This window comes from Triturus cristatus, chromosome 1_1, assembly GCF_964204655.1.
Source record: "Triturus cristatus chromosome 1_1, aTriCri1.1, whole genome shotgun sequence".
Lineage (NCBI taxonomy): Eukaryota > Metazoa > Chordata > Amphibia > Caudata > Salamandridae > Triturus > Triturus cristatus.
The window spans coordinates 584975495-585119673 of record NC_140579.1 but is presented as its reverse complement, the minus strand read 5'-3'; positions in this window follow the sequence as shown (position 1 = coordinate 585119673).

Here is a 144179-nt window from a genome sequence, read left to right as displayed (position 1 = left end):
GAACACGGGACCCACGTCTGGGCATTCCCGTCCCACTCGGGGTGACAAATGCAAAAACAACAGTTGATGGACAGAATGCAGAACAATGTCTTACATTCACCCCAGTACAGAGATCTGGGCCTAAATCCATCGTTTTTTTGCTCACCGTGCCATTCCAGTTTGAACCCAGCCATATGCAAATCAGTCTTGATCCTTTGCCTCATGGGAACAGTACAGCCGAACTGCCAAGCCAGGTCCTCCCTAGACTGATAACAAGCATCCTAGGACCGGTTTCGGGGTTTCACCCCTCTTCAGCCAGGATAGCTTGATTCCAGTAGAATGGAGAGCACGGGACCACGTCTGGGCATACCCGTCCCACTAGGGGTGACAAATGCAAATACAACAGTTGATGGACAGAATGCAGAACAATGTCATACATTCACCCCAGTACAGAGATCTGGGCCTAAATCCATCGTTTTTTTGCTCACCGTGCCATTCCAGTTTGAACCCAGCCATATGCAAATCAGTCTTGACCCTGTGCCCCATGGGAACAGTCCATACCGAACTGCCAAGCCAGGTCCTCCCTAGACTGTAAACAAGCATCCTAGGACCGCTTGCGGGGTTTCACCCCTCTTGAGCCAGGATAGCTTGATTCCAGTGGCATGGAGAGCACGGGACCCACGTCTGGGCATACCCGTCCCACTCGGGGTGACAAATGCAAATAAAACAGTTGATGGACAGAATGCAGAACAATGTCATACATTCACCCCAGTACAGAGATCTGGGCCTAAATCCATCATTTTTTTGCTCACCATGCCATTCCAGTCTGAACCCAGCCATATGCAAATCAGTCTTGATCCTGTGCCTCATGGGAACAGTGTAGCCGAACTGCCAAGCCAGGTCCTCCCTAGACTGATAACAAGCATCCTAGGACCGGTTTCGGGTTTTCACCCCTCTTCAGCCAGGATAGCTTGATTCCAGTGGCATGGAGAGCACGGGACCCACGTCTGGGCATACCCATCCCACTCGGGGTGACAAATGCAAAAACAACAGCTGAGGGACAGAATGCAGAACAATGTCATACATTCACCCCAGTACAGAGATCTGGGTCTAAATCCATCGTTTTTTTGCTCACCATGACATTCCAGTCTGAACTCAGCCATATGCAAATCAGTCTTGATCCTGTGCCTCATGGGAGCAGTCCAGCCCGAACTGCCAAGCCGGGTCTTCCCAAGACTGTAAACAAGCATCCTAGGACCGGTTTCGGGGTTTCACCCCTCTTCAGCCAGGATAGCTTGATTCCAGTGGCATGGAGAGCACGGGACCCACATCTGGGCATACCCGTCCCACTCGGGTGACAACTGCAAAAACAATAGTTGATGGACAGAATGCAGAACAATGTCATACATTCACCCCAGTACAGCGATCTGGGCCTAAATCTACAGTTTTTTTACTCACCATGCAATTCCAGTTTGAACCCAGCCATATGCAAATCAGTCTTGACCCTGTGCCTCATGGGAACAGTCTAGCCCGAACTGCCAAGCCAGGTCCTCCCTAGACTGGTAACAAGCATCCTATGGCCGGTTTCTTGATTTCACCCCTCTTCAGCCATTATAGCTTGATTCCAGTGGCATGGAGAACACGGGACCCACGTCTGGGCATACCCGTCCCACTTGGGTGACAAATGCAAAAACAACAGTTTATGGACAGAATGCAGAACAATGTCATACATTCACCCCAGTACAGCGATCTGGGCCTAAATCCACCGTTATTTTACTCACCGTGCCATTCCAGTTTGAACCCAGCCATATGCAAATCAGTCTTGATCCTGTGCCTCATGGGAACAGTGCAGCCGAACTGCCAAGCCAGGTCCTCCCTAGACTGATAACAAGCATCCTAGGACCGGTTTCGGGGTTTCACCGCTCTTCAGCCAGGATAACTTGATTCCAGTGGCATGGAGAGCAAGGGACCCACGTCTGGGCATACCCGTCCCACTCGGGTGACAAATGCAAAAACAACAGTTTATGGACAGAATGCAGAACAATGTCATACATTCACCCCAGTATAGCGATCTGGGCCTAAATCCACCGTTATTTTACTCACCATGCCATTCCAGTTTGAACCCAGCCATATGCAAATCAGTCTTGACCCTGTGCCTCATGGGAACAGTGCAGCCGAACTGCCAAGCCAGGTCCTCCCTAGACTGATAACAAGCATCCTAGGACCGGTTTCGGGGTTTCACCCCTCTTCAGCCAGGATAACTTGATTCCAGTGGCATGGAGAGCAAGGGACCCACGTCTGGGCATACCCGTCCCACTCGGGTGACAAATGCAAAAACAACAGTTTATGGACAGAATGCAGAACAATGTCATACATTCACCCCAGTACAGCGATCTGGGCCTAAATCCACCGTTATTTTACTCACCATGCCATTCCAGTTTGAACCCAGCCATATGCAAATCAGTCTTGACCCTGTGCCTCATGGGAACTGTCTAGCCCGAACTGCCAAGCCAGGTCCTCCCTAGACTGGAAACAAGCATCCTAGGACCGGTTTCTTGATTTCACCCCTCTTCAGCCATTATAGCTTGATTCCAGTGGCATGGAGAACACGGGACCCACGTCTGGGCATACCCGTCCCACTCGGGGTGACAAATGCTAAAACAACAGTTGATGGACAGAATGCAGAACAATGTCTTACATTCACCCCAGTACAGAGATCTGGGGCTAAATCCATCGTATTTTTGCTCACCGTGCCATTCCAGTTTGAATCCAGCCATATGCAAATCAGTCTTGACCCTGTGCCTCATGGGAACAGTCCAGTCCGAACTGCCAAGCCAGGTCCTCCCTAGACTGGAAACAATCATCCTAGGACCGGTTTCTTGATTTCACCCCTCTTCAGCCATCATAGCTTGATTCCAGTGGCATGAAGAGCATGGGACCAACGTCTGGGCATACTCGTCTCACTCGGGGTGACAAATGAAAAAACAACAGTTGATGGACAGAATGCAGCAAAATGTCATACATTCACCCCAGTACAGAGATCTGGGTCTAACTCCATCATTTTTTTGCTCGCCATTACAGTTTGAACCCAGCCATATGCAAATCAGTCTTGACCCTGTGCCTCATGGGAACAGTCCATACCGAACTGCCAAGCCAGGTCCTCCCTAGACTGGAAACAAGCATCCTAGGACTGGTTGCGGGGTTTCACCCCTCTTGAGCCAGGATAGCTTGATTCCAGTGGCGTGAAGAGCACGGGACCCACGTCTGGGCATACCCGTCCCACTCGGGGTGACAAATGCAAATAAAACAGTTGATGGACAGAATGCAGAACAATGTCATACATTCACCCCAGTACAGAGATCTGGGCCTAAATCCATCATTTTTTTGCTCACCATGCCATTCCAGTCTGAACCCAGCCATATGCAAATCAGTCTTGATCCTGTGCCTCATGGGAGCAGTCCAGCCCGAACTGCCAAGCCGGGTCTTCCCAAGACTGTAAACAAGCATCCTAGGACCAGTTTCGGGGTTTCACCCCTCTTCAGCCAGGATAGCTTGATTCCAGTGGCATGGAGAGCACGGGACCCACATCTGGGCATACCCGTCCCACTCGGGAGACAAATGCAAAAACAATAGTTGATAGACAGAATGTAGAACAATGTCATACATTCACCCCAGTACAGCGATCTGGGCCTAAATCTACAGTTTTTTTACTCACCATGCAATTCCAGTTTGAACCCAGCCATATGAAAATCAGTCTTGACCCTATGCCTCATGGGAACAGTCTAGCCCGAACTGCCAAGCCAGGTCCTCCCTAGACTGGAAACAAGCATCCTAGGGCCGGTTTCTTGATTTCACCACTCTTCAGCCATTATAGCTTGATTCCAGTGGCATGGAGAACACGGGACCCACGTCTGGGCATACCCGTCCCACTCGGGTGACAAATGCAAAAACAACAGTTTATGGACAGAATGCAGAACAATGTCATACATTCACCCCAGTACAGCGATCTGGGCCTAAATCCACCGTTATTTTACTCACCGTGCCATTCCAGTTTGAACCCAGCCATATGCAAATCAGTCTTGATCCTGTGCCTCATGGGAACAGTGCAGCCGAACTGCCAATCCAGGTCCTCCCTAGACTGATAACAAGCATCCTAGGACCGGTTTCGGGGTTTCACCCCTCTTCAGCCAGGATAACTTGATTCCAGTGGCATGGAGAGCACGGGACCCACGTCTGGGCATACCCGTCCCACTCGGGTGACAAATGCAAAAACAACAGTTTATGGACAGAATGCAGAACAATGTCATACATTCACCCCAGTACAGCGATCTGGGCCTCAATCCACTGTTATTTTACTCACCATGCCATTCCAGTTTGAACCCAGCCATATGCAAATCAGTCTTGACCCTGTGCCTCATGGGAACTGTCTAGCCCGAACTGCCAAGCCAGGTCCTCCCTAGACTGGAAACAAGCATCCTAGGACCGGTTTCTTGATTTCACCCCTCTTCAGCCATTATAGCTTGATTCCAGTGGCATGGAGAACACAGGACCCACGTCTGGGCATACCCGTCCCACTCGGGGTGACAAATGCTAAAACAACAGTTGATGGACAGAATACAGAACAATGTCTTACATTCCCCCCAGTACAGAGATCTGGGGATAAATCCATCGTATTTTTTCTCACCGTGCCATTCCAGTTTGAATCCAGCCATATGCAAATCAGTCTTGACCCTGTGCCTCATGGGAACAGTCCAGTCCGAACTGCCAAGCCAGGTCCTCCGTAGACTGGAAACAATCATCCTAGGACCGGTTTCTTGATTTCACCCCTCTTCAGCCATTATAGCTTGATTCCAGTGGCATGAAGAGCATGGGACCAACGTCTGGGCATACTCGTCCCACTTGGGGAGACAAATACAAAAACAACAGTTGATGGACAGAATGCAGAACAATGTCATACATTCACCCCAGTACAGAGATCTGGGTCTAACTCCATCGTTTTTTTGCTCACCATGCCATTACAGTTTGAAGCCAGCCATATGCAAATCAGTCTTGACCCTGTGCCTCATGGGAACAGTCCATACTGAACTGCCAAGCCAGGTCCTCCCTAGACTGGAAACAAGCATCCTAGGACTGGTTGCGGGGTTTCACCCCTCTTGAGCCAGGATAGCTTGATTCCAGTGGCATGAAGAGCACGGGACCCACGTCTGGGCATACCCGTCCCACTCGGGGTGACAAATGCAAATAAAACAGTTGATGGACAGAATGCAGAACAATGTCATACATTCACCCCAGTACAGAGATCTGGGCCTAAATCCATCATTTTTTTGCTCACCATGCCATTCCAGTCTGAACCCAGCCATATGCAAATCAGTCTTGATCCTGTGCCTCATGGGAACAGTGCAGCCGAACTGCCAAGCCAGGTCCTCCCTAGACTGATAACAAGCATCCTAGGACCGGTTTCGGGGTTTCACCCCTCTTCAGCCAGGATAACTTGATTCCAGTGGCATGGAGAGCACGGGACCCACGTCTGGGCATACCCGTCCCACTCGGGTGACAAATGCAAAAACAACAGTTGATGGACAGAATGCAGAACAATGTCTTACATTCACCCCAGTACAGAGATCTGGGCCTAAATCCATCGTTTTTTTGCTCACCGTGCCATTCCAGTTTGAACCCAGCCATATGCAAACCAGTCTTGATCCTGTGCCTCATGGGAACAGTACAGCCAAACTGCCAAGCCAGGTCCTCCCTAGACTGATAACAAGCATCCTAGGACTGGTTTCGGGGTTTCACCCCTCTTCAGCCAGGATAGCTTGATTCCGGTAGAATGGAGAGCACGGGACCCACATCTCGGCATACCCGTCCCACTCGGGGTGACAAATGCAAATACAACAGTTGATGGACAGAATGCAGAACAATGTCATACATTCACCCCAGTACAGAGATCTGGGCCTAAATCTATCGGTTTTTTGCTCACCGTGCCATTCCAGTTTGAACCCAGCCATATGCAAATCAGTCTTGACACTGTGCCTCATGGGAACAGTCCATACCGAACTGCCAAGCCAGGTCCTCCCTAGACTGTAAACAAGCATCCTAAGACCGGTTGCGGGGTTTCACCCCTCTTGAGCCAGGATAGCTTGATTCCAGTGGCATGAAGAGCATGGAACCCACGTCCGGGCATACCTCTCCCACTTGGGGTGACAAATACAAAAACAACAGTTGATGGACAGAATGCAGAACAATGTCATACTTTCACCCCAGTACAGAGATCTGGGCCTAAATCCATCATTGTTTTGCTCACCCTGCCATTCCAGTCTGAACCCAGCCATATGCAAATCAGTCTTGACCCTGTGCCTCATGGAAGCAGTCCAGCCGAACTACCAAGCCAAGTCCTCCCTAGGCTGATAACAAGCATCCTAGGACCGGTTTCGAAGTTTCACCCCTCTTCAGCCAGGACAGCTTGATTCCAGTGGCATGGAGAGCACGGGACCCACGTCTGGGCATACCCGTCCCACTCGGGGTGACAAATGCAAATAAAACAGTTGATGGACAGAATGCAGAACAATGTCATACATTCACCCCAGTACAGAGATCTGGGCCTAAATCCATCATTTTTTTGCTCACCATTCCATTCCAGTCTGAACCCAGCCATATGCAAATCAGTCTTGATCCTGTGCCTCATGGGAACAGTGCAGCCGAACTGCCAAGCCAGGTCCTCCCTAGACTGATAACAAGCATCCTAGGACCGGTTTCGGGTTTTCACCCCTCTTCAGCCAGGATAGCTTGATTCCAGTGGCATGGAGAGCACGGGACCCACGTCTGGGCATACCCATCCCACTCGGGGTGACAAATGCAAATACAACAGTTGATGGACAGAATGCAGAACAATGTCATACATTCACCCCAGTACAGAGATCTGGGTCTAAATCCATCGTTTTTTTGCTCACCCTGACATTCCAGTCTGAACTCAGCCATATGCAAATCAGTCTTGATCCTGTGCCTCATGGGAGCAGTCCAGCCCGAACTGCCAAGCCGAGTCTTCCCAAGACTGTAAACAAGCATCCTAGGACCGGTTTCGGGGTTTCACCCCTCTTCAGCCAGGATAGCTTGATTCCAGAGGCATGGAGAGCACGGGACCCACATCTGGGCATACCCGTCCCACTCGGGTGACAAATGCAAAAACAATAGTTGATGGACAGAATGCAGAACAATGTCATACATTCACCCCAGTACAGCGATCTGGGCCTAAATCTACAGTTTTTTTACTCACCATGAAATTCCAGTTTGAACCCAGCCATATGCAAATCAGTCTTGACCCTGTGCCTCATGGGAACAGTCTAGCCCGAACTCCCAAGCCAGGTCCTCCCTAGACTGGAAACAAGCATCCTAGGGCCGGTTTCTTGATTTCACCCCTCTTCAGCCATTATAGCTTGATTCCAGTGGCATGGAGAACACGGGACCCACGTCTGGGCATACCCGTCCCACTCGGGTGACAAATGCAAAAACAACAGTTTATGGACAGAATGCAGAACAATGTCATACATTCACCCCAGTACAGCGATCTGGGCCTAAATCCACCGTTATTTTACTCACCGTGCCATTCCAGTTTGAACCCAGCCATATGCAAATCAGTCTTGATCCTGTGCCTCATGGGAACAGTGCAGCCGAACTGCCAAGCCAGGTCCTCCCTAGACTGATAACAAGCATCCTAGGACCGGTTTCGGGGTTTCACCCCTCTTCAGCCAGGATAACTTGATTCCAGTGGCATGGAGAGCACGGGACCCACGTCTGGGCATACTCGTTCCACTCGGGTGACAAATGCAAAAACAACAGTTTATGGACAGAATGCAGAACAATGTCATACATTCACCCCAGTACAGCGATCTGGGCCTAAATCCACCGTTATTTTACTCACCATGCCATTCCAGTTTGAACCCAGCCATATGCAAATCAGTCTTGACCCTGTGCCTCATGGGAACTGTCTAGCCCGAACTGCCAAGCCAGGTCCTCCCTAGACTGGAAACAAGCATCCTAGGACCGGTTTCTTGATTTCACCCCTCTTCAGCCATTATAGCTTGATTCCAGTGGCATGGAGAACACGGGACCCACGTCTGGGCATACCCGTCCCACTCGGGGTGACAAATGCTAAAACAACAGTTGATGGACAGAATACAGAACAATGTCTTACATTCACCCCAGTACAGAGATCTGGGGCTAAATCCATCGTATTTTTGCTCACCGTGCCATTCCAGTTTGAATCCAGCCATATGCAAATCAGTCTTGACCCTGTGCCTCATGGGAACAGTCCAGTCCGAACTGCCAAGCCAGGTCCTCCCTAGACTGGAAACAATCATCCTACGACCGGTTTCTTGATTTCACCCCTCTTCAGCCATTATAGCTTGATTCCAGTGGCATGAAGAGCATGGGACCAACGTCTGGGCATACTCGTCCCACTCGGGGTGACAAATGAAAAAACAACAGTTGATGGACAGAATGCAGCACAATGTCATACATTCACCCCAGTACAGAGATCTTCGTCTAACTCCATTGTTTTTTTGCTCACCATGCCATTACAATTTGAACCCAGCCATATGCAAATCAGTCTTGACCCTGTGCCTCATGGGAACAGTCCATACCGAACTGCCAAGCCAGGTCCTCCTTAGACTGGAAACAAGCATCCTAGGACTGGTTGCAGGGTTTCACCCCTCTTGAGCCAGGATAGCTTGATTCCAGTGGCATGAAGAGCACGGGACCCACGTCTGGGCATACCCGTCCCACTCGGGGTGACAAATGCAAATAAAACAGTTGATGGACAGAATGCAGAACAATGTCATACATTCACCCCAGTACAGAGATCTGGGCCTAAATCCATCATTTTTTTGCTCACCATGCCATTCCAGTCTGAACCCAGCCATATGCAAATCAGTCTTGATCCTGTGCCTCATGGGAACAGTGCAGCCGAACTGCCAAGCCAGGTCCTCCCTAGACTGATAACAAGCATCCTAGGACCGGTTTCGGGGTTTCACCCCTCTTCAGCCAGGATAACTTGATTCCAGTGGTATGGAGAGCACGGGACCCACGTCTGGGCATACCCGTCCCACTCGGGTGACAAATGCAAAAACAACAGTTGATGGACAGAATGCAGAACAATGTCATACATTCACCCCAGTAGAGCGATCTGGGCCTAAATCCACCGCTATTTTACTCACCATGCCATTCCAGTTTGAACCCAGCCATATGCAAATCAGTCTTGACCCTGTGCCTCATGGGAACTGTCTAGCCCGAACTGCAAAGCCAGGTCCTCCCTAGACTGGAAACAAGCATCCTAGGACCGGTTTCTTGATTTCACCCCTCTTCAGCCATTATAGCTTGATTCCAGTGGCATGGAGAACACGGGACCCACGTCTGGGCATACCCGTCCCACTCGGGGTGACAAATGCTAAAACAACAGTTGATGGACAGAATGCAGAACAATGTCTTACATTCACCCCAGTACAGAGATCTGGGCCTAAATCCATCGTATTTTTGCTCACTGTGCCATTCCAATTTGAACCCAGCCATATGCAAATCAGTCTTGATCCTGTGCCTCATGGGAACAGTGCAGCCGAACTGCCAAGCCAGGTCCTCCCTAGACTGATAACAAGCATCCTAGGACCGGTTTCGGGGTTTCACCCCTCTTCAGCCAGGATAACTTGATTCCAGTGGCATGGAGAGCACGTGACCCACGTCTGGGCATACCCGTCCCACTCGGGTGACAAATGCAAAAACAACAGTTTATGGACAGAATGCAGAACATTGTCATACATTCACCCCAGTACAGCGATCTGGGCCTAAATCCACCGTTATTTTACTCACCATGCCATTCCAGTTTGAACCCAGCCATATGCAAATCAGTCTTGACCCCGTGCCTCATGGGAACTGTCTAGCCCGAACTGCCAAGCCAGGTCCTCCCTAGACTGGAAACAAGCATCCTAGGACCGGTTTCTTGATTTCACCCCTCTTCAGCCATTATAGCTTGATTCCAGTGGCATGGAGAACACGGGACCCACGTCTGGGCATACCCGTCCCACTCGGGGTGACAAATGCTAAAACAACAGTTGATGGACAGAATGCAGAACAATGTCTTACATTCACCCCAGTACAGAGATCTGGGGCTCAATCCATCGTATTTTTGCTCACCGTGCCATTCCAGTTTGAATCCAGCCATATGCAAATCAGTCTTGACCCTGTGCCTCATGGGAACAGTCCATACCGAACTGCCAAGCCAGGTCCTCCCTAGACTGGAAACAAGCATCCTAGGACTGGTTGCAGGGTTTCACCCCTCTTGAGCCAGGATAGCTTGATTCCAGTGGCATGAAGAGCACGGGACCCACGTCTGGGCATACCCGTCCCACTCGGGGTGACAAATGCAAATAAAACAGTTAATGGACAGAATGCAGAACAATGTCATACATTCACCCCAGTACAGAGATCTGGGCCTAAATCCATCATTTTTTTGCTCACCATGCCATTCCAGTCTGAACCCAGCCATATGCAAATCAGTCTTGATCCTGTGCCTCATGGGAACAGTGCAGCCGAACTGCCAAGCCAGGTCCTCCCTAGACTGATAACAAGCATCCTAGGACCGGTTTCGGGGTTTCACCCCTCTTCAGCCAGGATAACTTGATTCCAGTGGCATGGAGAGCACGGAACCCACGTCTGGGCATACCAGTCCCACTCGGGTGACAAATGCAAAAACAACAGTTGATGGACAGAATGCAGAACAATGTCATACATTCACCCCAGTAGAGCGATCTGGGCCTAAATCCACCGCTATTTTACTCACCATGACATTCCAGTTTAAACCCAGCCATATGCAAATCAGTCTTGACCCTGTGCCTCATGGGAACAGTCTAGCCCGAACTGCCAAGCCAGGTCCTCCCTAGACTGGAAACAAGCATCCTAGGACCGGTTTCTTGATTTCACCCCTCTTCAGCCATTATAGCTTGATTCCAGTGGCATGGAGAACACGGGACCCACGTCTGGGCATACCCGTCCCACTCGGGGTGCCAAATGCTAAAACAACAGTTGATGGACAGAATGCAGAACAATGTCTTACATTCACCCCAGTACAGAGATCTGGGCCTAAATCCATCGTATTTTTGCTCACTGTGCCATTCCAGTTTGAACCCAGCCATATGCAAATCTGCCTTGATCCTGTGCCTCATGGGAACAGTCCAGCCCGAACTGCCAAGCCAGATCATCCCTAGACTGGAAACAAGCATCCTAGGACTGGTTGCGGGGTTTCACCCCTCTTGAGCCAGGATAGCTTGATTACAGTGGCATGAAGAGCACGGGACCCACGTCTGGGCATACCAGTCCCACTCTGGGTGACAAATGCAAATAAAACAGTTGATGGACAGAATGCAGAACAATGTCATACATTCACCCCAGTACAGAGATCTGGGCCTAAATCCATCATTTTTTTGCTCACCATGCCATTCCAGTCTGAACCCAGCCATATGCAAATCAGTCTTGATCCTGTGCCTCATGGGAACAGTGCAGCCGAACTGCCAAGCCAGGTCCTCCCTAGACTGATAACAAGCATCCTAGGACCGGTTTCGGGGTTTCACCCCTCTTCAGCCAGGATAACTTGATTCCAGTGGCATGGAGAGCACGTGACCCACGTCTGGGCATACCCGTCCCACTCGGGTGACAAATGCAAAAACAACAGTTTATGGACAGAATGCAGAACATTGTCATACATTCACCCCAGTACAGCGATCTGGGCCTAAATCCACCGTTATTTTACTCACCATGCCATTCCAGTTAGACCCCAGCCATATGCAAATCAGTCTTGACCCTGTGCCTCATGGGAACAGTCTAGCCCGAACTGCCAAGCCAGGTCCTCCCTAGACTGGAAACAAGCATCCTAGGACCGGTTTCTTGATTTCACCCCTCTTCAGCCATTATAGCTTGATTCCAGTGGCATGGAGAACACGGGACCCACGTCTGGGCATACCCGTCCCACTCGGGGTGACAAATGCTAAAACAACAGTTGATGGACAGAATGCAGAACAATGTCTTACATTCACCCCAGTACAGAGATCTGGGCCTAAATCCATCGTATTTTTGCTCACTGGGCCATTCCAGTTTGAACCCAGCCATATGCAAATCTGCCTTGATCCTGTGCCTCATGGGAACAGTCCAGCCCGAACTGCCAAGCCAGGTCATCCCTAGACTGGAAACAAGCATCCTAGGCCTGGTTGCGGGGTTTCACCCCTCTTGAGCCAGGATAGCTTGATTCCAGTGGCATGAAGAGCACGGGACCCACGTCTGGGCATACCAGTCCCACTCTGGGTGACAAATGCAAATAAAACAGTTGATGGACAGAATGCAGAACAATGTCATACATTCACCCCAGTACAGAGATCTGGGCCTAAATCCATCGTTTTTTTGCTCACCATGACATTCCAGTCTGAACTCAGCCATATGCAAATCAGTCTTGATCCTGTGCCTCATGGGAGCAGTCCAGCCCGAAATGCCAAGCCGGGTCTTCCCAAGACTGTAAACAAGCATCCTAGGACCGGTTTTGGGGTTTCACCCCTCTTCAGCCAGGATAGCTTGATTCCAGTGGCATGGAGAGCACGGGACCCACGTCTGGGCATACCCGTCCCACTCGGGGTGACAAATGCAAAAACAACAGTTGATGGACAGAATGCAGAACAATGTCATACATTCACCCCAGTAGAGGGATCTGGGCCTAAATCCACCGCTATTTTACTCACCATGCCATTCCAGTTAGAACCCAGCCATATGCAAATCAGTCTTGACCCTGTGCCTCATGGGAACTGTCTAGCCCGAACTGCCAAGCCAGGTCCTCCCTAGACTGATAACAAGCATCCTAGGACCGGTTTCGGGGTTTCACCCCTCTTCAGCCAGGATAACTTGATTCCAGTGGCATGGAGAGCACGGGACCCACGTCTGGGCATACCCGTCCCACTCGGGTGACAAATGCAAAAACAACAGTTGATGGACAGAATGCAGAACAATGTCATACATTCACCCCAGTAGAGCGATCTGGGCCTAAATCCACCGCTATTTTACTCACCATGCCATTCCAGTTTGAACCCAGCCATATGCAAATCAGTCTTGACCCTGTGCCTCATGGGAACTGTCTAGCCCGAACTGCCAAGCCAGGTCCTCCCTAGACTGGAAACAAGCATCCTAGGACCGGTTTCTTGATTTCACCCCTCTTCAGCCATTATAGCTTGATTCCAGTGGCATGGAGAACACGGGACCCACGTCTGGGCATACCCGTCCCACTCGGGGTGACAAATGCTAAAACAACAGTTGATGGACAGAATGCAGAACAATGTCTTACATTCACCCCAGTACAGAGATCTGGGCCTAAATCCATTGTATTTTTGCTCACTGTGCCATTCCAGTTTGAACCCAGCCATATGCAAATCTGCCTTGATCCTGTGCCTCTTGGGAACAGTCCAGCCCGAACTGCCAAGCCAGGTCATCCCTAGACTGGAAACAAGCATCCTAGGACTCGTTGCAGGGTTTCACCCCTATTGAGCCAGGATAGCTTGATTCCAGTGGCATGAAGAGCACGGGACCCACGTCGTGGCATACCTGTCCCACTCGGGGTGACAAATGCAAGTAAAACAGTTGATGGACAGAATGCAGAACAATGTCATACATTCACCCCAGTACAGAGATCTGGGCCTAAATCCATCATTTTTTTGCTCACCATGCCATTCCAGTCTGAACCCAGCCATATGCAAATCAGTCTTGATCCTGTGCCTCATGGGAACAGTGCAGCCGAACTGCCAAGCCAGGTCCTCCCTAGACTGATAACAAGCATCCTAGGACCGGTTTCGGGGTTTCACCCCTCTTCAGCCAGGATAACTTGATTCCAGTGGCATGGAGAGCACGGGACCCACGTCTGGGCATACCAGTCCCACTCGGGTGACAAATGCAAAAACAACAGTTGATGGACAGAATGCAGAACAATGTCATACATTCACCCCAGTACAGCGATCTGGGCCTAAATCCACCGCTATTTTACTCACCATGACATTCCAGTTTAAACCCAGCCATATGCAAATCAGTCTTGACCCTGTGCCTCATGGGAACAGTCTAGCCCGAACTGCCAAGCCAGGTCCTCCCTAGACTGGAAACAAGCATCCTAGGACCGGTTTTTTGATTTCACCCCTCTTCAGCCATTAGAGCTTGATTCCAGTGGCATGGAGAACACGCGACCCACGTCTGGGCATACCCGTCCCACTCGGGGTGACAAATGCTAAAACAACAGTTGATGGACAGAATGCAGAACAATGTCTTACATTCACCCCAGTACAGAGATCTGGGCCTAAATCCATCGTATTTTTGCTCACTGTGCCATTCCAGTTTGAACCCAGCCATATGCAAATCTGCCTTGATCCTGTGCCTCATGGGAACAGTCCAGCCTGAACTGCCAAGCCAGGTCATCCCTAGACTGGAAACAAGCATCCTAGGACTGGTTGCGGGGTTTCACCCCTCTTGAGCCAGGATAGCTTGATTCCAGTGGCATGAAGAGCACGGGACCCACGTCTGGGCATACCAGTCCCACTCTGGGTGACAAATGCAAATAAAACAGTTGATGGACAGAATGCAGAACAATGTCATACATTCACCCCAGTACAGAGATCTGGGCCTAAATCCATCCTTTTTTTGCTCACCATGCCATTCCAGTCTGAACCCAGCCATATGCAAATCAGTCTTGATCCTGTGCCTCATGGGAACAGTGCAGCCGAACTGCCAAGCCAGGTCCTCCCTAGACTGATAACAAGCATCCTAGGACCGGTTTCGGGGTTTCACCCCTCTTCAGCCAGGATAACTTAATTCCAGTGGCATGGAGAGCACGTGACCCACGTCTGGGCATACCCGTCCCACTCGGGTGACAAATGCAAAAACAACAGTTTATGGACAGAATGCAGAACATTGTCATACATTCACCCCAGTACAGCGATCTGGGCCTAAATCCACCGTTATTTTACTCACCATGCCATTCCAGTTAGAACCCAGCCATATGCAAATCAGTCTTGACCCTGTGCCTCATGGGAACAGTCTAGCCCGAACTGCCAAGCCATGTCCTCCCTAGACTGGAAACAAGCATCCTAGGACCGGTTTCTTGATTTCACCCCTCTTCAGCCATTATAGCTTGATTCCAGTGGCATGGAGAACACGGGACCCACGTCTGGGCATACCCGTCCCACTCGGGGTGACAAATGCTAAAACAACAGTTGATGGACAGAATGCAGAACAATGTCTTACATTCACCCCAGTACAGAGATCTGGGCCTAAATCCATCGTATTTTTGCTCACTGTGCCATTCCAGTTTGAACCCAGCCATATGCAAATCTGCCTTGATCCTGTGCCTCATGGGAACAGTCCAGCCCGAACTGCCAAGCCAGGTCATCCCTAGACTGGAAACAAGCATCCTAGGCCTGGTTGCGGGGTTTCACCCCTCTTGAGCCAGGATAGCTTGATTCCAGTGGCATGAAGAGCACGGGACCCACGTCTGGGCATACCAGTCCCACTCTGGGTGACAAATGCAAATAAAACAGTTGATGGACAGAATGCAGAACAATGTCATACATTCACCCCAGTACAGAGATCTGGGCCTAAATCCATCGTTTTTTTGCTCACCATGACATTCCAGTCTGAACTCAGCCATATGCAAATCAGTCTTGATCCTGTGCCTCATGGGAGCAGTCCAGCCCGAACTGCCAAGCCGGGTCTTCCCAAGACTGTAAACAAGCATCCTAGGACCGGTTTTGGGGTTTCACCCCTCTTCAGCCAGGATAGCTTGATTCCAGTGGCATGGAGAGCACGGGACCCACGTCTGGGCATACCCGTCCCACTCGGGGTGACAAATGCAAAAACAACAGTTGATGGACAGAATGCAGAACAATGTCATACATTCACCCCAGTAGAGGGATCTGGGCCTAAATCCACCGCTATTTTACTCACCATGCCATTCCAGTTAGAACCCAGCCATATGCAAATCAGTCTTGACCCTGTGCCTCATGGGAACTGTCTAGCCCGAACTGCCAAGCCAGGTCCTCCCTAGACTGGAAACAAGCATCCTAAGACCGGTTTCTTGATTTCACCCCTCTTCAGCCATTATAGCTTGATTCCAGTGGCATGGAGAACACGGGACCCACGTCTGGGCATACCCGTCCCGCTCGGGGTGACAAATGCTAAAACAACAGTTGATGGACAGAATGCAGAACAATGTCTTACATTCACCCCAGTACAGAGATCTGGGCCTAAATCCATCGTATTTTTGCTCACCGTGCCATTCCAGTTTGAACCCAGCCATATGCAAATCTGCCTTGATCCTGTGCCTCATGGGAACAGTCCAGCCAGAACTGCCAAGCCAGGTCCTCCCTAGACTGGAAACAAGCATCCTAGGACCGGTTTCGGGGTTTCACCCCTCTTCAGCCAGGTTAGCTTGATTCCAGTGGCATGGAGAGCATGGGGCCCACGTCTGGGCATACGCGTCCCACTCGGAGTGACAAATGCAAAAACAACAGTTGATGGACAGAATGCAGAACAATGTCATACATTCACCCCAGTACAGAGATCTGGGCCTAAATCCATTGTTTTTTTGCTCACCATGCTATTCCAGTTTGAACCCAGCCATATGCAAATCAGTCTTGACCCTGTGCATCATGGGAACAGTCCAGACCGAACTGCCAAGCCAGGTCCTCCCTAGACTGGAAACAATCATCCTAGGACTGGTTTCTTGATCTCACCCCTCTTCAGCCATTATAGCTTGCTTCCAGTGGCATGGAGAGCATGGGACCAACGTCTGCGCATACCCGTCCCACTCGAGGTGACAAATGATAAAACAACAGTTGATGGACAGAATGCAGAACAATGTCATACATTCACCCAGTACAGAGATCTGGGCCTAAGTCCATCATTGTTTTGCTCACCATGCCATTCCAGTCTGAACCCAGCCATATGCAAATCAGTCTTGACCCTGTGCCTCATGGAAGCAGTCCAGCCGAACTGCCAAGCCAGGTCCTCCCTAGACATATAACAAGCATCCTAGGACCGGTTTCGGGGTTTCACCCCTCTTCAGCCAGGATAGCTTGATTCCAGTGGCATGAAGAGCACGGGACCCACGTCTGGGCATACCCGTCCCACTCGGGGTGACAAATGCAAATAAAACAGTTGATGGACAGAATGCAGAACAATGTCATACATTCACCCCAGTACAGAGATCTGGGCCTAAATCCATCATTTTTTTGCTCACCATGCCATTCCAGTCTGAACCCAGCCATATGCAAATCAGTCTTGATCCTGTGCCTCATGGGAACAGTGCAGCCGAACTGCCAAGCCAGGTCCTCCCTAGACTGATAACAAGCATCCTAGGACCGGTTTCGGGTTTTCACCCCTCTTCAGCCAGGATAGCTTGATTCCAGTGGCATGGAGAGCACGGGACCCACGTCTGGGCATACCCATCCCACTCGGGGTGACAAATGCAAATACAACAGTTGATGGACAGAATGCAGAACAATGTCATACATTCACCCCAGTACAGAGATCTGGGTCTAAATCCATCGTTTTTTTGCTCACCATGACATTCCAGTCTGAACTCAGCCATATGCAAATCAGTCTTGATCCTGTGCCTCATGGGAGCAGTCCAGCCCGAACTGCCAAGCCGGGTCTTCCCAAGACTGTAAACAAGCATCCTAGGACCGGTTTCGGGGTTTCACCCCTCTTCAGCCAGGATAGCTTGATTCCAGTGGCATGGAGAGCACGGGACCCACATCTGGGCATACCCGTCCCACTCGGGTGACAAATGCAAAAACAATAGTTGATGGACAGAATGCAGAACAATGTCATACATTCACCCCAGTACAGCGATCTGGGCCTAAATCTACAGTTTTTTTACTCACCATGCAATTCCAGTTTGAACCCAGCCATATGCAAATCAGTCTTGACCCTGTGCCTCATGGGAAAAGTCTAGCCCGAACTGCCAAGCCAGGTCCTCCCTAGACTGGAAACAAGCATCCTAGGTCCGGTTTCTTGATTTCACCCCTCTTCAGCCATTATAGCTTGATTCCAGTGGCATGGAGAACACGGGACCCACGACTGGGCATACCCGTCCCACTCGGGTGACAAATGCAAAAACAACAGTTTATGGACAGAATGCAGAACAATGTCATACATTCACCCCAGTACAGCGATCTGGGCCTAAATTCACCGTTATTTTACTCACCGTGTCATTCCAGTTTGAACCCAGCCATATGCAAATCAGTCTTGACCCTGTGCCTCATGGGAACTGTCTAGCCCAAACTGCCAAGCCAGGTCCTTCCTAGACTGGAAACAAGCATCCTAGGACCGGTTTCTTGATTTCACCCCTCTTCAGCCATTATAGCTTGATTCCAGTGGCATGGAGAACACGGGACCCACGTCTGGGCATACCCGTCCCACTCGGGGTGACAAATGCTAAAACAACAGTTGATGGACAGAATGCAGAACAATGTCTTACATTCACCCCAGTACAGAGATCTGGGCCTAAATCCATCGTATTTTTGCTCACTGTGCCATTCCAGTTTGAACCCAGCCATATGCAAATCTGCCTTGATCCTGTGCCTCATGGGAACAGTCCAGCCCGAACTGCCAAGCCAGGTCATCCCTAGACTGGAAACAAGCATCCTAGGCCTGGTTGCGGGGTTTCACCCCTCTTGAGCCAGGATAGCTTGATTCCAGTGGCATGAAGAGCACGGGACCCACGTCTGGGCATACCAGTCCCACTCTGGGTGACAAATGCAAATAAAACAGTTGATGGACAGAATGCAGAACAATGTCATACATTCACCCCAGTACAGAGATCTGGGCCTAAATCCATCGTTTTTTTGCTCACCATGACATTCCAGTCTGAACTCAGCCATATGCAAATCAGTCTTGATCCTGTGCCTCATGGGAGCAGTCCAGCCCGAACTGCCAAGCCGGGTCTTCCCAAGACTGTAAACAAGCATCCTAGGACCGGTTTTGGGGTTTCACCCCTCTTCAGCCAGGATAGCTTGATTCCAGTGGCATGGAGAGCACGGGACCCACGTCTGGGCATACCCGTCCCACTCGGGGTGACAAATGCAAAAACAACAGTTGATGGACAGAATGCAGAACAATGTCATACATTCACCCCAGTAGAGGGATCTGGGCCTAAATCCACCGCTATTTTACTCACCATGCCATTCCAGTTAGAACCCAGCCATATGCAAATCAGTCTTGACCCTGTGCCTCATGGGAACTGTCTAGCCCGAACTGCCAAGCCAGGTCCTCCCTAGACTGGAAACAAGCATCCTAAGACCGGTTTCTTGATTTCACCCCTCTTCAGCCATTATAGCTTGATTCCAGTGGCATGGAGAACACGGGACCCACGTCTGGGCATACCCGTCCCGCTCGGGGTGACAAATGCTAAAACAACAGTTGATGGACAGAATGCAGAACAATGTCTTACATTCACCCCAGTACAGAGATCTGGGCCTAAATCCATCGTATTTTTGCTCACCGTGCCATTCCAGTTTGAACCCAGCCATATGCAAATCTGCCTTAATCCTGTGCCTCATGGGAACAGTCCAGCCAGAACTGCCAAGCCAGGTCCTCCCTAGACTGGAAACAAGCATCCTAGGACCGGTTTCGGGGTTTCACCCCTCTTCAGCCAGGTTAGCTTGATTCCAGTGGCATGGAGAGCATGGGGCCCACGTCTGGGCATACGCGTCCCACTCGGAGTGACAAATGCAAAAACAACAGTTGATGGACAGAATGCAGAACAATGTCATACATTCACCCCAGTACAGAGATCTGGGCCTAAATCCATTGTTTTTTTGCTCACCATGCTATTCCAGTTTGAACCCAGCCATATGCAAATCAGTCTTGACCCTGTGCATCATGGGAACAGTCCAGACCGAACTGCCAAGCCAGGTCCTCCCTAGACTGGAAACAATCATCCTAGGACTGGTTTCTTGATCTCACCCCTCTTCAGCCATTATAGCTTGCTTCCAGTGGCATGGAGAGCATGGGACCAACGTCTGCGCATACCCGTCCCACTCGAGGTGACAAATGATAAAACAACAGTTGATGGACAGAATGCAGAACAATGTCATACATTCACCCAGTACAGAGATCTGGGCCTAAGTCCATCATTGTTTTGCTCACCATGCCATTCCAGTCTGAACCCAGCCATATGCAAATCAGTCTTGACCCTGTGCCTCATGGAAGCAGTCCAGCCGAACTGCCAAGCCAGGTCCTCCCTAGACATATAACAAGCATCCTAGGACCGGTTTCGGGGTTTCACCCCTCTTCAGCCAGGATAGCTTGATTCCAGTGGCATGAAGAGCACGGGACCCACGTCTGGGCATACCCGTCCCACTCGGGGTGACAAATGCAAATAAAACAGTTGATGGACAGAATGCAGAACAATGTCATACATTCACCCCAGTACAGAGATCTGGGCCTAAATCCATCATTTTTTTGCTCACCATGCCATTCCAGTCTGAACCCAGCCATATGCAAATCAGTCTTGATCCTGTGCCTCATGGGAACAGTGCAGCCGAACTGCCAAGCCAGGTCCTCCCTAGACTGATAACAAGCATCCTAGGACCGGTTTCGGGTTTTCACCCCTCTTCAGCCAGGATAGCTTGATTCCAGTGGCATGGAGAGCACGGGACCCACGTCTGGGCATACCCATCCCACTCGGGGTGACAAATGCAAATACAACAGTTGATGGACAGAATGCAGAACAATGTCATACATTCACCCCAGTACAGAGATCTGGGTCTAAATCCATCGTTTTTTTGCTCACCATGACATTCCAGTCTGAACTCAGCCATATGCAAATCAGTCTTGATCCTGTGCCTCATGGGAGCAGTCCAGCCCGAACTGCCAAGCCGGGTCTTCCCAAGACTGTAAACAAGCATCCTAGGACCTGTTTCGGGGTTTCACCCCTCTTCAGCCAGGATAGCTTGATTCCAGTGGCATGGAGAGCACGGGACCCACATCTGGGCATACCCGTCCCACTCGGGTGACAAATGCAAAAACAATAGTTGATGGACAGAATGCAGAACAATGTCATACATTCACCCCAGTACAGCGATCTGGGCCTAAATCTACAGTTTTTTTACTCACCATGCAATTCCAGTTTGAACCCAGCCATATGCAAATCAGTCTTGACCCTGTGCCTCATGGGAAAAGTCTAGCCCGAACTGCCAAGCCAGGTCCTCCCTAGACTGGAAACAAGCATCCTAGGTCCGGTTTCTTGATTTCACCCCTCTTCAGCCATTATAGCTTGATTCCAGTGGCATGGAGAACACGGGACCCACGACTGGGCATACCCGTCCCACTCGGGTGACAAATGCAAAAACAACAGTTTATGGACAGAATGCAGAACAATGTCATACATTCACCCCAGTACAGCGATCTGGGCCTAAATTCACCGTTATTTTACTCACCGTGTCATTCCAGTTTGAACCCAGCCATATGCAAATCAGTCTTGATCCTGTGCCTCATGGGAACAGTGCAGCCGAACTGCCAAGCCGGGTCCTCCCTAGACTGATAACAAGCATCCTAGGACCGGTTTCGGGGTTTCACCCCTCTTCAGCCAGGATAACTTGATTCCAGTGGCATGGAGAGCACGGGACCCAAGTCTGGGCATACCCGTCCCACTCGGGAGACAAATGCAAAAACAACAGTTGATGGACAGAATGCAGAACAATGTCATACATTCACCCCAGTAGAGCGATCTGGGCCTAAATCCACTGCTATTTTACTCACCATGCCATTCCAGTTTGAACCCAGCCATATGCAAATCACTCTTGACCCTGTGCCTCATGGGAACTGTCTAGCCCGAACTGCCAAGCCAGGTCCTCCCTAGACTGAAAACAAGCATCCTAGGACCGGTTTCTTGATTACACCCCTCTTCAGCCATTATAGCTTGATTCCAGTGGCATGGAGAACACGGGACCCACGTCTGGGCATACCCGTCCCACTCGGGGTGACAAATGCTGAAACAACAGTTGATGGACAGAATGCAGAACAATGTCTTACATTCACCCCAGTACAGAGATCTGGGCCTAAATCCATCGTATTTTTGCTCACTGTGCCATTCCAGTTTGAACCCAGCCATATGCAAATCTGCCTTGATCCTGTGCCTCATGGGAACAGTCCAGCCCAAACTGCCAAGCCAGGTCCTCCCTAGACTGGAAACAAGCATCCTAGGACTGGTTGCGGGGTTTCACACCTCTTGAGCCAGGATAGCTTGATTCCAGTGGCATGAAGAGCACGGGACCCACGTCTGGGCATACCCGTCCCACTCGGGGTGACAAATGCAAATAAAACAGTTGATGGACAGAATGCAGAACAATGTCATACATTCACCCCAGTACAGAGATCTGGGCCTAAATCCATAATTTCTTTGCTCACCATGCCATTCCAGTCTGAACCCAGCCATATGCAAATCAGTCTTGATCCTGTGCCTCATGGGAACAGTGCAGCCGAACTGCCAAGCCAGGTCCTCCCTATTCTGATAACAAGCATCCTAGGACCGGTTTCGGGGTTTCACCCCTCTTCAGCCAGGAAAGCTTGATTCCAGTGGCATGGAGAGCACAGGACCCATGTCTGGGCATACCCATCCCACTCGGGGTGACAAATGCAAATACAACAGTTGATGGACAGAATGCAGAACAATGTCATACATTCACCCCAGTACAGAGATCTGGGCCTAAATCCATTGTTTTTTTGCTCACCATAACATTCCAGTCTGAACTCAGCCATATGCAAATCAGTCTTGATCCTGTGCCTCATGGGAGCAGTCCAGCCCGAACTGCCAAGCCGGGTCTTCCCAAGACTGTAAACAAGCATCCTAGGACCGGTTTCGGGGTTTCACCCCTCTTCAGCCAGGATAGCTTGATTCCAGTGGCATGGAGAGCACGGGACCCACGTCTGGGCATACCCGTCCCACTCGGGGTGACAAATGCAAAAACAACAGTTGATGGACAGAATGCAGAACAATGTCATACATTCACCCCAGTAGAGGGATCTGGGCCTAAATCCACCGCTATTTTACTCACCATGCCATTCCAGTTAGAACCCAGCCATATGCAAATCAGTCTTGACCCTGTGCCTCATGGGAACTGTCTAGCCCGAACTGCCAAGCCAGGTCCTCCCTAGACTGGAAACAAGCATCCTAAGACCGGTTTCTTGATTTCACCCCTCTTCAGCCATTATAGCTTGATTCCAGTGGCATGGAGAACACGGGACCCACGTCTGGGCATACCCGTCCCGCTCGGGGTGACAAATGCTAAAACAACAGTTGATGGACAGAATGCAGAACAATGTCTTACATTCACCCCAGTACAGAGATCTGGGCCTAAATCCATCGTATTTTTGCTCACCGTGCCATTCCAGTTTGAACCCAGCCATATGCAAATCTGCCTTGATCCTGTGCCTCATGGGAACAGTCCAGCCAGAACTGCCAAGCCAGGTCCTCCCTAGACTGGAAACAAGCATCCTAGGACCGGTTTCGGGGTTTCACCCCTCTTCAGCCAGGTTAGCTTGATTCCAGTGGCATGGAGAGCATGGGGCCCACGTCTGGGCATACGCGTCCCACTCGGAGTGACAAATGCAAAAACAACAGTTGATGGACAGAATGCAGAACAATGTCATACATTCACCCCAGTACAGAGATCTGGGCCTAAATCCATTGTTTTTTTGCTCACCATGCTATTCCAGTTTGAACCCAGCCATATGCAAATCAGTCTTGACCCTGTGCATCATGGGAACAGTCCAGACCGAACTGCCAAGCCAGGTCCTCCCTAGACTGGAAACAATCATCCTAGGACCGGTTTCTTGATCTCACCCCTCTTCAGCCATTATAGCTTGCTTCCAGTGGCATGGAGAGCATGGGACCAACGTCTGCGCATACCCGTCCCACTCGAGGTGACAAATGATAAAACAACAGTTGATGGACAGAATGCAGAACAATGTCATACATTCACCCAGTACAGAGATCTGGGCCTAAGTCCATCATTGTTTTGCTCACCATGCCATTCCAGTCTGAACCCAGCCATATGCAAATCAGTCTTGACCCTGTGCCTCATGGAAGCAGTCCAGCCGAACTGCCAAGCCAGGTCCTCCCTAGACTGATAACAAGCATCCTAGGACCGGTTTCGGGGTTTCACCCCTCTTCAGCCAGGATAACTTAATTCCAGTGGCATGGAGAGCACGTGACCCACGTCTGGGCATACCCGTCCCACTCGGGTGACAAATGCAAAAACAACAGTTTATGGACAGAATGCAGAACATTGTCATACATTCACCCCAGTACAGCGATCTGGGCCTAAATCCACCGTTATTTTACTCACCATGCCATTCCAGTTAGAACCCAGCCATATGCAAATCAGTCTTGACCCTGTGCCTCATGGGAACAGTCTAGCCCGAACTGCCAAGCCATGTCCTCCCTAGACTGGAAACAAGCATCCTAGGACCGGTTTCTTGATTTCACCCCTCTTCAGCCATTATAGCTTGATTCCAGTGGCATGGAGAACACGGGACCCACGTCTGGGCATACCCGTCCCACTCGGGGTGACAAATGCTAAAACAACAGTTGATGGACAGAATGCAGAACAATGTCTTACATTCACCCCAGTACAGAGATCTGGGCCTAAATCCATCGTATTTTTGCTCACTGTGCCATTCCAGTTTGAACCCAGCCATATGCAAATCTGCCTTGATCCTGTGCCTCATGGGAACAGTCCAGCCCGAACTGCCAAGCCAGGTCATCCCTAGACTGGAAACAAGCATCCTAGGCCTGGTTGCGGGGTTTCACCCCTCTTGAGCCAGGATAGCTTGATTCCAGTGGCATGAAGAGCACGGGACCCACGTCTGGGCATACCAGTCCCACTCTGGGTGACAAATGCAAATAAAACAGTTGATGGACAGAATGCAGAACAATGTCATACATTCACCCCAGTACAGAGATCTGGGCCTAAATCCATCGTTTTTTTGCTCACCATGACATTCCAGTCTGAACTCAGCCATATGCAAATCAGTCTTGATCCTGTGCCTCATGGGAGCAGTCCAGCCCGAACTGCCAAGCCGGGTCTTCCCAAGACTGTAAACAAGCATCCTAGGACCGGTTTTGGGGTTTCACCCCTCTTCAGCCAGGATAGCTTGATTCCAGTGGCATGGAGAGCACGGGACCCACGTCTGGGCATACCCGTCCCACTCGGGGTGACAAATGCAAAAACAACAGTTGATGGACAGAATGCAGAACAATGTCATACATTCACCCCAGTAGAGGGATCTGGGCCTAAATCCACCGCTATTTTACTCACCATGCCATTCCAGTTAGAACCCAGCCATATGCAAATCAGTCTTGACCCTGTGCCTCATGGGAACTGTCTAGCCCGAACTGCCAAGCCAGGTCCTCCCTAGACTGGAAACAAGCATCCTAAGACCGGTTTCTTGATTTCACCCCTCTTCAGCCATTATAGCTTGATTCCAGTGGCATGGAGAACACGGGACCCACGTCTGGGCATACCCGTCCCGCTCGGGGTGACAAATGCTAAAACAACAGTTGATGGACAGAATGCAGAACAATGTCTTACATTCACCCCAGTACAGAGATCTGGGCCTAAATCCATCGTATTTTTGCTCACCGTGCCATTCCAGTTTGAACCCAGCCATATGCAAATCTGCCTTGATCCTGTGCCTCATGGGAACAGTCCAGCCAGAACTGCCAAGCCAGGTCCTCCCTAGACTGGAAACAAGCATCCTAGGACCGGTTTCGGGGTTTCACCCCTCTTCAGCCAGGTTAGCTTGATTCCAGTGGCATGGAGAGCATGGGGCCCACGTCTGGGCATACGCGTCCCACTCGGAGTGACAAATGCAAAAACAACAGTTGATGGACAGAATGCAGAACAATGTCATACATTCACCCCAGTACAGAGATCTGGGCCTAAATCCATTGTTTTTTTGCTCACCATGCTATTCCAGTTTGAACCCAGCCATATGCAAATCAGTCTTGACCCTGTGCATCATGGGAACAGTCCAGACCGAACTGCCAAGCCAGGTCCTCCCTAGACTGGAAACAATCATCCTAGGACTGGTTTCTTGATCTCACCCCTCTTCAGCCATTATAGCTTGCTTCCAGTGGCATGGAGAGCATGGGACCAACGTCTGCGCATACCCGTCCCACTCGAGGTGACAAATGATAAAACAACAGTTGATGGACAGAATGCAGAACAATGTCATACATTCACCCAGTACAGAGATCTGGGCCTAAGTCCATCATTGTTTTGCTCACCATGCCATTCCAGTCTGAACCCAGCCATATGCAAATCAGTCTTGACCCTGTGCCTCATGGAAGCAGTCCAGCCGAACTGCCAAGCCAGGTCCTCCCTAGACATATAACAAGCATCCTAGGACCGGTTTCGGGGTTTCACCCCTCTTCAGCCAGGATAGCTTGATTCCAGTGGCATGAAGAGCACGGGACCCACGTCTGGGCATACCCGTCCCACTCGGGGTGACAAATGCAAATAAAACAGTTGATGGACAGAATGCAGAACAATGTCATACATTCACCCCAGTACAGAGATCTGGGCCTAAATCCATCATTTTTTTGCTCACCATGCCATTCCAGTCTGAACCCAGCCATATGCAAATCAGTCTTGATCCTGTGCCTCATGGGAACAGTGCAGCCGAACTGCCAAGCCAGGTCCTCCCTAGACTGATAACAAGCATCCTAGGACCGGTTTCGGGTTTTCACCCCTCTTCAGCCAGGATAGCTTGATTCCAGTGGCATGGAGAGCACGGGACCCACGTCTGGGCATACCCATCCCACTCGGGGTGACAAATGCAAATACAACAGTTGATGGACAGAATGCAGAACAATGTCATACATTCACCCCAGTACAGAGATCTGGGTCTAAATCCATCGTTTTTTTGCTCACCATGACATTCCAGTCTGAACTCAGCCATATGCAAATCAGTCTTGATCCTGTGCCTCATGGGAGCAGTCCAGCCCGAACTGCCAAGCCGGGTCTTCCCAAGACTGTAAACAAGCATCCTAGGACCGGTTTCGGGGTTTCACCCCTCTTCAGCCAGGATAGCTTGATTCCAGTGGCATGGAGAGCACGGGACCCACATCTGGGCATACCCGTCCCACTCGGGTGACAAATGCAAAAACAATAGTTGATGGACAGAATGCAGAACAATGTCATACATTCACCCCAGTACAGCGATCTGGGCCTAAATCTACAGTTTTTTTACTCACCATGCAATTCCAGTTTGAACCCAGCCATATGCAAATCAGTCTTGACCCTGTGCCTCATGGGAAAAGTCTAGCCCGAACTGCCAAGCCAGGTCCTCCCTAGACTGGAAACAAGCATCCTAGGTCCGGTTTCTTGATTTCACCCCTCTTCAGCCATTATAGCTTGATTCCAGTGGCATGGAGAACACGGGACCCACGACTGGGCATACCCGTCCCACTCGGGTGACAAATGCAAAAACAACAGTTTATGGACAGAATGCAGAACAATGTCATACATTCACCCCAGTACAGCGATCTGGGCCTAAATTCACCGTTATTTTACTCACCGTGTCATTCCAGTTTGAACCCAGCCATATGCAAATCAGTCTTGACCCTGTGCCTCATGGGAACTGTCTAGCCCAAACTGCCAAGCCAGGTCCTTCCTAGACTGGAAACAAGCATCCTAGGACCGGTTTCTTGATTTCACCCCTCTTCAGCCATTATAGCTTGATTCCAGTGGCATGGAGAACACGGGACCCACGTCTGGGCATACCCGTCCCACTCGGGGTGACAAATGCTAAAACAACAGTTGATGGACAGAATGCAGAACAATGTCTTACATTCACCCCAGTACAGAGATCTGGGCCTAAATCCATCGTATTTTTGCTCACTGTGCCATTCCAGTTTGAACCCAGCCATATGCAAATCTGCCTTGATCCTGTGCCTCATGGGAACAGTCCAGCCCGAACTGCCAAGCCAGGTCATCCCTAGACTGGAAACAAGCATCCTAGGCCTGGTTGCGGGGTTTCACCCCTCTTGAGCCAGGATAGCTTGATTCCAGTGGCATGAAGAGCACGGGACCCACGTCTGGGCATACCAGTCCCACTCTGGGTGACAAATGCAAATAAAACAGTTGATGGACAGAATGCAGAACAATGTCATACATTCACCCCAGTACAGAGATCTGGGCCTAAATCCATCGTTTTTTTGCTCACCATGACATTCCAGTCTGAACTCAGCCATATGCAAATCAGTCTTGATCCTGTGCCTCATGGGAGCAGTCCAGCCCGAACTGCCAAGCCGGGTCTTCCCAAGACTGTAAACAAGCATCCTAGGACCGGTTTTGGGGTTTCACCCCTCTTCAGCCAGGATAGCTTGATTCCAGTGGCATGGAGAGCACGGGACCCACGTCTGGGCATACCCGTCCCACTCGGGGTGACAAATGCAAAAACAACAGTTGATGGACAGAATGCAGAACAATGTCATACATTCACCCCAGTAGAGGGATCTGGGCCTAAATCCACCGCTATTTTACTCACCATGCCATTCCAGTTAGAACCCAGCCATATGCAAATCAGTCTTGACCCTGTGCCTCATGGGAACTGTCTAGCCCGAACTGCCAAGCCAGGTCCTCCCTAGACTGGAAACAAGCATCCTAAGACCGGTTTCTTGATTTCACCCCTCTTCAGCCATTATAGCTTGATTCCAGTGGCATGGAGAACACGGGACCCACGTCTGGGCATACCCGTCCCGCTCGGGGTGACAAATGCTAAAACAACAGTTGATGGACAGAATGCAGAACAATGTCTTACATTCACCCCAGTACAGAGATCTGGGCCTAAATCCATCGTATTTTTGCTCACCGTGCCATTCCAGTTTGAACCCAGCCATATGCAAATCTGCCTTAATCCTGTGCCTCATGGGAACAGTCCAGCCAGAACTGCCAAGCCAGGTCCTCCCTAGACTGGAAACAAGCATCCTAGGACCGGTTTCGGGGTTTCACCCCTCTTCAGCCAGGTTAGCTTGATTCCAGTGGCATGGAGAGCATGGGGCCCACGTCTGGGCATACGCGTCCCACTCGGAGTGACAAATGCAAAAACAACAGTTGATGGACAGAATGCAGAACAATGTCATACATTCACCCCAGTACAGAGATCTGGGCCTAAATCCATTGTTTTTTTGCTCACCATGCTATTCCAGTTTGAACCCAGCCATATGCAAATCAGTCTTGACCCTGTGCATCATGGGAACAGTCCAGACCGAACTGCCAAGCCAGGTCCTCCCTAGACTGGAAACAATCATCCTAGGACTGGTTTCTTGATCTCACCCCTCTTCAGCCATTATAGCTTGCTTCCAGTGGCATGGAGAGCATGGGACCAACGTCTGCGCATACCCGTCCCACTCGAGGTGACAAATGATAAAACAACAGTTGATGGACAGAATGCAGAACAATGTCATACATTCACCCAGTACAGAGATCTGGGCCTAAGTCCATCATTGTTTTGCTCACCATGCCATTCCAGTCTGAACCCAGCCATATGCAAATCAGTCTTGACCCTGTGCCTCATGGAAGCAGTCCAGCCGAACTGCCAAGCCAGGTCCTCCCTAGACATATAACAAGCATCCTAGGACCGGTTTCGGGGTTTCACCCCTCTTCAGCCAGGATAGCTTGATTCCAGTGGCATGAAGAGCACGGGACCCACGTCTGGGCATACCCGTCCCACTCGGGGTGACAAATGCAAATAAAACAGTTGATGGACAGAATGCAGAACAATGTCATACATTCACCCCAGTACAGAGATCTGGGCCTAAATCCATCATTTTTTTGCTCACCATGCCATTCCAGTCTGAACCCAGCCATATGCAAATCAGTCTTGATCCTGTGCCTCATGGGAACAGTGCAGCCGAACTGCCAAGCCAGGTCCTCCCTAGACTGATAACAAGCATCCTAGGACCGGTTTCGGGTTTTCACCCCTCTTCAGCCAGGATAGCTTGATTCCAGTGGCATGGAGAGCACGGGACCCACGTCTGGGCATACCCATCCCACTCGGGGTGACAAATGCAAATACAACAGTTGATGGACAGAATGCAGAACAATGTCATACATTCACCCCAGTACAGAGATCTGGGTCTAAATCCATCGTTTTTTTGCTCACCATGACATTCCAGTCTGAACTCAGCCATATGCAAATCAGTCTTGATCCTGTGCCTCATGGGAGCAGTCCAGCCCGAACTGCCAAGCCGGGTCTTCCCAAGACTGTAAACAAGCATCCTAGGACCGGTTTCGGGGTTTCACCCCTCTTCAGCCAGGATAGCTTGATTCCAGTGGCATGGAGAGCACGGGACCCACATCTGGGCATACCCGTCCCACTCGGGTGACAAATGCAAAAACAATAGTTGATGGACAGAATGCAGAACAATGTCATACATTCACCCCAGTACAGCGATCTGGGCCTAAATCTACAGTTTTTTTACTCACCATGCAATTCCAGTTTGAACCCAGCCATATGCAAATCAGTCTTGACCCTGTGCCTCATGGGAAAAGTCTAGCCCGAACTGCCAAGCCAGGTCCTCCCTAGACTGGAAACAAGCATCCTAGGTCCGGTTTCTTGATTTCACCCCTCTTCAGCCATTATAGCTTGATTCCAGTGGCATGGAGAACACGGGACCCACGACTGGGCATACCCGTCCCACTCGGGTGACAAATGCAAAAACAACAGTTTATGGACAGAATGCAGAACAATGTCATACATTCACCCCAGTACAGCGATCTGGGCCTAAATTCACCGTTATTTTACTCACCGTGTCATTCCAGTTTGAACCCAGCCATATGCAAATCAGTCTTGATCCTGTGCCTCATGGGAACAGTGCAGCCGAACTGCCAAGCCGGGTCCTCCCTAGACTGATAACAAGCATCCTAGGACCGGTTTCGGGGTTTCACCCCTCTTCAGCCAGGATAACTTGATTCCAGTGGCATGGAGAGCACGGGACCCAAGTCTGGGCATACCCGTCCCACTCGGGAGACAAATGCAAAAACAACAGTTGATGGACAGAATGCAGAACAATGTCATACATTCACCCCAGTAGAGCGATCTGGGCCTAAATCCACTGCTATTTTACTCACCATGCCATTCCAGTTTGAACCCAGCCATATGCAAATCACTCTTGACCCTGTGCCTCATGGGAACTGTCTAGCCCGAACTGCCAAGCCAGGTCCTCCCTAGACTGAAAACAAGCATCCTAGGACCGGTTTCTTGATTACACCCCTCTTCAGCCATTATAGCTTGATTCCAGTGGCATGGAGAACACGGGACCCACGTCTGGGCATACCCGTCCCACTCGGGGTGACAAATGCTGAAACAACAGTTGATGGACAGAATGCAGAACAATGTCTTACATTCACCCCAGTACAGAGATCTGGGCCTAAATCCATCGTATTTTTGCTCACTGTGCCATTCCAGTTTGAACCCAGCCATATGCAAATCTGCCTTGATCCTGTGCCTCATGGGAACAGTCCAGCCCAAACTGCCAAGCCAGGTCCTCCCTAGACTGGAAACAAGCATCCTAGGACTGGTTGCGGGGTTTCACACCTCTTGAGCCAGGATAGCTTGATTCCAGTGGCATGAAGAGCACGGGACCCACGTCTGGGCATACCCGTCCCACTCGGGGTGACAAATGCAAATAAAACAGTTGATGGACAGAATGCAGAACAATGTCATACATTCACCCCAGTACAGAGATCTGGGCCTAAATCCATAATTTCTTTGCTCACCATGCCATTCCAGTCTGAACCCAGCCATATGCAAATCAGTCTTGATCCTGTGCCTCATGGGAACAGTGCAGCCGAACTGCCAAGCCAGGTCCTCCCTATTCTGATAACAAGCATCCTAGGACCGGTTTCGGGGTTTCACCCCTCTTCAGCCAGGAAAGCTTGATTCCAGTGGCATGGAGAGCACAGGACCCATGTCTGGGCATACCCATCCCACTCGGGGTGACAAATGCAAATACAACAGTTGATGGACAGAATGCAGAACAATGTCATACATTCACCCCAGTACAGAGATCTGGGCCTAAATCCATTGTTTTTTTGCTCACCATAACATTCCAGTCTGAACTCAGCCATATGCAAATCAGTCTTGATCCTGTGCCTCATGGGAGCAGTCCAGCCCGAACTGCCAAGCCGGGTCTTCCCAAGACTGTAAACAAGCATCCTAGGACCGGTTTCGGGGTTTCACCCCTCTTCAGCCAGGATAGCTTGATTCCAGTGGCATGGAGAGCACGGGACCCACGTCTGGGCATACCCGTCCCACTCGGGGTGACAAATGCAAAAACAACAGTTGATGGACAGAATGCAGAACAATGTCATACATTCACCCCAGTAGAGGGATCTGGGCCTAAATCCACCGCTATTTTACTCACCATGCCATTCCAGTTAGAACCCAGCCATATGCAAATCAGTCTTGACCCTGTGCCTCATGGGAACTGTCTAGCCCGAACTGCCAAGCCAGGTCCTCCCTAGACTGGAAACAAGCATCCTAAGACCGGTTTCTTGATTTCACCCCTCTTCAGCCATTATAGCTTGATTCCAGTGGCATGGAGAACACGGGACCCACGTCTGGGCATACCCGTCCCGCTCGGGGTGACAAATGCTAAAACAACAGTTGATGGACAGAATGCAGAACAATGTCTTACATTCACCCCAGTACAGAGATCTGGGCCTAAATCCATCGTATTTTTGCTCACCGTGCCATTCCAGTTTGAACCCAGCCATATGCAAATCTGCCTTGATCCTGTGCCTCATGGGAACAGTCCAGCCAGAACTGCCAAGCCAGGTCCTCCCTAGACTGGAAACAAGCATCCTAGGACCGGTTTCGGGGTTTCACCCCTCTTCAGCCAGGTTAGCTTGATTCCAGTGGCATGGAGAGCATGGGGCCCACGTCTGGGCATACGCGTCCCACTCGGAGTGACAAATGCAAAAACAACAGTTGATGGACAGAATGCAGAACAATGTCATACATTCACCCCAGTACAGAGATCTGGGCCTAAATCCATTGTTTTTTTGCTCACCATGCTATTCCAGTTTGAACCCAGCCATATGCAAATCAGTCTTGACCCTGTGCATCATGGGAACAGTCCAGACCGAACTGCCAAGCCAGGTCCTCCCTAGACTGGAAACAATCATCCTAGGACCGGTTTCTTGATCTCACCCCTCTTCAGCCATTATAGCTTGCTTCCAGTGGCATGGAGAGCATGGGACCAACGTCTGCGCATACCCGTCCCACTCGAGGTGACAAATGATAAAACAACAGTTGATGGACAGAATGCAGAACAATGTCATACATTCACCCAGTACAGAGATCTGGGCCTAAGTCCATCATTGTTTTGCTCACCATGCCATTCCAGTCTGAACCCAGCCATATGCAAATCAGTCTTGACCCTGTGCCTCATGGAAGCAGTCCAGCCGAACTGCCAAGCCAGGTCCTCCCTAGACTGATAACAAGCATCCTAGGACCGGTTTCGGGGTTTCACCCCTCTTCAGCCAGGATAGCTTGATTCCAGTGGCATGAAGAGCACGGGACCCACGTCTGGGCATACCCGTCCCACTCGGGGTGACAAATGCAAATAAAACAGTTGATGGACAGAATGCAGAACAATGTCATACATTCACCCCAGTACAGAGATCTGGGCCTAAATCCATCATTTTTTTGCTCACCATGCCATTCCAGTCTGAACCCAGCCATATGCAAATCAGTCTTGATCCTGTGCCTCATGGGAACAGTGCAGCCGAACTGCCAAGCCAGGTCCTCCCTAGACTGATAACAAGCATCCTAGGACCGGTTTCGGGTTTTCACCCCTCTTCAGCCAGGATAGCTTGATTCCAGTGGCATGGAGAGCACGGGACCCACGTCTGGGCATACCCATCCCACTCGGGGTGACAAATGCAAATACAACAGTTGATGGACAGAATGCAGAACAATGTCATACATTCACCCCAGTACAGAGATCTGGGTCTAAATCCATCGTTTTTTTGCTCACCATGACATTCCAGTCTGAACTCAGCCATATGCAAATCAGTCTTGATCCTGTGCCTCATGGGAGCAGTCCAGCCCGAACTGCCAAGCCGGGTCTTCCCAAGACTGTAAACAAGCATCCTAGGACCGGTTTCGGGGTTTCACCCCTCTTCAGCCAGGATAGCTTGATTCCAGTGGCATGGAGAGCACGGGACCCACATCTGGGCATACCCGTCCCACTCGGGTGACAAATGCAAAAACAATAGTTGATGGACAGAATGCAGAACAATGTCATACATTCACCCCAGTACAGCGATCTGGGCCTAAATCTACAGTTTTTTTACTCACCATGCAATTCCAGTTTGAACCCAGCCATATGCAAATCAGTCTTGACCCTGTGCCTCATGGGAAAAGTCTAGCCCGAACTGCCAAGCCAGGTCCTCCCTAGACTGGAAACAAGCATCCTAGGTCCGGTTTCTTGATTTCACCCCTCTTCAGCCATTATAGCTTGATTCCAGTGGCATGGAGAACACGGGACCCACGACTGGGCATACCCGTCCCACTCGGGTGACAAATGCAAAAACAACAGTTTATGGACAGAATGCAGAACAATGTCATACATTCACCCCAATACAGCGATCTGGGCCTAAATTCACCGTTATTTTACTCACCGTGTCATTCCAGTTTGAACCCAGCCATATGCAAATCAGTCTTGATCCTGTGCCTCATGGGAACAGTGCAGCCGAACTGCCAAGCCGGGTCCTCCCTAGACTGATAACAAGCATCCTAGGACCGGTTTCGGGGTTTCACCCCTCTTCAGCCAGGATAACTTGATTCCAGTGGCATGGAGAGCACGGGACCCACGTCTGGGCATACCCGTCCCACTCGGGAGACAAATGCAAAAACAACAGTTGATGGACAGAATGCAGAACAATGTCATACATTCACCCCAGTAGAGCGATCTGGGCCTAAATCCACTGCTATTTTACTCACCATGCCATTCCAGTTTGAACCCAGCCATATGCAAATCAGTCTTGACCCTGTGCCTCATGGGAACTGTCTAGCCCGAACTGCCAAGCCAGGTCCTCCCTAGACTGAAAACAAGCATCCTAGGACCGGTTTCTTGATTACACCCCTCTTCAGCCATTATAGCTTGATTCCAGTGGCATGGAGAACACGGGACCCACGTCTGGGCATACCCGTCCCACTCGGGGTGACAAATGCTGAAACAACAGTTGATGGACAGAATGCAGAACAATGTCTTACATTCACCCCAGTACAGAGATCTGGGCCTAAATCCATCGTATTTTTGCTCACTGTGCCATTCCAGTTTGAACCCAGCCATATGCAAATCTGCCTTGATCCTGTGCCTCATGGGAACAGTCCAGCCCGAACTGCCAAGCCAGGTCCTCCCTAGACTGGAAACAAGCATCCTAGGACTGGTTGCGGGGTTTCACACCTCTTGAGCCAGGATAGCTTGATTCCAGTGGCATGAAGAGCACGGGACCCACGTCTGGGCATACCCGTCCCACTCGGGGTGACAAATGCAAATAAAACAGTTGATGGACAGAATGCAGAACAATGTCATACATTCACCCCAGTACAGAGATCTGGGCCTAAATCCATCATTTTTTTGCTCACCATGCCATTCCAGTCTGAACCCAGCCATATGCAAATCAGTCTTGATCCTGTGCCTCATGGGAACAGTGCAGCCGAACTGCCAAGCCAGGTCCTCCCTAGACTGATAACAAGCATCCTAGGACCGGTTTCGGGGTTTCACCCCTCTTCAGCCAGGAAAGCTTGATTCCAGTGGCATGGAGAGCACAGGACCCACGTCTGGGCATACCCATCCCACTCGGGGTGACAAATGCAAATACAACAGTTGATGGACAGAATGCAGAACAATGTCATACATTCACCCCAGTACAGAGATCTGGGCCTAAATCCATTGTTTTTTTGCTCACCATAACATTCCAGTCTGAACTCAGCCATATGCAAATCAGTCTTGATCCTGTGCCTCATGGGAGCAGTCCAGCCCGAACTGCCAAGCCGGGTCTTCCCAAGACTGTAAACAAGCATCCTAGGACCGGTTTCGGGGTTTCACCCCTCTTCAGCCAGGATAGCTTGATTCCAGTGGCATGGAGAGCACGGGACCCACGTCTGGGCATGCCCGTCCCACTCGGGTGACAAATGCAAAAGCAATAGTTGATGGACAGAATGCAGAACAATGTCATACATTCACCCCAGTACAGCGATCTGGGCCTAAATCTACAGTTTTTTTACTCACCATGCAATTCCAGTTTGAACCCAGCCATATGCAAATCAGTCTTGACCCTGTGCCTCATGGGAACAGTCTAGCCCGAACTGCCAAGCCAGGTCCTCCCTAGACTGGAAACAAGCATCCTAGGGCCGGTTTCTTGATTTCACCCCTCTTCAGCCATTATAGCTTGATTCCAGTGGCATGGAGAACACGGGACCCACGTCTGGGCATACCCATCCCACTCGGGGTGACAAATGCAAAAACAACAGTTGATGGACAAAATGCAGAACAATGTCTTACATTCACCCCAGTACAGAGATCTGGGCCTAAATCCATCGTTTTTTTGCTCACCGTGCCATTCCAGTTTGAACCCAGCCATATGCAAATCAGTCTTGATCCTGTGCCTCATGGGAACAGTGCAGCCGAACTGCCAAGCCAGGTCCTCCCTAGACTGATAACAAGCATCCTAGGACCGGTTTCGGGGTTTCACCCCTCTTCAGCCAGGATAACTTGATTCCAGTGGCATGGAGAGCACGGGACCCATGTCTGGGCATACCCGTCCCACTCGGGTGACAAATGCAAAAACAACAGTTGATGGACAGAATGCAGAACAATGTCTTACATTCACCCCAGTACAGAGATCTGGGCCTAAATCCATCGTATTTTTGCTCACCGTGCCATTCCAGTTTGAACCCAGCCATATGCAAATCTGCCTTGATCCTGTGCCTCATGGGAACAGTCCAGCCCGAACTGCCAAGCCAGGTCCTCCCTAGACTGGAAACAAGCATCCTAGGACCGGTTTCGGGGTTTCACCCCTCTTCAGCCAGGTTAGCTTGATTCCAGTGGCATGGAGAGCATGGGGCCCACGTCTGGGCATACGCGTCCCACTCGGGGTGACAAATGCAAAAACAACAGTTGATGGACAGAATGCAGAACAATGTCATACATTCACCCCAGTACAGAGATCTGGGCCTAAATCCATCGTTTTTTTGCTCACCATGCCATTACAATTTGAACCCAGCCATATGCAAATCAGTCTTGACCCTGTGCCTCATGGGAACAGTCCATACCGAACTGCCAAGCCAGGTCCTCCCTAGACTGGAAACAAGCATCCTAGGACTGGTTGCAGGGTTTCACCCCTCTTGAGCCAGGATAGCTTGATTCCAGTGGCATGAAGAGCACGGGACCCACGTCTGGGCATACCCGTCCCACTCGGGGTGACAAATGCAAATAAAACAGTTGATGGACAGAATGCAGAACAATGTCATACATTCACCCCAGTACAGAGATCTGGGCCTAAATCCATCATTTTTTTGCTCACCATGCCATTCCAGTCTGAACCCAGCCACATGCAAATCAGTCTTGATCCTGTGCCTCATGGGAACAGTGCAGCCGAACTGCCAAGCCAGGTCCTCCCTAGACTGATAACAAGCATCCTAGGACCGGTTTCGGGGTTTCACCCCTCTTCCGCCATGGATAACTTGATTCCAGTGGCATGGAGAGCACGGGACCCACGTCTGGGCATACCCGTCCCACTTGGGTGACAAATGCAAAAACAACAGTTGATGGACAGAATGCAGAACAATGTGATACATTCACCCCAGTAGAGCGATCTGGGCCTAAATCCACCGCTATTTTACTCACCATGCCATTCCAGTTTGAACCCAGCCATATGCAAATCAGTCTTGACCCTGTGCCTCATGGGAACTGTCTAGCCCGAACTGCCAAGCCAGGTCCTCCCTAGACTGGAAACAAGCATCCTAGGACCGGTTTCTTGATTTCACCCCTCTTCAGCCATTATAGCTTGATTCCAGTGGCATGGAGAACACGGGACCCACGTCTGGGCATACCCGTCCCACTCGGGGTGACAAATGCTAAAACAACAGTTGATGGACAGAATGCAGAACAATGTCTTACATTCACCCCAGTACAGAGATCTGGGCCTAAATCCATCGTATTTTTGCTCACTGTGCCATTCCAGTTTGAACCCAGCCATATGCAAATCTGCCTTGATCCTGTGCCTCTTGGGAACAGTCCAGCCCGAACTGCCAAGCCAGGTCATCCCTAGACTGGAAACAAGCATCCTAGGACTCGTTGCAGGGTTTCACCCCTCTTGAGCCAGGATAGCTTGATTCCAGTGGCATGAAGAGCACGGGACCCACGTCCTGGCATACCCGTCCCACTCGGGGTGACAAATGCAAATAAAACAGTTGATGGACAGAATGCAGAACAATGTCATACATTCACCCCAGTACAGAGATCTGGGCCTAAATCCATCATTTTTTTGCTCACCATGCCATTCCAGTCTGAACCCAGCCATATGCAAATCAGTCTTGATCCTGTGCCTCATGGGAACAGTGCAGCCGAACTGCCAAGCCAGGTCCTCCCTCGACTGATAACAAGCATCCTAGGACCGGTTTCGGGGTTTCACCCCTCTTCAGCCAAGATAACTTGATTCCAGTGGCATGGAGAGCACGGGACCCACGTCTGGGCATACCAGTCCCACTCGGGTGACAAATGCAAAAACAACAGTTGATGGACAGAATGCAGAACAATGTCATACATTCACCCCAGTAGAGCGATCTGGGCCTAAATCCACTGCTATTTTACTCACCATGCCATTCCAGTTTGAACCCAGCCATATGCAAATCAGTCTTGACCCTGTGCCTCATGGGAACTGTCTAGCCCGAACTGCCAAGCCAGGTCCTCCCTAGACTGAAAACAAGCATCCTAGGACCGGTTTCTTGATTACACCCCTCTTCAGCCATTATAGCTTGATTCCAGTGGCATGGAGAACACGGGACCCACGTCTGGGCATACCCGTCCCACTCGGGGTGACAAATGCTGAAACAACAGTTGATGGACAGAATGCAGAACAATGTCTTACATTCACCCCAGTACAGAGATCTGGGCCTAAATCCATCGTATTTTTGCTCACTGTGCCATTCCAGTTTGAACCCAGCCATATGCAAATCTGCCTTGATCCTGTGCCTCATGGGAACAGTCCAGCCCGAACTGCCAAGCCAGGTCCTCCCTAGACTGGAAACAAGCATCCTAGGACTGGTTGCGGGGTTTCACACCTCTTGAGCCAGGATAGCTTGATTCCAGTGGCATGAAGAGCACGGGACCCACGTCTGGGCATACCCGTCCCACTCGGGGTGACAAATGCAAATAAAACAGTTGATGGACAGAATGCAGAACAATGTCATACATTCACCCCAGTACAGAGATCTGGGCCTAAATCCATCATTTTTTTGCTCACCATGCCATTCCAGTCTGAACCCAGCCATATGCAAATCAGTCTTGATCCTGTGCCTCATGGGAACAGTGCAGCCGAACTGCCAAGCCAGGTCCTCCCTAGACTGATAACAAGCATCCTAGGACCGGTTTCGGGGTTTCACCCCTCTTCAGCCAGGAAAGCTTGATTCCAGTGGCATGGAGAGCACAGGACCCACGTCTGGGCATACCCATCCCACTCGGGGTGACAAATGCAAATACAACAGTTGATGGACAGAATGCAGAACAATGTCATACATTCACCCCAGTACAGAGATCTGGGCCTAAATCCATTGTTTTTTTGCTCACCATAACATTCCAGTCTGAACTCAGCCATATGCAAATCAGTCTTGATCCTGTGCCTCATGGGAGCAGTCCAGCCCGAACTGCCAAGCCGGGTCTTCCCAAGACTGTAAACAAGCATCCTAGGACCGGTTTCGGGGTTTCACCCCTCTTCAGCCAGGATAGCTTGATTCCAGTGGCATGGAGAGCACGGGACCCACGTCTGGGCATGCCCGTCCCACTCGGGTGACAAATGCAAAAGCAATAGTTGATGGACAGAATGCAGAACAATGTCATACATTCACCCCAGTACAGCGATCTGGGCCTAAATCTACAGTTTTTTTACTCACCATGCAATTCCAGTTTGAACCCAGCCATATGCAAATCAGTCTTGACCCTGTGCCTCATGGGAACAGTCTAGCCCGAACTGCCAAGCCAGGTCCTCCCTAGACTGGAAACAAGCATCCTAGGGCCGGTTTCTTGATTTCACCCCTCTTCAGCCATTATAGCTTGATTCCAGTGGCATGGAGAACACGGGACCCACGTCTGGGCATACCCATCCCACTCGGGGTGACAAATGCAAAAACAACAGTTGATGGACAAAATGCAGAACAATGTCTTACATTCACCCCAGTACAGAGATCTGGGCCTAAATCCATCGTTTTTTTGCTCACCGTGCCATTCCAGTTTGAACCCAGCCATATGCAAATCAGTCTTGATCCTGTGCCTCATGGGAACAGTGCAGCCGAACTGCCAAGCCAGGTCCTCCCTAGACTGATAACAAGCATCCTAGGACCGGTTTCGGGGTTTCACCCCTCTTCAGCCAGGATAACTTGATTCCAGTGGCATGGAGAGCACGGGACCCATGTCTGGGCATACCCGTCCCACTCGGGTGACAAATGCAAAAACAACAGTTGATAGACAGAATGCAGAACAATGTCTTACATTCACCCCAGTACAGAGATCTGGGCCTAAATCCATCGTATTTTTGCTCACCGTGCCATTCCAGTTTGAACCCAGCCATATGCAAATCTGCCTTGATCCTGTGCCTCATGGGAACAGTCCAGCCCGAACTGCCAAGCCAGGTCCTCCCTAGACTGGAAACAAGCATCCTAGGACCGGTTTCGGGGTTTCACCCCTCTTCAGCCAGGTTAGCTTGATTCCAGTGGCATGGAGAGCATGGGGCCCACGTCTGGGCATACGCGTCCCACTCGGGGTGACAAATGCAAAAACAACAGTTGATGGACAGAATGCAGAACAATGTCATACATTCACCCCAGTACAGAGATCTGGGCCTAAATCCATCGTTTTTTTGCTCACCATGCCATTACAATTTGAACCCAGCCATATGCAAATCAGTCTTGACCCTGTGCCTCATGGGAACAGTCCATACCGAACTGCCAAGCCAGGTCCTCCCTAGACTGGAAACAAGCATCCTAGGACTGGTTGCAGGGTTTCACCCCTCTTGAGCCAGGATAGCTTGATTCCAGTGGCATGAAGAGCACGGGACCCACGTCTGGGCATACCCGTCCCACTCGGGGTGACAAATGCAAATAAAACAGTTGATGGACAGAATGCAGAACAATGTCATACATTCACCCCAGTACAGAGATCTGGGCCTAAATCCATCATTTTTTTGCTCACCATGCCATTCCAGTCTGAACCCAGCCATATGCAAATCAGTCTTGATCCTGTGCCTCATGGGAACAGTGCAGCCGAACTGCCAAGCCAGGTCCTCCCTAGACTGATAACAAGCATCCTAGGACCGGTTTCGGGGTTTCACCCCTCTTCCGCCAGGATAACTTGATTCCAGTGGCATGGAGAGCACGGGACCCACGTCTGGGCATACCCGTCCCACTTGGGTGACAAATGCAAAAACAACAGTTGATGGACAGAATGCAGAACAATGTGATACATTCACCCCAGTAGAGCGATCTGGGCCTAAATCCACCGCTATTTTACTCACCATGCCATTCCAGTTTGAACCCAGCCATATGCAAATCAGTCTTGACCCTGTGCCTCATGGGAACTGTCTAGCCCGAACTGCCAAGCCAGGTCCTCCCTAGACTGGAAACAAGCATCCTAGGACCGGTTTCTTGATTTCACCCCTCTTCAGCCATTATAGCTTGATTCCAGTGGCATGGAGAACACGGGACCCACGTCTGGGCATACCCGTCCCACTCGGGGTGACAAATGCTAAAACAACAGTTGATGGACAGAATGCAGAACAATGTCTTACATTCACCCCAGTACAGAGATCTGGGCCTAAATCCATCGTATTTTTGCTCACTGTGCCATTCCAGTTTGAACCCAGCCATATGCAAATCTGCCTTGATCCTGTGCCTCTTGGGAACAGTCCAGCCCGAACTGCCAAGCCAGGTCATCCCTAGACTGGAAACAAGCATCCTAGGACTCGTTGCAGGGTTTCACCCCTCTTGAGCCAGGATAGCTTGATTCCAGTGGCATGAAGAGCACGGGACCCACGTCCTGGCATACCCGTCCCACTCGGGGTGACAAATGCAAATAAAACAGTTGATGGACAGAATGCAGAACAATGTCATACATTCACCCCAGTACAGAGATCTGGGCCTAAATCCATCATTTTTTTGCTCACCATGCCATTCCAGTCTGAACCCAGCCATATGCAAATCAGTCTTGATCCTGTGCCTCATGGGAACAGTGCAGCCGAACTGCCAAGCCAGGTCCTCCCTCGACTGATAACAAGCATCCTAGGACCGGTTTCGGGGTTTCACCCCTCTTCAGCCAGGATAACTTGATTCCAGTGGCATGGAGAGCACGGGACCCACGTCTGGGCATACCAGTCCCACTCGGGTGACAAATGCAAAAACAACAGTTGATGGACAGAATGCAGAACAATGTCATACATTCACCCCAGTAGAGCGATCTGGGCCTAAATCCACCGCTATTTTACTCACCATGACATTCCAGTTTAAACCCAGCCATATGCAAATCAGTCTTGACCCTGTGCCTCATGGGAACAGTCTAGCCCGAACTGCCAAGCCAGGTCCTCCCTAGACTGGAAACAAGCATCCTAGGACCGGTTTCTTGATTTCACCCCTCTTCAGCCATTATAGCTTGATTCCAGTGGCATGGAGAACACGGGACCCACGTCTGGGCATACCCGTCCCACTCGGGGTGACAAATGCTAAAACAACAGTTGATGGACAGAATGCAGAACAATGTCTTACATTCACCCCAGTACAGAGATCTGGGCCTAAATCCATCGTATTTTTGCTCACTGTGCCATTCCAGTTTGAACCCAGCCATATGCAAATCTGCCTTGATCCTGTGCCTCATGGGAACAGTCCAGCCCGAACTGCCAAGCCAGGTCATCCCTAGACTGGAAACAAGCATCCTAGGCCTGGTTGCGGAGTTTCACCCCTCTTGAGCCAGGATAGCTTGATTCCAGTGGCATGAAGAGCACGGGACCCACGCCTGGGCATACCAGTCCCACTCTGGGTGACAAATGCAAATAAAACAGTTGATGGACAGAATGCAGAACAATGTCATACATTCACCCCAGTACAGAGATCTGGGCCTAAATCCATCGTTTTTTTGCTCACCATGACATTCCAGTCTGAACTCAGCCATATGCAAATCAGTCTTGATCCTGTGCCTCATGGGAGCAGTCCAGCCCGAACTGCCAAGCCGGGTCTTCCCAAGACTGTAAACAAGCATCCTAGGACCGGTTTTGGGGTTTCACCCCTCTTCAGCCAGGATAGCTTGATTCCAGTGGCATGGAGAGCACGGGACCCACGTCTGGGCATACCAGTCCCACTCGGGGTGACAAATGCAAAAACAACAGTTGATGGACAGAATGCAGAACAATGTCATACATTCACCCCAGTAGAGGGATCTGGGCCTAAATCCACCGCTATTTTACTCACCATGCCATTCCAGTTAGAACCCAGCCATATGCAAATCAGTCTTGACCCTGTGCCTCATGGGAACTGTCTAGCCCGAACTGCCAAGCCAGGTCCTCCCTAGACTGGAAACAAGCATCCTAAGACCGGTTTCTTGATTTCACCCCTCTTCAGCCATTATAGCTTGATTCCAGTGGCATGGAGAACACGGGACCCACGTCTGGGCATACCCGTCCCGCTCGGGGTGACAAATGCTAAAACAACAGTTGATGGACAGAATGCAGAACAATGTCTTACATTCACCCCAGTACAGAGATCTGGGCCTAAATCCATCGTATTTTTGCTCACCGTGCCATTCCAGTTTGAACCCAGCCATATGCAAATCTGCCTTGATCCTGTGCCTCATGGGAACAGTCCAGCCCGAACTGCCAAGCCAGGTCCTCCCTAGACTGGAAACAAGCATCCTAGGACCGGTTTCGGGGTTTCACCCCTCTTCAGCCAGGTTAGCTTGATTCCAGTGGCATGGAGAGCATGGGGCCCACGTCTGGGCATACGCGTCCCACTCGGAGTGACAAATGCAAAAACAACAGTTGATGGACAGAATGCAGAACAATGTCATACATTCACCCCAGTACAGAGATCTGGGCCTAAATCCATTGTTTTTTTGCTCACCATGCTATTCCAGTTTGAACCCAGCCATATGCAAATCAGTCTTGACCCTGTGCATCATGGGAACAGTCCAGACCGAACTGCCAAGCCAGGTCCTCCCTAGACTGGAAACAATCATCCTAGGACCGGTTTCTTGATCTCACCCCTCTTCAGCCATTATAGCTTGCTTCCAGTGGCATGGAGAGCATGGGACCAACGTCTGCGCATACCCGTCCCACTCGGGGTGACAAATGATAAAACAACAGTTGATGGACAGAATGCAGAACAATGTCATACATTCACCCAGTACAGAGATCTGGGCCTAAGTCCATCATTGTTTTGCTCACCATGCCATTCCAGTCTGAACCCAGCCATATGCAAATCAGTCTTGACCCTGTGCCTCATGGAAGCAGTCCAGCCGAACTGCCAAGCCAGGTCCTCCCTAGACTGATAACAAGCATCCTAGGACCGGTTTCGGGGTTTCACCCCTCTTCAGCCAGGATAGCTTGATTCCAGTGGCATGAAGAGCACGGGACCCACGTCTGGGCATACCCGTCCCACTCGGGGTGACAAATGCAAATAAAACAGTTGATGGACAGAATGCAGAACAATGTCATACATTCACCCCAGTACAGAGATCTGGGCCTAAATCCATCATTTTTTTGCTCACCATGCCATTCCAGTCTGAACCCAGCCATATGCAAATCAGTCTTGATCCTGTGCCTCATGGGAACAGTGCAGCCGAACTGCCAAGCCAGGTCCTCCCTAGACTGATAACAAGCATCCTAGGACCGGTTTCGGGTTTTCACCCCTCTTCAGCCAGGATAGCTTGATTCCAGTGGCATGGAGAGCACGGGACCCACGTCTGGGCATACCCATCCCACTCGGGGTGACAAATGCAAATACAACAGTTGATGGACAGAATGCAGAACAATGTCATACATTCACCCCAGTACAGAGATCTGGGTCTAAATCCATCGTTTTTTTGCTCACCATGACATTCCAGTCTGAACTCAGCCATATGCAAATCAGTCTTGATCCTGTGCCTCATGGGAGCAGTCCAGCCCGAACTGCCAAGCCGGGTCTTCCCAAGACTGTAAACAAGCATCCTAGGACCGGTTTCGGGGTTTCACCCCTCTTCAGCCAGGATAGCTTGATTCCAGTGGCATGGAGAGCACGGGACCCACATCTGGGCATACCCGTCCCACTCGGGTGACAAATGCAAAAACAATAGTTGATGGACAGAATGCAGAACAATGTCATACATTCACCCCAGTACAGCGATCTGGGCCTAAATCTACAGTTTTTTTACTCACCATGCAATTCCAGTTTGAACCCAGCCATATGCAAATCAGTCTTGACCCTGTGCCTCATGGGAAAAGTCTAGCCCGAACTGCCAAGCCAGGTCCTCCCTAGACTGGAAACAAGCATCCTAGGTCCGGTTTCTTGATTTCACCCCTCTTCAGCCATTATAGCTTGATTCCAGTGGCATGGAGAACACGGGACCCACGTCTGGGCATACCCGTCCCACTCGGGTGACAAATGCAAAAACAACAGTTTATGGACAGAATGTAGAACAATGTCATACATTCACCCCAGTACAGCGATCTGGGCCTAAATCCACCGTTATTTTACTCACCGTGTCATTCCAGTTTGAACCCAGCCATATGCAAATCAGTCTTGATCCTGTGCCTAATGGGAACAGTGCAGCCGAACTGCCAAGCCGGGTCCTCCCTAGACTGATAACAAGCATCCTAGGACCGGTTTCGGGGTTTCACCCCTCTTCAGCCAGGATAACTTGATTCCTGTGGCATGGAGAGCACGGGACCCATGTCTGGGCATACCCGTCCCACTCGGGTGACAAATGCAAAAACAACAGTTGATGGACAGAATGCAGAACAATGTCTTACATTCACCCCAGTACAGAGATCTGGGCCTAAATCCATCGTATTTTTGCTCACCGTGCCATTCCAGTTTGAACCCAGCCATATGCAAATCTGCCTTGATCCTGTGCCTCATGGGAACAGTCCAGCCCAAACTGCCAAGCCAGGTCCTCCCTAGACTGGAAACAAGCATCCTAGGACCGGTTTCGGGGTTTCACCCCTCTTCAGCCAGGTTAGCTTGATTCCAGTGGCATGAAGAGCATGGGGCCCACGTCTGGGCATACGCGTCCCACTCGGGGTGACAAATGCAAAAACAACAGTTGATGGACAGAATGCAGAACAATGTCATACATTCACCCCAGTACAGAGATCTGGGCCTAAATCCATCGTTTTTTTGCTCACCATGCTATTCCAGTTTGAACCCAGCCATATGCAAATCAGTCTTGACCCTGTGCATCATGGGAACAGTCCAGACCGAACTGCCAAGCCAGGTCCTCCCTAGACTGGAAACAATCATCCTAGGACCGGTTTCTTGATCTCACCCCTCTTCAGCCATTATAGCTTGCTTCCAGTGGCATGGAGAGCATGGGACCAACGTCTGCGCATACCCGTCCCACTCGGGGTGACAAATGATAAAACAACAGTTGATGGACAGAATGCAGAACAATGTCATACATTCACCCAGTACAGAGATCTGGGCCTAAGTCCATCATTGTTTTGCTCACCATGCCATTCCAGTCTGAACCCAGCCATATGCAAATCAGTCTTGACCCTGTGCCTCATGGAAGCAGTCCAGCCGAACTGCCAAGCCAGGTCCTCCCTAGACTGATAACAAGCATCCTAGGACCAGTTTCGGGGTTTCACCCCTCTTCAGCCAGGATAGCTTGATTCCAGTGGCATGAAGAGCATGGGACCCACGTCTGGGCATACCCGTCCCACTCGGGGTGACAAATGCAAATAAAACAGTTGATGGACAGAATGCAGAACAATGTCATACATTCACCCCAGTACAGAGATCTGGGCCTAAATCCATCATTTTTTTGCTCACCATGCCATTCCAGTCTGAACCCAGCCATATGCAAATCAGTCTTGATCCTGTGCCTCATGGGAACAGTGCAGCCGAACTGCCAAGCCAGGTCCTCCCTAGACTGATAACAAGCATCCTAGGACCGGTTTCGGGTTTTCACCCCTCTTCAGCCAGGATAGCTTGATTCCAGTGGCATGGAGAGCACGGGACCCACGTCTGGGCATACCCATCCCACTCGGGGTGACAAATGCAAATACAACAGTTGATGGACAGAATGCAGAACAATGTCATACATTCACCCCAGTACAGAGATCTGGGTCTAAATCCATCGTTTTTTTGCTCACCATGACATTCCAGTCTGAACTCAGCCATATGCAAATCAGTCTTGATCCTGTGCCTCATGGGAGCAGTCCAGCCCGAACTGCCAAGCCGGGTCTTCCCAAGACTGTAAACAAGCATCCTAGGACCGGTTTCGGGGTTTCACCCCTCTTCAGCCAGGATAGCTTGATTCCAGTGGCATGGAGAGCACGGGACCCACATCTGGGCATACCCGTCCCACTCGGGTGACAAATGCAAAAACAATAGTTGATGGACAGAATGCAGAACAATGTCATACATTCACCCCAGTACAGCGATCTGGGCCTAAATCTACAGTTTTTTTACTCACCATGCAATTCCAGTTTGAACCCAGTCATATGCAAATCAGTCTTGACCCTGTGCCTCATGGGAAAAGTCTAGCCCGAACTGCCAAGCCAGGTCCTCCCTAGACTGGAAACAAGCATCTTAGGGCCGGTTTCTTGATTTCACCCCTCTTCAGCCATTATAGCTTGATTCCAGTGGCATGGAGAACACGGGACCCACGTCTGGGCATACCCATCCCACTCGGGGTGACAAATGCAAAAACAACAGTTGATGGACAAAATGCAGAACAATGTCTTACATTCACCCCAGTACAGAGATCTGGGCCTAAATCCATCGTTTTTTTGCTCACCGTGCCATTCCAGTTTGAACCTAGCCATATGCAAATCAGTCTTGATCCTGTGCCTCATGGGAACAGTGCAGTCGAACTGCCAAGCCAGGTCCTCCCTAGACTGATAACAAGCATCCTAGGACCGGTTTCGGGGTTTCACCCCTCTTCAGCCAGGATAGCTTGACTCCAGTGGCATGGAGAGCACGGGACCCACGTCTGGGCATACCCATCCCACTCGGGTGACAAATGCAAAAACAACAGTTGATGGACAGAATGCAGAACAATGTCATACATTCACCCCAGTACAGCGATCTGGGCCTAAATCTACCGTTTTTTTACTCACCATGCAATTCCAGTTTGAACCCAGCCATATGCAAATCAGTCTTGACCCTTTGCCTCATGGGAACAGTCTAGCCCGAACTGCCATGCCAGGTCCTCCCTAGACTGGAAACAAGCATCCTAGAACAGGTTTCTTGATTTCACCCCTCTTCAGCCATTATAGCTTGACTCCAGTGGCATGGAGAACACGGGACCCACGTCTGGGCATACCCGTCCCACTCGGGGTGACAAATGCAAAAACAACAGTTGATGGACAGAATGCAGAACAATGTCTTACATTCAGCCCAGTACACAGATCTGGGCCTAAATCCATCGTTTTTTTGCTCACCGTGCCATTCCAGTTTGAACCCAGCCATATGCAAATCAGTCTTGATCCCGTGCCTCATGGGAACAGTGCAGCCGAACTGCCAAGCCAGGTCCTCCCTAGACTGATAACAAGCATCCTAGGACCGGTTTCGGGGTTTCACCCCTCTTCAGCCAGGATAGCTTGATTCCAGTAGAATGGAGAGCACGGGACCCACGTCTGGGCATACCCGTCCCACTCGGGGTGACAAATGCAAATACAACAGTTGATGGACAGAATGCAGAACAATGTCATAAATTCACCCCAGTACAGAGATCTGGGCCTAAATCCATCGTGTTTTTGCTCACCATGACATTCTAGTCTGAACTCAGCCATATGCAAATCAGTCTTGACCCTGTGCCTCATGGGAAAAGTCCATACCGAACTGCCAAGCCAGGTCCTCCCTAGACTGTAAACAAGCATCCTAGGACCGGTTTCGGGGTTTCACCCCTCTTCAGCCAGGATAACTTGGTTCCAGTGGCATGGAGAGCACGGGACCCACGTCTGGGCATACCCGTCCCACTCGGGTGACAAATGCAAAAACAACAGTTGATGGACAGAATGCAGAACAATGTCATACATTCACCCCAGTACAGAGATCTGGGCCTAAATCCATCGTTTTTTTGCTCACCGTGCCATTCCAGTTTGAACCCAGCCATATGCAAATCAGTCTTGATCCTATGCCTCATGGGAACAGTGCAGCCGAACTGTCAAGCCAGGTCCTCCCTAGACAGATAACAAGCATCCTAGGACAGGTTTCGGGGTTCCGCCCCTCTTCAGCCAGGATAGCTTGATTCCAGTATCATGGAGAGCACGGGACCCACGTCTGGGCATACCCGTCCCACTCGGGGTGACAAATGCAAAAACAACAGTTGATGGACAGAATGCAGAACAATGTCATACATTCACCCCAGTACAGAGATCTGGGTCTAATTCCATCGTTTTTTTGCTCACCATGCCATTACAGTTTGAACCCAGCCATATGCAAATCAGTCTTGACCCTGTGCCTCATGGAAGTCCATACCGAACTGCCAAGCCAGGTCCTCCCTAGACTGTAAACAAGCATCCTAGGACCGGTTGCGGGGTTTCACCCCTCTTGAGCCAGGATAGCTTGATTCCAGTGGCATGAAGAGCATGGAACCCACGTCCGGGCATACCTCTCCCACTTGGGGTGACAAATACAAAAACAACAGTTGATGGACAGAATGCAGAACAATGTCATACATTCACCCCAGTACAGAGATCTGGGCCTAAATCCATCATTTTTTTGCTCATCATGCCATTCCAGTCTGAACCCAGCCATATGCAAATCAGTCTTGACCCTGTGCCTCATGGAAGCAGTCCAGCCGAACTGCCAAGCCAGGTCCTCCCTAGACTGATAACAAGCATCCTAGGACCGGTTTTGGGGTTTCACCCCTCTTCAGCCAGGACAGCTTGATTCCAGTGGCATGGAGAGCACGGGACCCACGTCTGGGCATACCCATCCCACTCGGGGTGACAAATGCAAATACAACAGTTGATGGACAGAATGCAGAACAATGTCATACATTCACCCCAGTACAGAGATCTGGGTCTAAATCCATCGGTTTTTTGCTCACCATGACATTCCAGTCTGAACTCAGCCATATGCAAATCAGTCTTGATCCTGTGCCTCATGGGAGCAGTCCAGCCCGAACTGCCAAGCCGGGTCTTCCCAAGACTGTAAACAAGCATCCTAGGACCGGTTTCGGGGTTTCACCCCTCTTCAGCCAGGATAGCTTGATTCCAGTGGCATGGAGAGCACGGGACCCACATCTGGGCATACCCGTCCCACTCGGGTGACAAATGCAAAAACAATAGTTGATGGACAGAATGCAGAACAATGTCATACATTCACCCCAGTACAGCGATCTGGGCCTAAATCTACAGTTTTTTTACTCACCATGCAATTCCAGTTTGAACTCCGCCACATGGAAATCAGTCTTGACCCTGTGCCTCATGGGAACAGTCTAGCCCGAACTGCCAAGCCAGGTCCTCCCTAGACTGGAAACAAGCATCCTAGGGCCGGTTTCTTGATTTCACCCCTCTTCAGCCATTATAGCTTGATTCCAGTGGCATGGAGAACACGGGACCCACGTCTGGGCATACCCGTCCCACTCGGGGTGAAAAATGCAAAAACAACAGTTGATAGAAAAAATGCAGAACAATGTCTTACATTCACCCCAGTACAGAGATCTGGGCCTAAATCCATCGTTTTTTTGCTCACCGTGCCATTCCAGTTTGAACCCAGCCATATGCACATCAGTCTTGATCCTGTGCCTCATGGGAACAGTGCAGCCGAACTGCCAAGCCAGGTCCTCCCTAGACTGATAACAAGCATCCTAGGACCGGTTTCGGGGTTTCACCCCTCTTCAGCCAGGATAACTTGATTCCAGTGGCATGGAGAGCACGGGACCCACGTCTGGGTATACCCGTCCCACTCGGGTGACAAATGCAAAAACAACAGTTTATGGACAGAATGCAGAACAATGTCATACATTCACCCCAGTACAGCGATCTGGGCCTAAATCCACCGTTATTTTACTCACCATGCCATTCCAGTTTGAACCCAGCCATATGCAAATCAGTCTTGACCCTGTGCCTCATGGGAACTGTCTAGCCCGAACTGCCAAGCCAGGTCCTCCCTAGACTGGAAACAAGCATCCTAGGACCGGTTTCTTGATTTCACCCCTCTTCAGCCATTATAGCTTGATTCCAGTGGCATGGAGAACACGGGACCCACGTCTGGGCATACCCGTCACACTCGGGGTGACAAATGCTAAAACAACAGTTGATGGACAGAATGCAGAACAATGTCTTACATTCACCCCAGTACAGAGATCTGGGGCTAAATCCATCGTATTTTTGCTCACCGTGCCATTCCAGTTTGAATCCAGCCATATGCAAATCAGTCTTGACCCTGTGCCTCATGGGAACAGTCCAGTCCGAACTGCCAAGCCAGGTCCTCCCTAGACTGGAAACAATCATCCTAGGACCGGTTTCTTGATTTCACCCCTCTTCAGCCATTATAGCTTGATTCCAGTGGCATGGAGAGCATGGGACCAACGTCAGCGCATACTCGTCCCACTCGTTGTGACAATTGAAAAAACAACAGTTGATGGACAGAATGCAGCACAATGTCATACATTCACCCCAGTACAGAGATCTGGGTCTAACTCCATCGTTTTTTTGCTCACCATGCCATTACAGTTTGAACCCAGCCATATGCAAATCAGTCTTGACCCTGTGCCTCATGGGAACAGCCCATACCGAACTGCCAAGCCAGGTCCTCCCTAGACTGGAAACAAGCATCCTAGGACTGGTTGCGGGGTTTCACCCCTCTTGAGCCAGGATAGCTTGATTCCAGTGGCATGAAGAGCACGGGACCCACGTCTGGGCATATCCGTCCCACTCGGGGTGACAAATGAAAATAAAACAGTTGATGGACAGAATGCAGAACAATGTCATACATTCACCTCAGTACAGAGATCTGGGCCTAAATCCATCATTTTTTTGCTCACCATTCCATTCCAGTCTGAACCCAGCCATATGCAAATCAGTCTTGATCCTGTGCCTCATGGGAACAGTGCAGCCGAACTGCCAAGCCAGGTCCTCCCTAGACTGATAACAAGCATCCTAGGACCGGTTTCGGGGTTTCACCCCTCTTCAGCCAGGAAAGCTTGATTCCAGTGGCATGGAGAGCACGGGACCCACGTCTGGGCATACCCATCCCACTCGGGGTGACAAATGCAAATACAACAGTTGATGGACAGAATGCAGAACAATGTCATACATTCACCCCAGTACAGAGATCTGGGCCTAAATCCATCGTTTTTTTGCTCACCATGACATTCCAGTCTGAACTCAGCCATATGCAAATCAGTCTTGATCCTGTGCCTCATGGGAGCAGTCCAGCCCGAACTGCCAAGCCGGGTCTTCCCAAGACTGTAAACAAGCATCCTAGGACCGGTTTCGGGGTTTCACCCCTCTTCAGCTAGGATAGCTTGATTCCAGTGGCATGGAGAGCACGGGACCCACGTCTGGGCATACCCGTCCCACTCGGGTGACAAATGCAAAAGCAATAGTTGATGGACAGAATGCAGAACAATGTCATACATTCACCCCAGTACAGCGATCTGGGCCTAAATCTACAGTTTTTTTTACTCACCATGCAATTCCAGTTTGAACCCAGCCATATGCAAATCAGTCTTGACCCTGTGTCTCATGGGAACAGTCTAGCCCGAACTGCCAAGCCAGGTCCTCCCTAGACTGGAAACAAGCATCCTAGAGCCGGTTTCTTGATTTCACCCCTCTTCAGCCATTATAGCTTGATTCCAGTGGCATGGAGAACACGGGACCCACGTCTGGGCATACTCGTCCCACTCGGGGTGACAAATGCAAAAACAACAGTTGATGGACAAAATGCAGAACAATGTCTTACATTCACCCCAGTGCAGAGATCTGGGCCTAAATCCATTGTTTTTTTGCTCACCGTGCCATTCCAGTTTGAACCCAGCCATATGCAAATCAGTCTTGATCCTGTGCCTCATGGGAACAGTGCAGCCGAACTGCCAAGCCAGGTCCTCCCTAGACTGATAACAAGCATCCTTGGACCGGTTTCGGGGTTTTACCCCTCTTCAGCCAGGATAACTTGATTCCAGTGGCATGAAGAGCACGGGACCCACGTCTGGGCATACCCGTCCCACTCGGGTGACAAATGCAAAAACAACAGTTGATGGACAGAATGCAGAACAATGTCATACATTCACCCCAGTAGAGCGATCTGGGCCTAAATCCACCGCTATTTTACTCACCATGCAATTCCAGTTTGAACCCAGCCATATGCAAATCAGTCTTGACCCTGTGCCTCATGGGAACTGTCTAGCACGAACTGCCAAGCCAGGTCCTCCCTAGACTGGAAACAAGCATCCTAGGACCGGTTTCTTGATTTCACCCCTCTTCAGCCATTATAGCTTGATTCCAGTGGCATGGAGAACACGGGACCCACGTCTGGGCATACCCGTCCCACTCGGGGTGACAAATGCTAAAACAACAGTTGATGGACAGAATGCAGAACAATGTCTTACATTCACCCCAGTACAGAGATCTGGGCCTAAATCCATCGTATTTTTGCTCACCGTGCCATTCCAGTTTGAACCCAGCCATATGCAAATCTGCCTTGATCCTGTGCCTCATGGGAACAGTCCGGCCCGAACTGCCAAGCCAGGTCCTCCCTAGACTGGAAACAAGCATCCTAGGACCGGTTTCGGGGTTTCACCCCTCTTCAGCCAGGTTAGCTTGATTCCAGTGGCATGGAGAGCATGGGGCCCACGTCTGGGCATACCCGTCCCACTCGGGGTGACAAATGATAAAACAACAGTTGATGGACAGAATGCAGAACAATGTCATACATTCACCCAGTACAGAGATCTGGGCCTAAGTCCATCATTTTTTTGCTCACCATGCCATTCCAGTCTGAACCCAGCCATATGCAAATCAGTCTTGATCCTGTGCCTCATGGGAACAGTGCAGCCGAACTGCCAAGCCAGGTCCTCCCTAGACTGATAACAAGCATCCTAGGACCGGTTTCGGGGTTTCACCCCTCTTCAGCCAGGATAGCTTGATTCCAGTAGAATGGAGAGCACGGGACCCACGTCTGGGCATACCCGTCCCACTCGGTGTGACAAATGCAAATACAACAGTTGATGGACTGAATGCAGAACAATGTCACACATTCACCCCAGTACAGAGATCTGGGCCTAAATCCATCGTTTTTTTGCTCACCATGACATTCTAGTCTGAACTCAGCCATATGCAAATCAGTCTTGATCTTGTGCCTCATGGGAACAGTCCAGCCCGAACTGCCAAGCCAGGTCTTCCCAAGACTGGAAACAAGCATCCTAGGACCGGTTTCGGGGTTTCACCCCTCTTCAGCCAGGATAACTTGATTCCAGTGGCATGGACAGCACGAGACCCACGTCTGGGCATGACCGTCCCACTCGGGTGAAAAATGCAAAAACAACAGTTGATGGACAGAATGCAGAACAATGTCATACATTCACCCCAGTACAGAGATCTGGGCCTAAGTCCATCATGTTTTTGCTCACCCTGCCATTCCAGTCTGAACCCAGCCATATGCAAATCAGTCTTGACCCTGTGCCTCATGGAAGCAGACCAGCCGAACTGCCAAGCCAGGTCCTCCCTAGACTGATAACAATCATCCTAGGACCGGTTTCGGGGTTTCACCCCTCTTCAGCCAGGATAGCTTGATTCCAGTAGCATGGAGAGCACGGGACCCACGTCTGGGCATACCTGTCCCACTCGGGGTGACGAATGCAAAAACAACAGTTGATGGACAGAATGCAGAACAATGTCATACATTCACCCCAGTACAGAGATCTGGGTCTAACTCCATCGTTTTTTTGCTCACCATGCCATTACAGTTTGAACCCAGCCATATGCAAATCAGTCTTGACCCTGTGCCTCATGGGAACAGTCCATACCGAACTGCCAAGCCAGGTCCTCCGTAGACTGTAAACAAGCATCCTAGGACCGGTTTCATGTTTTCACCCCTCTTCAGCCAGGATAGCTTGATTCCAGTGGCATGGAGAGCACGGGACCCACGTCTGGGAATACCCATCCCACTCGGGGTGACAAAGGCAAAAACAATAGTTGATGGACAGAATGCAGAACAATGTCATACATTTACCCCAGTACAGCGATCTGGGCCTAAATCTACAGTTTTTTTACTCACCATGCAATTCCAGTTTGAACCCAGCCATATGCAAATCAGTCTTGACCCTGTGCCTCATGGGAAAAGTCTAGCCCGAACTGCCAAGCCAGGTCCTCCCTAGACTGGAAACAAGCATCCTAGGGCCGGTTTCTTGATTTCACCCCTCTTCAGCCATTATAGCTTGATTCCAGTGGCATGGAGAACACGGGACCCACGTCTGGGCATACCCGTCCCACTCAGGTGACAAATGCAAAAACAACAGTTTATGGACAGAATGCAGAACAATGTCATACATTCACCCCAGTACAGCGATCTGGGCCTAAATCCACCGTTATTTTACTCACCGTGTCATTCCAGTTTGAACCCAGCCATATGCAAATCAGTCTTGATCCTGTGCCTCATGGGAACAGTGCAGCCGAACTGCCAAGCCGGGTCCTCCCTAGACTGATAACAAGCATCCTAGGACCGGTTTCGGGGTTTCACCCCTCTTCAGCCAGGATAACTTGATTCCAGTGGCATGGAGAGCACGGGACCCACGTCTGGGCATACCCGTCCCACTCGGGAGACAAATGCAAAAACAACAGTTGATGGACAGAATGCAGAACAATGTCATACATTCACCCCAGTAGAGCGATCTGGGCCTAAATCCACTGCTATTTTACTCACCATGCCATTCCAGTTTGAACCCAGCCATATGCAAATCAGTCTTGACCCTGTGCCTCATGGGAACTGTCTAGCCCGAACTGCCAAGCCAGGTCCTCCCTAGACCGAAAACAAGCATCCTAGGACCGGTTTCTTGATTACACCCCTCTTCAGCCATTATAGCTTGATTCCAGTGGCATGGAGAACACGGGACCCACGTCTGGGCATACCCGTCCCACTGGGGGTGACAAATGCTGAAACAACAGTTGATGGACAGAATGCAGAACAATGTCTTACATTCACCCCAGTACAGAGATCTGGGCCTATATCCATCGTATTTTTGCTCACTGTGCCATTCCAGTTTGAACCCAGCCATATGCAAATCTGCCTTGATCCTGTGCCTCATGGGAACAGTCCAGCCCGAACTGCCAAGCCAGGTCCTCCCTAGACTGGAAACAAGCATCCTAGGACTGGTTGCGGGGTTTCACCCCTCTTGAGCCAGGATAGCTCGATTCCAGTGGCATGAAGAGCACGGGACCCACGTCTGGGCATACCCGTCCCACTCGGGGTGACAAATGCAAATAAAACAGTTGATGGACAGAATGCAGAACAATGTCATACATTCACCCCAGTACAGAGATCTGGGCCTAAATCCATCATTTTTTTGCTCACCATGCCATTCCAGTCTGAACCCAGCCATATGCAAATCAGTCTTGATCCTGTGCCTCATGGGAACAGTGCAGCCGAACTTCATGCCAGGTGCTCCCTAGACTGCTAACAAGCATCCTAGGACCGGTTTCGGGGTTTCACCCCTCTTCAGCCACGAAAGCTTGAGTCCAGTGGCATGGAGAGCACAGGACCCACGTCTGGGCATACCCATCCCACTCGGGGTGACAAATGCAAATACAACAGTTGATGGACAGAATGCAGAACAATGTCATACATTCACCACAGTAAAGAGATCTGGGCCTAAATCCATCGTTTTTTTGCTCACCATAACATTCCAGTCTGAACTCAGCCATATGCAAATCAGTCTTGATCCTGTGCCTCATGGGAGCAGTCCAGCCCGAACTGCCAAGCCGAGTCTTCCCAAGACTGTAAACAAGCATCCTAGGACCGGTTTCGGGGTTTCACCCCTCTTCAGCCAGGATAGCTTGATTCCAGTGGCATGGAGAGCACGGGACCCACGTCTGGGCATGCCCGTCCCACTCGGGTGACAAATGCAAAAGCAATAGTTGATGGACAGAATGCAGAACAATGTCATACATTCACCCCAGTACAGCGATCTGGGCCTAAATCTACAGTTTTTTTACTCACCATGCAATTCCAGTTTGAACCCAGCCATATGCAAATCAGTCTTGACCCTGTGCCTCATGGGAACAGTCTAGCCCGAACTGCCAAGCCAGGTCCTCCCTAGACTGGAAAAAAGCATCCTAGGGCCGGTTTCTTGATTTCACCCCTCTTCAGCCATTATAGCTTGATTCCAGTGGCATGGAGAACACGGGACCCACGTCTGGGCATACCCATCCCACTCGGGGTGACAAATGCAAAAACAACAGTTGAAGGACAAAATGCAGAACAATATCTTACATTCACCCCAGTACAGAGATCTGGGCCTAAATCCATCGTTTTTTTGCTCACCATGCCATTCCAGTTTGAACCCAGCCATATGCAAATCAGTCTTGATCCTGTGCCTCATGGGAACAGTGCAGCCGAACTGCCAAGCCAGGTCCTCCCTAGACTGATAACAAGCATCCTAGGACCGGTTTCGGGGTTTCACCCCTCTTCAGCCAGGATAACTTGATTCCAGTGGCATGGAGAGCACGGGACCCATGTCTGGGCATACCCGTCCCACTCGGGTGACAAATGCAAAAACAACAGTTGATGGACAGAATGCAGAACAATGTCTTACATTCACCCCAGTACAGAGATCTGGGCCTAAATCCATCGTATTTTTGCTCACCGTGCCATTCCAGTTTGAACCCAGCCATATGCAAATCTGTCTTGATCCTGTGCCTCATGGGAACAGTCCAGCCCGAACTGCCAAGCCAGGTCCTCCCTAGACTGGAAACAAGCATCCTAGGACCGGTTTCGGGGTTTCACCCCTCTTCAGCCAGGTTAGCTTGATTCCAGTGGCATGGAGAGCATGGGGCCCACGTCTGGGCATACGCGTCCCACTCGGGGTGACAAATGCAAAAACAACAGTTGATGGACAGAATGCAGACCAATGTCATACATTCACCCCAGTACAGAGATCTGGGCCTAAATCCATCGTTTTTTTGCTCACCATGCTATTCCAGTTTGAACCCAGCCATATGCAAATCAGTCTTGACCCTGTGCCTCATGGGAACAGTCCAGACCGAACTGCCAAGCCAGGTCCTCCCTAGACTGGAAACAATCATCCTAGGACCGGTTTCTTGATCTCACCCCTCTTCAGCCATTATAGCTTGCTTCCAGTGGCATGGAGAGCATGGGACCAACGTCTGCGCATACCCGTCCCACTCGGGGTGACAAATGATAAAACAACAGTTGATGGACAGAATGCAGAACAATGTCATACATTCACCCAGTACAGAGATCTGGGCCTAAGTCCATCATTTTTTTGCTCACCATGCCATTCCAGTCTGAACCCAGCCATATGCAAATCAGTCTTGACCCTGTGCCTCATGGAAGCAGTCCAGCCGAACTGCCAAGCCAGGTCCTCCCTAGACTGATAACAAGCATCCTAGGACCGGTTTCGGGGTTTCACCCCTCTTCAGCCAGGATAGCTTGATTCCAGTGGCATGGAGAGCACGGGACCCACGTCTGGGCATACCCGTCCCACTCGAGTTGACAAATGCAAATAAAACAGTTGATGGACAGAATGCAGAACAATGTCATACATTTACCCCAGTACAGAGATCTGGGCCTAAATCCATCATTTTTTTGCTCACATCCTGTGCCTCATGGGAACAGTGCAGCCGAACTGCCAAGCCAGGTCCTCCCTAGACTGATAACAAGCATCCTAGGACCGGTTTCGGGTTTTCACCCCTCTTCAGCCAGGATAGCTTGATTCCAGTGGCATGGAGAGCACGGGACCCACGTCTGGGCATACCCATCCCACTCGGGGTGACAAATGCAAATACAACAGTTGATGGACAGAATGCAGAACAATGTCATACATTCACCCCAGTACAGAGATCTGGGTCTAAATACATAGTTTTTTTGCTCACCATGACATTCCAGTCTGAACTGAGCCATATGCAAATCAGTCTTGATCCTGTGCCTCATGGGAGCAGTCCAGCCCGAACTGCCAAGCCGGGTCTTCCCAAGACTGTAAACAAGCATCCTAGGACCGGTTTCGGGGTTTCACCCCTCTTCAGCCAGGATAGCTTGATTCCAGTGGCATGGAGAGCACGGGACCCACATCTGGGCATACCCCGTCCCACTCGGGTGACAAATGCAAAAACAATAGTTGATGGACAGAATGCAGAACAATGTCATACATTCACCCCAGTACAGCGATCTGGGCCTAAATCTACAGTTTTTTTACTCACCATGCAATTCCAGTTTGAACCCAGTCATATGCAAATCAGTCTTGATCCTGTGCCTCATGGGAACAGTGCAGTCGAACTGCCAAGCCAGGTCCTCCCTAGACTGATAACAAGCATCCTAGGACCGGTTTCGGGGTTTCACCCCTCTTCAGCCAGGATAGCTTGACTCCAGTGGCATGGAGAGCACGGGACCCACGTCTGGGCATACCCATCCCACTCGGGTGACAAATGCAAAAACAACAGTTGATGGACAGAATGCAGAACAATGTCATACATTCACCCCAGTACAGCGATCTGGGCCTAAATCTACTGTTTTTTTACTCACCATGCAATTCCAGTTTGAACCCAGCCATATGCAAATCAGTCTTGACCCTTTGCCTCATGGGAACAGTCTAGCCCGAACTGCCATGCCAGGTCCTCCCTAGACTGGAAACAAGCATCCTAGAACCGGTTTCTTGATTTCACCCCTCTTCAGCCATTATAGCTTGACTCCAGTGGCATGGAGAACACGGGACCCACGTCTGGGCATACCCGTCCCACTCGGGGTGACAAATGCAAAAACAACAGTTGATGGACAGAATGCAGAACAATGTCTTACATTCAGCCCAGTACACAGATCTGGGCCTAAATCCATCGTTTTTTTGCTCACCGTGCCATTCCAGTTTGTACCCAGCCATATGCAAATCAGTCTTGATCCTGTGCCTCATGGGAACAGTGCAGCCGAACTGCCAAGCCAGGTCCTCCCTAGACTGATAACAAGCATCCTAGGACCGGTTTCGGGGTTTCACCCCTCTTCAGCCAGGATAGCTTGATTCCAGTAGAATGGAGAGCACGGGACCCACGTCTGGGCATACCCATCCCACTCGGGGTGACAAATGCAAATACAACAGTTGATGGACAGAATGCAGAACAATGTCATACATTCACCCCAGTACAGAGATCTGGGCCTAAATCCATCGTGCTTTTGCTCACCATGACATTCTAGTCTGAACTCAGCCATATGCAAATCAGTCTTGACCCTGTGCCTCATGGGAAAAGTCCATACCGAACTGCCAAGCCAGGTCCTCCCTAGACTGTAAACAAGCATCCTAGGACCGGTTGCGGGGTTTCACCCCTCTTGAGCCAGGATAGCTTGATTCCAGTGGCATGAAGAGCATGGAACCCACGTCCGGGCATACCTCTCCCACTTGGGGTGACAAATGCAAAAACAACAGTTGATGGACAGAATGCAGAACAATGTCATACATTCACCCCAGTACAGAGATCTGGGACTAAATCCATCGTGTTTTTGCTCACCATGACATTCTAGTCTGAACTCAGCCATATGCAAATCAGTCTTGACCCTGTGCCTCATGGGAAAAGTCCATACCGAACTGCCAAGCCAGGTCCTCCCTAGACTGTAAACAAGCATCCTAGGACCGGTTGCGGGGTTTCACCCCTCTTGAGCGAGGATAGCTTGATTCCAGTGGCATGAAGAGCATGGAACCCACGTCCGGGCATACCTCTCCCACTTGGGGTGACAAATGCAAAAACAACAGTTGATGGACAGAATGCAGAACAATGTCATACATTCACCCCAGTACAGAGATCTGGGTCTAATTCCATCGTTTTTTTGCTCACCATGTCATTACAGTTTGAACCCAGCCATATGCAAATCAGTCTTGACCCTGTGCCTCATGGAAGTCCATACCGAACTGCCAAGCCAGGTCCTCCCTAGACTGTAAACAAGCATCCTAGGACCGGTTGCGGGGTTTCACCCCTCTTGAGCCAGGATAGCTTGATTCCAGTGGCATGAAGAGCATGGAACCCACGTCCGGGCATACCTCTCCCACTTGGGGTGACAAATACAAAAACAACAGTTGATGGACAGAATGCAGAACAATGTCATACATTCAACCCAGTACAGAGATCTGGGCCTAAATCCATCATTTTTTTGCTCATCATGCCATTCCAGTCTGAACCCAGCCATATGCAAATCAGTCTTGACCCTGTGCCTCATGGAAGCAGTCCAGCCGAACTGCCAAGCCAGGTCCTCCCTAGACTGATAACAAGCATCCTAGGACCGGTTTTGGGGTTTCACCCCTCTTCAGCCAGGACAGCTTGATTCCAGTGGCATGGAGAGCACGGGACCCACGTCTGGGCATACCCGTCCCACTCGGGGTGACAAATGCAAATAAAACAGTTGATGGACAGAATGCAGAACAATGTCATACATTTACCCCAGTACAGAGATCTGGGCCTAAATCCATCATTTTTTTACTCACCATGCCATTCCAGTCTGAACCCAGCCATATGCAAATCAGTCTTGATCCTGTGCCTCATGGGAACAGTGCAGCCGAACTGCCAAGCCAGGTCCTCCCTAGACTGATAACAAGCATCCTAGGACCGGTTTCGGGTTTTCACCCCTCTTCACCCAGGATAGCTTGATTCCAGTGGCATGGAGAGCACGGGACCCACGTCTGGGCATACCCATCCCACTCGGGGTGACAAATGCAAATACAACAGTTGATGGACAGAATGCAAAACAATGTCATACATTCACCCCAGTACAGAGATCTGGGTCTAAATCCATCGTTTTTTTGCTCACCATGACATTCCAGTCTGAACTCAGCCATATGCAAATCAGTCTTGATCCTGTGCCTCATGGGAGCAGTCCAGCCCGAACTGCCAAGCCGGGTCTTCCCAAGACTGTAAACAAGCATCCTAGGACCGGTTTCGGGGTTTCACCCCTCTTCAGCCAGGATAGCTTGATTCCAGTGGCATGGAGAGCACGAGACCCACATCTGGGCATACCCGTCCCACTCGGGTGACAAATGCAAAAACAATAGTTGATGGACAGAATGCAGAACAATGTCATACATTCACCCCAGTACAGCGATCTGGGCCTAAATCTACAGTTTTTTTACTCACCATGCAATTCCAGTTTGAACCCCGCCACATGGAAATCAGTCTTGACCCTGTGCCTCATGGGAACAGTCTAGCCCGAACTGCCAAGCCAGGTCCTCCCTAGACTGGAAACAAGCATCCTAGGTCCGGTTTCGGGGTTCCACTCCTCTTCAGCCAAGATAGCTTGATTCCAGCAGCATGGAGAGCACGGGACCCACGTCTGGGCATACCCGTCCCACTCGGGGTGACAAATGCAAATAAAACAGTTGATGGACAGAATGCAGAACAATGTCATACATTCACCCCAGTACAGAGATCTGGGCCTAAATCCATCATTTTTTTGCTCACCATGCCATTCCAGTCTGAACCCAGCCATATGCAAATCAGTCTTGATCCTGTGCCTCATGGGAACAGTGCAGCCGAACTGCAAAGCCAGGTCCTCCCTAGACTGATAACAAGCATCCTAGGACCGGTTTCGGGTTTTCACCCCTCTTCAGCCAGGATAGCTTGATTCCAGTGGCATGGAGAGCACGGGACCCACGTCTGGGCATACCCATCCAACTCGGGGTGACAAATGCAAATACAACAGTTGATGGACAGAATGCAGAACAATGTCATACATTCACCCCAGTACAGCGATCTGGGCCTAAATCCACCGTTATTTTACTCACCATGCCATTCCAGTTTGAACCCAGCTATATGCAAATCAGTCTTGACCCTGTGCCTCATGGGAATTGTCTAGCCCGAACTGCCAAGCCAGGTCCTCTCTAGACTGGAAACAAGCATCCTAGGACCGGTTTCTTGATTTCACCCCTCTTCAGCCATTATAGCTTGATTCCAGTGACTTGGAGAACACGGGACCCACGTCTGGGCATACCCGTCCCACTCGGGGTGACAAATGCTAAAACAACAGTTGATGGACAGAATGCAGAACAATGTCTTACATTCACCCCAGTACAGAGATCTGGGGCTAAATCCATCGTATTTTTGCTCACCGTGCCATTCCAGTTTGAATCCAGCCATATGCAAATCAGTCTTGACCCTGTGCCTCATGGGAACAGTCCAGTCCGAACTGCCAAGCCAGGTCCTCCCTAGACTGGAAACAATCATCCTAGGACCGGTTTCTTGATTTCACCCCTCTTCAGCCATTATAGCTTGATTCCAGTGGCATGGAGAGCATGGGACCAACGTCTGCGCATACTCGTCCCACTCGTTGTGACAAATGAAAAAACAACAGTTGATGGACAGAATGCAGCACAATGTCATACATTCACCCCAGTACAGAGATCTGGGTCTAACTCCATCGTTTTTTTGCTCACCATGCCATTACAGTTTGAACCCAGCCATATGCAAATCAGTCTTGACCCTGTGCCTCATGGGAAAAGTCCATACCGAACTGCCAAGCCAGGTCCTCCCTAGACTGGAAACAAGCATCCTAGGACTGGTTGCGGGGTTTCACCCCTCTTGAGCCAGGATAGCTTGATTCCAGTGGCATGAAGAGCACGGGACCCACGTCTGGGCATATCCGTCCCACTCGGGGTGACAAATGAAAATAAAACAGTTGATGGACAGAATGCAGAACAATGTCATACATTCACCTCAGTACAGAGATCTGGGCCTAAATCCATCATTTTTTTGCTCACCATGCCATTCCAGTCTGAACCCAGCCATATGCAAATCAGTCTTGATCCTGTGCCTCATGGGAACAGTGCAGCCGAACTGCCAAGCCAGGTCCTCCCTAGACTGATAACAAGCATCCTAGGACCGGTTTCGGGGTTTCACCCCTCTTCAGCCAGGAAAGCTTGATTCCAGTGGCATGGAGAGCACGGGACCCACGTCTGGGCATACCCATCCCACTCGGGGTGACAAATGCAAATACAACAGTTGATGGACAGAATGCAGAACAATGTCATACATTCACCCCAGTACAGAGATCTGGGCCTAAATCCATCGTTTTTTTGCTCACCATGACATTCCAGTCTGAACTCAGCCATATGCAAATCAGTCTTGATCCTGTGCCTCATGGGAGCAGTCCAGCCCGAACTGCCAAGCCGGGTCTTCCCAAGACTGTAAACAAGCATCCTATGACCGGTTTCGGGGTTTCACCCCTCTTCAGCTAGGATAGCTTGATTCCAGTGGCATGGACAGCACGGGACCCACGTCTGGGCATACCCGTCCCACTCGGGTGACAAATGCAAAAGCAATAGTTGATGGACAGAATGCAGAACAATGTCATACATTCACCCCAGGACAGCGATCTGGGCCTAAATCTACAGTTTTTTTACTCACCATGCAATTCCAGTTTGAACCCAGCCATATGCAAATCAGTCTTGACCCTGTGTCTCATGGGAACAGTCTAGCCCGAACTGCCAAGCCAGGTCCTCCCTAGACTGGAAACAAGCATCCTAGGGCCGGTTTCTTGATTTCACCCCTCTTCAGCCATTATAGCTTGATTCCAGTGGCATGGAGAACACGGGACCCACGTCTGGGCATACTCGTCCCACTCGGGGTGACAAATGCAAAAACAACAGTTGATGGACAAAATGCAGAACAATGTCTTACATTCACCCCAGTGCAGAGATCTGGGCCTAAATCCATCGTTTTTTTGCTCACCGTGCCATTCCAGTTTGAACCCAGCCATATGCAAATCAGTCTTGATCCTGTGCCTCATGGGAACAGTGCAGCCGAACTGCCAAGCCAGGTCCTCCCTAGACTGATAACAAGCATCCTAGGACCGGTTTCGGGGTTTTACCCCTCTTCAGCCAGGATAACTTGATTCCAGTGGCATGGAGAGCACGGGACCCACGTCTGGGCATACCCGTCCCACTCGGGTGACAAATGCAAAAACAACAGTTGATGGACAGAATGCAGAACAATGTCATACATTCACCCCAGTAGAGCGATCTGGGCCTAAATCCACCGCTATTTTACTCACCATGCAATTCCAGTTTGAACCCAGCCATATGCAAATCAGTCTTGACCCTGTGCCTCATGGGAACTGTCTAGCATGAACTGCCAAGCCAGGTCCTCCCTAGACTGGAAACAAGCATCCTAGGACCGGTTTCTTGATTTCACCCCTCTGCAGCCATTATAGCTTGATTCCAGTGGCATGGAGAACACGGGACCCACGTCTGGGCATACCCGTCCCACTCGGGGTGACAAATGCTAAAACAACAGTTGATGGACAGAATGCAGAACAATGTCTTACATTCACCCCAGTACAGAGATCTGGGCCTAAATCCATCGTATTTTTGCTCACCGTGCCATTCCAGTTTGAACCCAGCCATATGCAAATCTGCCTTGATCCTGTGCCTCATGGGAACAGTCCGGCCCGAACTGCCAAGCCAGGTCCTCCCTAGACTGGAAACAAGCATCCTAGGACCGGTTTCGGGGTTTCATCCCTCTTCAGCCAGGTTAGCTTGATTCCAGTGGCATGGAGAGCATGGGGCCCACGTCTGGGCATACCCGTCCCACTCGGGGTGACAAATGATAAAACAACAGTTGATGGACAGAATGCAGAACAATTTCATGCATTCACCCCAGTACAGAGATCTGGGCCTAAATCCATCGTTTTTTTGCTCACCATGACATTTTAGTCTGAACTCAGCCATATGCACATCAGTCTTGATCTTGTGCCTCATGGGAGCAGTCCAGCCCGAACAGCCAAGCCAGGTCTTCCCAAGACTGGAAACAAGCATCCTAGGACCGGTTTCGGGGTTTCACCCCTCTTCAGCCAGGATAATTTGATTCCAGTGGCATGGAGAGCACGGGACCCACGTCTGGGCATGACCGTCCCACTCGGGTGACAAATGCAAAAACAACAGTTGATGGACAGAATGCAGAACAATGTCATACATTCACCCCAGTACAGAGATCTGGGCCTAAGTCCATCATGTTTTTGCTCACCCTGCCATTCCAGTCTGAACCCAGCCATATGCAAATCAGTCTTGACCCTGTGCCTCATGGAAGCAGTCCAGCCGAACTGCCAAGCCAGGTCCTCCCTAGACTGATAACAAGCATCCTAGGACCGGTTTCGGGGTTTCACCCCTCTTCAGCCAGGATAGCTTGATTCCAATAGCATGGAGAGCACGGGACCCACGTCTGGGCATACCTGTCCCACTCGGGGTGACGAATGCAAAAACAACAGTTGATGGACAGAATGCAGAACAATGTCATACATTCACCCCAGTACAGAGATCTGGGTCTAACTCCATCGTTTTTTTGCTCACCATGCCATTACAGTTTGAACCCAGCCATATGCAAATCAGTCTTGACCCTGTGCCTCATGGGAACAGTCCATACCGAACTGCCAAGCCAGGTCCTCCGTAGACTGTAAACAAGCATCCTAGGACCGGTTTCAGGTTTTCACCCCTCTTCAGCCAGGATAGCTTGATTCCAGTGGCATGGAGAGCACGGGACCCACGTCTGGGAATACCCATCCCACTCAGGGTGACAAATGCAAATACAACAGTTGATGGACAGAATGCAGAACAATGTCATACATTCACCCCAGTACAGAGATCTGGGTCTAAATCCATCGTTTTTTTTGCTCACCATGACATTCCAGTCTGAACTCAGCCATATGCAAATCAGTCTTGATCCTGTGCCTCATGGGACCAGTCCAGCCCGAACTGCCAAGCCGGGTCTTCCCAAGACTGTAAACAAGCATCCTAGGACCGGTTTCGGGGTTTCACCCCTCTTCAGCCAGGATAGCTTGATTCCAGTGGCATGGAGAGCACGGGACCCACATCTGGGCATACCCGTCCCACTCGGGTGACAAATGCAAAAACAATAGTTGATGGACAGAATGCAGAACAATGTCATACATTCACCCCAGTACAGCGATCTGGGCCTAAATCTACAGTTTTTTTACTCACCATGCAATTCCAGTTTGAACCCAGCCATATGGAAATCAGTCTTGACCCTGTGCCTCATGGGAACAGGCCAGCCCGAACTGCCAAGCTAGGTCCTCCCTAGACTGGAAACAAGCATCCTAGGGCCGGTTTCTTGATTTCACCCCTCTTCAGCCATTATAGCTTGATTCCAGTGGCATGGAGAACACGGGACCCACGTCTGGGCATACCCGTCCCACTCGGGGTGACAAATGCAAAAACAACAGTTGATGGACAAAATGCAGCACAATGTCTTACATTCACCCCAGTACAGAGATCTGGGCCTAAATCCATCGTTTTTTTGCTCACCGTGCCATTCCAATTTGAACCCAGCCATATGCAAATCAGTCTTGATCCTGTGCCTCATGGGAACAGTGCAGCCGAACTGCCAAGCCAGGTCCTCCCTAGACTGATAACAAGCATAATAGGACCGGTTTCGGGGTTTTACCCCTCTTCAGCCAGGATAACTTGATTCCAGTGGCATGGAGAGCACGGGACCCACGTCTGGGTATACCCGTCCCACTCGGGTGACAAATGCAAAAACAACAGTTGATGGACAGAATGCAGAACAATGTCATACATTCACCCCAGTACAGCGATCTGGGCCTAAATCCACCGTTATTTTACTCACCATGCCATTCCAGTTTGAACCCAGCCATATGCAAATCAGTCTTGACCCTGTGCCTCATGGGAACTGTCTAGCCCGAACTGCCAAGCCAGGTCCTCCCTAGACTGGAAACAAGCATCCTAGGACCGGTTTCTTGATTTCACCCCTCTTCAGCCATTATAGCTTGATTCCAGTGGCATGGAGAACACGGGACCCACGTCTGGGCATACCCGTCCCACTCGGGGTGACAAATGCTAAAAAAACAGTTGATGGACAGAATGCAGAACAATGTCTTACATTCACCCCAGTACAGAGATCTGGGGCTAAATCCATCGTATTTTTGCTCACCGTGCCATTCCAGTTTGAATCCAGCCATATGGAAATCAGTCTTGACCCTGTGCCTCATGGGAACAGTCCAGTCCGAAGTGCCAAGCCCGGTCCTCCCTAGACTGGAAACAATCATCCTAGGACCGGTTTCTTGATTTCACCCCTCTTCAGCCATTATAGCTTGATTCCAGTGGCATGGAGAGCATGGGACCAACGTCTGCGCATACTCGTCCCACTCGTTGTGACAAATGAAAAAACAACAGTTGATGGACAGAATGCAGCACAATGTCATACATTCACCCCAGTACAGAGATCTGGGTCTAACTCCATCGTTTTTTTGCTCACCATGCCATTACAGTTTGAACCCAGCCATATGCAAATCAGTCTTGACCCTGTGCCTCATGGGAACACTCCATACCGAACTGCCAAGCCAGGTCCTCCCTAGACTGGAAACAAGCATCCTAGGACTGGTTGCGGGGTTTCACCCCTCTTGAGCCAGGATAGCTTGATTCCAGTGGCATGAAGAGCACGGGACCCACGTCTGGGCATACCCGTCCCACTCGGGGTGACAAATGCAAATAAAACAGTTGATGGACAGAATGCAGAACAATGTCATACATTCACCCCAGTACAGAGATCTGGGCCTAAATCCATCATTTTTTTGCTCACCATGCCATTCCAGTCTGAACCCAGCCATATGCAAATCAGTCTTGATCCTGTGCCTCATGGGAACAGTGCAGCCGAACTGCCAAGCCAGGTCCTCCCTAGACTGATAACAAGCATCCTAGGACCGGTTTCGGGGTTTCACCCCTCTTCAGCCAGGATAGCTTGATTCCAGTGGCATGGAGAACACGGGACCCACGTCTGGGCATACCCGTCCCACTCTGGTGACAAATGCAAAAGCAATAGTTGATGGACAGAATGCAGAACAATGTCATACATTCACCCCAGTACAGCGATCTGGGCCTAAATCTACAGTTTTTTTACTCACCATGCAATTCCAGTTTGAACCCAGCCATATGCAAATCAGTCTTGACCCTGTGTCTCATGGGAACAGTCTAGCCCGAACTGCCAAGCCAGGTCCTCCCTAGACTGGAAACAAGCATCCTAGGGCCGGTTTCTTGATTTCACCCCTCTTCAGCCATTATAGCTTGATTCCAGTGGCATGGAGAACACGGGACCCACGTCTGGGCATACCCGTCCCACTCGGGTGACAAATGCAAAAACAACAGTTGATGTACAGAATGCAGAACAATGTCATACATTCACCCCAGTAGAGCGATCTGGGCCTAAATCCACCGCTATTTTACTCACCATGCCATTCCAGTTTGAACCCAGCCATATGCAAATCAGTCTTGACCCTGTGCCTCATGGGAACTGTCTAGCCCGAACTGCAAAGCCAGGTCCTCCCTAGACTGGAAACAAGCATCCTAGGACCGGTTTCTTGATTTCACCCCTCTCCAGCCATTATAGCTTGATTCCAGTGGCATGGAGAACACGGGACCCACGTCTGGGCATACCCGTTCCACTCGGGGTGACAAATGCTAAAACAACAGTTGATGGACAGAATGCAGAACAATGTCTTACATTCACCCCAGTACAGAGATCTGGGCCTAAATCCATCGTATTTTTGCTCACCGTGCCATTCCAGTTTGAACCCAGCCATATGCAAATCTGCCTTGATCCTGTGCCTCATGGGAACAGTCCAGCCCGAACTGCCAAGCCAGGTCCTCCCTAGACTGGAAAGAAGCATCCTAGGACCGGTTTCGGGGTTTCACCCCTCTTCAGCCAGGTTAGCTTGATTCCAGTGGCATGGAGTGCATGGGGCCCATGTCTGGGCATACCCGTCCCACTCGGGGTGACAAATGATAAAACAACAGTTGATGGACAGAATGCAGAACAATGTCATACATTCACCCAGTACAGAGATCTGGGCCTAAGTCCATCATTTTTTTGCTCACCATGCCATTCCAGTTTGAACCCAGCCATTTGCAAATCAGTCTTGACCCTGTGCCTCATGGGAACAGTCTAGCCCGAACTGCCAAGCCAGGTCCTCCCTAGACTGGAAACAAGCATCCTAGGACCGGTTTCGGGGTTTCACCCCTCTTCAGCCAGGTTAGCTTGATTCCAGTGGCATGGAGAGCATGGGGCCCACGTCTGGGCATACGCGTCCCACTCGGGGTGACAAATGCAAAAACAACAGTTGATGAACAGAATGCAGAACAATGTCATACATTCACCCCAGTACAGAGTTCTGGGCCTAAATTCACCGTTTTTTTCCTCACCATGCCATTCCAGTTTGAACCCAGCCATATGCAAATCAGTCTCGATCCTGTGCCTCATGGGAACAGTGCAGCCGAACTGCCAAGCCAGGTCCTCCCTAGACTGATAACAAGCATCCTAGGACCGGTTTCGGGTTTTCACCCCTCTTCACCCAGGATAGCTTGATTCCAGTGGCATGGAGAGCACGGGACCCACGTCTGGGCATACCCATCCCACTCGGGGTGACAAATGCAAATACAACAGTTGATGGACAGAATGCAGAACAATGTCATACATTCACCCCAGTACAGAGATCTGGGTCTAAATCCATCGTTTTTTTGCTCACCATGACATTCCAGTCTGAACTCAGCCATATGCAAATCAGTCTTGATCCTGTGCCTCATGTGAGCAGTCCAGCCCGAACTGCCAAGCCGGGTCTTCCCAAGACTGTAAACAAGCATCCTAGGACCGGTTTCGGGGTTTCACCCCTCTTCAGCCAGGATAGCTTGATTCCAGTGGCATGGAGAGCACGGGACCCACGTCTGGGTATACCCGTCCCACTCGGGTGACAAATGCAAAAACAACAGTTTATGGACAGAATGCAGAACAATGTCATACATTCACCCCAGTACAGCGATCTGGGCCTAAATCAACGTTATTTTACTCACCATGCCATTCCAGTTTGAACCCAGCCATATGCAAATCAGTCTTGACCCTGTGCCTCATGGGAACTGTCTAGCCCGAACTGCCAAGTGAGGTCCTCCTTAGACTGGAAACAAGCATCCTAGGACCGGTTTCTTGATTTCACCCCTCTTCAGCCATTATAGCTTGATTCCAGTGGCATGGAGAACACGGGACCCACGTCTGGGCATACCCGTCCCACTCGGGGTGACAAATGCTAAAACAACAGTTGATGGACAGAATGCAGAACAATGTCTTACATTCACCCCAGTACAGAGATCTGGGGCTAAATCCATCGTATTTTTGTTCACCGTGCAATTCTAGTTTGAATCCAGCCATATGCAAATCAGTCTTGACCCTGTGCCTCATGGGAACAGTCCATACCGAACTGCCAAGCCAGGTCCTCCCTAGACTGGAAACAAGCATCCTAGGACTGGTTGCGGGGTTTCACCCCTCTTGAGCCAGGATAGCTTGATTCCAGTGGCATGAAGAGCACGGTACCCACGTCTGGGCATATCCGTCCCACTCGGGGTGACAAATGAAAATAAAACAGTTGATGGACAGAATGCAGAACAATGTCATACATTCACCTCAGTACAGAGATCTGGGCCTAAATCCATCATTTTTTTGCTCACCATGCCATTCCAGTCTGAACCCAGCCATATGCAAATCAGTCTTGATCCTGTGCCTCATGGGAACAGTGCAGCCGAACTGCCAAGCCAGGTCCTCCCTAGACTGATAACAAGCATCCTAGGACCGGTTTCGGGGTTTCACCCCTCTTCAGCCAGGAAAGCTTGATTCCAGTGGCATGGAGAGCACGGGAACCACGTCTGGGCATACCCATCCCACTCGGGGTGACAAATGCAAATACAACAGTTGATGGACAGAATGCAGAACAATGTCATACATTCACCCCAGTACAGAGATCTGGGCCTAAATCCATCGTTTTTTTGCTCACCATGACATTCCAGTCTGAACTCAGCCATATGCAAATCAGTCTTGATCCTGTGCCTCATGGGAGCAGTCCAGCCCGAACTGCCAAGCCGGGTCTTCCCAAGACTGTAAACAAGCATCCTAGGACCGGTTTCGGGGTTTCACCCCTCTTCAGCCAGGATAGCTTGATTCCAGTGGCATGGAGAGCACGGGACCCACGTCTGGGCATACCCGTCCCACTCGGGTGACAAATGCAAAAGCAATAGTTGATGGACAGAATGCAGAACAATGTCATACATTCACCCCAGTACAGCGATCTGGGCCTAAATCTACAGTTTTTTTACTCACCATGCAATTCCAGTTTGAACCCAGCCATATGCAAATCAGTCTTGACCCTGTGTCTCATGGGAACAGTCTAGCCCGAACTGCCAAGCCAGGTCCTCCCTAGACTGGAAACAAGCATCCTAGGGCCGGTTTCTTGATTTCACCCCTCTTCAGCCATTATAGCTTGATTCCAGTGGCATGGAGAACACGGGACCCACGTCTGGGCATACTCGTCCCACTCGGGGTGACAAATGCAAAAACAACAGTTGATGGACAAAATGCAGAAAAATGTCTTACATTCACCCCAGTGCAGAGATCTGGGCCTAAATCCATCGTTTTTTTGCTCACCGTGCCATTCCAGTTTGAACCCAGCCATATGCAAATCAGTCTTGATCCTGTGCCTCATGGGAACAGTGCAGCCGATCTGCCAAGCCAGGTCCTCCCTAGACTGATAACAAGCATCCTAGGACCGGTTTCGGGGTTTTACCCCTCTTCAGCCAGGATAACTTGATTCCAGTGGCATGGAGAGCACGGGACTCACGTCTGGGCATACCCGTCCAACTCGGGTGACGAATGCAAAAACAACAGTTGATGGACAGAATGCAGAACAATGTCATACATTCACCCCAGTAGAGCGATCTGGGCCTAAATCCACCGCTATTTTACTCACCATGCAATTCCAGTTTGAACCCAGCCATATGCAAATCAGTCTTGACCTTGTGCCTCATGGGAACTGTCTAGCACGAACTGCCAAGCCAGGTCCTCCCTAGACTGGAAACAAGCATCCTAGGACCGGTTTCTTGATTTCACCCCTCTTCAGCCATTATAGCTTGATTCCAGTGGCATGGAGAACACGGGACCCATGTCTGGGCATAAACGTCCCACTCGGGGTGACAAATGCTAAAACAACAGTTGATGGACAAAATGCAGAACAATGTCTTACATTCACCCCAGTACAGAGATCTGGGCCTAAATCCATCGTATTTTTGCTCACCGTGCCATTCCAGTTTGAACCCAGCCATATGCAAATCTGCCTTGATCCTGTGCCTCATGGGAACAGTCCAGCCCGAACTGCCAAGCCAGGTCCTCCCTAGACTGGAAACAAGCATCCTAGGACCGGTTTCGGGGTTTCACCCCTCTTCAGCCAGGTTAGCTTGATTCCAGTGGCATGGAGAGCATGGGGCCCACGTCTTGGCATACCCGTCCCACTCGGGGTGACAAATGATAAAACAACAGTTGATGGACAGAATGCAGAACAATGTCATACATTCACCCAGTACAAAGATCTGGGCCTAAGTCCATCATTTTTTTGCTCACCATGCCATTCCAGTCTGAATCCAGCCATATGCAAATCAGTCTTGATTCTGTGCCTCATGAGAACAGTGCAGCCGAACTGCCAAGCCAGGTCCTCCCTAGACTGATAACAAGCATCCTAGGACCGGTTTCGGGGTTTCACCCCTCTTCAGCCAGGATAGCTTGATTCCAGTAGAATGGAGAGCACGGGACCCACGTCTGGGCATACCCGTCCCACACGGGGTGACAAATGAAAATACAACAGTTGATGGACAGAATGCAGAACAATGTCATACATTCACCCAGTACAGAGATCTGGGCCTAAGTCCATCATTTTTTTGCTCACCATGCCATTCCAGTCTGAACCCAGCCATATGCAAATCAGTCTTGATTCTGTGCCTCATGGGACCAGTGCAGCCGAACTGCCAAGCCAGGTCCTCCCTAGACTGATAACAAGCATCCTAGGACCGGTTTCGGGGTTACACCCCTCTTCAGCCAGGATAGCTTGATTCCAGTATAATGGAGAGCACGGGACCCACGTCTGGGCATACCCGTCCCACTCGGGTGACAAATGAAAATACAACAGTTGATGGACAGAATGCAGAACAATGTCATACATTCACCCCAGTACAGAGATCTGGGCCTAAATCCATCGTTTTTTTGCTCACCATGACATTCTAGTCTGAACTCAGCCATATGCAAATCAGTCTTGATCTTGTGCCTCATGGGAGCAGTCCAGCCCGAACTGCCAAGCCAGGTCTTCCCAAGACTGGAAACAAGCATCCTAGGACCGGTTTCGGGGTTTCACCCCTCTTCAGCCAGGATAACTTGATTCCAGTGGCATGGAGAGCACGGGACCCACGTCTGGGCATGACCGTCCCACTCGGGTGACAAATGCACAAACAACACTTGATGGACAGAATGCAGAACAATGTCATACATTCACCCAGTACAAAGATCTGGGCCTAAGTCCATCATTTTTTTGCTCACCATGCCATTCCAGTCTGAACCCAGCCATATGCAAATCAGTCTTGATTCTGTGCCTCATGGGAACAGTGCAGCCGAACTGCCAAGCCAGGTCCTCCCTAGACTGATAACAAGCATCCTAGAACCGGTTTCGGGTTTTCACCCCTCTTCAGCCAGGATAGCTTGATTCCAGTAGAATGGAGAGCACGGGACCCACGTCTGGGCATACCCGTCCCACACGGGGTGACAAATGAAAATACAACAGTTGATGGACAGAATGCAGAACAATGTCATACATTCACCCAGTACAGAGATCTGGGCCTAAGTCCATCATTTTTTTGCTCACCATGCCATTCCAGTCTGAACCCAGCCATATGCAAATCAGTCTTGATTCTGTGCCTCATAGGACCAGTGCAGCCGAACTGCCAAGCCAGGTCCTCCCTAGACTGATAACAAGCATCCTAGGACCGGTTTCGGGGTTACACCCCTCTTCAGCCAGGATAGCTTGATTCCAGTATAATGGAGAGCACGGGACCCACGTCTGGGCATACCCGTCCCACTCGGGTGACAAATGAAAATACAACAGTTGATGGACAGAATGCAGAACAATGTCATACATTCACCCCAGTACAGAGATCTGGGCCTAAATCCATCGTTTTTTTGCTCACCATGACATTCTAGTCTGAACTCAGCCATATGCAAATCAGTCTTGATCTTGTGCCTCATGGGAGCAGTCCAGCCCGAACTGCCAAGCCAGGTCTTCCCAAGACTGGAAACAAGCATCCTAGGACCGGTTTCGGGGTTTCACCCCTCTTCAGCCAGGATAACTTGATTCCAGTGGCATGGAGAGCACGGGACCCACGTCTGGGCATGACCGTCCCACTCGGGTGACAAATGCAAAAACAACAGTTGATGGACAGAATGCAGAACAATGTCATACATTCACCCCAGTACAGAGATCTGGGCCTAAGTCCATCATGTTTTTGCTCACCCTGCCATTCCTTTCTGAACCCAGCCATATGCAAATCAGTCTTGACCCTGTGCCTCATGGAAGCAGTCCAGCCGAACTGCCAAGCCAGGTCCTCCCTAGACTGATAACAAGCATCCTAGGACCGGTTTCGGGGTTTCACCCCTCTTCAGCCAGGATAGCTTGATTCCAGTAGCATGGAGAGCACGGGACCCACGTCTGGGCATACCTGTCCCACTCGGGGTGACGAATGCAAAAACAACAGTTGATGGACAGAATGCAGAACAATGTCATACATTCACCCCAGTACAGAGATCTGGGTCTAACTCCATCGTTTTTTTGCTCACCATGCCATTACAGTTTGAACCCAGCCATATGCAAATCAGTCTTGACCCTGTGCCTCATGGGAACAGTCCATACCGAACTGCCAAGCCAGGTCCTCCGTAGACTGTAAACAAGCATCCTAGGACCGGTTTCGGGTTTTCACCCCTCTTCAGCCAGGATAGCTTGATTCCAGTGGCATGGAGAGCACGGGACCCACGTCTGGGAATACCCATCCCACTCGGGGTGACAAATGCAAATACAACAGTTGATGGACAGAATGCAGAACAATGTCATACATTCACCCCAGTACAGAGATCTGGGTCTAAATCCATCGTTTTTTTGCTCACCATGACATTCCAGTCTAAACTCAGCCACATGCAAATCAGTCTTGATCCTGTGCCTCATGGGACCAGTCCAGCCCGAACTGCCAAGCCGGGTCTTCCCAAGACTGTAAACAAGCATCCGAGGACCGGTTTCGGGGTTTCACCCCTCGTCAGCCAGGATAGCTTGATTCCAGTGGCATGGAGAGCACGGGACCCACATCTGGGCATACCCGTCCTACTCGGATGACAAATGCAAAAACAATAGTTGATGGACAGAATGCAGAACAATGTCATACATTCACCCCAGTACAGCGATCTGGGCCTAAATCTACAGTTTTTTTACTCACCATGCAATTCCAGTTTGAACCCAGCCATATGGAAATCAGTCTTGACCCTGTGCCTCATGGGAAAAGTCTAGCCCGAACTGCCAAGCCAGGTCCTCCTTAGACTGGAAACAAGCATCCTAGGGCCGGTTTCTTGATTTTACCCCTCTTCAGCCATTATAGCTTGATTCCAGTGGCATGGAGAACACGGGACCCACGTCTGGGCATACCCGTCCCACTCGGGGTTACAAATGCAAAAACAACAGTTGATGGACAAAATGCAGAACAATGTCTTACATTCACCCCAGTACAGAGATCTGGGCCTAAATCCATCGTTTTTTTGCTCACCGTGCTATTCCAGTTTGAACCCAGCCATATGCAAATCAGTCTTGATCCTGTGCCTCATGGGAACAGTGCAGCCGAACTGCCAAGCCAGGTCCTCCCTAGACTGATAACAAGCATCCTAGGACCGGTTTCGGGGTTTCACCCCTCTTCAGCCAGGATAACTTGATTCCAGTGGCATTGAGAGCACGGGACCCACGTCTGGGTATACCCGTCCCACTCGGGTGACAAATGCAAAAACAACAGTTTATGGACAGAATGTAGAACAATGTCATACATTCAACCCAGTACAGCGATCTGGGCCTAAATCCACCGTTATTTTACTCACCATGCCATTCCAGTTTGAACCCAGCCATATGCAAATCAGTCTTGACCCTGTGCCTCATGGGAACTGTCTAGCCCGAACTGCCAAGCCAGGTCCTCCCTAGACTGGAAACAAGCATCCTAGGACCGGTTTCTTGATTTCACCCCTCTTCAGCCATTATAGATTGATTCCAGTGGCATGGAGAACACGGGACCCACGTCTGGGCATACCCGTCCCACTCGGGGTGACAAATGCTAAAACAACAGTTGATGGACAGAATGCAGAACAATGTCTTACATTCACCCCAGTACAGAGATCTGGGGCTAAATCCATCGTATTTTTGCTCACCGTGCCATTCCAGTTTGAATCCAGCCATATGCAAATCAGTCTTGACCCTGTGCCTCATGGGAACAGTCCAGTCCGAACTGCCAAGCCAGGTCCTCCCTAGACTGGAAACAATCATCCTAGGACCGGTTTCTTGATTTCACTCCTCTTCAGCCATTATAGCTTGATTCCAGTGGCATGGAGAGCATGGGACCAACGTCTGCGCATACTCGTCCCACTCGTTGTGACAAATGAAAAAACAACAGTTGATGGACAGAATGCAGCACAATGTCATACATTCACCCCAGTACAGAGATCTGGGTCTAACTCCATCGTTTTTTTGCTCACCATGCCATTACAGTTTGAACCCAGCCATATGCAAATCAGTCTTGACCCTGTGCCTCATGGGAACAGTCCATACCGAACTGCCAAGCCAGGTCCTCCCTAGACTGGAAACAAGCATCCTAGGACTGGTTGCGGGGTTTCACCCCTCTTGAGCCAGGATAGCTTGATTCCAGTGGCATGAAGAGCATGGGACCCACGTCTGGGCATACCCGTCCCACTCGGGGTGACAAATGCAAATAAAACAGTTGATGGACAGAATGCAGAACAATGTCATACATTCACCCCAGTACAGAGATCTGGGCCTAAATCCATCATTTTTTTGCTCACCATGCCATTCCAGTCTGAACCCAGCCATATGCAAATCAGTCTTGATCCTGTGCCTCATGGGAACAGTGCAGCCGAACTGCCAAGCCAGGTCCTCCCTAGACTGATAACAAGCATCCTAGGACCGGTTTCGGGGTTTCACCCCTCTTCAGCCAGGAAAGCTTGATTCCAGTGGCATGGAGAGCACGGGACCCACGTCTGGGCATACCCATCCCACTCGGGGTGACAAATGCAAATACAACAGTTGATGGACAGAATGCAGAACAATGTCATACATTCACCCCAGTACAGAGATCTGGGCCTAAATCCATCGTTTTTTTGCTCACCATGACATTCCAGTCTGAACTAAGCCATATGCAAATCAGTCTTGATCCTGTGCCTCATGGGAGCAGTCCAGCCCGAACTGCCAAGCCGGGTCTTCCCAAGACTGTAAACAAGCATCCTAGGACCGGTTTCGGGGTTTCACCCCTCTTCAGCCAGGATAGCTTGATTCCAGTGGCATGGAGAACACAGGACCCACCTCTGGGCATACCCGTCCCACTCTGGTGACAAATGCAAAAGCAATAGTTGATGGACAGAATGCAGAACAATGTCATACATTCACCCCAGTACAGCGATCTGGGCCTAAATCTACAGTTTTTTTACTCACCATGCAATTCCAGTTTGAACCCAGCCATATGCAAATCAGTCTTGACCCTGTGTCTCATGGGAACAGTCTAGCCCGAACTGCCAAGCCAGGTCCTCCCTAGACTGGAAACAAGCATCCTAGGGCCGGTTTCTTGATTTCACCCCTCTTCAGCCATTATAGCTTGATTCCAGTGGCATGGAGAACACGGGACCCACGTCTGGGCATACTCGTCCCACTCGGGGTGACAAATGCAAAAACAACAGTTGATGGACAAAATGCAGAACAATGTCTTACATTCATCCCAGTGCAGAGATCTGGGCCTAAATCCATCGTTTTTTTGCTCACCGTGCCATTCCAGTTTGAACCCAGCCATATGCAAATCAGTCTTGATCCTGTGCCTCATGGGAACAGTGCAGCCAAACTGCCAAGCCAGGTCCTCCCTAGACTGATAACAAGCATCCTAGGACCGGTTTCGGGGTTTCACCCATCTTCAGCCAGGATAACTTGATTCCAGTGGCATGGAGAGCACGGGACCCACGTCTGGGCATACCCGTCCCACTCGGGTGACAAATGCAAAAACAACAGTTGATGGACAGAATGCAGAACAATGTCATACATTCACCCCAGTAGAGCGATCTGGGCCTAAATCCACCGCTATTTTACTCACCATGCCATTCCAGTTTGAACCCAGCCATATGCAAATCAGTCTTGACCCTGTGCCTCATGGGAACTGTCTAGCCCGAACTGCCAAGCCAGGTCCTCCCTAGACTGGAAACAAGCATCCTAGGACAGGTTTCTTGATTTCACCCCTCTTCAGCCATTATAGCTTGATTCCAGTGGCATGGAGAACACGGGACCCACGTCTGGGCATACCCGTTCCACTCGGGGTGACAAATGCTAAAACAACAGTTGATGGACAGAATGCAGAACAATGTCTTACATTCACCCCAGTACAGAGATCTGGGCCTAAATCCATCGTATTTTTGCTCACCGTGCCATTCCAGTTTGAACCCAGCCATATGCAAATCTGCCTTGATCCTGTGCCTCATGGGAGCAGTCCAGCCCGAACTGCCAAGCCGGGTCTTCCCAAGACTGTAAACAAGCATCCTAGGACCGGTTTTGGGGTTTCACCCCTCTTCAGCCAGGATAGCTTGATTCCAGTGGCATGGAGAACACAGGACCCACGTCTGGGCATACCCGTCCCACTCTGGTGACAAATGCAAAGCAATAGTTGATGGACAGAATGCAGAACAATGTCATACATTCACCCCAGTACAGCGATCTGGGCCTAAATCTAGTTTTTTTACTCACCATGCAATTCCAGTTTGAACCCAGCCATATGCAAATCAGTCTTGACCCTGTGTCTCATGGGAACAGTCTAGCCCGAACTGCCAAGCCAGGTCCTCCCTAGACTGGAAACAAGCACCCTAGGGCCGGTTTCTTGATTTCACCCCTCTTCAGCCATTATAGCTTGATTCCAGTGGCATGGAGAACACGGGACCCACGTCTGGGCATACTCGTCCCACTCGGGGTGACAAATGCAAAAACAACAGTTGATGGACAAAATGCAGAACAATGTCTTACATTCACCCCAGTGCAGAGATCTGGGCCTAAATCCATCGTTTTTTTGCTCACCGTGCCATTCCAGTTTGAACCCAGCCATATGCAAATCAGTCTTGATCCTGTGCCTCATGGGAACAGTGCAGCCAAACTGCCAAGCCAGGTCCTCCCTAGACTGATAACAAGCATCCTAGGACCGGTTTCGGGGTTTCACCTGTCTTCAGCCAGGATAACTTGATTCCAGTGGCATGGAGAGCACGGGACCAACGTCTGGGCATACCCGTCCCACTCGGGTGACAAATGCAAAAACAACAGTTGATGGACAGAATGCAGAACAATGTCATACATTCACCCCAGTAGAGCGATCTGGGCCTAAATACACCGCTATTTTACTCACCATGCCATTCCAGTTTGAACCCAGCCATATGCAAATCAGTCTTGACCCTGTGCCTCATGGGAACTGTCTAGCCCGAACTGCCAAGCCAGGTCCTCCCTAGACTGGAAACAAGCATCCTAGGACCGGTTTCTTGATTTCACCCCTCTTCAGCCATTATAGCTTGATTCCAGTGGCATGGAGAACACGGGACCCACGTCTGGGCATACCCGTTCCACTCGGGGTGACAAATGCTAAAACAACAGTTGATGGACAGAATGCAGAACAATGTCTTACATTCACCCCAGTACAGAGATCTGGGCCTAAATCCATCGTATTTTTGCTCACCGTGCCATTCCAGTTTGAACCCAGCCATATGCAAATCTGCCTTGATCCTGTGACTCATGGGAACAGTCCAGCCCGAACTGCCAAGCCAGGTCCTCCCTAGACTGGAAACAAGCATCCTAGGACCGGTTTCGGGGTTTCACCCCTCTTCAGCCAGGTTAGCTTGATTCCAGTGGCATGGAGAGCATGGGGCCCACGTCTTGGCATACCCGTCCCACTCGGGGTGACAAATGATAAAACAACAGTTGATGGACAGAATGCAGAACAATGTCATACATTCACCCAGTACAGAGATCTGGGCCTAAGTCCATCATTTTTTTGCTCACCATGCCATTCTAGTCTGAACCCAGCCATATGCAAATCAGTCTTGATCCTGTGCCTCATGGGAACAGTGCAGCCGAACTGCCAAGCCAGGTCCTCCCTAGACTGATAACAAGCATCCTAGGACCGGTTTCGGGGTTCCACCCCTCTTCAGCCAGGATAGCTTGATTCCAGTAGAATGGAGAGCACGGGACCCACGTCTGGGCATACCCGTCCCACTCGGGGTGACAAATGCAAATACAACAGTTGATGGACAGAATGCAGAACAATGTCATACATTCACCCCAGTACAGAGATCTGGGCCTAAATCCATCGTTTTTTTGCTCACCATGACATTCTAGTCTGAACTCAGCCATATGCAAATCAGTCTTGATCTTGTGCCTCATGGGAGCAGTCCAGCCCGAATTGCCAAGCCAGGTCTTCCCAAGACTGGAAACAAGCATCCTAGGACCGGTTTCGGGGTTTCACCCCTCTTCAGCCAGGATAACTTGATTCCAGTGGCATGGAGAGCACGGGACCCACGTCTGGGCATGACCGTCCCACTCGGGTGACAAATGCAAAAACAACAGTTGATGGACAGAATGCAGAACAATGTCATACATTCACCCCAGTACAGAGATCTGGGCCTAAGTCCATCATGTTTTTGCTCACCCTGCCATTCCAGTCTGAACCCAGCCATATGCAAATCAGTCTTGACCCTGTGCCTCATGGAAGCAGTCCAGCCGAACTGCCAAGCCAGGTCCTCCCTAGACTGATAACAAGCATCCTAGGACCGGTTTCGGGGTTTCACCCCTCTTCAGCCAGGATAGCTTGATTCCAGTAGCATGGAGAGCACGGGACCCACATCTGGGCACACCTGTCCCACTCGGGGTGATGAATGCAAAAACAACAGTTGATGGACAGAATGCAGAACAATGTCATACATTCACCCCAGTACAGAGATCTGGGTCTAACTCCATCGTTTTTTTGCTCACCATGCCATTACAGTTTGAACCCAGCCATATGCAAATCAGTCTTGACCCTGTGCCTCATGGGAACAGTCCAAACCGAACTGCCAAGCCAGGTCCTCCGTAGACTGTAAACAAGCATCCTAGGACCGGTTGCGGGGTTTCACCCCTCTTGAGCCAGGATAGCTTGATTCCAGTGGCATGAAGAGCATGGAACCCACGTCCGGGCATACCTCTCCCACTTGGGGTGACAAATACAAAAACAACAGTTGATGGACAGAATGCAGAACAATGTCATACATTCACCCCAGTACAGAGATCTGGGCCTAAATCCATCATTTTTTTGCTCACCATGCCATTCCAGTCTGAACCCAGCCATATGCAAATCAGTCTTGACCCTGTGCCTCATGGAAGCAGTCCAGCCGAACTGCCAAGCCAGGTCCTCCCTAGACTGATAACAAGCATCCTAGGACCGGTTTCGGGGTTTCACTCCTCTTCAGCCAGGACAGCTTGATTCCAGTGGCATGGAGAGCACGGGACCCACGTATGGGCATACCCGTCCCACTCGGGGTGACCAATGCAAATACAACAGTTGATGGACAGAATGCAGAACAATGTCATACATTCACCCCAGTACAGAGATCTGGGTCTAAATCCATCGTTTTTTTGCTCACCATGACATTCCAGTCTGAACTGAGCCATATGCAAATCAGTCTTGATCCTGTGCCTCATGGGAGCAGTCCAGCCCGAACTGCCAAGCCGGGTCTTCCCAAGACTGTAAACAAGCATCCTAGGACCGTTTTCAGGGTTTCACCCCTCTTCAGCCAGGATAGCTTGATTCCAGTGGCATGGAGAGTACGGGACCCACGTCTGGGCATATCCATCCCACTCGGGGGTGACATATGCATAAACAACAGTTGATGGATAAAATGCAGAACAATTTCATACATTCACCCCAGTACAGAGATCTGGGCCTAAATCCATCGTTTTTTTGCTCACTGTGCCATTCCAGTTTGAACCCAGCCATATGCAAATCAGTCTTGATAGTGTGCCTCATGGGAACAGTGCAGCCGAACTGCCAAGCCAGGTCCTCCCTAGACTGATAACAAGCATCCTAGGACCGGTTTCAGAGTTTCACCCCTCTTCAGCCAGGATAACTTGATTCCAGTGGCATGGAGATCACGGGACCCACGTCTGGGCATACCCGTCCCACTCGGGGTGACAAATGCTAAAACAACAGTTCATGGACAGAATGCAGAACAATGTCTTACATTCACCCCAGTACAGAGATCTGGGCCTAAATCCATCGTATTTTTGCTCACCGTGCCATTCCAGTTTGAATCCAGCCATATGCAAATCAGTCTTGACCCTGTGCCTCATGGGAACTGTCTAGCCCGAACTGCCAAGCCAGGTCCTCCCTAGACTGGAAACAAGCATCCTAGGACCGGTTTCTTGATTTCACCCCTCTTCAGCCATTATAGCTTGATTCCAGTGGAATGGAGAACACGGGACCCACGTCTGGGCATACCCGTCCCACTCGGGGTGACAAATGCTAAAACAACAGTTCATGGACAGAATGCAGAACAATGTCTTACATTCACCCCAGTACAGAGATCTGGGCCTAAATCCATCGTATTTTTGCTCACCGTGCCATTCCAGTTTGAATCCAGCCATATGCAAATCTGCCTTGATCCTGTGCCTCAATGGAACAGTCCAGCCCGAACTGCCAAGCCATGTTCTCCCTAGACTGGAAACAAGCATCCTAGGACCGTTTTCGGGGTTTCACCCCTCTTCAGCCAAGATAGCTTGATTCCAGTGGCATGGAGAGCACGGGACCCACATCTGGGCATACCCGTCCCACTCGGGTGACAAATGCAAAAACAACAGTTGATGGACAGAATGCAGAACAATGTCATACATTCACCCCAGTACAGCGATCTGGGCCTAAATCCACCGTTATTTTACTCACCATGCCATTCCAGTTTGAACCCAGCCATATGCAAATCAGTCTTGACCCTGTGCCTCATGGGAACTGTCTAGCCCGAACTGCCAAGCCAGGTCCTCCCTAGACTGGAAACAAGCATCCTAGGACCGGTTTCTTGATTTTACCCCTCTTCAGCCATTAAAGCTTGATTCCAGTGGAATGGAGAACACGGGACCCACGTCTGGGCATACCCGTCCCACTCGGGGTTACAAATGCTAAAACAACAGTTGATGGACAGAATGCAGAACAATGTCTTACATTCACCCCAGTACAGAGATCTGGGCCTAAATCCATCGTATTTTGGCTCACCGTGCCATTCCAGTTTGAATCCAGCCATATGCAAATCTGCCTTGATCCTGTGCCTCAATGGAACAGTCCAGCCCGAACTGCCAAGCCATGTTCTCCCTAGACTGGAAACAAGCATCCTAGGACCGTTTTCGGGGTTTCACCCCTCTTCAGCCAAGATAGCTTGATTCCAGTGGCATGGAGAGCACGGGACCCACATCTGGGCATACCCGTCCCACTCGGGTGACAAATGCAAAAACAACAGCTGATGGACAGAATGCAGAACAATGTCATACATTCACCCCAGTACAGCGATCTGGGCCTAAATCCACTGTTATTTTACTCACCATGCCATTCCAGTTTGAACCCAGCCATATGCAAATCAGTCTTGACCCTGTGCCTCATGGGAACTGTCTAGCCCGAACTGCCAAGCCAGGTCCTCCCTAGACTGGAAACAAGCATCCTAGGACCGGTTTCTTGATTTCACCCCTCTTCAGCCATTATAGCTTGATTCCAGTGGCATGGAGAACACGGGACCCACGTCTGGGCATACCCGTCCCACTCGGGGTGACAAATGCTAAAACAACAGTTGATGGACAGAATGCAGAACAATGTCTTACATTCACCCCAGTACAGAGATCTGGGCCTAAATCCATCGTATTTTTGCTCACCGTGCCATTCCAGTTTGAACCCAGCCATATGCAAATCTGCCTTGATCCTGTGCCTCAATGGAACAGTCCAGCCCAAACTGCCAAGCCAGGTCCTCCCTAGACTGGAAACAAGCATCCTAGGTCCGGTTTCGGGGTTTCACCCCTCTTCAGCCAAGATAGCTTGATTCCAGTAGCATGGAGAGCACGGGACCCACGTCTGGGCATACCCGTCCCACTCGGGGTGACAAATGCAAATAAAACAGTTGATGGACAGAATGCAGAACAATGTCATACATTCACCCCAGTACAGAGATCTGGGCCTAAATCCATCATTTTTTTGCTCACCATGCCATTCCAGTCTGAACCCAGCCATATGCAAATCAGTCTTGATACTGTGCCTCATGGGAACAGTGCAGCCGAACTGCAAAGCCAGGTCCTCCCTAGACTGATAACAAGCATCCTAGGACCGGTTTCGGGTTTTCACCCCTCTTCAGCCAGGATAGCTTGATTCCAGTGGCATGGAGAGCACGGGACCCACGTCTGGGCATACCCATCCCACTCGGGGTGACAAATGCAAATACAACAGTTGATGGACAGAATGCAGAACAATGTCATACATTCACCCCAGTACAGAGATCTGGGTCTAAATCCATCATTTTTTTGCTCACCATGACATTCCAGTCTGAACTCAGCCATATGCAAATCAGTCTTGATCCTGTGCCTCATGGGAACAGTCCAGCCCAAACTGCCAAGCCGGGTCTTCCCAAGACTGTAAACAAGCATCCTAGGACCGGTTTCGGGGTTTCACCCCTCTTCAGCCAGGATAGCTTGATTCCAGTGGCATGGAGAGCACGGGACCCACATCTGGGCATACCCGTCCCACTCGGGTGACAAATGCAAAAACAATAGTTGATGGACAGAATGCAGAACAATGTCATACATTCACTCCAGTACAGCGATCTGGGCCTAAATCTACAGTTTTTTTACTCACCATGCAATTCCAGTTTGAACCCAGCCATATGCAAATCAGTCTTGACCCTGTGCCTCATGGGAACAGTCTAGCCCGAACTGCCAAGCCAGGTCCTCCCTAGACTGGAAACAAGCATCCTAGGGCCGGTTTCTTGATTTCACCCCTCTTCAGCCATTATAGCTTGATTCCAGTGGCATGGAGAGCACGGGACCCACGTCTGGGCATACCCGTCCCAATCGGGGGTGACAAATGCAAAAACAACAGTTGATGGATAGAATGCAGAACAATGTCACAAATTCTCCCCAGTACAGAGATCTGGGCCTAAATCCATCGTTTTTTTGCTCACCATGCTATTCCAGTTTGAACCCAGCCATATGCAAATCAATCTTGATCCTGTCCATCATGGGAACAGTCCAGCCCGAACTGCCAAGCCAGGTCCTCCCTAGACTGGAAACAATCATTCTAGGACCGGTTTCTTGATTTCACCCCTCTTCAGCCATTATAGCTTGATTCCAGTGGCATGGAGAGCATGGGACCAACGTCTGCGCATACCCGTCCCACTCGGGGTGACAAATGAAAAAACAACAGTTGATGGACAGAATGCAGAACAATGTCATACATTCACCCCAGTACAGCGATCTGGGCCTAAATCTACAGTTTTTTTTACTCACCATGCAATTCCAGCTTGAACCCAGCCATATGCAAATCAGTCTTGACCCTGTGCCTCATGGGAACAGTCTAGCCCGAACTGCCAAGCCAGGTCCTCCCTAGACTGGAAACAAGCATCCTATGACCGGTTTCGGGGTTTCACCCCTCTTCAGCCAGGTTAGCTTGATTCCAGTGGCATGGAGAGCATGGGGCCCACGTCTGGGCATACGCGTCCCACTCGGGGTGACAAATGCAAAAACAACAGTTGATGAACAGAATGCAGAACAATGTCATACATTCACCCCAGTACAGAGTTCTGGGCCTAAATCCATCGTTTATTTGCTCACCCTGCTATTCCAGTTTGAACCCAGCCATATGCAAATCAGTCTTGACCCTGTGCCTCATGGGAACAGTCCAGACCGAACTGCCAAGCCAGGTCCTCCCTAGACTGATAACAAGCATCCTAGGACCGGTTTCGGGGTTTCACCCCTCTTCAGCCAGGATAGCTTGATTCCAGTGGCATGGAGAGCACGGGACCCACGTCTGGGCATACCCATCCCACTCGTGGTGACAAATGCAAATACAACAGTTGATGGACAGAATGCAGAACAATGTCATACATTGACCCCAGTACAGCGATCTGGGCCTAAATCTACAGTTTTTTTACTCACCATGCAATTCCAGTTTGAACCCAGCCATATGCAAATCAGTCTTGACCCTGTGCCTCATGGGAACAGTCTAGCCCGAACTGCCAAGCCAGGTCCTCCCTAGACTGGAAACAAGCATCCTAGGACCGTTTTCAGGGTTTCACCCCTCTTCAGCCAGGATAGCTTGATTCCAGTGGCATGGAGAGTACGGGACCCACGTCTGGGCATATCCGTCCCACTCGGGGGTGACATATGCATAAACAACAGTTGATGGATAGAATGCAGAACAATTTCATACATTCACCCCAGTACAGAGATCTGGGCCTAAATCCATTGTTTTTTTGCTCACCGTGCCATTCCAGTTTGAACCCAGCCATATGCAAATCAGTCTTGATCGTGTGCCTCATGGGAACAGTGCAGCCGAACTGCCAAGCCAGGTCCTCTCTAGACTGATAACAAGCATCCTAGGACCGGTTTCGGAGTTTCACCCCTCTTCAGCCAGCATAACTTGATTCCAGTGGCATGGAGAGCACGGGACCCACGACTGGGCATACCCGTCCCACTCGGGTGACAAATGCAAAAACAACAGTTTATGGACAGAATGCAGAACAATGTCATACATTCACCCCAGTACAGCGATCTGGGCCTACATCCATCGTTATTTTACTCACCATGCCATTCCAGTTTGAACCCAGCCATATGCAAATCAGTCTTGACCCTGTGCCTCATGGGAACTGTCTAGCCCGAACTGCCAAGCCAGGTCCTCCCTAGACTGGAAACAAGAATCCTAGGACCGGTTTCTTGATTTCACCCCTCTTCAGCCATTTTAGCTTGATTCCAGTGGAATGGAGAACACGGGACCCACGTCTGGGCATACCCGTCCCACTCGGGGTGACAAATGCTAAAACAACAGTTGATGGACAGAATGCAGAACAATGTCTTACATTCACCCCAGTACAGAGATCTGGGCCTAAATCCATCGTATTTTTGCTCACCGTGCCATTCCAGTTTGAATCCAGCCATATGCAAATCTGCCTTGATCCTGTGCCTCAATGGAACAGTCCAGCCCGAACTGCCAAGCCAGGTCCTCCCTAGACTGGAAACAAGCATCCTAGGACCGTTTTCGGGGTTTCACCCCTCTTCAGCCAAGATAGCTTGATTCCAGTAGCATGGAGAGCACGGGACCCACGTCTGGGCATACCCGTCCCACTCGGGGTGACAAATGCAAATAAAACAGTTGATGGACAGAATGCAGAACAATGTCATACATTCACCCCAGTACAGAGATCTGGGCCTAAATCCATCATTTTTTTGCTCACCATGCCATTCCAGTCTGAACCCAGCCATATGCAAATCAGTCTTGATCCTGTGCCTCATGGGAACAGTGCAGCCGAACTGCAAAGCCAGGTCCTCCTTAGACTGATAACAAGCATCCTAGGACCGGTTTCGGGTTTTCACCCCTCTTCAGCCAGGATAGCTTGATTCCAGTGGCATGGAGAGCACGGGACCCACGTCTGGGCATACCCATCCCACTCGGGGTGACAAATGCAAATACAACAGTTGATGGACAGAATGCAGAACAATGTCATACATTCACCCCAGTACAGAGATCTGGGTCTAAATCCATCGTTTTTTTGCTCACCATGACATTCCAGTCTGAACTCAGCCATATGCAAATCAGTCTTGATCCTGTGCCTTATGGGAACAGTCCAGCCCGAACTGCCAAGCCGGGTCTTCCCAAGACTGTAAACAAGCATCCTAGGACCGGTTTCGGGGTTTCACCCCTCTTCAGCCAGGATAGCTTGATTCCAGTGGCATGGAGAGCACGGGACCCACATCTGGGCATACCCGTCCCACTCGGGTGACAAATGCAAAAACAATAGTTGATGGAAAGAATGCAGAACAATGTCATACATTCACCCCAGTACAGCGATCTGGGCCTAAATCTACAGTTTTTTTACTCACCATGCAATTCCAGTTTGAACCCAGCCATATGCAAATCAGTCTTGACCCTGTGCCTCATGGGAACAGTCTAGCCCGAACTGCCAAGCCAGGTCCTCCCTAGACTGGAAACAAGCATCCTAGGGCCGGTTTCTTGATTTCACCCCTCTTCAGCCATTATAGCTTGATTCCAGTGGCATGGAGAGCACGGGACCCACGTCTGGGCATACCCGTCCCACTCGGGGGGGACAAATGCAAAAACAACAGTTGATGGATAGAATGCAGAACAATGTCATAAATTCACCCCAGTACAGAGATCTGGGCCTAAATCCATCGTTTTTTTGCTCACCATGCTATTCCAGTTTGAACCCAGCCATATGCAAATCAATCTTGATCCTCTGCATCATGGGAACAGTCCAGCCCGAACTGCCAAGCCAGGTCCTCCCTAGACTGGAAACAATCATCCTAGGACCGGTTTCTTGATTTCACCCCTCTTCAGCCATTATAGCTTGATTCCAGTGGCATGGAGAGCATGGGACCAACGTCTGCGCATACCCGTCCCACTCGGGGTGACAAATGAAAAAACAACAGTTGATGGACAGAATGCAGAACAATGTCATACATTCACCCCAGTACAGCGATCTGGGCCTAAATCTACAGTTTTTTTACTCACCATGCAATTCCAGTTTGAACCCAGCCATATGCAAATCAGTCTTGACCCTGTGCCTCATGGGAACAGTCTAGCCCGAACTGCCAAGCCTTGTCCTCCCTAGACTGGAAACAAGCATCCTAGGACCGGTTTCGGGGTTTCACCCCTCTTCAGCCATTATAGCTTGATTCCAGTGGCATGGAGAGCATGGGACCAACGTCTGCGCATACCCGTCCCACTCGGGGTGACAAATGCAAAAACAACAGTTGATGGATAGAATGCAGAACAATGTCATAAATTCACCCCAGTACAGAGATCTGGGCCTAAATCCATCGTTTTTTTGCTCACCATGCTATTCCAGTTTGAACCCAGCCATATGCAAATCAGTCTTGACCCTGTGCCTCATGGGAACAGTCCAGACCGAACTGCCAAGCCAGGTCCTCCCTAGACTGGAAACAATCATCCTAGGACCGGTTTCTTGATTTCACCCCTCTTCAGCCATTATAGCTTGATTCCAGTGGCATGGAGAGCATGGGACCAACGTCTGCGCATACCCGTCCCACTCGGGGTGACAAATGAAAAAACAACAGTTGATGGACAGAATGCAGAACAATGTCATACATTCACCCCAGTACAGAGATCTGGGTCTAACTCCATCGTTTTTTTGCTCACCATGCCATTACAGTTTGAACCCAGCCATATGCAAATCAGTCTTGACCCTGTGCCTCATGGGAACAGTCCAGACCGAACTGCCAAGCAAGGTCCTCTCAAGACTGGAAACAAGCATCCTAGGACCGGTTTCGGGGTTTCACCCCTCTTGAGCCAGGATAGCTTGATTCCAGTGGCATGAAGAGCACGGGACCCACGTCTGGGCATACCTCTCCCACTTGGGGTGAAAAATACAAAAACAACAGTTGATGGACAGAATGCAGAACAATGTCATACATTCACCCTAGTACAGAGATCTGGGCCTAAGTCCATCATTTTTTTGCTCACCATGCCATTCCAGTCTGAACCCAGCCATATGCAAATCAGTCTTGACCCTGTGCCTCATGGAAGCAGTCCAGCCGAACTGCCAAGCCAGGTCCTCCCTAGACTGATAACAAGCATCCTAGGACCGGTTTCGGGGTTTCACCCCTCTTCAGCCAGGATAGCTTGATTCCAGTGGCATGGAGAGCACGGGACCCACGTCTGGGCATACCCGTCCCACTCGGGGTGATAAATGCTAAAACAACAGTTCATGGACAGAATGCAGAACAATGTCTTACATTCACCCCAGTACAGAGATCTGGGCCTAAATCCATCGTATTTTTGCTCACCGTGCCATTCCAGTTTGAATCCAGCCATATGCAAATCAGTCTTGACCCTGTGCCTCATGGGAACTGTCTAGCCCGAACTGCCAAGCCAGGTCCTCCCTAGACTGGAAACAAGCATCCTAGGACCGGTTTCTTGATTTCACCCCTCTTCAGCCATTATAGCTTGATTCCAGTGGAATGGAGAACACGGGACCCACGTCTGGGCATACCCGTCCCACTCGGGGTGACAAATGCTAAAACAACAGTTCATGGACAGAATGCAGAACAATGTCTTACATTCACCCCAGTACAGAGATCTGGGCCTAAATCCATCGTATTTTTGCTCACCGTGCCATTCCAGTTTGAATCCAGCCATATGCAAATCTGCCTTGATCCTGTGCCTCAATGGAACAGTCCAGCCCGAACTGCCAAGCCATGTTCTCCCTAGACTGGAAACAAGCATCCTAGGACCGTTTTCGGGGTTTCACCCCTCTTCAGCCAAGATAGCTTGATTCCAGTGGCATGGAGAGCACGGGACCCACATCTGGGCATACCCATCCCACTCGGGTGACAAATGCAAAAACAACAGTTGATGGACAGAATGCAGAACAATGTCATACATTCACCCCAGTACAGCGATCTGGGCCTAAATCCACCGTTATTTTACTCACCATGCCATTCCAGTTTGAACCCAGCCATATGCAAATCAGTCTTGACCCTGTGCCTCATGGGAACTGTCTAGCCCGAACTGCCAAGCCAGGTCCTCCCTAGACTGGAAACAAGCATCCTAGGACCGGTTTCTTGATTTTACCCCTCTTCAGCCATTAAAGCTTGATTCCAGTGGAATGGAGAACACGGGACCCACGTCTGGGCATACCCGTCCCACTCGGGGTTACAAATGCTAAAACAACAGTTGATGGACAGAATGCAGAACAATGTCTTACATTCACCCCAGTACAGAGATCTTGGCCTAAATCCATCGTATTTTTGCTCACCGTGCCATTCCAGTTTGAATCCAGCCATATGCAAATCTGCCTTGATCCTGTGCCTCAATGGAACAGTCCAGCCCGAACTGCCAAGCCATGTTCTCCCTAGACTGGAAACAAGCATCCTAGGACCGTTTTCGGGGTTTCACCCCTCTTCAGCCAAGATAGCTTGATTCCAGTGGCATGGAGAGCACGGGACCCACATCTGGGCATACCAGTCCCACTCGGGTGACAAATGCAAAAACAACAGCTGATGGACAGAATGCAGAACAATGTCATACATTCACCCCAGTACAGCGATCTGGGCCTAAATCCACCGTTATTTTACTCACCATGCCATTCCAGTTTGAACCCAGCCATATGCAAATCAGTCTTGACCCTGTGCCTCATGGGAACTGTCTAGCCCGAACTGCCAAGCCAGGTCCTCCCTAGACTGGAAACAAGCATCCTAGGACCAGTTTCTTGATTTCACCCCTCTTCAGCCATTATAGCTTGATTCCAGTGGCATGGAGAACACGGGACCCACGTCTGGGCATACCCGTCGCACTCGGGGTGACAAATGCTAAAACAACAGTTGATGGACAGAATGCAGAACAATGTCTTACATTCACCCCAGTACAGAGATCTGGGCCTAAATCCATCGTATTTTTGCTCACCGTGCCATTCCAGTTTGAACCCAGCCATATGCAAATCTGCCTTGATCCTGTGCCTCAATGGAACAGTCCAGCCCAAACTGCCAAGCCAGGTCCTCCCTAGACAGGAAACAAGCATCCTAGGTCCGGTTTTGGGGTTTCACCCCTCTTCAGCCAAGATAGCTTGATTCCAGTAGCATGGAGAGCACGGGACCCACGTCTGGGCATACCCGTCCCACTCGGGGTGACAAATGCAAATAAAACAGTTGATGGACAGAATGCAGAACAATGTCATACATTCACCCCAGTACAGAGATCTGGGCCTAAATCCATCATTTTTTTGCTCACCATGCCATTCCAGTCTGAACCCAGCCATATGCAAATCAGTCTTGATACTGTGCCTCATGGGAACAGTGCAGCCGAACTGCAAAGCCAGGTCCTCCCTAGACTGATAACAAGCATCCTAGGACCGGTTTCGGGTTTTCACCCCTCTTCAGCCAGGATAGCTTGATTCCAGTGGCATGGAGAGCACGGGACCCACGTCTGGGCATACCCATCCCACTCGGGGTGACAAATGCAAATACAACAGTTGATGGACAGAATGCAGAACAATGTCATACATTCACCCCAGTACAGAGATCTGGGTCTAAATCCATCATTTTTTTGCTCACCATGACATTCCAGTCTGAACTCAGCCATATGCAAATCAGTCTTGATCCTGTGCCTCATGGGAACAGTCCAGCCCAAACTGCCAAGCCGGGTCTTTCCAAGACTGTAAACAAGCATCCTAGGACCGGTTTCGGGGTTTCACCCCTCTTCAGCCAGGATAGCTTGATTCCAGTGGCATGGAGAGCACGGGACCCACATCTGGGCATACCCGTCCCACTCGGGTGACAAATGCAAAAACAATAGTTGATGGACAGAATGCAGAACAATGTCATACATTCACTCCAGTACAGCGATCTGGGCCTAAATCTACAGTTTTTTTACTCACCATGCAATTCCAGTTTGAACCCAGCCATATGCAAATCAGTCTTGACCCTGTGCCTCATGGGAACAGTCTAGCCCGAACTGCCAAGCCAGGTCCTCCCTAGACTGGAAACAAGCATCCTAGGGCCGGTTTCTTGATTTCACCCCTCTTCAGCCATTATAGCTTGATTCCAGTGGCATGGAGAGCACGGGACCCACGTCTGGGCATACCCGTCCCAATCGGGGGTGACAAATGCAAAAACAACAGTTGATGGATAGAATGCAGAACAATGTCATAAATTCTCCCCAGTACAGAGATCTGGGCCTAAATCCATCGTTTTTTTGCTCACCATGCTATTCCAGTTTGAACCCAGCCATATGCAAATCAATCTTGATCCTGTCCATCATGGGAACAGTCCAGCCCGAACTGCCAAGCCAGGTCCTCCCTAGACTGGAAACAATCATCCTAGGACCGGTTTCTTGATTTCACCCCTCTTCAGCCATTATAGCTTGATTCCAGTGGCATGGAGAGCATGGGACCAACGTCTGCGCATACCCGTCCCACTCGGGGTGACAAATGAAAAAACAACAGTTGATGGACAGAATGCAGAACAATGTCATACATTCACCCCAGTACAGCGATCTGGGCCTAAATCTACAGTTTTTTTACTCACCATGCAATTCCAGCTTGAACCCAGCCATATGCAAATCAGTCTTGACCCTGTGCCTCATGGGAACAGTCTAGCCCGAACTGCCAAGCCAGGTCCTCCCTAGACTGCAAACAAGCATCCTAGGACCGGTTTCGGGGTTTCACCCCTCTTCAGCCAGGTTAGCTTGATTCCAGTGGCATGGAGAGCATGGGGCCCACGTCTGGGCATACGCGTCCCACTCGGGGTGACAAATGCAAAAACAACAGTTGATGAACAGAATGCAGAACAATGTCATACATTCACCCCAGTACAGAGTTCTGGGCCTAAATCCATCGTTTTTTTGCTCACCCTGCTATTCCAGTTTGAACCCAGCCATATGCAAATCAGTCTTGACCCTGTGCCTCATGGGAACAGTCCAGACCGAACTGCCAAGCCAGGTCCTCCCTATACTGATAACAAGCATCCTAGGACCGGTTTCGGGGTTTCACCCCTCTTCAGCCAGGATAGCTTGATTCCAGTGGCATGGAGAGCACGGGACCCACGTCTGGGCATACCCATCCCACTCGTGGTGACAAATGCAAATACAACAGTTGATGGACAGAATGCAGAACAATGTCATACATTGACCCCAGTACAGCGATCTGGGCCTAAATCTACAGTTTTTTTACTCACCATGCAATTCCAGTTTGAACCCAGCCATATGCAAATCAGTCTTGACCCTGTGCCTCATGGGAACAGTCTAGCCCGAACTGCCAAGCCAGGTCCTCCCTAGACTGGAAACAAGCATCCTAGGACCGTTTTCAGGGTTTCACCCCTCTTCAGCCAGGATAGCTTGATTCCAGTGGCATGGAGAGTACGGGACCCACGTCTGGGCATATCCGTCCCACTCGGGGGTGACATATGCATAAACAACAGTTGATGGATAGAATGCAGAACAATTTCATACATTCACCCCAGTACAGAGATCTGGGCCTAAATCCATTGTTTTTTTGCTCACCGTGCCATTCCAGTTTGAACCCAGCCATATGCAAATCAGTCTTGATCGTGTGCCTCATGGGAACAGTGCAGCCGAACTGCCAAGCCAGGTCCTCTCTAGACTGATAACAAGCATCCTAGGACCGGTTTCGGAGTTTCACCCCTCTTCAGCCAGGATAACTTGATTCCAGTGGCATGGAGAGCACGGGACCCACGACTGGGCATACCCGTCCCACTCGGGTGACAAATGCAAAAACAACAGTTTATGGACAGAATGCAGAACAATGTCATACATTCACCCCAGTACAGCGATCTGGGCCTACATCCATCGTTATTTTACTCACCATGCCATTCCAGTTTGAACCCAGCCCTATGCAAATCAGTCTTGACCCTGTGCCTCATGGGAACTGTCTAGCCCAAACTGCCAAGCCAGGTCCTCCCTAGACTGGAAACAAGAATCCTAGGACCGGTTTCTTGATTTCACCCCTCTTCAGCCATTTTAGCTTGATTCCAGTGGAATGGAGAACACGGGACCCACGTCTGGGCATACCCGTCCCACTCGGGGTGACAAATGCTAAAACAACAGTTGATGGACAGAATGCAGAACAATGTCTTACATTCACCCCAGTACAGAGATCTGGGCCTAAATCCATCGTATTTTTGCTCACCGTGCCATTCCAGTTTGAATCCAGACATATGCAAATCTGCCTTGATCCTGTGCCTCAATGGAACAGTCCAGCCCGAACTGCCAAGCCAGGTCCTCCCTAGACTGGAAACAAGCATCCTAGGACCGTTTTCGGGGTTTCACCCCTCTTCAGCCAAGATAGCTTGATTCCAGTAGCATGGAGAGCACGGGACCCACGTCTGGGCATACCCGTCCCACTCGGGTGACAAATGCAAAAACAACAGGTGATGGACAGAATGCAGAACAATGTCATACATTCACCCCAGTACAGCGATCTGGGCCTAAATCCACCGTTATTTTACTCACCATGCCATTCCAGTTTGAACCCAGCCATATGCAAATCAGTCTTGACCCTGTGCCTCATGGGAACTGTCTAGCCCGAACTGCCAAGCCAGGTCCTCCCTAGACTGGAAACAAGCATCCTAGGACCGGTTTCTTGATTTCACCCCTCTTCAGCCATTATAGCTTGATTCCAGTGGCATGGAGAACACGGGACCCACGTCTGGGCATACCCGTCCCACTCGGGGTGACAAATGCTAAAACAACAGTTGATGGACAGAATGCAGAACAATGTCTTACATTTACCCCAGTACAGAGATCTGGGCCTAAATCCATCGTATTTTTGCTCACCGTGCCATTCCAGTTTGAACCCAGCCATATGCAAATCTGCCTTGATCCTGTGCCTCAATGGAACAGTCCAGCCCAAACTGCCAAGCCAGGTCCTCCCTAGACTGGAAACAAGCATCCTAGGTCCGGTTTTGGGGTTCCACCCCTCTTCAGCCAAGATAGCTTGATTCCAGTAGCATGGAGAGCACGGGACCCACGTCTGGGCATACCCGTCCCACTCGGGGTGACAAATGCAAATAAAACAGTTGATGGACAGAATGCAGAACAATGTCATACATTCACCCCAGTACAGAGATCTGGGCCTAAATCCATCATTTTTTTGCTCACCATGCCATTCCAGTCTGAACCCAGCCATATGCAAATCAGTCTTGATCCTGTGCCTCATGGGAACAGTGCAGCCGAACTGCAAAGCCAGGTCCTCCCTAGACTGATAACAAGCATCCTAGGACCGGTTTCGGGTTTTCACCCCTCTTCAGCCAGGATAGCTTGATTCCAGTGGCATGGAGAGCACGGGACCCACGTCTGGGCATACCCATCCCACTCGGGGTGACAAATGCAAATACAACAGTTGATGGACAGAATGCAGAACAATGTCATACATTCACCCCAGTACAGAGATCTGGGTCTAAATCCATCGTTTTTTTGCTCACCATGACATTCCAGTCTGAACTCAGCCATATGCAAATCAGTCTTGATCCTGTGCCTTATGGGAACAGTCCAGCCCGAACTGCCAAGCCGGGTCTTCCCAAGACTGTAAACAAGCATCCTAGGACCGGTTTCGGGGTTTCACCCCTCTTCAGCCAGGATAGCTTGATTCCAGTGGCATGGAGAGCACGGGACCCACATCTGGGCATACCCGTCCCACTCGGGTGACAAATGCAAAAACAATAGTTGATGGAAAGAATGCAGAACAATGTCATACATTCACCCCAGTACAGCGATCTGGGCCTAAATCTACAGTTTTTTTACTCACCATGCAATTCCAGTTTGAACCCAGCCATATGCAAATCAGTCTTGACCCTGTGCCTCATGGGAACAGTCTAGCCCGAACTGCCAAGCCAGGTCCTCCCTAGACTGGAAACAAGCATCCTAGGGCCGGTTTCTTGATTTCACCCCTCTTCAGCCATTATAGCTTGATTCCAGTGGCATGGAGAGCACGGGACCCACGTCTGGGCATACCCGTCCCACTCGGGGGGGACAAATGCAAAAACAACAGTTGATGGATAGAATGCAGAACAATGTCATAAATTCACCCCAGTACAGAGATCTGGGCCTAAATCCATCGTTTTTTTGCTCACCATGCTATTCCAGTTTGAACCCAGCCATATGCAAATCAATCTTGATCCTCTGCATCATGGGAACAGTCCAGCCCGAACTGCCAAGCCAGGTCCTCCCTAGACTGGAAACAATCATCCTAGGACCGGTTTCTTGATTTCACCCCTCTTCAGCCATTATAGCTTGATTCCAGTGGCATGGAGAGCATGGGACCAACGTCTGCGCATACCCGTCCCACTCGGGGTGACAAATGAAAAAACAACAGTTGATGGACAGAATGCAGAACAATGTCATACATTCACCCCAGTACAGCGATCTGGGCCTAAATCTACAGTTTTTTTACTCACCATGCAATTCCAGTTTGAACCCAGCCATATGCAAATCAGTCTTGACCCTGTGCCTCATGGGAACAGTCTAGCCCGAACTGCCAAGCCTTGTCCTCCCTAGACTGGAAACAAGCATCCTAGGACCGGTTTCGGGGTTTCACCCCTCTTCAGCCAGGTTAACTTGATTCCAGTGGCATGGAGAGCATGGGGCCCACGTCTGGGCATACGCGTCCCACTCGGGGTGACAAATGCAAAAACAACAGTTGATGGATAGAATGCAGAACAATGTCATACATTCACCCCAGTACAGAGTTCTGGGCCTAAATCCATCGTTTTTTTGCTCACCATGCTATTCCAGTTTGAACCCAGCCATATGCAAATCAATCTTGATCCTCTGCATCATGGGAACAGTCCAGCCCGAACTGCCAAGCCAGGTCCTCCCTAGACTGGAAACAATCATCCTAGGACCGGTTTCTTGATTTCACCCCTCTTCAGCCATTATAGCTTGATTCCAGTGGCATGGAGAGCATGGGACCAACGTCTGCGCATACCCGTCCCACTCGGGGTGACAAATGAAAAAACAACAGTTGATGGACAGAATGCAGAACAATGTCATACATTCACCCCAGTACAGAGATCTGGGTCTAACTCCATCGTTTTTTTGCTCACCATGCCATTACAGTTTGAACCCAGCCATATGCAAATCAGTCTTGACCCTGTGCCTCATGGGAACAGTCCAGACCGAACTGCCAAGCAAGGTCCTCTCAAGACTGGAAACAAGCATCCTAGGACCGGTTTCGGGGTTTCACCCCTCTTGAGCCAGGATAGCTTGATTCCAGTGGCATGAAGAGCACGGGACCCACGTCTGGGCATACCTCTCCCACTTGGGGTGAAAAATACAAAAACAACAGTTGATGGACAGAATGCAGAACAATGTCATACATTCACCCTAGTACAGAGATCTGGGCCTAAGTCCATCATTTTTTTGCTCACCATGCCATTCCAGTCTGAACCCAGCCATATGCAAATCAGTCTTGACCCTGTGCCTCATGGAAGCAGTCCAGCCGAACTGCCAAGCCAGGTCCTCCCTAGACTGATAACAAGCATCCTAGGACCGGTTTCGGGGTTTCACCCCTCTTCAGCCAGGATAGCTTGATTCCAGTGGCATGGAGAGCACGGGACCCACGTCTGGGCATACCCGTCCCACTCGGGGTGACAAATGCAAATAAAACAGTTGATGGACAGAATGCAGAACAATGTCATACATTCACCCCAGTACAGAGATCTGGGCCTAAATCCATCATTTTTTTGCTCACCATGCCATTCCAGTCTGAACCCAGCCATATGCAAATCAGTCTTGATCCTGTGCCTCATGGGAACAGTGCAGCCGAACTGCCAAGCCAGGTCCCCCCTAGACTGATAACAAGCATCCTAGGACCGGTTTCGGGGTTTTACCCCTCTTCAGCCAGGATAGCTTGATTCCAGTGGCATGGAGAGCACGGGACCCACGTGTGAGCATACCCATCCCACTCGTGGTGACAAATGCAAATACAACAGTTGATGGACAGAATGCAAAACAATGTCATACATTCACCCCAGTAAAGAGATCTGAGCCTAAATCCATCGTTTTTTTGCTCACCATGACATTCCAGTCTCAACCCAGCAATATGCAAATCAGTCTTGATCCTGTGCCTCATGCGAGCAGTCCAGCCCAAACTGCCAAGCCAGGTCTTCCCAAGACTGTAAACAAGCGTCCTAGGACCGGTTTTGGGGTTTCACCCCTCTTCAGCCAGGATAGCTTGACTCCAGTGGCATGGAGAGCACGGGACCCACGTCTGGGCATACCCATCCCACTCGGGGTGACAAATGCAAATACAACAGTTGATGGAAAGAATGCAGAACAATGTCATACATTCACCCCAGTACAGCGATCTGGGCCTAAATCTACAGTTTTTTTACTCTCCATGCAATTCCAGTTTGAACCCAGCCATATGCAAATCAGTCTTGACCCTGTGCCTCATGGGAACAGTCTAGCCCGAACTGCCAAGCCAGGTCCTCCCTAGACTGGAAACAAGCATCCTAGGGCCGGTTTCTTGATTTCACCCCTCTTCAGCCATTATAGCTTGATTCCAGTGGCATGGAGAGCACGGGACCCACGTCTGGGCATACCCGTCCCACTCGGGGGGGACAAATGCAAAAACAACAGTTGATGGATAGAATGCAGAACAATGTCATAAATTCACCCCAGTACAGAGATCTGGGCCTAAATCCATCGTTTTTTTGCTCACCATGCTATTCCAGTTTGAACCCAGCCATATGCAAATCAATCTTGATCCTCTGCATCATGGGAACAGTCCAGCCCGAACTGCCAAGCCAGGTCCTCCCTAGACTGGAAACAATCATCCTAGGACCGGTTTCTTGATTTCACCCCTCTTCAGCCATTATAGCTTGATTCCAGTGGCATGGAGAGCATGGGACCAACGTCTGCGCATACCCGTCCCACTCGGGGTGACAAATGAAAAAACAACAGTTGATGGACAGAATGCAGAACAATGTCATACATTCACCCCAGTACAGCGATCTGGGCCTAAATCTACAGTTTTTTTACTCACCATGCAATTCCAGTTTGAACCCAGCCATATGCAAATCAGTCTTGACCCTGTGCCTCATGGGAACAGTCTAGCCCGAACTGCCAAGCCTTGTCCTCCCTAGACTGGAAACAAGCATCCTAGGACCGGTTTCGGGGTTTCACCCCTCTTCAGCCAGGTTAGCTTGATTCCAGTGGCATGGAGAGCATGGGGCCCACGTCTGGGCATACGCGTCCCACTCGGGGTGACAAATGCAAAAACAACAGTTGATGAACAGAATGCAGAACAATGTCATACATTCACCCCAGTACAGAGTTCTGGGCCTAAATCCATCGTTTTTTTGCTCACCATGCTATTCCAGTTTGAACCCAGCCATATGCAAATCAGTCTTGACCCTGTGCCTCATGGGAACAGTCCAGACCGAACTGCCAAGCCAGGTCCACCCTAGACTAGAAACAATCATCCTAGGACCGGTTTCTTGATTTCACCCCTCTTCAGCCATTATAGCTTGATTCCAGTGGCATGGAGAGCATGGGACCAACGTCTGCGCATACCCGTCCCACTCGGGGTGACAAATGAAAAAACAACAGTTGATGGACAGAATGCAGAACAATGTCATACATTCACCCCAGTACAGAGATCTGGGTCTAACTCCATCGTTTTTTTGCTCACCATGCCATTACAGTTTGAACCCAGCCATATGCAAATCAGTCTTGACCCTGTGCCTCATGGGAACAGTCCAGACCGAACTGCCAAGCAAGGTCCTCCCAAGACTGGAAACAAGCATCCTAGGACCGGTTTCGGGGTTTCACCCCTCTTGAGCCAGGATAGCTTTATTCCAGTGGCATGAAGAGCACGGGACCCACGTTTGGGCATACCTCTCCCACTTGGGGTGAAAAATACAAAAACAACAGTTGATGGACAGAATGCAGAACAATGTCATACATTCACCCTAGTACAGAGATCTGGGCCTAAGTCCATCATTTTTTTGCTCACCATGCCATTCCAGTCTGAACCCAGCCATATGCAAATCAGTCTTGACCCTGTGCCTCATGGAAGCAGTCCAGCCGAACTGCCAAGCCAGGTCCTCCCTAGACTGATAACAAGCATCCTAGGACCGGTTTCGGGGTTTCACCCCTCTTCAGCCAGGATAGCTTGATTCCAGTGGCATGGAGAGCACGGGACCCACGTCTGGGCATACCCGTCCCACTCGGGGTGACAAATGCAAATAAAACAGTTGATGGACAGAATGCAGAACAATGTCATACATTCACCCCAGTACAGAGATCTGGGCCTAAATCCATCATTTTTTTGCTCACCATGCCATTCCAGTCTGAACCCAGCCATATGCAAATCAGTCTTGATCCTGTGCCTCATGGGAACAGTGCAGCCGAACTGCCAAGCCAGGTCCCCCTAGACTGATAACAAGCATCCTAGGACCGGTTTCGGGGTTTTACCCCTCTTCAGCCAGGATAGCTTGATTCCAGTGGCATGGAGAGCACGGGACCCACGTCTGAGCATACCCATCCCACTCGTGGTGACAAATGCAAATACAACAGTTGATGGACAGAATGCAGAACAATGTCATACATTCACCCCAGTACAGAGATCTGGGCCTAAATCCATCGTTTTTTTGCTCACCATGACATTCCAGTCTCAACCCAGCAATATGCAAATCAGTCTTGATCCTGTGCCTCATGCGAGCAGTCCAGCCCGAACTGCCAAGCCAGGTCTTCCCAAGACTGTAAACAAGCGTCCTAGGACCGGTTTTGGGGTTTCACCCCTCTTCAGCCAGGATAGCTTGACTCCAGTGGCATGGAGAGCACGGATCCCACGTCTGGGCATACCCATCCCACTCGGGTGACAAATGCTAAAACAACAGTTGATGGATAGAATGCAGAACAATGTCATACATTCACCCCAGTACAGCGATCTGGGCCTAAATCTACAGTTTTTTTACTCACAATGCAATTCCAGTTTGAATCCAGCCATATGCAAATCAGTCTTGACCCTTTGCCTCATGGGAACAGTCTAGCCCGAACTGCCAAGCCAGGTCCTCCCTAGACTGGAAACAAGCATCCTAGAACCGGTTTCTTGATTTCACCCCTCTTCAGCCATTATAGCTTGATTCCAGTGGCATGGAGAAGACGGGACCCACGTCTGGGCATACCCGTCCCACTCGGGGTGACAAATGCAAATACAACAGTTGATGGACAGAATGCAGAACAATGTCATACATTCACCCCAGTACAGAGATCTGGGCCTAAATCCATCGTTTTTAGCTCACCATGACATTCTAGTGTGAACTCAGCCATATGCAAATCAGTCTTGATCTTGTGCCTCATGGGAGCAGTCCAGCCCGAACTGCCAAGCCAGGTCTTCCCAAGACTGGAAACAAGCATCCTAGGACCGGTTTCGGGGTTTCACCCCTCTTCAGCCAGGATAGCTTGATTCCAGTAGCATGGAGAGCACGGGACCCACGTCTGGAAATAACCGTCCCACTCGGGGTGACAAATGCAAATACAACAGTTGATAGACAGAATGCAGAACAATGTCATACATTCACCCCAGTACAGAGATCTGGGCCTAAATCCATCGTTATTTTACTCACCATGCCATTCCAGTTTGAACCCAGCCATATGCAAATCAGTCTTGACCCTGTGCCTCATGGGAACTGTCTAGCCCGAACTGCCAAGCCAGGTCCTCCCTAGACTGGAAACAAGCATCCTAGGACCGGTTTCTTGATTTCACCCCTCTTCAGCCATTATAGCTTTATTCCAGTGGCATGGAGAACACGGGACCCACGTCTGGGCGTACCCGTCCCACTCGGGGTGACAAATGCTAACACAACAGTGGATGGACAGAATGCAGAACAATGTCTTACATTCACCCCAGAACAGAGATCTGGGCCTAAATCCATCATTTTTTTGCTCACCGTGCCATTCCAGTTTGAACCCACCCATATGCAAATCTGCCTTGATCCTGTGCCTCATGGGAACAGTCCAGCCCGAACTGCCAAGCCAGGTCCTCCCTAGACTGGAAACAAGCATCCTAGAACCGGTTTAGGGGTTTCACCCCTCTTCAGCCAAGATAGCTTGATTCCAGTGGCATGGAGAGCACGGGACCCACGTCTGGGCATACCCGTCCCACTCGGGGTGACAAATGAAAAGACAACAGTTGATGGACAGAATGCAGAACAATGTCATACATTCACCCCAGTACAGAGATCTGGGTCTAACTCCATTGTTTTTTTGCTCACCATGCCATTACAGTTTGAACCCAGCCATATGCAAATCAGTCTTGACCCTGTGCCTCATGGGAACAGTCCAGACCGAACTGCCAAGCAAGGTCCTCCCAAGACTGGAAACAAGCATCCTAGGACCGGTTTCGGGGTTTCACCCCTCTTGAGCCAGGATAGCTTGATTCCAGTGGCATGAAGAGCACGGGACCCACATCTGGGCATACCTCTCCCACTTGGGGTAAAAAATACAAAAACAACAGTTGATGGACAGAATGCAGAACAATGTCATACATTCACCCCAGTACAGAGATCTGGGCCTAAGTCCATCATGTTTTTGCTCACCCTGCCATTCCAGTCTGAACCCAGCCATATGCAAATCAGTCTTGACCCTGTGCCTCATGGAAGCAGTCCAGCCGAACTGCCAAGCCAGGTCCTCCCTAGACTGATAACAAGCATCCTTGGACCGGTTTCGGGGTTTCACCCCTCTTCAGCCAGGATAGCTTGATTCCAGTGGAATGGAGAGCACGGGACCCACGTCTGGGCATACCCGTCCCACTCGGGGTGACAAATGCAATAAAAAAACAGTTGATGGACAGAATGCAGAACAATGTCATACATTCACCCCTGTACAGAGATCTGGGCCTAAATCCATCATTTTTTTGCTCACCAAGCCATTCCAGTCTGAACCCAGCCATATGCAAATCAGTCTTGATCCTGTGCCTCATGGGAACAGTACAGCCGAACTGCCAAGCCAGGTCCTCCCTAGACTGATAACAAGCATCCTAGGACCGGTTTCGAGGTTTCACCCCTCTTCAGCCAGGATAGCTTGATTCCAGTGGCATGGAGAGCACGGGACCCACGTCTGGGCATACCCATCCCACTCGTGGTGACAAATGCAAATACAACAGTTGATGGACAGAATGCAGAACAATGTCATACATTCACCCCAGTACAGAGATCTGGGCCTAAATCCATCGTTTTTTTGCTCACCATGACATTCCAGTCTCAACTCAGCCATATGCAAATCAGTCTGGATCCTGTGCCTCATGGGAGCAGTCCAGCCCGAACTGCCAAGCCAGGTCTTCCCAGGACTGTAAACAAGCATCCTAGGACCGGTTTTGGGGTTTCACCCCCCTTCAGCCAGGATAGCTTGACTCCAGTGGCATGGAGAGCACGGGACCCACGTCTGGGCATACCCATCCCACTCGGGTGACAAATGCAAAAACAACAGTTGATGGATAGAATGCAGAACAATGTCATACATTCACCCCAGTACAGCGATCTGGGCCTAAATCTACCTTTTTTTTACTCACCATGCAATTCCAGTTTGAACCCATCCATATGCAAATCAGTTTTGACCCTTTGCCTCATGGGAACAGTCTAGCCCGAACTGCCAAGCCAGGTCCTCCCTAGACTGGAAACAAGCATCCTAGAACCGGTTTCTTGATTTCACCCCTCTTCAGCCATTATAGCTTGATTCCAGTGGCATGGAGAGCATGGGACAAACATCTGCGCATACCCGTCCCACTTGGGGTGACAAATGAAAAAACAACAGTTGATGAACAGAATGCAGAACAATGTCATACATTCACCCAAGTACAGAGATCTGGGTCTAACTCCATCGTTTTTTTGCTCACCATGATATTACAGTTTGAACCCAGCCATATGCAAATCTGCCTTGATCCTGTGCCTCAATGGAACAGTCCAGCCCAAACTGGCAAGCCAGGTCCTCCCTAGACTGGAAACAAGCATCCTAGGTCCGGTTTCAGGGTTTCACCCCTCTTCAGCCAAGATAGCTTGATTCCAGTAGCATGGAGAACACGGGACCCACGTCTGGGCATACCCGTCCCACTCGGGGTGACAAATGCAAATAAAACAGTTGATGGACAGAATGCAGAACAATGTCATACATTCACCCCAGTACAGAGATCTGGGCCTAAATCCATCATTTTTTTGCTCACCATGCCATTCCAGTCTGAACCCAGCCATATGCAAATCAGTCTTGATCCTGTGCCTCATGGGAACAGTGCAGCCGAACTTCAAAGCCAGGTCCTCCCTAGACTGATAACAAGCATCCTAGGACCGGTTTAGGGTTTTCACCACTCTTCAGCCAGGATAGCTTGATTCCAGTGGCATGGAGAGCACAGGACCCACGTCTGGGCATACCCATCCCACTCGGGGTGACAAATGCAAATACAACAGTTGATGGACAGAATGCAGAACAATGTCATACATTCACCCCAGTACAGAGATCTGGGTCTAAATCCATCGTTTTTTTGCTCACCATGACATTCCAGTCTGAACTCAGCCATATGCAAATCAGTCTTGATCCTGTGCCTCATGGGAACAGTCCAGCCCGAACTGCCAAGCCGGGTCTTCCCAAGACTGTAAACAAGCATCCTAGGACCGGTTTCGGGGTTTCACCCCTCTTCAGCCAGGATAGCTTGATTCCAGTGGCATGGAGAGCACGGGACCCACGTCTGGGCATACCCATCCGACTCGGGGTGACAAATGCAATTACAACAGTTGATGGACAGAATGCAGAACAATGTCATACATTCACCCCAGTACAGAGATCTGGGTCTAAATCCATCATTTTTTTGCTCACCATGACATTCCAGTCTGAACTCAGCCATATGCAAATCAGTCTTGATCCTGTGCCTCATGGGAACAGTCCAGCCCGAACTGCCAAGCCGGGTCTTCCCAAGACTGTAAACAAGCATCCTAGGACCGGTTTCGGGGTTTCACCCCTCTTCAGCCAGGATAGCTTGATTCCAGTGGCATGGAGAGCACGGGACCCACATCTGGGCATACCCGTCCCACTCGGGTGACAAATGCAAAAACAATAGTTGATGGACAGAATGCAGAACAATGTCATACATTCACTCCAGTACAGCGATCTGGGCCTAAATCTACAGTTTTTTTACTCACCATGCAATTCCAGTTTGAACCCAGCCATATGCAAATCAGTCTTGACCCTGTGCCTCATGGGAACAGTCTAGCCCGAACTGCCAAGCCAGGTCCTCCCTGGACTGGAAACAAGCATCCTAGAGCCGGTTTCTTGATTTCACCCCTCTTCAGCCATTATAGCTTGATTCCAGTGGCATGGAGAGCACGGGACCCACGTCTGGGCATACCCGTCCCACTCGGGGGTGACAAATGCAAAAACAACAGTTGATGGATAGAATGCAGAACAATGTCATAAATTCACCCCAGTACAGAGATCTGGGCCTAAATCCATCGTTTTTTGCTCACCATGCTATTCCAGTTTGAACCCAGCCATATGCAAATCAATCTTGATCCTGTGCATCATGGGAACAGTCCAGCCCGAACTGCCAAGCCAGGTCCTCCCTAGACTGGAAACAATCATCCTAGGACCGGTTTCTTGATTTCACCCCTCTTCAGCCATTATAGCTTGATTCCAGTGGCATGGAGAGCATGGGACCAACGTCTGCGCATACCCGTCCCACTCGGGGTGACAAATGAAAAAACAACAGTTGATGGACAGAATGCAGAACAATGTCATACATTCACCCCAGTACAGCGATCTGGGCCTAAATCTACAGTTTTTTTACTCACCATGCAATTCCAGCTTGAACCCAGCCATACGCAAATCAGTCTTGACCCTGTGCCTCATGAGAACAGTCTAGCCCGAACTGCCAAGCCAGGTCCTCCCTAGACTGGAAACAAGCATCCTAGGACCAGTTTCGGGGTTTCACCCCTCTTCAGCCAGGTTAGCTTGATTCCAGTGGCATGGAGAGCATGGGGCCCACGTCTGGGCATACGCGTCCCACTCGGGGTGACAAATGCAAAAACAACAGTTGATGAACAGAATGCAGAACAATGTCATACATTCACCCCAGTACAGAGTTCTGGGCCTAAATCCATCGTTTTTTTGCTCACCCTGCTATTCCAGTTTGAACCCAGCCATATGCAAATCAGTCTTGACCCTGTGCCTCATGGGAACAGTCCAGACCGAACTGCCAAGCCAGGTCCTCCCTAGACTGGAAACAATCATCATAGGACCGGTTTCTTGTTTTCACCCCTCTTCAGCCATTATGGCTTGATTCCAGTGGCATGGAGAGCATGGGACCAACGTCTGCGCATACCCGTCCCACTCGGGGTGACAAATGAAAAAACAACAGTTGATGGACAGAATGCAGAACAATGTCATACATTCACCCCAGTACAGAGATCTGGGTCTAACTCCATCGTTTTTTGCTCACCATGCCATTACAGTTTGAACCCAGCCATATGCAAATCAGTCTTGACCCTGTGCCTCATGGGAACAGTCCAGACCGAACTGCCAAGCAAGGTCCTCCCAAGACTGAAAACAAGCATCCTAGGACCGGTTTCGGGGTTTCACCCCTCTTGAGCCAGGATAGCTTGATTCCAGTGGCATGAAGAGCACGGGACCCACGTCTGGGCATACCTCTCCCACTTGGGGTGAAAAATACAAAAACAACAGTTGATGGACAGAATGCAGAACAATGTCATACATTCACCCTAGTACAGAGATCTGGGCCTAAGTCCATCATTTTTTGCTCACCATGCCATTCCAGTCTGAACCCAGCCATATGCAAATCAGTCTTGACCCTGTGCCTCATGGAAGCAGTCCAGCCGAACTGCCAAGCCAGGTCCTCCCTAGACTGATAACAAGCATCCTAGGACCGGTTTCGGGGTTTCACCCCTTTTCAGCCAGGATAGCTTGATTCCAGTGGCATGGAGAGCACGGGAGCCACGTCTGGGCATACCCGTCCCACTCGGGGTGACAAATGCAAATAAAACAGTTGATGGACAGAATGCAGAACAATGTCATTCATTCACCCCAGTACAGAGATCTGGGCCTAAATCCATCATTTTTTTGCTCACCATGCCATTCCAGTCTGAAGCCAGCCATATGCAAATCAGTCTTGATCCTGTGCCTCATGGGAACAGTGCAGCCGAACTGCCAAGCCAGGTCCTCCCTAGACTGATAACAAGCATCCTAGGACCGGTTTCGGGGTTTTACCCCTCTTCAGCCAGGATAGCTTGATTCCAGTGGCATGGAGAGCACGGGACCCACGTCTGGGCATACCCATCCCACTCGTGGTGACAAATGCAAATACAACAGTTGATGGACAGAATGCAGAACAATGTCATACATTCACCCCAGTACAGAGATCTGGGCCTAAATCCATCGTTTTTTTGCTCACCATGACATTCCAGTCTCAACTCAGCCATATGCAAATCAGTCTTGATCCTGTGCCTCATGCGAGCAGTCCAGCCCGAACTGCCAAGCCAGGTCTTCCCAAGACTGTAAACAAGCGTCCTAGGACCGGTTTCGGGGTTTCACCCCTCTTCATTCAGGATAGCTTGACTCCAGTGGCATGGAGAGCACGGATCCCACTTCTGGGCATACCCATCCCACTCGGGTGACAAATGCTAAAACAACAGTTGATGGACAGAATGCAGAACAATGTCATACATGCACCCCAGTACAGCGATCTGGGCCTAAATCTACAGTTTTTTTACTCACAATGCAATTCCAGTTTGAACCCAGCCATATGCAAATCAGTCTTGACCCTTTGCCACATGGGAACAGTCTAGCCCGAACTGCCAAGCCAGGTCTTCCCAAGACTGGAAACAAGCATCCTAGGACCGGTTTCGGGGTTTCACCCCTCTTCAGCCAGGATAGCTTGATTCCAGTAGCATGGAGAGCACGGGACCCACGTCTGGAAATAACCGCCCCACACGGGGTGACAAATGCAAATACAACAGTTGATGGACAGAATGCAGAACAATGTCATACATTCACCCCAGTACAGAGATCTGGGCCTAAATCCATCGTTATTTTACTCACCCTGCCATTCCAGTTTGGACCCAGCCATATGCAAATCAGTCTTGACCCTGTGCCTCATGGGAACTGTCTAGCCCGAACTGCCAAGCCAGGTCCTCCCTAGACTGGAAACAAGCATCCTAGGACCGGCTTCTTGATTTCACCCCTCTTCAGCCATTATAGCTTGATTCCAGTGGCATGGAGAACACGGGACCCACGTCTGGGCATACCCGTCCCACTTGGGGTGACAAATGCTAAAACAACAGTTGATGGACAGAATGCAGAACAATGTCTTATATTCACCCCAGTACAGAGATCTGGGCCTAAATCCATCATTTTTTTGCTCACCGTGCCATTCCAGTTTGAACCCAGCCATATGCAAATCTGCCTTGATCCTGTGCCTCATGGGAACAGTCCAGCCTGAACTGCCAAGCCAGGTCCTCCCTAGACTGGAAACAAGCATCCTAGAACCGGTTTCGGGGTTTCACCCCTCTTCAGCCAAGATAGCTTGATTCCAGTGGCATGGAGAGCACGGGACCCACGTCTGGGCATACCCGTCCCACTCGGGGTGACAAATGAAAAGACAACAGTTGATGGACAGAATGCAGAACAATGTCATACATTCACCCCAGTACAGAGATCTGGGTCTAACTCCATCGTTTTTTTGCTCACCATGCCATTACAGTTTGAACCCAGCCATATGCAAATCAGTCTTGACCCTGTGTCTCATGGGAACAGTCCAGACCGAACTGCCAAGCAAGGTCCTCCCAAGACTGGAAACAAGCATCCTAGGACCGGTTTCGGGGTTTCACCCCTCTTGAGCCAGGATAGCTTGATTCCAGTGGCATGAAGAGCACGGGACCCACGTCTGGGCATACCTCTCCCACTTGGGGTGAAAAATACAAAAACAACAGTTGATGGACAGAATGCAGAACAATGTCATACATTCACCCTAGTACAGAGATCTGGGCCTAAGTCCATCATTTTTTTGCTCACCATGCCATTCCAGTCTGAACCCAGCCATATGCAAATCAGTCTTGACCCTGTGCCTCATGGAAGCAGTCCAGCCGAACTGCCAAGCCAGGTCCTCCCTAGACTGATAACAAGCATCCTAGGACCGGTTTCGGGGTTTCACCCCTCTTCAGCCAGGATAGCTTGATTCCAGTGGCATGGAGAGCACGGGACCCACGTCTGGGCATACCCGTCCCACTCGGGGTGACAAATGCAAATAAAACAGTTGATGGACAGAATGCAGAACAATGTCATACATTCACCCCAGTACAGAGATCTGGGCCTAAATCCATAATTTTTTTGCTCACCATGCCATTCCAGTCTGAACCCAGCCATATGCAAATCAGTCTTGATCCTGTGCCTCATGGGAACAGTGCAGCCGAACTGCCAAGCCAGGTCCCCCTAGACTGATAACAAGCATCCTAGGACCGGTTTCGGGGTTTTACCCCTCTTCAGCCAGGATAGCTTGATTCCAGTGGCATGGAGAGCACGGGACCCACGTCTGAGCATACCCATCCCACTTGTGGTGACAAATGCAAATACAACAGTTGATGGACAGAATGCAGAACAATGTCATACATTCACCCCAGTACAGAGATCTGGGCCTAAATCCATCGTTTTTTTGCTCACCATGACATTCCAGTCTCAACCCAGCAATATGCAAATCAGTCTTGATCCTGTGCCTCATGCGAGCAGTCCAGCCCGAACTGCCAAGCCAGGTCTTCCCAAGACTGTAAACAAGCGTCCTAGGACCGGTTTTGGGGTTTCACCCCTCTTCAGCCAGGATAGCTTGACTCCAGTGGCATGGAGAGCACGGATCCCACGTCTGGGCATACCCATCCCACTCGGGTGACAAATGCTAAAACAACAGTTGATGGATAGAATGCAGAACAATGTCATACATTCACCCCAGTACAGCGATCTGTGCCTAAATCTACAGTTTTTTTTACTCACAATGCAATTCCAGTTTGAATCCAGCCATATGCAAATCAGTCTTGACCCTTTGCCTCATGGGAACAGTCTAGCCCGAACTGCCAAGCCAGGTCCTCCCTAGACTGGAAACAAGCATCCTAGAACCGGTTTCTTGATTTCACCCCTCTTCAGCCATTATAGCTTGATTCCAGTGGCATGGAGAAGACGGGACCCACGTCTGGGCATACCCGTCCCACTCGGGGTGACAAATGCAAATAAAACAGTTGATGGACAGAATGCAGAACAATGTCATACATTCACCCCAGTACAGAGATCTGGGCCTAAATCCATCATTTTTTTGCTCACCATGCCATTCCAGTCTGAACCCAGCCATATGCAAATCAGTCTTGATCCTGTGCCTCATGGGAACAGTGCAGCCGAACTGCAAAGCCAGGTCCTTCTTTAGACTGATAACAAGCATCCTAGGACCGGTTTCGGGTTTTCACCCCTCTTCAGCCAGGATAGCTTGATTCCAGTGGCATGGAGAGCACGGGACCCACGTCTGGGCATACCCATCCCACTCGGGGTGACAAATGCAAATACAACAGTTGATGGACAGAATGCAGAACAATGTCATACATTCACCCCAGTACAGAGATCTGGGTCTAAATCCATCGTATTTTTGCTCACCATGACATTCCAGTCTGAACTCAGCCATATGCAAATCAGTCTTGATCCTGTGCCTCATGGGAACAGTCCAGCCCGAACTGCCAAGCCGGGTCTTCCCAAGACTGTAAACAAGCATCCTAGGACCGGTTTCGGGGTTTCACCCCTCTTCAGCCAGGATAGCTTGATTCCAGTGGCATGGAGAGCACGGGACCCACATCTGGGCATACCCGTCCCACTCGGGTGACAAATGCAAAAACAATAGTTGATGGAAAGAATGCAGAACAATGTCATACATTCACCCCAGTACAGCGATCTGGGCCTAAATCTACAGTTTTTTTACTCACCATGCAATTCCAGTTTGAACCCAGCCATATGCAAATCAGTCTTGACCCTGTGCCTCATGGGAACAGTCTAGCCCGAACTGCCAAGCCAGGTCCTCCCTAGACTGGAAACAAGCATCCTAGGGCCGGTTTCTTGATTTCACCCCTCTTCAGCCATTATAGCTTGATTCCAGTGGCATGGAGAGCTCGGGACCCACGTCTGGGCATACCCGTCCCACTCGGGGGTGACAAATGCAAAAACAACAGTTGATGGATAGAATGCAGAACAATGTCATAAATTCACCCCAGTACAGAGATCTGGGCCTAAATCCATCGTTTTTTTGCTCACCATGCTATTCCAGTTTGAACCCAGCCATATGCAAATCAATCTTGATCCTCTGCATCATGGGAACAGTCCAGCCCGAACTGCAAAGCCAGGTCCTCCCTAGACTGGAAACAATCATCCTAGGACCGGTTTCTTGATTTCACCCCTCTTCAGCCATTATAGCTTGATTCCAGTGGCATGGAGAGCATGGGACCAACGTCTGCGCATACCCGTCCCACTAGGGGTGACAAATGAAAAAACAACAGTTGATGGACAGAATGCAGAACAATGTCATACATTCACCCCAGTACAGCGATCTGGGCCTAAATCTACAGTTTTTTTACTCACTATGCAATTCCAGTTTGAACCCAGCCATATGCAAATCAGTCTTGACCCTGTGCCTCATGGGAACAGTCTAGCCCGAACTGCCAAGCCTTGTCCTCCCTAGACTGGAAACAAGCATCCTAGGACCGGTTTCGGGGTTTCACCCCTCTTCAGCCAGGTTAGCTTGATTCCAGTGGCATGGAGAGCATGGGGCCCACGTCTGGGCATACGCGTCCCACTCGGGGTGACAAATGCAAAAACAACAGTTGATGAACAGAATGCAGAACAATGTCATACATTCACCCCAGTACAGAGTTCTGGGCCTAAATCCATCGTTTTTTTGCTCACCATGCTATTCCAGTTTGAACCCAGCCATATGCAAATCAGTCTTGACCCTGTGCCTCATGGGAACAGTCCAGACCGAACTGCCAAGCCAGGTCCACCCTAGACTGGAAACAATCATCCTAGGACCGGTTTCTTGATTTCACCCCTCTTCAGCCATTATAGCTTGATTCCAGTGGCATGGAGAGCATGGGACCAACGTCTGCGCATACCCGTCCCACTCGGGGTGACAAATGAAAAAACAACAGTTGATGGACAGAATGCAGAACAATGTCATACATTCACCCCAGTACAGAGATCTGGGTCTAACTCCATCGTTTTTTTGCTCACCATGCCATTACAGTTTGAACCCAGCCATATGCAAATCAGTCTTGACCCTGTGCCTCATGGGAACAGTCCAGACCGAACTGCCAAGCAAGGTCCTCCCAAGACTGGAAACAAGCATCCTAGGACCGGTTTCGGGGTTTCACCCCTCTTGAGCCAGGATAGCTTGATTCCAGTGGCATGAAGAGCACGGGACCCACGTCTGGGCATACCTCTCCCACTTGGGGTGAAAAATACAAAAACAACAGTTGATGGACAGAATGCAGAACAATGTCATACATTCACCCTAGTACAGAGATCTGGGCCTAAGTCCATCATTTTTTTGCTCACCATGCCATTCCAGTCTGAACCCAGCCATATGCAAATCAGTCTTGACCCTGTGCCTCATGGAAGCAGTCCAGCCGAACTGCCAAGCCAGGTCCTCCCTAGACTGATAACAAGCATCCTAGGACCGGTTTCGGGGTTTCACCCCTCTTCAGCCAGGATAGCTTGATTCCAGTGGCATGGAGAGCACGGGACCCACGTCTGGGCATACCCGTCCCACTCGGGGTGACAAATGCAAATAAAACAGTTGATGGACAGAATGCAGAACAATGTCATACATTCACCCCAGTACAGAGATCTGGGCCTAAATCCATCATTTTTTTGCTCACCATGCCATTCCAGTCTGAACCCAGCCATATGCAAATCAGTCTTGATCCTGTGCCTCATGGGAACAGTGCAGCCGAACTGCCAAGCCAGGTCCCCCTAGACTGATAACAAGCATCCTAGGACCGGTTTCGGGGTTTTACCCCTCTTCAGCCAGGATAGCTTGATTCCAGTGGCATGGAGAGCACGGGACCCACGTCTGAGCATACCCATCCCACTCGTGGTGACAAATGCAAATACAACAGTTGATGGACAGAATGCAGAACAATGTCATACATTCACCCCAGTACAGAGATCTGGGCCTAAATCCATCGTTTTTTTGCTCACCATGACCTTCCAGTCTCAACCCAGCAATATGCAAATCAGTCTTGATCCTGTGCCTCATGCGAGCAGTCCAGCCCGAACTGCCAAGCCAGGTCTTCCCAAGACTGTAAACAAGCGTCCTAGGACCGGTTTAGGGGTTTCACCCCTCTTCAGCCAGGATAGCTTGACTCCAGTGGCATGGAGAGCACGGATCCCACGTCTGGGCATACCCATCCCACTCGGGTGACAAATGCTAAAACAACAGTTGATGGATAGAATGCAGAACAATGTCATACATTCACCCCAGTACAGCGATCTGGGCCTAAATCTACAGTTTTTTTACTCACAATGCAATTCCAGTTTGAATCCAGCCATATGCAAATCAGTCTTGACCCTTTGCCTCATGGGAACAGTCTAGCCCGAACTGCCAAGCCAGGTCCTCCCTAGACTGGAAACAAGCATCCTAGAACCGGTTTCTTGATTTCACCCCTCTTCAGCCATTATAGCTTGATTCCAGTGGCATGGAGAAGACGGGACCCACGTCTGGGCATACCCGTCCCACTCGGGGTGACAAATGCAAATACAACAGTTGATGGACAGAATGCAGAACAATGTCATACATTCACCCCAGTACAGAGATCTGGGCCTAAATCCATCTTTTTAGCTCACCATGACATTCTAGTGTGAACTCAGCCATATGCAAATCAGTCTTGATCTTGTGCCTCATGGGAACAGTCCAGACCGAACTGCCAAGCCAGGTCTTCCCAAGACTGGAAACAAGCATCCTAGGACCGGTTTCGGGGTTTCACCCCTCTTCAGCCAGGATAGCTTGATTCCAGTAGCATGGAGAGCACGGGACCCACGTCTGGAAATAACCGTCCCACTCGGGGTGACAAATGCAAATACAACAGTTGATAGACAGAATGCAGAACAATGTCATACATTCACCCCAGTACAGAGATCTGGGCCTAAATCCATCGTTATTTTACTCACCATGCCATTCCAGTTTGAACCCAGCCATATGCAAATCAGTCTTGACCCTGTGCCTCATGGGAACTGTCTATCCCGAACTGCCAAGCCAGGTCCTCCCTAGACTGGAAACAAGCATCCTAGGACCGGTTTCTTGATTTCACCCCTCTTCAGCCATTATAGCTTTATTCCAGTGGCATGGAGAACACGGGACCCACGTCTGGGCGTACCCGTCCCACTCGGGGTGACAAATGCTAACACAACAGTTGATGGACAGAATGCAGAACAATGTCTTACATTCACCCCAGTACAGAGATCTGGGCCTAAATTCATCGTTTTTTTGCTCACCATGACATTCCAGTCTCAACTCAGCCATATGCAAATCAGTCTTGATCCTGTGCCTCATGCGAGCAGTCCAGCCCGAACTGCCAAGCCAGGTCTTCCCAAGACTGTAAACAAGCGTCCTAGGACCGGTTTCGGGGTTTCACCCCTCTTCATTCAGGATAGCTTGACTCCAGTGGCATGGAGAGCACGGATCCCACTTCTGGGCATACCCATCCCACTCGGGTAACAAATGCTAAAACAACAGTTGATGGACAGAATGCAGAACAATGTCATACATGCACCCCAGTACAGCGATCTGGGCCTAAATCTACAGTTTTTTTTACTCACAATGCAATTCCAGTTTGAACCCAGCCATATGCAAATCAGTCTTGACCCTTTGCCACATGGGAACAGTCTAGCCCGAACTGCCAAGCCAGGTCTTCCCAAGACTGGAAACAAGCATCCTAGGACCGGTTTCGGGGTTTCACCCCTCTTCAGCCAGGATAGCTTGATTCCAGTAGCATGGAGAGCACGGGACCCACGTCTGGAAATAACCGTCCCACACGGGGTGACAAATGCAAATACAACAGTTGATGGACAGAATGCAGAACAATGTCATACATTCACCCCAGTACAGAGATCTGGGCCTAAATCCATCGTTATTTTACTCACCCTGCCATTCCAGTTTGGACCCAGCCATATGCAAATCAGTCTTGACCCTGTGCCTCATGGGAACTGTCTAGCCCGAACTGCCAAGCCAGGTCCTCCCTAGACTGGAAACAAGCATCCTAGGACCGGCTTCTTGATTTCACCCCTCTTCAGCCATTATAGCTTGATTCCAGTGGCATGGAGAACACGGGACCCACGTCTGGGCATACCCGTCCCACTCGGGGTGACAAATGCTAAAACAACAGTTGATGGACAGAATGCAGAACAATGTCTTACATTCACCCCAGTACAGAGATCTGGGCCTAAATCCATCATTTTTTTGCTCACCGTGCCATTCCAGTTTGAACCCAGCCATATGCAAATCTGCCTTGATCCTGTGCCTCATGGGAACAGTCCAGCCTGAACTGCCAAGCCAGGTCCTCCCTAGACTGGAAACAAGCCTCCTAGAACCGGTTTCGGGGTTTCACCCCTCTTCAGCCAAGATAGCTTGATTCCAGTGGCATGGAGAGCATGGGACCCACGTCTGGGCATACCCGTCCCACTCGGGGTGACAAATGAAAAGACAACAGTTGATGGACAGAATGCAGAACAATGTCATACATTCACCCCAGTACAGAGATCTGGGTCTAACTCCATCGTTTTTTTGCTCACCATGCCATTACAGTTTGAACCCAGCCATATGCAAATCAGTCTTGACCCTGTGTCTCATGGGAACAGTCCAGACCGAACTGCCAAGCAAGGTCCTCCCAAGACTGGAAACAAGCATCCTAGGACCGGTTTCGGGGTTTCACCCCTCTTGAGCCAGGATAGCTTGATTCCAGTGGCATGAAGAGCACGGGACCCACGTCTGGGCATACCTCTCCCACTTGGGGTGAAAAATACAAAAACAACAGTTGATGGACAGAATGCAGAACAATGTCATACATTCACCCTAGTACAGAGATCTGGGCCTAAGTCCATCATTTTTTTGCTCACCATGCCATTCCAGTCTGAACCCAGCCATATGCAAATCAGTCTTGACCCTGTGCCTCATGGAAGCAGTCCAGCCGAACTGCCAAGCCAGGTCCTCCCTAGACTGATAACAAGCATCCTAGGACCGGTTTCGGGGTTTCACCCCTCTTCAGCCAGGATAGCTTGATTCCAGTGGCATGGAGAGCACGGGACCCACGTCTGGGCATACCCGTCCCACTCGGGGTGACAAATGCAAATAAAACAGTTGATGGACAGAATGCAGAACAATGTCATACATTCACCCCAGTACAGAGATCTGGGCCTAAATCCATCATTTTTTTGCTCACCATGCCATTCCAGTCTGAACCCAGCCATATGCAAATCAGTCTTGATCCTGTGCCTCATGGGAACAGTGCAGCCGAACTGCCAAGCCAGGTCCCCCTAGACTGATAACAAGCATCCTAGGACCGGTTTCGGGGTTTTACCCCTCTTCAGCCAGGATAGCTTGATTCCAGTGGCATGGAGAGCACGGGACCCACGTCTGAGCATACCCATCCCACTCGTGGTGACAAATGCAAATACAACAGTTGATGGACAGAATGCAGAACAATGTCATACATTCACCCCAGTACAGAGATCTGGGCCTAAATCCATCGTTTTTTTGCTCACCATGACATTCCAGTCTCAACCCAGCAATATGCAAATCAGTCTTGATCCTGTGCCTCATGCGAGCAGTCCAGCCCGAACTGCCAAGCCAGGTCTTCCCAAGACTGTAAACAAGCGTCCTAGGACCGGTTTTGGGGTTTCACCCCTCTTCAGCCAGGATAGCTTGACTCCAGTGGCATGGAGAGCACGGATCCCACGTCTGGGCATACCCATCCCACTCGGGTGACAAATGCTAAAACAACAGTTGATGGATAGAATGCAGAACAATGTCATACATTCACCCCCGTACAGCGATCTGGGCCTAAATCTACAGTTTTTTTACTCACTATGCAATTCCAGTTTGAATCCAGCCATATGCAAATCAGTCTTGACACTTTGCCTCATGGGAACAGTCTAGCCCGAACTGCCAAGCCAGGTCCTCCCTAGACTGGAAACAAGCATCCTAGAACCGGTTTCTTGATTTCACCCCTCTTCAGCCATTATAGCTTGATTCCAGTGGCATGGAGAAGACGGGACCCACGTCTGGGCATACCCGTCCCACTCGGGGTGACAAATGCAAATACAACAGTTGATGGACAGAATGCAGAACAATGTCATACATTCACCCCAGTACAGAGATCTGGGCCTAAATCCATCGTATTTTTGCTCACCGTGCCATTCCAGTTTGAACCCAGCCATATGCAAATCTGCCTTGATCCTGTGCCTCAATGGAACAGTCCAGCCCAAACTGCCAAGCCAGGTCCTCCCTAGACTGGAAACAAGCATCCTAGGTCCGGTTTCGGGGTTCCACCCCTCTTCAGCCAAGATAGCTTGATTCCAGTAGCATGGAGAGCACGGGACCCACGTCTGGGCATACCCGTCCCACTCGGGGTGACAAATGCAAATAAAACAGTTGATGGACAGAATGCAGAACAATGTCATACATTCACCCCAGTACAGAGATCTGGGCCTAAATCCATCATTTTTTTGCTCACCATGCCATTCCAGTCTGAACCCAGCCATATGCAAATCAGTCTTGATCCTGTGCCTCATGGGAACAGTGCAGCCGAACTGCAAAGCCAGGTCCTCCCTAGACTGATAACAAGCATCCTAGGACCGGTTTCGGGTTTTCACCCCTCTTCAGCCAGGATAGCTTGATTCCAGTGGCATGGAGAGCACGGGACCCACGTCTGGGCATACCCATCCCACTCGGGGTGACAAATGCAAATACAACAGTTGATGGACAGAATGCAGAACAATGTCATACATTCACCCCAGTACAGAGATCTGGGTCTAAATCCATCGTATTTTTGCTCACCATGACATTCCAGTCTGAACTCAGCCATATGCAAATCAGTCTTGATCCTGTGCCTCATGGGAACAGTCCAGCCCGAACTGCCAAGCCGGGTCTTCCCAAGACTGTAAACAAGCATCCTAGGACCGGTTTCGGGGTTTCACCCCTCTTCAGCCAGGATAGCTTGATTCCAGTGGCATGGAGAGCACGGGACCCACATCTGGGCATACCCGTCCCACTCGGGTGACAAATGCAAAAACAATAGTTGATGGAAAGAATGCAGAACAATGTCATACATTCACCCCAGTACAGCGATCTGGGCCTAAATCTACAGTTTTTTTACTCACCATGCAATTCCAGTTTGAACCCAGCCATATGCAAATCAGTCTTGACCCTGTGCCTCATGGGAACAGTCTAGCCCGAACTGCCAAGCCAGGTCCTCCCTAGACTGGAAACAAGCATCCTAGGGCCGGTTTCTTGATTTCACCCCTCTTCAGCCATTATAGCTTGATTCCAGTGGCATGGAGAGCACGGGACCCACGTCTGGGCACACCCGTCCCACTCGGGGGTGACAAATGCAAAAACAACAGTTGATGGATAGAATGCAGAACAATGTCATAAATTCACCCCAGTACAGAGATCTGGGCCTAAATCCATCGTTTTTTTGCTCACCATGCTATTCCAGTTTGAACCCAGCCATATGCAAATCAATCTTGATCCTCTGCATCATGGGAACAGTCCAGCCCGAACTGCCAAGCCAGGTCCTCCCTAGACTGGAAACAATCATCCTAGGACCGGTTTCTTGATTTCACCCCTCTTCAGCCATTATAGCTTGATTCCAGTGGCATGGAGAGCATGGGACCAACGTCTGCGCATACCCGTCCCACTAGGGGTGACAAATGAAAAAACAACAGTTGATGGACAGAATGCAGAACAATGTCATACATTCACCCCAGTACAGCGATCTGGGCCTAAATCTACAGTTTTTTTACTCACCATGCAATTCCAGTTTGAACCCAGCCATATGCAAATCAGTCTTGACCCTGTGCCTCATGGGAACAGTCTAGCCCGAACTGCCAAGCCTTGTCCTCCCTAGACTGGAAACAAGCATCCTAGGACCGGTTTCGGCGTTTCACCCCTCTTCAGCCAGGTTAGCTTGATTCCAGTGGCATGGAGAGCATGGGGCCCACGTCTGGGCATACGCGTCCCACTCGGGGTGACAAATGCAAAAACAACAGTTGATGAACAGAATGCAGAACAATGTCATGCATTCACCCCACTACAGAGTTCTGGGCCTAAATCCATCGTTTTTTTGCTCACCATGCTATTCCAGTTTGAACCCAGCCATATGCAAATCAGTCTTGACCCTGTGCCTCATGGGAACAGTCCAGACCGAACTGCCAAGCCAGGTCCACCCTAGACTGGAAACAATCATCCTAGGACCGGTTTCTTGATTTCACCCCTCTTCAGCCATTATAGCTTGATTCCAGTGGCATGGAGAGCATGGGACCAACGTCTGCGCATACCCGTCCTACTCGGGGTGACAAATGAAAAAACAACAGTTGATGGACAGAATGCAGAACAATGTCATACATTCACCCCAGTACAGAGATCTGGGTCTAACTCCATCGTTTTTTTGCTCACCATGCCATTACAGTTTGAACCCAGCCATATGCAAATCAGTCTTGACCCTGTGCCTCATGGGAACAGTCCAGACCGAACTGCCAAGCAAGGTCCTCCCAAGACTGGAAACAAGCATCCTAGGACCGGTTTCGGGGTTTCACCCCTCTTGAGCCAGGATAGCTTGATTCCAGTGGCATGAAGAGCACGGGACCCACGTCTGGGCATACCTCTCCCACTTGGGGTGAAAAATACAAAAACAACAGTTGATGGACAGAATGCAGAACAATGTCATACATTCACCCTAGTACAGAGATCTGGGCCTAAGTCCATCATTTTTTTGCTCACCATGCCATTCCAGTCTGAACCCAGCCATATGCAAATCAGTCTTGACCCTGTGCCTCATGGAAGCAGTCCAGCCGAACTGCCAAGCCAGGTCCTCCCTAGACTGATAACAAGCATCCTAGGACTGGTTTCGGGGTTTCACCCCTCTTCAGCCAGGATAGCTTGATTCCAGTGGCATGGAGAGCACGGGACCCACGTCTGGGCATACCCGTCCCACTCGGGGTGACAAATGCAAATAAAACAGTTGATGGACAGAATGCAGAACAATGTCATACATTCACCCCAGTACAGTGATCTGGGCCTAAATCCATCATTTTTTTGCTCACCATGCCATTCCAGTCTGAACCCAGCCATATGCAAATCAGTCTTGATCCTGTGCCTCATGGGAACAGTGCAGCCGAACTGCCAAGCCAGGTCCCCCTAGACTGATAACAAGCATCCTAGGACCGGTTTCGGGGTTTTACCCCTCTTCAGCCAGGATAGCTTGATTCCAGTGGCATGGAGAGCACCGGACCCACGTCTGAGCATACCCATCCCACTCGTGGTGACAAATGCAAATACAACAGTTGATGGACAGAATGCAGAACAATGTCATACATTCACCCCAGTACAGAGATCTGGGCCTAAATCCATCGTTTTTTTGCTCACCATGACATTCCAGTCTCAACCCAGCAATATGCAAATCAGTCTTGATCCTGTGCCTCATGCGAGCAGTCCAGCCCGAACTGCCAAGCCAGGTCTGCCCAAGACTGTAAACAAGCGTCCTAGGACCGGTTTTGGGGTTTCACCCCTCTTCAGCCAGGATAGCTTGACTCCAGTGGCATGGAGAGCACGGATCCCACGTCTGGGCATACCCATCCCACTCGGGTGACAAATGCTAAAACAACAGTTGATGGATAGAATGCAGAACAATGTCATACATTCACCCCAGTACAGCGATCTGGGCCTAAATCTACAGTTTTTTTACTCACAATGCAATTCCAGTTTGAATCCAGCCATATGCAAATCAGTCTTGACCCTTTGCCTCATGGGAACAGTCTAGCCCGAACTGCCAAGCCAGGTCCTCCCTAGACTGGAAACAAGCATCCTAGAACCGGTTTCTTGATTTCACCCCTCTTCAGCCATTATAGCTTGATTCCAGTGGCATGGAGAAGACGGGACCCACGTCTGGGCATACCCGTCCCACTCGGGGTGACAAATGCAAATACAACAGTTGATGGACAGAATGCAGAACAATGTCATACATTCACCCCAGTACAGAGATCTGGGCCTAAATCCATCGTTTTTAGCTCACCATGACATTCTAGTGTGAACTCAGCCATATGCAAATCAGTCTTGATCTTGTGCCTCATGGGAGCAGTCCAGCCCGAACTGCCAAGCCAGGTCTTCCCAAGACTGGAAACAAGCATCCTAGGACCGGTTTCGGGGTTTCACCCCTCTTCAGCCAGCATAGCTTGATTCCAGTAGCATGGAGAGCACGGGACCCACGTCTGGAAATAACCGTCCCACTCGGGGTGACAAATGCAAATACAACAGTTGATAGACAGAATGCAGAACAATGTCATACATTCACCCCAGTACAGAGATCTGGGCCTAAATCCATCGTTATTTTACTCACCATGCCATTCCAGTTTGAACCCAGCCATATGCAAATCAGTCTTGACCCTGTGCCTCATGGGAACTGTCTATCCCGAACTGCCAAGCCAGGTCCTCCCTAGACTGGAAACAAGCATCCTAGGACCGGTTTCTTGATTTCACCCCTCTTCAGCCATTATAGCTTTATTCCAGTGGCATGGAGAACACGGGACCCACGTCTGGGCGTACCCGTCCCACTCGGGGTGACAAATGCTAACACAACAGTTGATGGACAGAATGCAGAACAATGTCTTACATTCACCCCAGTACAGAGATCTGGGCCTAAATCCATCATTTTTTTGCTCACCGTGCCATTCCAGTTTGAACCCACCCATATGCAAATCTGCCTTGATCCTGTGCCTCATGGGAACAGTCCAGCCCGAACTGCCAAGCCAGGTCCTCCCTAGACTGGAAACAAGCATCCTAGAACCGGTTTAGGGGTTTCACCCCTCTTCAGCCAAGATAGCTTGATTCCAGTGGCATGGAGAGCACGGGACCCACGTCTGGGCATACCCGTCCCACTCGGGGTGACAAATGAAAAGACAACAGTTGATGGACAGAATGCAGAACAATGTCATACATTCACCCCAGTACAGAGATCTGGGTCTAACTCCATTGTTTTTTTGCTCACCATGCCATTACAGTTTGAACCCAGCCATATGCAAATCAGTCTTGACCCTGTGCCTCATGGGAACAGTCCAGACCGAACTGCCAAGCAAGGTCCTCCCAAGACTGGAAACAAGCATCCTAGGACCGGTTTCGGGGTTTCACCCCTCTTGAGCCAGGATAGCTTGATTCCAGTGGCATGAAGAGCACGGGACCCACATCTGGGCATACCTCTCCCACTTGGGGTAAAAAACTACAAAAAAAACAGTTGATGGACAGAATGCAGAACAATGTCATACATTCACCCCAGTACAGAGATCTGGGCCTAAATCCATCATTTTTTTGCTCACCATGCCATTCCAGTCTGAACCCAGCCATATGCAAATCAGTCTTGACCCTGTGCCTCATGGAAGCAGTCCAGCCGAACTGCCAAGCCAGGTCCTCCCTAGACTGATAACAAGCATCCTAGGACCGGTTTCGCGGTTTCACCCCTCTTCAGCCAGGATAGCTTGATTCCAGTGGCATGGAGAGCACGGGACCCACGTCTGGGCATACCCATCCCACTCGTGGTGACAAATGCAAATACAACAGTTGATGGACAGAATGCAGAACAATGTCATACATTCACCCCAGTACAGAGATCTGGGCCTAAATCCATCGTTTTTTTGCTCACCATGACATTCCAGTCTCAACTCAGCCATATGCAAATCAGTATTGATCCTGTGCCTCATGGGAGCAGACCAGCCCGAACTGCCAAGCCAGGTCTTCCCAGGACTGTAAACAAGCATCCTAGGACCGGTTTTGGGGTTTCACCCCCCTTCAGCCAGGATAGCTTGACTCCAGTGGCATGGAGAGCACGGGACCCACGTCTGGGCATACCCATCCCACTCGGGTGACAAATGCAAAAACAACAGTTGATGGACAGAATGCAGAACAATGTCATACATTCACCCCAGTACAGCGATCTGGGCCTAAATCTACCTTTTTTTTACTCACCATGCAATTCCAGTTTGAACCCATCCATATGCAAATCAGTTTTGACCCTTTGCCTCATGGGAACAGTCTAGCCCGAACTGCCAAGCCAGGTCCTCCCTAGACTGGAAACAAGCATCTTAGAACCGGTTTCTTGATTTCACCCCTCTTCAGCCATTATAGCTTGATTCCAGTGGCATGGAGAACATGGGACAAACGTCTGCGCATACCCGTCCCACTTGGGGTGACAAATGAAAAAACAACAGTTGATGAACAGAATGCAGAACAATGTCATACATTCACCCAAGTACAGAGATCTGGGTCTAACTCCATCGTTTTTTTGCTCACCATGATATTACAGTTTGAACCCAGCCATATGCAAATCTGCCTTGATCCTGTGCCTCAATGGAACAGTCCAGCCCAAACTGCCAAGCCAGGTCCTCCCTAGACTGGAAACAAGCATCCTAGGTCCGGTTTCAGGGTTTCACCCCTCTTCAGCCAAGATAGCTTGATTCCAGTAGCATGGAGAACACGGGACCCACGTCTGGGCATACCCGTCCCACTCGGGGTGACAAATGCAAATAAAACAGTTGATGGACAGAATGCAGAACAATGTCATACATTCACCCCAGTACAGAGATCTGGGCCTAAATCCATCATTTTTTTGCTCACCATGCCATTCCAGTCTGAACCCAGCCATATGCAAATCAGTCTTGATCCTGTGCCTCATGGGAACAGTGCAGCCGAACTTCAAAGCCAGGTCCTCCCTAGACTGATAACAAGCATCCTAGGACCGGTTTCGGGTTTTCACCCCTCTTCAGCCAGGATAGCTTGATTCCAGTGGCATGGAGAGCACGGGACCCACGTCTGGGCATACCCATCCCACTCTGGGTGACAAATGCAAATACAACAGTTGATGGACAGAATGCAGAACAATGTCATACATTCACCCCAGTACAGAGATCTGGGTCTAAATCCATCGTTTTTTTGCTCACCATGACATTCCAGTCTGAACTCAGCCATATGCAAATCAGTCTTGATCCTGTGCCTCATGGGAACAGTCCAGCCCGAACTGCCAAGCCGGGTCTTCCCAAGACTGTAAACAAGCATCCTAGGACCGGTTTCGGGGTTTCACCCCTCTTCAGCCAGGATAGCTTGATTCCAGTGGCATGGAGAGCACGGGACCCACGTCTGGGCATACCCATCCCACTCGGGGTGACAAATGCAAATACAACAGTTGATGGACAGAATGCAGAACAATGTCATACATTCACCCCAGTACAGAGATCTGGGTCTAAATCCATCATTTTTTTGCTCACCATGACATTCCAGTCTGAACTCAGCCATATGCAAATCAGTCTTGATCCTGTGCCTCATGGGAACAGTCCAGCCCGAACTGCCAAGCCGGGTCTTCCCAAGACTGTAAACAAGCATCCTAGGACCGGTTTCGGAGTTTCACCCCTCTTCAGCCAGGATAGCTTGATTCCAGTGGCATGGAGAGCACGGGACCCACATCTGGGCATACCCATCCCACTCGGGTGACAAATGCAAAAACAATAGTTGATGGACAGAATGCAGAACAATGTCATACATTCACTCCAGTACAGCGATCTGGGCCTAAATCTACAGTTTTTTTACTCACCATGCAATTCCAGTTTGAACCCAGCCATATGCAAATCAGTCTTGACCCTGTGCCTCATGGGAACAGTCTAGCCCGAACTGCCAAGCCAGGTCCTCCCTAGACTGGAAACAAGCATCCTAGAGCCGGTTTCTTGATTTCACCCCTCTTCAGCCATTATAGCTTGATTCCAGTGGCATGGAGAGCACGGGACCCACGTCTGGGCATACCCGTCCCACTCGGGGGTGACAAATGCAAAAACAACAGTTGATGGATAGAATGCAGAACAATGTCATAAATTCACCCCAGTACAGAGATCTGGGCCTAAATCCATCGTTTTTTGCTCACCATGCTATTCCAGTTTGAACCCAGCCATATGCAAATCAATCTTGATCCTGTGCATCATGGGAACAGTCCAGCCCGAACTGCCAAGCCAGGTCCTCCCTAGACTGGAAACAATCATCCTAGGACCGGTTTCTTGATTTCACCCCTCTTCAGCCATTATAGCTTGATTCCAGTGGCATGGAGAGCATGGGACCAACGTCTGCGCATACCCGTCCCACTTGGGGTGACAAATGAAAAAACAACAGTTGATGGACAGAATGCAGAACAATGTCATACATTCACCCCAGTACAGCGATCTGGGCCTAAATCTACAGTTTTTTTACTCACCATGCAATTCCAGCTTGAACCCAGCCATACGCAAATCAGTCTTGACCCTGTGCCTCATGAGAACAGTCTAGCCCGAACTGCCAAGCCAGGTCCTCCCTAGACTGGAAACAAGCATCCTAGGACCAGTTTCGGGGTTTCACCCCTCTTCAGCCAGGTTAGCTTGATTCCAGTGGCATGGAGAGCATGGGGCCCACGTCTGGGCATACGCGTCCCACTCGGGGTGACAAATGCAAAAACAACAGTTGATGAACAGAATGCAGAACAATGTCATACATTCACCCCAGTACAGAGTTCTGGGCCTAAATCCATCGTTTTTTTGCTCACCCTGCTATTCCAGTTTGAACCCAGCCATATGCAAATCAGTCTTGACCCTGTGCCTCATGGGAACAGTCCAGACCGAACTGCCAAGCCAGGTCCTCCCTAGACTGGAAACAATCATCATAGGACCGGTTTCTTGTTTTCACCCCTCTTCAGCCATTATGGCTTGATTCCAGTGGCATGGAGAGCATGGGACCAACGTCTGCGCATACCCGTCCCACTCGGGGTGACAAATGAAAAAACAACAGTTGATGGACAGAATGCAGAACAATGTCATACATTCACCCCAGTACAGAGATCTGGGTCTAACTCCATCGTTTTTTTGCTCACCATGCCATTACAGTTTGAACCCAGCCATATGCAAATCAGTCTTGACCCTGTGCCTCATGGGAACAGTCCAGACCGAACTGCCAAGCAAGGTCCTCCCAAGACTGAAAACAAGCATCCTAGAACCGGTTTCGGGGTTTCACCCCTCTTGAGCCAGGATAGCTTGATTCCAGTGGCATGAAGAGCACGGGACCCACGTCTGGGCATACCTCTCCCACTTGGGGTGAAAAATACAAAAACAACAGTTGATGGACAGAATGCAGAACAATGTCATACATTCACCCTAGTACAGAGATCTGGGCCTAAGTCCATCATTTTTTGCTCACCATGCCATTCCAGTCTGAACCCAGCCATATGCAAATCAGTCTTGACCCTGTGCCTCATGGAAGCAGTCCAGCCGAACTGCCAAGCCAGGTCCTCCCTAGACTGATAACAAGCATCCTAGGACCGGTTTCGGGGTTTCACCCCTCTTCAGCCAGGATAGCTTGATTCCAGTGGCATGGAGAGCACGGGACCCACGTCTGGGCATACCCGTCCCACTCGGGGTGACAAATGCAAATAAAACAGTTGATGGACAGAATGCAGAACAATGTCATTCATTCACCCCAGTACAGAGATCTGGGCCTAAATCCATCATTTTTTTGCTCACCATGCCATTCCAGTCTGAACCCAGCCATATGCAAATCAGTCTTGATCCTGTGCCTCATGGGAACAGTGCAGCCGAACTGCCAAGCCAGGTCCTCCCTAGACTGATAACAAGCATCCTAGGACCGGTTTCGGGGTTTTACCCCTCTTCAGCCAGGATAGCTTGATTCCAGTGGCATGGAGAGCACGGGACCCACGTCTGGGCATACCCATCCCACTCGTGGTGACAAATGCAAATACAACAGTTGATGGACAGAATGCAGAACAATGTCATACATTCACCCCAGTACAGAGATCTGGGCCTAAATCCATCGTTTTTTTGCTCACCATGACATTCCAGTCTCAACTCAGCCATATGCAAATCAGTCTTGATCCTGTGCCTCATGCGAGCAGTCCAGCCCGAACTGCCAAGCCAGGTCTTCCCAAGACTGTAAACAAGCGTCCTAGGACCGGTTTCGGGGTTTCACCCCTCTTCATTCAGGATAGCTTGACTCCAGTGGCATGGAGAGCACGGATCCCACTTCTGGGCATACCCATCCCACTCGGGAGACAAATGCTAAAACAACAGTTGATGGACAGAATGCAGAACAATGTCATACATGCACCCCAGTACAGCGATCTGGGCCTAAATCTACAGTTTTTTTACTCACAATGCAATTCCAGTTTGAACCCAGCCATATGCAAATCAGTCTTGACCCTTTGCCACATGGGAACAGTCTAGCCCGAACTGCCAAGCCAGGTCTTCCCAAGACTGGAAACAAGCATCCTAGGACCGGTTTCGGGGTTTCACCCCTCTTCAGCCAGGATAGCTTGATTCCAGTAGCATGGAGAGCACGGGACCCACGTCTGGAAATAACCGTCCCACACGGGGTGACAAATGCAAATACAACAGTTGATGGACAGAATGCAGAACAATGTCATACATTCACCCCAGTACAGAGATCTGGGTCTAAATCCATCGTTATTTTACTCACCCTGCCATTCCAGTTTGGACCCAGCCATATGCAAATCAGTCTTGACCCTGTGCCTCATGGGAACTGTCTAGCCCGAACTGCCAAGCCAGGTCCTCCCTAGACTGGAAACAAGCATCCTAGGACCGGCTTCTTGATTTCACCCCTCTTCAGCCATTATAGCTTGATTCCAGTGGCATGGAGAACACGGGACCCACGTCTGGGCATACCCGTCCCACTCGGGGTGACAAATGCTAAAACAACAGTTGATGGACAGAATGCAGAACAATGTCTTACATTCACCCCAGTACAGAGATCTGGGCCTAAATCCATCATTTTTTTGCTCACCGTGCCATTCCAGTTTGAACCCAGCCATATGCAAATCTGCCTTGATCCTGTGCCTCATGGGAACAGTCCAGCCCGAACTGCCAAGCCAGGTCCTCCCTAGACTGGAAACAAGCATCCTAGAACCGGTTTCGGGGTTTCACCCCTCTTCAGCCAAGATAGCTTGATTCCAGTGGCATGGAGAGCACGGGACCCACGTCTGGGCATACCCGTCCCACTCGGGGTGACAAATGAAAAGACAACAGTTGATGGACAGAATGCAGAACAATGTCATACATTCACCCCAGTACAGAGATCTGGGTCTAACTCCATCGTTTTTTTGCTCACCATGCCATTACAGTTTGAACCCAGCCATATGCAAATCAGTCTTGACCCTGTGTCTCATGGGAACAGTCCAGACCGAACTGCCAAGCAAGGTCCTCCCAAGACTGGAAACAAGCATCCTAGGACCGGTTTCGGGGTTTCACCCCTCTTGAGCCAGGATAGCTTGATTCCAGTGGCATGAAGAGCACGGGACCCACATCTGGGCATACCTCTCCCACTTGGGGTAAAAAATACAAAAACAACAGTTGATGGACAGAATGCAGAACAATGTCATACATTCACCCCAGTACAGAGATCTGGGCCTAAGTCCATCATGTTTTTGCTCACCCTGCCATTCCAGTCTGAACCCAGCCGTATGCAAATCAGTCTTGACCCTGTGCCTCATGGAAGCAGTCCAACCGAACTGCCAAGCCAGGTCCTCCCTAGACTGATAACAAGCATCCTAGGACCGGTTTCGGGGTTTCACCCCTCTTCAGCCAGGATAGCTTGATTCCAGTGGCATGGAGAGCACGGGACCCACGTCTGGGCATACCCGTCCCACTCGGGGTGACAAATGCAAATAAAACAGTTGATGGACAGAATGCAGAACAATGTCATACATTCACCCCAGTACAGAGATCTGGGCCTAAGTCCATCATTTTTTTGCTCACCATGCCATTCCAGTCTGAACCCAGCCATATGCAAATCAGTCTTGATCCTGTGCCTCATGGGAACAGTACAGCAGAACTGCCAAGCCAGGTCCTCCCTAGACTGATAACAAGCATCCTAGGACCGGTTTCGGGGTTTCACCCCTCTTCAGCCAGGATAGCTTGATTCCAGTGGCATGGAGAGCACGGGACCCACGTCTGGGCATACCCATCCCACTCGGGGTGACAAATGCAAATACAACAGTTGATGGACAGAATGCAGAACAATGTCATACATTCACCCCAGTACAGAGATCTGGGTCTAAATCCATCATTTTTTTGCTCACCATGACATTCCAGTCTGAACTCAGCCATATGCAAATCAGTCTTGATCCTGTGCCTCATGGGAACAGTCCAGCCCGAACTGCCAAGCCGGGTCTTCCCAAGACTGTAAACAAGCATCCTAGGACCGGTTTCGGAGTTTCACCCCTCTTCAGCCAGGATAGCTTGATTCCAGTGGCATGGAGAGCACGGGACCCACATCTGGGCATACCCATCCCACTCGGGTGACAAATGCAAAAACAATAGTTGATGGACAGAATGCAGAACAATGTCATACATTCACTCCAGTACAGCGATCTGGGCCTAAATCTACAGTTTTTTTACTCACCATGCAATTCCAGTTTGAACCCAGCCATATGCAAATCAGTCTTGACCCTGTGCCTCATGGGAACAGTCTAGCCCGAACTGCCAAGCCAGGTCCTCCCTAGACTGGAAACAAGCATCCTAGAGCCGGTTTCTTGATTTCACCCCTCTTCAGCCATTATAGCTTGATTCCAGTGGCATGGAGAGCACGGGACCCACGTCTGGGCATACCCGTCCCACTCGGGGGTGACAAATGCAAAAACAACAGTTGATGGATAGAATGCAGAACAATGTCATAAATTCACCCCAGTACAGAGATCTGGGCCTAAATCCATCGTTTTTTGCTCACCATGCTATTCCAGTTTGAACCCAGCCATATGCAAATCAATCTTGATCCTGTGCATCATGGGAACAGTCCAGCCCGAACTGCCAAGCCAGGTCCTCCCTAGACTGGAAACAATCATCCTAGGACCGGTTTCTTGATTTCACCCCTCTTCAGCCATTATAGCTTGATTCCAGTGGCATGGAGAGCATGGGACCAACGTCTGCGCATACCCGTCCCACTTGGGGTGACAAATGAAAAAACAACAGTTGATGGACAGAATGCAGAACAATGTCATACATTCACCCCAGTACAGCGATCTGGGCCTAAATCTACAGTTTTTTTACTCACCATGCAATTCCAGCTTGAACCCAGCCATACGCAAATCAGTCTTGACCCTGTGCCTCATGAGAACAGTCTAGCCCGAACTGCCAAGCCAGGTCCTCCCTAGACTGGAAACAAGCATCCTAGGACCAGTTTCGGGGTTTCACCCCTCTTCAGCCAGGTTAGCTTGATTCCAGTGGCATGGAGAGCATGGGGCCCACGTCTGGGCATACGCGTCCCACTCGGGGTGACAAATGCAAAAACAACAGTTGATGAACAGAATGCAGAACAATGTCATACATTCACCCCAGTACAGAGTTCTGGGCCTAAATCCATCGTTTTTTTGCTCACCCTGCTATTCCAGTTTGAACCCAGCCATATGCAAATCAGTCTTGACCCTGTGCCTCATGGGAACAGTCCAGACCGAACTGCCAAGCCAGGTCCTCCCTAGACTGGAAACAATCATCATAGGACCGGTTTCTTGTTTTCACCCCTCTTCAGCCATTATGGCTTGATTCCAGTGGCATGGAGAGCATGGGACCAACGTCTGCGCATACCCGTCCCACTCGGGGTGACAAATGAAAAAACAACAGTTGATGGACAGAATGCAGAACAATGTCATACATTCACCCCAGTACAGAGATCTGGGTCTAACTCCATCGTTTTTTTGCTCACCATGCCATTACAGTTTGAACCCAGCCATATGCAAATCAGTCTTGACCCTGTGCCTCATGGGAACAGTCCAGACCGAACTGCCAAGCAAGGTCCTCCCAAGACTGAAAACAAGCATCCTAGAACCGGTTTCGGGGTTTCACCCCTCTTGTGCCAGGATAGCTTGATTCCAGTGGCATGAAGAGCACGGGACCCACGTCTGGGCATACCTCTCCCACTTGGGGTGAAAAATACAAAAACAACAGTTGATGGACAGAATGCAGAACAATGTCATACATTCACCCTAGTACAGAGATCTGGGCCTAAGTCCATCATTTTTTGCTCACCATGCCATTCCAGTCTGAACCCAGCCATATGCAAATCAGTCTTGACCCTGTGCCTCATGGAAGCAGTCCAGCCGAACTGCCAAGCCAGGTCCTCCCTAGACTGATAACAAGCATCCTAGGACCGGTTTCGGGGTTTCACCCCTCTTCAGCCAGGATAGCTTGATTCCAGTGGCATGGAGAGCACGGGACCCACGTCTGGGCATACCCGTCCCACTCGGGGTGACAAATGCAAATAAAACAGTTGATGGACAGAATGCAGAACAATGTCATTCATTCACCCCAGTACAGAGATCTGGGCCTAAATCCATCATTTTTTTGCTCACCATGCCATTCCAGTCTGAACCCAGCCATATGCAAATCAGTCTTGATCCTGTGCCTCATGAGAACAGTGCAGCCGAACTGCCAAGCCAGGTCCTCCCTAGACTGATAACAAGCATCCTAGGACCGGTTTCGGGGTTTTACCCCTCTTCAGCCAGGATAGCTTGATTCCAGTGGCATGGAGAGCACGGGACCCACGTCTGGGCATACCCATCCCACTCGTGGTGACAAATGCAAATACAACAGTTGATGGACAGAATGCAGAACAATGTCATACATTCACCCCAGTACAGAGATCTGGGCCTAAATCCATCGTTTTTTTGCTCACCATGACATTCCAGTCTCAACTCAGCCATATGCAAATCAGTCTTGATCCTGTGCCTCATGCGAGCAGTCCAGCCCGAACTGCCAAGCCAGGTCTTCCCAAGACTGTAAACAAGCGTCCTAGGACCGGTTTCGGGGTTTCACCCCTCTTCATTCAGGATAGCTTGACTCCAGTGGCATGGAGAGCACGGATCCCACTTCTGGGCATACCCATCCCACTCGGGAGACAAATGCTAAAACAACAGTTGATGGACAGAATGCAGAACAATGTCATACATGCACCCCAGTACAGCGATCTGGGCCTAAATCTACAGTTTTTTTACTCACAATGCAATTCCAGTTTGAACCCAGCCATATGCAAATCAGTCTTGACCCTTTGCCACATGGGAACAGTCTAGCCCGAACTGCCAAGCCAGGTCTTCCCAAGACTGGAAACAAGCATCCTAGGACCGGTTTCGGGGTTTCACCCCTCTTCAGCCAGGATAGCTTGATTCCAGTAGCATGGAGAGCACGGGACCCACGTCTGGAAATAACCGTCCCACACGGGGTGACAAATGCAAATACAACAGTTGATGGACAGAATGCAGAACAATGTCATACATTCACCCCAGTACAGAGATCTGGGTCTAAATCCATCGTTATTTTACTCACCCTGCCATTCCAGTTTGGACCCAGCCATATGCAAATCAGTCTTGACCCTGTGCCTCATGGGAACTGTCTAGCCCGAACTGCCAAGCCAGGTCCTCCCTAGACTGGAAACAAGCATCCTAGGACCGGCTTCTTGATTTCACCCCTCTTCAGCCATTATAGCTTGATTCCAGTGGCATGGAGAACACGGGACCCACGTCTGGGCATACCCGTCCCACTCGGAGTGACAAATGCTAAAACAACAGTTGATGGACAGAATGCAGAACAATGTCTTACATTCACCCCAGTACAGAGATCTGGGCCTAAATCCATCATTTTTTTGCTCACCGTGCCATTCCAGTTTGAACCCAGCCATATGCAAATCTGCCTTGATCCTGTGCCTCATGGGAACAGTCCAGCCCGAACTGCCAAGCCAGGTCCTCCCTAGACTGGAAACAAGCATCCTAGAACCGGTTTCGGGGTTTCACCCCTCTTCAGCCAAGATAGCTTGATTCCAGTGGCATGGAGAGCACGGGACCCACGTCTGGGCATACCCGTCCCACTCGGGGTGACAAATGAAAAGACAACAGTTGATGGACAGAATGCAGAACAATGTCATACATTCACCCCAGTACAGAGATCTGGGTCTAACTCCATCGTTTTTTTGCTCACCATGCCATTACAGTTTGAACCCAGCCATATGCAAATCAGTCTTGACCCTGTGTCTCATGGGAACAGTCCAGACCGAACTGCCAAGCAAGGTCCTCCCAAGACTGGAAACAAGCATCCTAGGACCGGTTTCGGGGTTTCACCCCTCTTGAGCCAGGATAGCTTGATTCCAGTGGCATGAAGAGCACGGGACCCACATCTGGGCATACCTCTCCCACTTGGGGTAAAAAATACAAAAACAACAGTTGATGGACAGAATGCAGAACAATGTCATACATTCACCCCAGTACAGAGATCTGGGCCTAAGTCCATCATGTTTTTGCTCACCCTGCCATTCCAGTCTGAACCCAGCCGTATGCAAATCAGTCTTGACCCTGTGCCTCATGGAAGCAGTCCAACCGAACTGCCAAGCCAGGTCCTCCCTAGACTGATAACAAGCATCCTAGGACCGGTTTCGGGGTTTCACCCCTCTTCAGCCAGGATAGCTTGATTCCAGTGGCATGGAGAGCACGGGACCCACGTCTGGGCATACCCGTCCCACTCGGGGTGACAAATGCAAATAAAACAGTTGATGGACAGAATGCAGAACAATGTCATACATTCACCCCAGTACAGAGATCTGGGCCTAAGTCCATCATTTTTTTGCTCACCATGCCATTCCAGTCTGAACCCAGCCATATGCAAATCAGTCTTGATCCTGTGCCTCATGGGAACAGTACAGCAGAACTGCCAAGCCAGGTCCTCCCTAGACTGATAACAAGCATCCTAGGACCGGTTTCGGGGTTTCACCCCTCTTCAGCCAGGATAGCTTGATTCCAGTGGCATGGAGAGCACGGGACCCACGTCTGGGCATACCCATCCCACTCGTGGTGACAAATGCAAATACAACAGTTGATGGACAGAATGCAGAACAATGTCATACATTCACCCCAGTACAGAGATCTGGGCCTAAATCCATCGTTTTTTTGCTCACCATGACATTCAAGTCTCAACTCAGCCATATGCAAATCAGTCTTGATCCTGTGCCTCATGGGAGCAGTCCAGCCCGAACTGCCAAGCCAGGTCTTCCCAGGACTGTAAACAAGCATCCTAGGACCGGTTTCGGGGTTTCACCCACCTTCAGCCAGGATAGCTTGACTCCAGTGGCATGGAGAGCACGGGACCCACGTCTGGGCATACCCATCCCACTCGGGTGACAAATGCAAAAACAACAGTTGATGGACAGAATGCAGTACAATATCATACATTCACCCCAGTACAGCGATCTGGGCCTAAATCTACCTTTTTTTTACTCACCATGCAATTCCAGTTTGAACCCAGCCATATGCAAATCAGTTTTGACCCTTTGCCTCATGGGAACAGTCTAGCCCGAACTGCCAAGCCAGGTCCTCCCTAGACTGGAAACAAGCATCCTAGAACCGGTTTCTTGATTTCACCCCTCTTCAGCCATTATAGCTTGATTCCAGTGGCATGGAGAGCATGGGACAAACGTCTGGGCATACCCGTCCCACTCGGGGTGACAAATGCAAATAAAACAGTTGATGGACAGAATGCAGAACAATGTCATTCATTCACCCCAGTACAGAGATCTGGGCCTAAATCCATCATTTTTTTGCTCACCATGCCATTCCAGTCTGAACCCAGCCATATGCAAATCAGTCTTGATCCTGTGCCTCATGGGAACAGTGCAGCCGAACTGCCAAGCCAGGTCCTCCCTAGACTGATAACAAGCATCCTAGGACCGGTTTCGGGGTTTTACCCCTCTTCAGCCAGGATAGCTTGATTCCAGTGGCATGGAGAGCACGGGACCCACGTCTGGGCATACCCATCCCACTCGTGGTGACAAATGCAAATACAACAGTTGATGGACAGAATGCAGAACAATGTCATACATTCACCCCAGTACAGAGATCTGGGCCTAAATCCATCGTTTTTTTGCTCACCATGACATTCCAGTCTCAACTCAGCCATATGCAAATCAGTCTTGATCCTGTGCCTCATGCGAGCAGTCCAGCCCGAACTGCCAAGCCAGGTCTTCCCAAGACTGTAAACAAGCGTCCTAGGACCGGTTTCGGGGTTTCACCCCTCTTCATTCAGGATAGCTTGACTCCAGTGGCATGGAGAGCACGGATCCCACTTCTGGGCATACCCATCCCACTCGGGAGACAAATGCTAAAACTACAGTTGATGGACAGAATGCAGAACAATGTCATACATGCACCCCAGTACAGCGATCTGGGCCTAAATCTACAGTTTTTTTACTCACAATGCAATTCCAGTTTGAACCCAGCCATATGCAAATCAGTCTTGACCCTTTGCCACATGGGAACAGTCTAGCCCGAACTGCCAAGCCAGGTCTTCCCAAGACTGGAAACAAGCATCCTAGGACCGGTTTCGGGGTTTCACCCCTCTTCAGCCAGGATAGCTTGATTCCAGTAGCATGGAGAGCACGGGACCCACGTCTGGAAATAACCGTCCCACACGGGGTGACAAATGCAAATACAACAGTTGATGGACAGAATGCAGAACAATGTCATACATTCACCCCAGTACAGAGATCTGGGTCTAAATCCATCGTTATTTTACTCACCCTGCCATTCCAGTTTGGACCCAGCCATATGCAAATCAGTCTTGACCCTGTGCCTCATGGGAACTGTCTAGCCCGAACTGCCAAGCCAGGTCCTCCCTAGACTGGAAACAAGCATCCTAGGACCGGCTTCTTGATTTCACCCCTCTTCAGCCATTATAGCTTGATTCCAGTGGCATGGAGAACACGGGACCCACGTCTGGGCATACCCGTCCCACTCGGGGTGACAAATGCTAAAACAACAGTTGATGGACAGAATGCAGAACAATGTCTTACATTCACCCCAGTACAGAGATCTGGGCCTAAATCCATCATTTTTTTGCTCACCGTGCCATTCCAGTTTGAACCCAGCCATATGCAAATCTGCCTTGATCCTGTGCCTCATGGGAACAGTCCAGCCCGAACTGCCAAGCCAGGTCCTCCCTAGACTGGAAACAAGCATCCTAGAACCGGTTTCGGGGTTTCACCCCTCTTCAGCCAAGATAGCTTGATTCCAGTGGCATGGAGAGCACGGGACCCACGTCTGGGCATACCCGTCCCACTCGGGGTGACAAATGAAAAGACAACAGTTGATGGACAGAATGCAGAACAATGTCATACATTCACCCCAGTACAGAGATCTGGGTCTAACTCCATCGTTTTTTTGCTCACCATGCCATTACAGTTTGAACCCAGCCATATGCAAATCAGTCTTGACCCTGTGTCTCATGGGAACAGTCCAGACCGAACTGCCAAGCAAGGTCCTCCCAAGACTGGAAACAAGCATCCTAGGACCGGTTTCGGGGTTTCACCCCTCTTGAGCCAGGATAGCTTGATTCCAGTGGCATGAAGAGCACGGGACCCACATCTGGGCATACCTCTCCCACTTGGGGTAAAAAATACAAAAACAACAGTTGATGGACAGAATGCAGAACAATGTCATACATTCACCCCAGTACAGAGATCTGGGCCTAAGTCCATCATGTTTTTGCTCACCCTGCCATTCCAGTCTGAACCCAGCCGTATGCAAATCAGTCTTGACCCTGTGCCTCATGGAAGCAGTCCAACCGAACTGCCAAGCCAGGTCCTCCCTAGACTAATAACAAGCATCCTAGGACCGGTTTCGGGGTTTCACCCCTCTTCAGCCAGGATAGCTTGATTCCAGTGGCATGGAGAGCACGGGACCCACGTCTGGGCATACCCGTCCCACTCGGGGTGACAAATGCAAATAAAACAGTTGATGGACAGAATGCAGAACAATGTCATACATTCACCCCAGTACAGAGATCTGGGCCTAAGTCCATCATTTTTTTGCTCACCATGCCATTCCAGTCTGAACCCAGCCATATGCAAATCAGTCTTGATCCTGTGCCTCATGGGAACAGTACAGCAGAACTGCCAAGCCAGGTCCTCCCTAGACTGATAACAAGCATCCTAGGACCGGTTTCGGGGTTTCACCCCTCTTCAGCCAGGATAGCTTGATTCCAGTGGCATGGAGAGCACGGGACCCACGTCTGGGCATACCCATCCCACTCGTGGTGACAAATGCAAATACAACAGTTGATGGACAGAATGCAGAACAATGTCATACATTCACCCCAGTACAGAGATCTGGGCCTAAATCCATCGTTTTTTTGCTCACCATGACATTCAAGTCTCAACTCAGCCATATGCAAATCAGTCTTGATCCTGTGCCTCATGGGAGCAGTCCAGCCCGAACTGCCAAGCCAGGTCTTCCCAGGACTGTAAACAAGCATCCTAGGACCGGTTTCGGGGTTTCACCCACCTTCAGCCAGGATAGCTTGACTCCAGTGGCATGGAGAGCACGGGACCCACGTCTGGGCATACCCATCCCACTCGGGTGACAAATGCAAAAACAACAGTTGATGGACAGAATGCAGAACAATATCATACATTCACCCCAGTACAGCGATCTGGGCCTAAATCTACCTTTTTTTTACTCACCATGCAATTCCAGTTTGAACCCAGCCATATGCAAATCAGTTTTGACCCTTTGCCTCATGGGAACAGTCTAGCCCGAACTGCCAAGCCAGGTCCTCCCTAGACTGGAAACAAGCATCCTAGAACCGGTTTCTTGATTTCACCCCTCTTCAGCCATTATAGCTTGATTCCAGTGGCATGGAGAGCATGGGACAAACGTCTGGGCATACCCGTCCCACTTGGGGTGACAAATGAAAAAACAACAGTTGATGGACAGAATGCAGAACAATGTCATACATTCACTCCAGTACAGAGATCTGGGTCTAACTCCATCGTTTTTTTGCTCACCATGCCATTACAGTTTGAACCCAGCCATATGCAAATCAGTCTTGACCCTGTGCCTCATGGGAACAGTCCAGACCGAACTGCCAAGCGAGGTCCTCCCAAGACTGGAAACAAGCATCCTAGGACCGGTTTCGGGGTTTCACCCCTCTTGAGCCAGGATAGCTTGATTCCAGTGGCATGAAGAGCACGGGACCCACATCTGGGCATACCTCTCCCACTTGGGGTAAAAAATACAAAAACAACAGTTGATGGACAGAATGCAGAACAATGTCATACATTCACCCCAGTACAGAAATCTGGGCCTAAGTCCATCATTTTTTTGCTCACCCTGCCATTCCAATCTGAACCCAGCCATATGCAAATCAGTCTTGACTCTGTGCCTCATGGAAGCAGTCCAGCCGAACTGCCAAGCCAGGTCCTCCCTAGACTGATAACAAGCATCCTAGGACCAGTTTCGGGGTTCCACCCCTCTTCAGCCAGGATAGCTTGATTCCAGTGGCATGGAGAGCACGGGACCCACGTCTGGGCATACCCGTCCCACTCGGGGTGACAAATGCAAATAAAACAGTTGATGGACAGAATGCAGAACAATGTCATACATTCACCCCAGTACAGAGATCTGGGCCTAAATCCATCATTTTGTTGCTCACTATGCCATTCCAGTCTGAACCCAGCCATATGCAAATCAGTCTTGATCCTGTGCCTCATGGGAACAGTACAGCCGAACTGCCAAGCCAGGTCCTCCCTAGACTGATAACAAGCATCCTAGGACCGGTTTCGGGGTTTCACCCCTCTTCAGCCAGGATAGCTTGATTCCAGTGGCATGGAGAGCACGGGACCCACATCTGGGCATACCCATCCCACTCGTGGTGACAAATGCAAATACAACAGTTGATGGACAGAATGCAGAACAATGTCATACATTCACCCCAGTACAGCGATCTGGGCCTAAATCTACAGTTTTTTTACTCACCATGCAATTCCAGTTTGAACCCAGCCATATGCAAATCAGTCTTGACCCTGTGTCTCATGGGAACAGTCTAGCCCGAACTGCCAAGCCAGGTCCTCCCTATACTGGAAACAAGCATCCTAGGACCGGTTTCGGGGTTTCACCCCTCTTCAGCCAGGTTAGCTTGATTCCAGTGGCATGGAGAGCATGGGGCCCACGTCTGGGCATACGCGTCCCACTCGGGGTGACAAATGCAAAAACAACAGTTGATGAACAGAATGCAGAACAATGTCATACATTCACCTCAGTACAGAGATCTGGGCCTAAATCCATCGTTTTTGTGCTCACCATGCTATTCCAGTTTGAACCCAGCCATATGCAAATCAATCTTGATCCTCTGCATCATGGGAACAGTCCAGCCCGAACTGCCAAGCCAGGTCCTCCCTAGACTGGAAACAATCATCCTAGGACCGGTTTCTTGATTTCACCCCTCTTCAGCCATTATAGCTTGATTCCAGTGGCATGGAGAGCATGGGACCAACGTCTGCGCATACCCGTCCCACTCGGGGTGACAAATGAAAAAACAACAGTTGATGGACAGAATGCAGAACAATGTCATACATTCACCCCAGTACAGCGATCTGGGCCTAAATCTACAGTTTTTTTACTCACCATGCAATTCCAGTTTGAACCCAGCCATATGCAAATCAGTCTTGACCCTGTGCCTCATGGGAACAGTCTAGCCCGAACTGCCAAGCCAGGTCCTCCCTAGACTGGAAACAAGCATCCTAGGACCGGTTTCGGGGTTTCACCCCTCTTCAGCCAGGTTAGCTTGATTCCAGTGGCATGGAGAGCATGGGGCCCACGTCTGGGCATACGCGTCCCACTCGGGGTGACAAATGCAAAAACAACAGTTGATGAACAGAATGCAGAACAATGTCATACATTCACCCCAGTACAGAGTTCTGGGCCTAAATTCATCGTTTTTTTGCTCACCATGCTATTCCAGTTTGAACCCAGCCATATGCAAATCAGTCTTGACCCTGTGCCTCATGGGAACAGTCCAGACCGAACTGCCAAGCCTGGTCCTCCCTAGACTGGAAACAATCATCCTAGGACCGGTTTCTTGATTTCACCCCTCTTCAGCCATTATAGCTTGATAGCAGTGGCATGGAGAGCACGGGACCCACGTCTGGGCATACCCGTCCCACTCGGGGGTGACAAATGCAAAAACAACATTTGATGGATAGAATGCAGAACAATGTCATAAATTCACCTCAGTACAGAGATCTGGGCCTAAATCCATCGTTTTTGTGCTCACCATGCTATTCCAGTTTGAACCCAGCCATATGCAAATCAATCTTGATCCTCTGCATCATGGGAACAGTCCAGCCCGAACTGCCAAGCCAGGTCCTCCCTAGACTGGAAACAATCATCCTAGGACCGGTTTCTTGATTTCACCCCTCTTCAGCCATTATAGCTTGATTCCAGTGGCATGGAGAGCATGGGACCAACGTCTGCGCATACCCGTCCCACTCGGGGTGACAAATGAAAAAACAACAGTTGATGGACAGAATGCAGAACAATGTCATACATTCACCCCAGTACAGCGATCTGGGCCTAAATCTACAGTTTTTTTACTCACCATGCAATTCCAGTTTGAACCCAGCCATATGCAAATCAGTCTTGACCCTGTGCCTCATGGGAACAGTCTAGCCCGAACTGCCAAGCCAGGTCCTCCCTAGACTGGAAACAAGCATCCTAGGACCGGTTTCGGGGTTTCACCCCTCTTCAGCCAGGTTAGCTTGATTCCAGTGGCATGGAGAGCATGGGGCCCACGTCTAGGCATACGCGTCCCACTCGGGGTGACAAATGCAAAAACAACAGTTGATGAACAGAATGCAGAACAATGTCATACATTCACCCCAGTACAGAGTTCTGGGCCTAAATTCATCGTTTTTTTGCTCACCATGCTATTCCAGTTTGAACCCAGCCATATGCAAATCAGTCTTGACCCTGTGCCTCATGGGAACAGTCCAGACCGAACTGCCAAGCCAGGTCCTCCCTAGACTGGAAACAATCATCCTAGGACCGGTTTCTTGATTTCACCCCTCTTCAGCCATTATAGCTTGATTGCAGTGGCATGGAGAGCATGGGACCAACGTCTGGGCATACCTCTCCCACTTGGGGTGAAAAATACAAAAACAACAGTTGATGGACAGAATGCAGAACAATGTCATACATTCACCCTAGTACAGAGATCTGGGCCTAAGTCCATCATTTTTTTGCTCACCATGCCATTCCAGTCTGAACCCAGCCATATGCAAATCAGTCTTGACCCTGTGCCTCATGGAAGCAGTCCAGCCGAACTGCCAAGCCAGGTCCTCCCTAGACTGATAACAAGCATCCTAGGACCGGTTTCGGGGTTTCACCCCTCTTCAGCCAGGATA